Genomic DNA, 144,179 nt, shown 5'->3' with positions numbered 1-144,179 from the left:
TTGAATAATCTAGTCATGTCGGCGCTCTCAACTTCAATGAGATATCATATGCCTCCAGCTCTGTTATTCACTATTCCAGACTTATGAGTCCGTAACAAGGACGAAACTGCAGTCTCTGAATTGAAAACCATTCTGTCGGTATATTGCTTGTAATTTTTCTTACCTCATGCTAAAAATTTTACTCACAGTTGAAACATTTTACTTTTCGTTTTCAAAATCCAATCCAAATAACCATAATCCTAGCCAACCATACAGAAAAATAATTATCATCAAATCTTGTGTTAATTTCTTTCGAAACTGAATCTATTACTTCATACAAAATATTCAAAAATTAATGTTAGACTTCACATCATCATGTGGATTTTTGTCACTTTTTTTTTTTTTTTCGCCTGTTTAAAATTGGCTCGGAGGAAGATTTTTTTTTTTAAATTTCACGATTGATTGAAATATACATCTATAAAAAATCTATTTTCAGTTTCAATTGTAGGTTGAACTATGGTAGTATGGTGCACAGATCAATTGTAGATTGAACTGTGGTTTGAATAGTCGAGTAGTGGATTGAAGATATAGATTTTGATAGAGTAAAACATTTTTCAAAAACCTTTTCCCGATGCAAATAAATTGGATAAAAATTCAAACGAAGTCATACATGCTAAAGGGCTTGAGCTTTTCACCATTGAAAGAATCGTTTTGCAATAATTCTTCCAGTCGTCAAATCACTACTTTGAAATTATAGAGAGATATTTTTATCGTTTTAACTCTTGAAGATTATCTTGTGTCACTCCGCGATTGCATAATTATAGAGCCCCATAAAAGGTATTTGGTTGATATGTCTTTTTTAGAGACGTACCGAGTAGCACTTTGGCCGAGTAGCCGAGTACCGAGTACTCGGCCTTTCATTACTCGGCCGAGTATCGAGTTACCGAGTACTCGGCCTTTCACTACTCGGCCGAGTTACCAAGTACCAATTATGTTTTAAGAAGAACCACCGACACACATGTGATGAATTTTGAACTTATTGGAATAGTTGTATAGACCTCTTTGTCCATATAACAGATTTTAAAACTAAATTCCTGCTGAAATTTAATCACGTATTATTTAAAAAATTTTGTTTTTTGTCAAAAATTTTACAAAAGAATTGTTTTTAAAATTAAAAATAAATAAATAAAAGGTATGATTAATCAAGTTGGAATTAAAACAAATTATACCAATCTATTATAGTTCTAGTCCGCCAAACATAAATAATTTTTAAAAGCAAATAAAACAAATGTGCAGGAACACTGCAGACACGTGTTTCTGCATTACAAGGAACGTCTTTTTCTGCGCATAAAATGTGAGCTAAAGAATGTAAAGACATTCGACAGAAGAATCCGACTTTTGGCGGATGCCTTTAAATCCACGAGCTCACATTTTGTGCATTGAAAAAGGAATTCCTTGTATTGCTAAAACACGTGTCAGCACTGCTTTTAACATTGTTTTACTTCCAATTATTTTTTAAGCAAAGGTATTTTTATATTTCTTATAACTAATTTTTGTTTGTAGCAAAAATCCATTTTTAATATAAAAATTCCATATTTTCTACACTTACTTTTTTTGCACAATTTTTAATAAATAAGTTTTATTAACTTTGGGGACATTAAAATAAAGACTAATTCCATTGAAGCATTACAAACTTCATTATTCTCAAAATTTAAATTTGACTTGTAAATGATTGCAGAAAATAATATATGCTTGCGCTTTTTTATAAATTTTAATATCTGTCTTGGACAATATTCAATTTTTTGCAACTACTCGGTATTGGCCGAGTATCTGATCAAAATTGGGCCGAGTACCGAGTACTCGGCAAATTGGCCGAGTAGGCCGAGTACCGAGTAGTTACCGAGTACTCGGTACGTCTCTAGTCTTTTTTATTCAATAATCACATGCATTTTTAAGAAGTTTCTATGAATGCATTATAATGTATTGAGCAGCTGAAATGTGTTTCTAGCAGAAGAAAGCGATGAACACTCATTAAATAAATATACACTTAAAAAATGAGCGTAAAAGTGAATGTAAAATATCAAGGAATTTTCTTGTGAAAACCATGCTGCCACACCACTTTTCATGAGCCTCTCATATTGGGCATACCATCGTTACACTGGGCATACAAGTGTGAAATATTTAGCCTATTTGAGGCAATGCCTTCTTTAGTTAAAATTAACCATGGTTCTCTATCAGTCTTCTATGTTCTGAAAAAGCCGAAAATACTTCATGAATTTCTAAGTCATCATCCAAATACCGAAAAATACTTTTTCTAGTCTGAGAATGTGTCGAGTTTCATCAAATAATTGCTGAGAACCAGCGAGATTTCCTTTAATGAACATTGATTCCCGACTTACATAAATTGAATTCACCCATTTTCTATCATTCTGCTCAAAAAATTTGGGGGTGCGACCGCCCCCTCTTGACCCCCCTATTTGCCGCCCCTGCGCATGAATGCAGACTTTTCACTGTTGTGAAAAATATTTTTAGCTCCCAGTTCAAAGATTTACTGAGCGTATTTTTTAAGTGTATCGGCTTCAATCTAAGTACGGCCCGTCCGTGCCAATTAAGCTCCCGAAGGGAGCGAATAAGTGTGGACTACGTTGCTTTTCAAGAATTGCAGGCGAGTAAAATTCTCGTTATTTATCAGCAATTCTGGTTTAGCTTTGGTCATATTTGCAGTAATTCTCTCGGAACTTTCTCGATAAATCAGGAAGACGTCGAGCTGTTATATTATAACTTCCTAAATTTATTCGAATTTTCCAAAGACACCTGGCTTTTAACGGGAATATTTCTGAATATTTCAGGAGGCTTCCAGGATAATGTCAGGAAGGTTACTGAATTTCAGCGAGAAACGTTCTTGGACTTTGCAAGATATGTTACTGGCAGAAATTGGACACATCAGCTACACATTATTTCCCAGGAACGTTCCTGAATCGTTTTTACAGTGATTGAGTAAAAAAAAATCATTTGATATGTTAGATGTTCCAATACATTTAGTTCTGTCGAAATCCTCTGTCACTTCCACATTAATGCCATTATAATCTAATTCAAATGTCGTAGTCATGTAAAAATGTATTAAAAAAACGCACGACAAACTACGGTATTTAAATTGAATTATAATGTTATTTCTGTGCAATTGACAGAGGATTTAAATAGATCTAAATAAATAGGAATATCTAACACACCAAATGACTTGTTTTACTCAATAAGAAGACGATATTAAAGCGCACCTATCTTGTTTCTTACCTTTTAGTAAAGATTCTCTGACATTACAAAAAATATCATTCTGTAAATTCACCGAATTTATTGTCCGTTTTTCACGAGAAGACACTTCACCCCACCTCCTCGAACGCAGAGTTCGATTTTACGCGGGGGTGATCGATAAGCAATCCACGCGCTTCTAAAGGAGACAACTAGACAGCCTTAACTTGGACGTGCATTTTAATGTGCAAAACAAGTTTTAGTTTCATTTACACCACTTGCTTTACTTGTCTGTTGTCATATTAGTTATTCTTACATTTTAAAAACTGCTGCTTTTACAACAAAATGCTACGATCGGAATATACCATCTGCCGAAAACAGCGAACTAGAATCATCGAATACCACGTGACGAAAGATAGAGCCCCTATAACTGGAGAGGCCGACGTATCCGCCATTTTGGAGCAAGCGTACAACAGGGAAAGCTACCTTGACTGGCAATCATTCGCCAAACAGGGAACGAGAGAATCGAGAGCGAAGCTGAAGATTGGCGAAATTTTGGAAATAGTTGGCGTCGTTTCCAGGCTGCTAGTCACTTCGCGGGCTATTAATTATACATCACTTTTTTCTTTCTGCCTCTGCTGGAAATTTGAAGAGCTGAAATCCTTTTTTAGAGCTGTTTGCACAATTTACAGCCGAACAACCACCCATTTGACTCAATTTAACACATGCTAAAGAAATGTAAACATGAGCAGAAATGCTATCACTACGAAGCACTAGATCAAGTTTGCTCCAAAATGGCGGTTGCGTCGGCTCCTCTACTATAGGGGCATTAACGAAAGAGGATTCAAGTGCTTTCTCATAGGAAACAGATATAAACATCTATATTTACACGGAGTTCCCACTTCTTATCATTCAGCCAATTGCTTCGTGTTTCCATGAAGCAATTGGTAACATGACTAAATCAGCTTTCACGAAGGACTGCTTCTTAAACCGTAGTGGTCAATGCTTATTATTATGATGTGATTCAAAACACTGGTAGCTAAGCTATTTAAAAAAATAATTAACGAAATCAAGGTAAAGAAGATTACTCATCAGTTGAAATTAAAAACTAGAGTTTATAGAGCATTAAGATGCTTAAAAAGAAAGTCTAATTTCAGATTTTGCAAAATCATAACAAAAAAATCTAGAAAAATATTCTGTATCTATTACACACTTCATACCGTGTCTTACGTGTTTAACAGCGTTTAGGAAGGAAAAAAAGAACAATGATAACCTCAATTTTTATACTGGTTAGACTATTTTTTTTTTCTTTTCTTTTATTTTTTGCATCGATTAAAACATGAATCACATAAAGCTGGTTTTGCACTTGTCTCTAAGCACTTTGTTTTCAAACAACTAGATAATAAGCAATAAATAAATACCTTTGTGCCGAGGAATAACAGGAAATATCCAACGTTGTTTAGCACAAATAAACAGATTTCAGAATACACGTGTTTCGGGGTTTCAAGGAACCCCTTTTTCAATTCAAAGGTGTGAGCTTTTAGATGTAAAGACACCTAGTAAAAGCAATGAAAATGGACAGCAGACAGTTTAAATATCAAAATAAGCAATAACAAAAGCAAAAAAAGACAAAACGGAACTCAAAATCAAGATTTATTGCATGATTCCCTCCCAGAGAAAACCGTTAAGCAATTAATTTCAATAAAAAGACCCATAAAATACATGTTGCTGTCAAAATGAAACCGAATATTAATAAATTAGCAATAAATTTATGTCCGAAAAAATATTTTACTACGACTCAACTGCCACGGCAGCCATCATCAGTGGTTTGAGTTTGGTAACTCAAACCACTGATGATAGCTGCAGCAAAGCAAGCCGAAACGTCTGGAATTTCTACTCCAATTAGACCACGGCCAATAAGCCCCGAAATGATACCTCCTCATATTGGCGCCGGTCGTGAAAGCCTTAAACAGTATTTAGTCTAATTATTACTCTTAAAAGTTTGTTAAGTAATCGGAATTTTTTTTGTACTTGAATAAAAAATTTAAAAAAAGTAGTATGAATTTTTTTTTCACTTACATTTAAAAATTTGTCAATAATTAATTTCTTAATCTAAAGAAATTTCACGAATGAATTACTGTTTCATGTAGATCTAAGTAACTGAAAAGGAGTGAGAGTTCAAAAAATTATTGTTTAGAACTGAGCCATGAGTCAGACTTCCCAAGGGACACATGCGTCCCTATCTGCGATAAGCTGCCAGACCGCCCTGCGAGCGAGCATGTGTGTAATAGTTTGGGAGATAGTAGTATTCATTCCTTCTATTCAGAGATACAATAGGCAAGAATAGTCTCTTTCTGTTACAATGGCTCCTGATAAAGGATTTGAAGGTCACATTTGAGGTTAGTATTTGCAATTTGAGCATTTGCACGTAAGTTGATCAACATGCTGTGTTCAGCGATTTTTCTGTAAACAGCTAAAATGGCATGCAGTAAATATCGTCGTTCAAGGCATTTTGAACTAACACAAGAGCAAATTAATGCAATATTGTTTGCGGAAAGCAGTGGCAGTGAATGTGGTGATTTAGATGATGAAGATACCGAGTTTTTGGAAAGTGATATCGTTAATTTAGGTAATGGTGATCATGAAAAAACTCTTGTCATTATTGATGGTGCAAGAGTGAAAAATAATACTGAAAATGAAGAAGTGGAGGTAGTGCCAGAGACGGAAAAAGATGTGGAAAGAGCATCAAAGAGGAAAAGGAAAGCTACGTTTCAAAAACCAAGTTGCAAGAGAGGAAAAAAACAAAACAGAAGCTACAAGAGAGTGAAGAAAGAAGAAAAGAAGGTTGTTGTCAAAAGAAATAGATCCCGTTTTTTTACCGAAACCTGACATCGAAATAGAATGGGGCAAAGTAAAATTACTGTCTCTGACTGAACACTCATCAGAAGCAGATACATTTCTCGCAGTTTCTAACTTCAAATCTTTAGTTGAAGAAATAATTGTCTCCCAAACAAATATGTATGCTCAACAGAAGGGTGAACTATTTGAAACTTCATCCTATTAGATATATGCATATCTAGGAATAGGTTACGTTATGGGGTATCACGTCCTTCCTAATTTAAGAGATTATTGGTCCACTGACGAAGATTTGAGAGTTTCACTGATTGCAAGAACAATGACTTACGAAAGATTTACTGAAATAAGAAGGTTTTTGCATTTTAATGATAATGACAAAAATACTCCCAATATAGATGACAAAAATCGGGACAGAGCATTTAAAATTCGCCCGTTGATAGAGCATTTCAATAAATCTTTTCAGGAGGTAGTTGAGCCGGAGGAATGTATGTCTATTGACGAACATATGATCAAATTTAGAGGCCATAATATTATGCGCCAATGTGTAAAAAATAAGCCAATTCGATGGGGATTCAAAATGTGGTCTCGGTGTGGATCAAAGAACGGATATTTGTACGAGTTTGATATGTACACTGGAAAAAGAAAAAAGAAGCTGAATATGGGCTTGGTGCATCTGTTGTTCTTCAGCTATCTGAAAAGTTGAAAGGCACTTGTACCAAATCGTTCTTTGACAATTTTTTTACGAGTTTTGAGCTGCTAAAGGTTCTCAAAGAGAAAAAAAAAGTATTTGCTTGCGGTACCATTCGGTGTGATCGAAAATATTTACCGATAGATTTGAAAAAAAGACAGAGAAATGAATCGAGGCGAAATCGACTGCAGGCAAGCCGAAGGAATATACGTCGTAAAATGGATGGATAATAGGTCTGTCCTGCTCCTTAGTACGATGAGAAGACCCGATGAAATTGTGACAGTCAAGTGCAGAGAAAAAGGAAAAATGGAAAAAAAAAGTGTAACATGCCCAGCAGTCATAAATGACTATAACAATTTCATGGGTGGTGTGGACATTATGAACCAAAAGAAAGTTTCATATGGAATCGATAGAGGTTCCAGGTATAAGTACTATTTGCGCCCATTTCATGACATATTGGACATAGCGGTGAATAACGCTTACGTTGTTTTCCAAATATTGAATCCCTCAACAAAAGAGAAGAGTATCACCTTTCGGCGAAAAATTGCACTCGCATTGATAGGGGATTTTTCGAGCCGGAAACACAACTTACATTCATATTCAAACCGCCATCGCATGTCTCAACAACTCAGTGCACACAATGAAAGTTCCAAGAGACACTTACCAGATACTTCAGAGATGAGAAAGAGATGCAAAAACTGTTCAGAAAAAAAAGTTGAGAATAGAACAAATATTTTTTGCCCTTTTTGTAATATGCATTTCTGCCTTACCACAAGCAGAAATTGTTTCAAGGAATTCCATGAAAAATAAATGTCATGTATAGAGATTATTTATGTTTGGTGGTTCCTTTTTGTCCTCAAACTTAGGTAGTAAAATTTTTATGTGTTTTTTTTTTTTTTTTTTTGATTCCATGGTGAAGATTGGAACATCATTGACCAGTAAAATTTAAATCTTTGACGCAGAAAGGGACACGGGCGTCCCAAGAAGACTTTACCCTTAACGCAGAAAGGGACACCGGTGTCCCATGCTGTATTTCATAACGAAAAAATATTAAAATTCTAAAAAACATATTTTTCACTTATTTTGATCTAAATTAATACAAAATAATGAAAAAAGTATGAAAAATGTTTTTATTGCAAATTCTGCTTCAAAGGGTTAAATACCTTTCGCTTAAATGAATACTTCAATTTGAAACTCACTGTTAAAAGGACATTTGTTGATCTAAATCAGTAATATTAGTTGCAGTTATTATTTGAGTTGTGAATATGTACTTTAATTAAGAAAAAGGAAAAAAAAAACATAAAATTATTTCTGTCTGAATAAAAATCTTGTAATCAGGGACTGATTAAAGCAGTTTTTGAAACAGATAATGCTACCCCAAAGCTGACAGATTAATTGCCTCACATTTGAGATCTCTCTTCTCCTGCTCTTGTTGTATTTTTCCGCTAAAAAAGATACTTAAATAAAACCTAAGGTTGTTTCCAAGTAACTTTCTTAAAATCAAGTGACACACATTATAACAAAAGTTTTTTTTCTTTGTTTTGCCTCTAGTAATAGATGAAAAGTTGATTTCCTTGATGGGAAAATACGTTGAATTTTTTTCGCGTCAAAAGTGTGAAATTGCGGCCCCCAACATAGTGCCGCCCGGGGCAGGCCGCCCCACAATGGGGCGAAAACGCCAAAAAGCGCTTAAAAATGTTTTTAAACCTCTATTGCTTGTTTGTTTACACAGGCATGTTATAATGAAGTTTTCTTGATTTGTTTGGGCTCAGGGCCCAAAGTTCGTAGGTTTACGCAGCTAATTCCTTTTCAAGGTCTTTCTACAGACCATTTCATGACTAATTATTATTAATTTCTAAGAGGACATAAGAGGACATTTGTTGTAGAGTGTTTTGAAAAAAAATAACCTTGAATTCCCAAGTTTTCGATGCTGATCAAAACCGATTTTCGGTTTAAGAAATCGATTACTGATTTTTTTTTCGTTCTATTACTATCGTGGGACACGATAGAAATTAAATATGCCCGCCTTTAATAAGAAAAAAATATGTAGACCGCTTCAAAGCAATTTTTGTAAATTCCTGCACTTATGATTCTTCAACTTTCTAAAGACTCTCTTCAGCTTTGTAGTGAACGAAGGGCTCTAAAATTCCTAGTTCCGATTGCCTAAGAGGTAGGCCTGTGCGAATTTATTGAGCCTCAACTGGTTTCATGTAAGAAAAAGTCTCCATTCATAAACGCTTATTGGCGTTTTCGTCGCACTGTGTAATACTCATCTTTCAATACGTCCTTATACATTTTTTCATAGTTGTAGAACAGCAAAAAAAAAAATCCCATCATTATTTTAATATCTACCAATTATTCCGTGCTTACACCGGATAGCTGGTAAACTACTCGTACTAGCAGTATTTTTCAAATATCAATTTCCCAGGCAGCACTCCTTACTTATTATTGTGATGTGATTCTAAAAACTGGTAGCTAAGCTATTTAGACAAAAGTTAAATAAAATTGCAATAAAGCAGTGTTGGGCATCAACTAAAAAAATCAACTAAATTTGTAATTGATTGATTAGTTGACTAAAGTAATCTGACTCCCATTTAGTTCAGACTAATATTTTAAAAATCTAATTCAATTGCAGACGAAGATTAAAGTTAGTTTAAACTAACTCGTTAGTTGCTGAAAAAAAAACTAATTTAGTTCAGATTGATTTAATTCAGATTAAATTAATCAGATTGAATTTAGTCAGACTAAAAATAATCAGATTAAAAGTAATTAAATTGATTTGATTAGTTTTTTAATTTAGATTAAATTCGTAAAATATAAATATCATATGAACAGAGGCACATTTGTATTTCTACGTGTATATACATATTTATGCAACCATACACGAGTTAATACGTGTATATACGACTATGTGCGTGCATATACGTATATAAACGTGTTATCCGGCGTATGTTCGTGTACGGAGGTATATTTGAATTTTTAAGTAAATATACATATTTATGTGTGCATACACGAGAAAATACGTGTATATATACGAGTATGTACGTGTATACAAGAGAATATGCATATGGATACGTCTTACCCCGAGTATACTCGTGTACAGAGATAAATTTGCTTTTAATTGTGTATACACATACTTTTGCGTGCACACAAGCGAAAAAAAGTGTATATACGTGTACACATGAGAATATGTGTATAGATACGTATTATCCCGAGTGTACCCGTGTAAAGAGGTACATTTTTATTTCGACGTGTATATACATATTCAAGCATGCATAAACGAGAAAGTACGTGTATATACAAGTATGCTCGTGTACACACGAGAATATGCCTATAGATATGAGTTACCCCGAGTATTCTCGTGTAAAGAGGTACATTTGTATTTGTACGTGTATATACATAATTAGGCGTGCATATACGAGAAGGTACGTGTTTATACAAATATGTTCATGTACACACCAGAATATATGTAAACATACGTGTTACCCTGAGTATACTCGTGTACAGAGGGAAATTTCTATTTAAACGTGTATATACATATTGATGCATGCATATACGAGAAAATATGTGTATATACGAGTAAGTACGCGTACACATGACAATAGACATATAGATACGTGTTTAACCCGAGTATACTCGTGTACGATGGCACACTTTTATTTCTACGTGTATATCCATATTTATGCGCTTATAAACGAGAAAATACGTATATATACGAGTAAGTACGTGTACACATGACAATAGGCATATAGATACGTATTTAACCCGAGTATACTCGTGTACGATGGCACACTTGTATTCCTACGTGTATGTCCATATTTATGCGCTTATAAACGAGTAAATACGTGTATATACGAGTATGTACGTGTACACACGATAATATGCGTATAGATAAGTGTTACTCCCAGTATTCTCGTGTACAGAGGTAAATTTGCTTTTAATTGTGTATATACATACTTATGCGTGCACACAAGCGAAAATACGTGCATGTACTTTTACACATAAGAATATGCGTATATATACGTGTTACCCCTAGTATACTCGTGTAAAGAGGTACATTTGTATTTTTACGTGTATATGCATATTTAAGCTTGAATATACGAGAAAGTACATGTATATACAAGTATGTTCGTGTACTAAATAATTCGTGTAATAAATTTATCTGCTGGTATGTTTAAGGCTTCTTACTGGTGAGATAAATTTTCTTCATCCACCAGTTTGTAGGCACTCTCAGCTTCAATGACATGACATCTGCTTCATTGATCGATTAAACCTTGTTCAGGGATGATATGCCTATTACTCGGAGCAAGAGATTGATAATACGATACGTTGTGTTGGTGGTACGGTATATTTCTTATATTTTTGTATGCGATGTCCCAATCTTCTTCCAATGTCGGCAATGTAATACATTTATCAAACACATTTATATCATTTTTATAGGTATAAGGTTCAATGTTTACATTATGAGTCTTATGGTTGAATGATTAAATAAGCAATCCATTAGGTTAATATTATGAAAAATCAAAAAGTTCCATTACTTTCAATTTGTCACTATTCGATTTATTAAACAACGATCTATGCGAGGCACAAGCCAGATCCCATCCGTCTTTCTAAAATTAAACCAGGTAGACAAAAATCAGTGAATATTTTAACTGTTTTTCAAAAAAAGTTTTCGACCCTAAATCGTTTTGTGGCGTAACATTACCGGCCAAAAAGTATTGAATTGCGAAAGAGAAAATCAAAAAGAGAGAACATAAAAAAAAAATCATGAATTGAGCTAGATAGCTTCGATCTTTTCTTTGCCTACTTTCCATTATTTGATAAATTGTAACCATGAAAGTATCGTTTTAAATGTGGTGACGGTCCTTAAATTGTTTCTCGTCAATAACTTTTGTTCTACTTTACGGAATGCAACGAAATTTCGTACCCAGGATGCATTTTGCTGTCTTAACATAATTCTGTAGCAAACAATCCGATTCGAAAATCAAGATTTCGTGCTAATTTTACTTTGTATATGGTCCCTTATCGAAATTTTACCTACGTAGTTTTAAAGAAGACTTTAATACATGTCGGATGGCACCTTTTTTTTCTTTCGGGAATGCATTTCAGCCGAATAATTAAAAGTGTTTCGTTTTTTTTTTTATGATTGTACAACAAATATTGTCCAATGTCTACTCATTCAGAAACCTCAAATTTCAGGGTTAGAATAAGGGTTCCTGGTTGTTACGAATCATGTGTTAATGATTTGCAAATGCGTATGTGCATTTATGAAGTTTTTTTTTTTTTTTTTTTGCAGTATTTACTTTTTACTTTGATTAAATTTGATCGGGTTTCCAGAAAGTAACATTGTTTTTTTTAATGAAAACAGGTTAAAACGCAACGATTTATTTTCAAAATTGGTTCAGGACAGAAAAAAAAAGGTATTGCTGTAAATATCAACTTAAAGCATTGAGTTGAGGTACTTCTTCCATGTCCAATATACTATCCACACATATAAAATCGTATGTTCCACTAACTTACTAAATGAAAAGACTCACTTATACTTTTGATAATCTGTGTGGTATTGCTTCTATTTGTTTTGGCATTAGTGATGACAAGAGCATAGAAAGCAGTTTTATCGGCACCCGAAATGAATTTCTTTCAATGACCAAATCCATTAGATAACTTTCTCCAAGCCGTAAAGTATTGACTTTGACAAAGACTGCTGATTTTATCAAACTTTATTTCAGGTTCAGAGATGTTAGAAATCTATCTATTCATTTTTTTTCATATAGAGGCGTATAAAGGAAGGAATTTTATTTGGATAAATAATTAATTAAAACTTGTGAAATGGTTTGCCAAAGAAGAGAGATGTAGTTATCGTTAAACATTTCCCATTTCTTTTAAACAACAATATTTAGTTATGTACTAGTAAATCAGAAAAAAAAGAAAATCAATTTATCCCATCTTATTTTGTTTTAACATCTATTTAGTTAGAATCTAATAAGCTGTCTATAGCATTTTATTGCCATGCAACATTCACAGAAACCATATTAATTCATTAATTAATTTGTAATGATAAAATTATTAACTTCCATAAACTGCAGTTTCTTCTTTATTTTTAGCTGTGTTAAAAATTCGGCAATAAATGTATCTTTACAAAAACATTTTAATCTCAGTGAACCATTGATTTATTAATTAAAATGGTGTAATACACCTTGTATTATTAATCCAGAATCTTAAAATATATATATTTATTTTGTAATACCGACAAGAGTACGTGAAACATATGTTGAAACCAAAAAAAGAATCCGTTATATTAAGAAATAAAAGTTTTTTCTCAAATACATAATCTTTATATATTATTTCTGTAGCCTCTTTTTGGCGCTACGCGAGATCTTCTCACTTCCTGATCAATTTCCTAGATTTATCCCTCATTTTAAAGCTTATCGAACAGACTAATGACGAAAAATAAACCTACGGATTAAAATTGTTTTTTTTTTTCCTATCAAAAAATGTATTTAAAGTTTTCGGTTAAGTTTATAAGTTCTAAATTGCGCGGTGATTGTTAGAGCTGAGTAGCTCGAATGGTAGAGCGTTCGTCTGGTGACCAGATGAGCAAGTGTTCGGGCCTGCCCTAGACGATCTGCTGAAATCGGAAAATTAGAACTACATCACGCAGTACGTGTACACGCATCGTTACAATGAGTAACTTGTGTGAGGCAATAAAATAAATGAGCCGGGACAGCTCCTTGAAACAGCCTGTATAAATTGACAGTTATTCGAAAGTTTTTTTTTTTTCTTTTTAAAGCTTTGGTTCTGGTCAGAAAATTAAAGAAAGATGTAAGCAAACTACAAGGTAATAATTTTTTGTCAAAAAAAATCGTATATTGAAATATACTTTCTTCTAATGACAGTTTTTGACCTTTGTGTAAATTTAAAAAATACTACACCAAATTGAAATTATGCTTTTCATTTAGTTAACCTATCAATATTTATTAGAATACGAAGTAAAACATTAAACTTACTAGCAACTTCATAGGTAAGATATCATTTTTTTTTCCCATTCTATGGGCAAAAAAAAAAAAAGTCCAGTCACATTTTTACTACATTCAAAAAGCTACGCTTAAAAAACAAATTTAGATCAACTGATTTTGTATTTTAACCGTTCGGTCAAGTGATGAACACGTGTTGCCATCAAAGTCATAACGGTTCAAGCAGCTTGCGATAACAAATTGTACACATTTTCAAAATTAAAAACACTTCTTTTCAATATCTTATCTTATGCTATATTATTTTTTGTCGGCGATTTTTCTTATTCTTAAAAAAATTCTCCCTTCATTTTAATGCTTATCCAGCCGGCTAATGACGAAAAATAGACCTACGGTCTAAAAATCAATTTTTCGGAAACGCTTAATAATCAAAACTTAAACTGTACGGAAGTACCAAAAAGTGCACAAAAAATTACACCAACGTTATTTTCAAAAAATGAAGAAAAAAGATTCGGATAGTTCTAAAAATGATAAAAATTGATTATGTCTAGTTTGCTTGGAACAATAAAAAGTTTATAGACCCGTGGAAGACTGGGTATAATGCATGACACTTAAAAACTGGTCTCATGTCAAATGTAACAAAAAATAAACCTTGTTTTATTTTCATTAACAGCACATCGGATGTTGAAACAAGCGATGATAATGAGTGATTATAAAAATAGGTAGGCCTGAAGGATATGTCGGTATACATTGTACCGAGTCAAAGATTAATATTACCAAAAAGTAATGTTGGTCTACGTTTTATCTTTCTTGATTAACGCAGTTTTTTAATGTGTATCTGAAAAAACTTCACATGCGTTATTGATTTAACTATTTCATTTTCATTTCATTTAAGGTGTTATTGGAAACATAAAGGTATTCTTTTTTGCATTCAGAGCATTATAAATGAAGAATTATTATTTCATTCTTAACTCAAAATATCCCATTTAATTGCATTTTTTACATAATTTGTACTTGTTACAACGTATTTGTATGCGTTCTTTGGGTGCCACATTGTGCCTCAAGCATATCACTACTAGCCCTGCTACGGGACAAGTTGAGACAACCTTTGAGGCTACGCAAATTGCATTTTATGTCATGAATAAAATGCTGATGATTGTTTTATAAATACACTCTGTCGCAAAAAAATATATGCACCCAGAAGATATTCATCTACACTCACGAAACTTGGCAGGCATGTAGTGTATAAGAAGATAAGAAGATGATTAAAAATTCAGAATAAAAGATAATTTTATTAAGCAGTTACAGCATGCAAAAGGTTACAATTCAGTAAGTAGTAATGACACCTCTGGCAGCTATACAAGCCGAAACACGCTATACAAGCCGAAACACGAACGTGGCATCGAATCAATTAGGTCACTTACGACCCCTTGCGGAAGATCATGCCATACTCTTTGCAAATGCGTCGTTAATTCCCCTGTACCCCGGGATGGCTGCAGTTGCCTTCCCAGCACGTCCCAGACATGCTTTATTGGCGAAAGATCTGGTGACCTGGCAGGCCATGGGATTACGTCATATCCCTGAAGACAATGTTGAGAGAATTGCGCAGTATGTGGACGAGCATTGTCCTGCTGATAAATGACATCTGGGGGAATTGATAGCATGGGCAGAACAATCGGTGTTAAAATGTTGCCCACGTATCAGCGAGCTGTCAAAGTGCGTTGGAGAACAAATAGAGGTGATCGTGTGTCCCAAGAAATCGCTCCCCACACTGTCACACCTTGTGAAATGGCTATATACCACTCTATAACAAGTGCCGGATCGGAGCGCTGGCCGGTGCGTCTAAACACTCGTGTACGGTGATCATCAGCACTAAGACTGAATCGGGATTCATCGCTGAAGATCACACGCCTCCAGTCTGTAACACTCTTTGCTGCCCGAGGTCGGCAAAAATCCAGTCGACAGTGTCTGTGATGTGGGGTCAGTGGCAAGCGTCTTAATGGACGTTGGCTCCTTAAGCTAACTTCGGCCAGTCGTCTCCTAATGGTTTCCCCGGATGCCTGGAAGGAGGTAAGTGGCGTTGAATCGATGCTAGCGACGTTGTCGGTGCCGACGCAGCCGCTCTTCTGATTGCGTGATCCTCGCGTTCATTTGTGTTCCTGGGACGCCCTGACCCTCTGGACGGTAGACTCTCCTTTCCGTGATCCACTGTTGCCAACACCGAGCTACTACCATATCACTCCGACCGAGGTGGCGGCCAATACTCTTGTTTGACCAACCCGCTTCTCTGAGGCCTATTATACGGCACCTATCGAACTCTGTCAGCTGTTCGTACTGCCGCCGGTTACGTCTTAGAGGCATCTTAAGTCACAATACAGTCTACCGAAGTCAACAGATTCGATTGAATAGCCCTACGGCACAAGTACTCATGCTTTTAAACTCTCCCACCTGTGCAACTCACATGCTCATGGCGCGTTTAGCCTTGTTTCATTGGCGCTGAAATTTTAATCATTTGCATATCAGCTACCAAACTGCATTTGTGCCGAGTTTCATGAATGTAGTTCTAATTCTTCTAGGTGCATATATTTTTTTGCGACAGAGTGTATATTGCTTAAGGTTTACTCTAATGATATGATGCATTAAATGTTTCACATCAGTTAAAATCTTACGGTAATGTCAAAAATAAAAAAGTGTCACTACCAGCCCCGGTCTCCCCTATTTCGAAAGATGAATGAAATATCCTTGAAGTTTCAAGAAATTCTAATTACTTCTTTCCTGTTCAAGAAAATCATGAAAAACACTAAAATTTTTGTCTCCTAAACTGGTTTTCCCCCTTAAGTCAATAATTACAAGCAAACTAAGTCCCTTATGGTACTAGTAAGGATAATATAATTTCATTCAAAACGTATATTACTCATACTGCAAAAAAGTATGTTACAAATTCCTTCAGTTATTTTGATAAAATATTTTTATCACTTCATAATATTAATTACTATAAAATGACTATAGTACAAATACACAGAAAACCTTACAATATCTTTCGAACATGAACACATTCCTCCATATTAAATTACTTTTCATAACACTTATTAAATTCAGCACAGTTTTTGAATACGTTTGACACTTTTGAACTCACATTTTCAAATTTTATAGAACTCAGCACTTTTCGGGGTTATCTTTTAGACCAGTATTGGAAATCCATCCTTTTCCACATCCGTTGATTTTCTCAGTATGTTTTAATGTTCAAATAAAAGCATTTTCGAGAGACAGCTGGCACACACCGGGCAACCTTGGAACCTTGAAAACCTTGGATGGTTTTCAAACAGGAAAGGCTATCTTTTATAAAGGTATTAGTGATGCCAGTTAATAACCAATCACTGCAACATGATTTCCATTAAAATCATATGTATAGATTCTATTGACTAGCAGTTAATAAAAAACAGCCAAAGTTATGAATATACATTCAACAATTCTCCACATGAAGAGATACGTTTTTGTAATCTTCTTTTGACTTACATTGTGAGCCAACCTCTTAAAACAATTTTTTATCGCTAAAAATCAAATTTTCATATTTTGTTCCCTTCTTCAAGCTACACTGTAAAAAAAATTCCGAAAGGTTACTGGTTATTTCCGTGGAACGTCTCGAGATTTAACACGTTTTCACCTAATTTCCCGTAAAAACAAGTATCTTCACAAAAAAAAGTTTTCTGAATCGCTACAAGTTGCACGCTCGCAGACTTTTCACTGTTGTAGAAAAAATTGTAAGCAACCAGTTTAAAGATTGAATGAGCGTGTTTAATAAGAGTATCGGCCTAATGTTGCTTATGGCCTCTCCAGATTGACTAAGCTCCCAATGAGAGCAAAAAAGTCAATGAATAGCTATACCGTTGCAATGCAGGAATGGCAGACAAGAGATATGCTTGGTTCCTTCTTGCATAGCTCTGGCCGTGCACGCTCTGATTTGTACGGAGCCTTCAAGCCAAATCAGGAAGGTTCTGATCAATTACACTAAACCTACTTTATTTTTCTAGAAGGTTCTAGAGACATGACTGGCTTTAACAGGAGAGATTTCGCTTTTCTTCAGAAAGTTTCAATGTTAATTTCAGAAAGGTTACTGACTTTTAGCGGAAAACGTTCCTGATTTTTCCAAGATATGTTACTGGAAGAAATTGGGCACATTCGCTGCCTATTATTTTCCAGGAACGTTTCTGAATAATTTTTACAGTGTACCGTTTCAATTTCTGATGCCTGTGTACTTTCATTTAATCAGTTTTTTACTGTGTCCACGCGCGTATTATACATTCACTGTCACTGATTAATTGCAGTTTAACTGCATTACAACAATTAAACTCGCAAAAAAACGTGATACCCGTGATACGTGATACGTTAAAAGAAAAACAATTCAGTATATTTTATTCTTTAAATTCTTGTTGTTAACAAAGAATTTAAAGAACCGTCGTCAAACGTTAATCTGAAATCTCGGAAATATATTTATTTGCTCTTTTAAAAGAATGAATAACTAAAAATGTCACACTGATAGCTGTACTAATGGATGGCGGAAAATAGCTTTTAGTTCATTTCTGATAATGTTATTTAAATTTGCACTTTTGTGTGAAAGAATGTTCAATTTAGAATGTAAGGCTGCCAATTTAAAGAAGTGATCGATTGTATTAGCTGACGGTCCATTAGCTTAAGGAAAAGTTAAATTAGTTTCTATTTTACAATCAAGAATACCTGCAGAAAAAGAAGTTTTTACCGATAAAAGTGACGCCTTTTAAGAATAAATTTATTTTCTTTCTAGAAGAAAAAATAAATAATGAATCTGAAAAGAAACAGGAAACTCTTTGAACTTAAATAACTGTTTTTCGGAATGATTATGTATTAAGTAAAAATTATAAACAAGGCTTTTTCATAAAAGCATAGGAATAAAGGAGTAAAAATCCAAATTTATTTATAATTCAACAAACTTTACTAGAGCACATACTATAAAAACATAAATGGGGCGCACTCGTTAAGAACTCCGAAACGTCACTGGTTTTTTTCAGGCAACGTGCCGGTATTTGACGAGTTTCAAACAGTTTCCTGTGAAAAACAAGTATGTTAGCGAAAAGATTTCATGAATCACCATAATTTTCATAAATTTACTACTGCCGATTCATCCAAGAAAGACTTTTGAAATCTGATTTATAAAAATAAATAAATACGAGCTGTTCATTCAGTGGGGTGTGCTCATTCACTGATCGGTGTCATCCACATCTAAATAATAATAATAAACAAAGGTTTCTATTTTTTTTCGCAATGTGCTTTAATAATTCACCCGAAACTATCATTACTAAAAAGTGCACTATTTTCTTGACTTGTAATAATTTAGAAGTCTTTGAAAAAACATCAAAGCGACTGGCTTTATAAGAAGTTAGTAAAAAGTAAAAAAAAAAAAAAACACACTGAAAAGTGTTTTTTGTACACATAAAAATTAGATAAAAAAATATATTTTTTTAAAATTTATTTTCATGCAAGGCAAAAAATTCAGCTTTATTAGCAAAAAATGTTAGGTTATAGAATTACTTTCCCTGGACTTAAGAAATCTGATATGCGAAAGGTCGTATGAAAATAAGCTTAAAAATATTAAATATTATGCGTTGAAAGGAGTTAAAATTTAGTCATTATGCTATTAACTTGGTTTTAAAGGATCAGTTTCAAGTATAAACTGCCCTCTGTTGGACAGCTTTATGATATTAAATGAAGTGTTAAAGTTCCCGCTATGCAGCAAAATATGAATGCATTAAATTAACTTTTGTAGTGAAATTAGTTTCTTTTAAGTTACACAGAAAACAATTTTCTTTGTCATCCTTATAAATGGAATCAATTAATATTTCTAAGGGAATAAAGTACAGATATTTTTATTTATTTATTTTTCTTTTTTTTACATAACATACTTGTTATCCAATTAAAGCTTCACTAGAAAATTTTTTAATCACATTTCCCAAATAATAGTTTTATAACTCAAAACAAATGCTAAAATTGGATTTCAAACAGGCAACACATGTTTTTGGTTGAGTGACATGTCAGTTTCACGTATAAAAATAATTATGTATACTGTAACAATACATAGGATTAACATATGCTTGGCATTAGTCCAGACTGTTCTGTATTTGTAATGCTGTCTTGCACTGTCAAAAAATTCAGAAACGTTACTGATTATTTTTATGGAACGTTTAGCGATGTCACATGGTTTCACCAATTTCCTGTGAAAATCAAGTATTTTTGTCAATAAATTTCTTGAGATGTAACAAGTTTAGACTTTTTACTGCTGTGAAAAATACTTTAAAAGATTAATTGAGCGGTTCATTTAGTGACTTCCGTTAGACTTCCGCTAGATCGCCTTTGGTGCCCATCCAGGAAAACTAAGCTCGTAATGTTTTTTTTTTTTCACCACTCAGAATGACTAAGCTCCCAATGTTTTTTTTATCACCATCCAGAATGACTGAGCTCCCTGTGTTTTTTTTATTTTATCACCGTCCAGAATGACTGAGCTCCCACACTGTAAAAACGATTCAGAAGCATTCTTGGAAAATAATGGGCAGCTGGTGTGCCCAATTTCTTCTAGTAACATAACTTACAAAAGCCAGGAATGCTTTCCGCTAAAACTCAGTAACCTTTCTGAAATTATCCTGGAAACCCTCCTGAAATATTCCTGTTTAAAGCCAGTCGTGTCTCTGAAACTTTAGAGTAAATTTAGGTTGGAATATATAACAGCTTGGCACTTTGCTGCTCTTTCAGTAAAGCTTCAAAAGCAGTATTACAAACATGGCCAAAGCTAAGGCAAAATTGCAAGCAAGTATCAAGAATTTTACTCACCTTCAATTCTTGCAAAGCAACGTAGTCCATAGACAGATTTGTGCCCTTCAGATGCTTTATCAGTCTGGACCGGTCGCACTCGAACTGAAGCCGATACACTTTATAAATACGCTTAGTTAATATTTAAACTGGGAGCTAAAACTATTTTTTACCGTAGTGAGAAGTCTGAATTCGTGCGACTTGTAGCAATTCAGGAAACTTTTTGACAACCATGCTTGATTTTTCCAGGAAGTGTATAAAAACCTCTGAAATCCCGAAGCGGCACACGGAAAAACTCAGTAACGTTTCGGAATTTTTTTACAGTGCAATGTCTTTTTATAACCGTCCAGAATGACTAAGCTCCTAATGTTTTTTAACACTTTCCAGAATGACTTAGCTCCCAATTTTTTTTTTTTATCACCATCCAGAATGACTGAGCTCCCAGTGTTTTTTTATCACCATCTAGAATGACTTAGCTCCAAATGTTTTTTTTTTTTTTTATCACCATCCAGAATGACTGAGCTCCCACTGTTTTTTTTATCACCGTCTAGAATGACAAAGCTTCCAATGTCCTTTTATCACCGTCCAGAATGACTAAGCTCCCAATGTTTTTTGTCATGAAGCATAGAAGGTAAACATGTTGGGGAAAAAACCCCAAAGAACTTGGCTATGTAACAGCTTGACAGGGACTTGAAGGAGAAAGTAAAATCTAAGCCCCACAGCATGAAATTTCTTTTATATAGGGTTTATCATGAAGCAAACAGGGTAAAAATATGATTAAAAAAATCATCGAAGAACTTGGCAATATAGCAGATATTATTGAGGAAGTAAAATCTAACAACCACAGAATGAAATATATCTTACAGTAATTTTTATAGCATGAAGCATTGATGGATGAAACAGTAGAAAAAATATCGCTATGGAATTTGACTAATTTGCAGCTTGGCTACCAGTTTTAATGAGAAAGTAAAATCTAACAGACACAACATAAAATATATTTTGCAAGCTTTTTTTCCAATAAAAACATAAAAGCATGAAATATCTGAACAACCCAAACAACTAGTAGTGTTAAAAATTTATTTTTTTTTAAATTCCTTAATGCATTATTAGTATCTAATAAATTGAGTTTTCAGGGAGAAACATGTTTACTTTTTCAAGTTTAACTAATTTTTGTAGTTTTCAGTAAGATAAATTTAATTTTCTTTTTCCTTCTTTTTACAAGCCTACACTGTGATTTTTATCACAAAACCTATCAGTGACGAGCTGACGAGCGTCCCACCCTTCTATAAGCCTTCACTTTGCAGAAAAGGCGAATACTGTTCGATGATAACGAATGAAACGTTTTGCTGAAAAAGCATTAAGTAGGCAAAAAAGGTTTGTTGAACTTGGGAGGAGGGGGAAGGGAGATGAAATCGTTTTGACAGCTCGTGTCAACACCAAAATTTCACAAAGTACTTTCTGTCTGCCACGTGGCTGTAATTCAAAAATACCATTAGGACATTAGGAAATGCGGAGTATCGAAATGTGTTGCATAACATTTCATTAAACTAAGGAGAATAATATTTAAATATCCATTTATAAGCAACAGTAAAAATGATCTCTCCACATTGTTTAGCATAATAATTACAACCTTTTACAGTCAGACCACGAAAAATATGGAATTTGGCAATCAGCCAAGTTAAGACGATTCCATCGGACTGAATCTAGCAGGGAAGAAAGGAAAATAGATATGGGATTGTGATGCACGCATTTTATAATGTCACTAGAGTATTTTTAGGTTATTGACTTCTCGAAAATAAAATGAGAGGGAACAAAAAATAATGTCAATGGAAAGAACAAAAAGAAAAAAAAAATGTTTCCATTTCGTCTGGAAATGTAAAAGCAAACTGGAAAGATTAGACAAATGTTGTAAAAAAAAAAAAAAAAAAAGAATTTTCGTGCTGAGAATAAAAATAAATATAGTTCAGATTTTAAAAACTGTTGCAGTGAACAAACTGTCATTTTTACGAATTGCGTATGAATAAATAAGAGGCAAAAGCGCATAACTGTAACGAACAGACGACAATTCCTGTAAACTAATAGATGCTTCAATTTTCACCACCGCCGCATCGACAGTAGCCATTTGTAGAAAAAAGGAACTCAACATGTCGGCCCCTAGCGTGACTTGTGATTGAAAAAAAAAATAAAAACATAATTTCATTCACGATGTCTTTTTTTTTTTTTTTTCGCAGTAAAATAATTTGAAAAAATTTTAAAAGTGCAAAGTTAACCTACATGGTTCAGTTTTGCCCTGATCGAGAGGTTGAAATTTGAGGAAAAACATTAAAAAAAAACCTTCAACAGAGCTTAAGATGAATTCATCATTCATAATAACTTTTTGTCACATTCCTCTCATATGCATTTTACGATTCACGCTTCTTGACAGTTTTTTTTGAGCGACTTTAAACATACCATTAGATCTAATAGTTGTACATTTACCCGTCTTGTATAACTAGCAGCAAAGCTTTTTCACACAGATATAAATATTTATGAGTCAGAAACTCAACCTGAAACTTATATTCATAGTATCTACGTGACTACTTAACTGTTTTCCATCCGTGAAAGCCTGACGAAGTAATTAAGCTCTAGCGAATGCGAAAAGTTAAAACAAATGGTTTAAAATGTCCTGGTTTAAGTGATATATTCAAGCAAAAAGTCATTAAATACGTTTTATTTTTTGCGAAAACTGGGGAAACGGTTTTTGTTTTTGTGGGGTGGGGGAAGAAATGCTTGTACCTTGTGCATACAAACGACTTGAAGTCGAGTTCTTAGTTGCTCATTAGCGGCTCTTGACGTTTACTACTTTTTTATTTCCTTCCCAAAAATAGATATGTCTTTGTTATTATCTAACGATGTAATTTTTATTTTGAGTTGCTATGTTGCTGCAAGATATCGTGTTTTTTATTACTTAAAAGAAGATTAAATTTTAGTCATAGTATGTTTCTTACTTTCGTGAAGGGGTCTTAAGACTCTTAAAATGTCACCGCGGCACGATACAAATACAAATTACTAAAAATCTTGTAACAAAATTTCTATACAAGCTATGATTAAAATTTTAGTTTCAAATAAAACCTGAAAATCTGAGAAAAAAGACATGATATAACATACTATTAAACAGTACAATTTTATTATAGAAAAACATTTTTTTTCGTAAGTACGAAAAATGGTAAATAACAGTGCGCACTCACTCTCACGGTAAAGTACACGAATAATTCTAATATTAATTTTAAAGTGTTGTCACATACTAACATCAGGATCTGAACCCAAATTTACTTTTTAAAAGTTTTAATTTATTTATTGTTTTTAACTTTTAAAAGTAAGCATCAAATTCTTTTTTCTTTCATTTTTAAATTCTGTTTTTTATTAAATTTAGGTTTAGATCATAAAAAAACCAGAAAAAAATGTATGAAAAGTTTTATTGAAATATATAAGAAACTTTTTAAAATATCGTGAACGCAAAACAAAAAACCGGCATCTGAGAAAAAAGAAGCTTCAACAGCTGCTATTAACAGAAATCTCTATGGCGATAGTTTACGCATTTTTACGATAACTCGAAATTTTTTTTGCATATGGTGATAAACAAGGTATAAAATTGTTCTAAATTATGTAAATTGTGTAGGGGGGACCGGGGCAAGATGACTATGTTAACAATCTATGTTGTTTATTACTTTATTTTTAAGGATAGTAAAATTAATTTTACATGAACTGCTAGAGTAGTCCTTTGTAGCATTAAATATATTGCCATTTAATTTTTCAAATAAAAATATCGAAGGATATTTTTACTTCTTCATAACCACAACAAATCGTCATCTTGCCCCAGTACTGGGACAAGATGACTTTGACCTTGGGGCAAGATGACAACGTTGAAAAAGATTTAACATATTTTATGTTTTCAATATGTTACCTAGTTTTACAAATGATAACCGTGTTTTTACATCTTAAAAAGTATCAAATTAAGCGTAATGCATTGGAGCGTAATGTTGAAGTGTTAAGTTGTGCAGCTAACAATAGACACAAAAAAAATGCCATTTCAAAATTGGAACATTCCTCATGCCACCACTCTCCCGGCTTTTACAGCAGTATCCATTCTTCTGTTCTAGGGTCACAATATTCCTCTTTACAAAAAAGGCATCTTATAACACCATTCGTTGAAGTTGATACAACTGGATTGCTTGGCATGCATTATATAGACTTGGGCCTACAGGAACTTAGTTTGAGGTTTTTTTACCCCCTTTTTAGCTTCACGAGCATATTTTCCCTGTTTTTTTAAATAATTCTTTTTTTCATTTCACTTTGCTCCTTCTGACTTTCTTTGATGGGTTTGTGCTTGTAAGGATGTTTCAGATCAGTTTTCTGCTTTTTCTTTTTGTTTTTTCACATTGTGTTGCTTTAGGCAATGCATTGAAATCAGAAACACTAACAGGCTTGTTTGGTGCATCGGAATCAGCATTTGCCATAATTTCTGCTTCGTCTGGAGGGTTTATATGTTGATTTTCTACTCTCAAGGTCTAAGGAATAGCACTATTAGTCTCAGTTTCATCGGCAACAACATCATAGTCCGCTAAAAACAAGAGAATTATGAGTCTAGATATTTCATTCCTTAAACCTTTTATCGACTTCTCCAACTGTAGCTGCTTTGAAGTAAACGATGCTCAAAAGCTCACCAATATTTTTGGCTGTGATAGTCCTAGATGAATGACCATAAAGATGTCACATGCTTGGCTATAGTAGGATTTAATGGGCGGAAAATGACGCATCAGGAGCTAGAGACGATGCGATGTGTGGGGTGGCAACCCAACCATGATGTTTTTTCACTGCAATATAAGATAGCCTGCAAAGTTATGTGAGAATTAGGATTGTCAATAATCAATAGAGCAGGAGATTCTTTGGTTTAATTCAGTCGACTAGTCATTTGGTCAACTAGTTTATACATAGCCTCTAGTCACCTAGTCACCCGCTTTCGAACGACACCTCAATGCGTCCTTTAGCCCCTGAGAAGATAGAAGCGCAACGTCGCGTGGACAAACACACAGACAAATGAGCATTTACAGGATTTAATAAAATGGAAACCATAGTTAGTTTAATAAATTCCTAAACACGGGGCAAGATGACGAACTCGTCATCTTGTCCCGCGTTTCGGCCCGTCATCTTGCCCCGGACTGCCTGTTTGAACTGATTCTTCTTCATTTCCATAAAAGAAGGCGATTTATTGACATTTATTTATGGTAATAGGTAGTATTTAAACTAAGTTACTCATAAATACTAAAGAGACATGATATATCTTATCTGTATCTGTAGCAGAGCTTATTTACACATGCGTAAAAGTTATACCGTGGCAACGGTAAAAAATCAGAGCTTCAGAAATAACTCAAATATGGCGATTTCAGCGTCTTTATACTATTGCTGAACGAATAGCGGATAGGAGAGCCAGTAGTAGGCAGTTGATGCTGTTACCTAGTGGAACATGGAAAAATTAAAGCATTCGTCGTCTTGCCCGGCTCGTCATCTTTCCCCGGTTTCCCCTATGACATATATTTTTTTCCAGAAAATAGAAAATTTTAAAGGTTAATGGTCCTTAGACCCGGGAAATTTTACTCAGTCAACTGATATTATAAATCCATGTACTGTTTTCTCAATCCATTGTCGCGGGTGTTACATTTGCACGGATATAAATTTGAATTTTAGTCCACGAACACTATTATTCGGCTATTAGATTTTTTTTTTAATTCTAAGTTTAAGTTATCATTATGTGTATATCTGAATACAAAGTATCAAATTTCTAAAAAATATATTTTTTCTTTAAAAAAAAATCCATTTTTTATCTATATGAAGTCTCAAGAACAGTGGGAAGAGTACCTGCAAAATCAAAGTCAAAACGTTTCGGTTACACTTACGAAAACTCGTGGTCATAAATTTGCTTAGTTACTCTAAAATAAAATTCGATGAAAATATTTGGCATGAGACTGTTACACACAAAAAAAAATTACTGAGAAAATGTTTGACTAGTAACATTGCTATTATCTGTATTGAAGTTCGCTTACTTGAACTTGTATTAAATTCTTGTTATAAATATATGAACATGAATATTTCATGAGAATATTTTTTTTATCACTATTGAGTTTTTTGTCTTTAACTAGATATAGCATCAAAAATTACTTTGTGATAAAGTAATTAGAACAACACCAAGTATTTTCTCAAAAAATAATATTACAAATACACTGTTGAAAAAATTCCGAAACGTTACTGGGTATTTCCGTGTCACGTTTCAGGATTTTAATAGGTTTTATCCACTTCCTGGAAAAATTAAGTATTCTTGTCAAAAAGTTTCCTGAATTGCTACAAGTTGCACGAATGCAGACCTTTCACAGTTGTAAAAAACATTTTTATCTCCCAGTTTAAAGATTAACTGAGCGTATTTATAAAGTGTATCGCCTTTACTTGAAGTACGGCTCGCCCGTGCTAATTAAGCTCCCAAAGAGAGCGAAAAAGTGTGAACTGCGTTGCTTTGCAAGATTTGTAGGCAAGTAAAATTCTCGGTACTAACTTCTAACGGGAAGATTTCTGAATTTTTCAGGAGGCTTCCAGGATAATATCAGGAAGTTTACTGAATTTTACGGAAAACGTTCCTGGAATTTGCAAGATATGTTACTGGCAGAAATTGGGCATATCAGCTGCCCATTATTTTCTAGGAACCTTTCTGAATCGTTTTTACAGTGTAATTTTGTTTCAACACTCCTTCTAATATACTCATTTTTGAAAAGATCAGTTTACACGACCGAAAAAAATCTACAAAAAACTGTAACATTATCAGTTTTACATAAACAGCGTCAACTAAAATTTGTAACTACAATAAGTTATAAGTAGCTTAATTTAAGCCTATAATCCAACTTAAAAACATTACATGTAAAAAAGAAAGAAAAAACAGAGTTGTAAAATGAAATGTATCCATCCATTAATAGACTCTCTAATTACAATGATCCCTTCTTGCGATCTCTAACACGATTTTTTTTTCAAGTCGTAAAAAAAGAAAAAGTAACTTCCCTCAGAAATGAAGTCATTAAGCATTTTTTCTCACACCCTTCAATGATATTTTAAGCAATTAAAACAAAAACGAAAAGATTGAAGATAATAGTTCGAGATTAAATACTTACTTAAGGCCATTACATTTTGGAAAATGTTACATTTTAATGCTGTGCTTAAATGTTTGAACGTAAAGATGTGTTTTTTCTTTGCTTGAATATTTTGTTTTTTTCCCCCTTCTAACTTGAAATCAACGGAGCGTCTGTAAAATTATAATCCTACACAAGGTTTTTAGCCAACTGGAAGGGGCTTGAAGAAAGTTCTGTTTTTTGATTTAAATCGGGAGCCAAGTTAATCCTGGCTCATTGATTTGGAATGGGAATTTAGGGCATATTTGAGTTCACGAAAGATCTAATGGGCACCATTCACCATTATTGTACACGGTGAAACATTAACCCGCAAGTATCAGAGGCGTGCGAAGAGCTTCAGTAATGGGGGTACCACCAACACCAGACTAGAGACAGGAGACAGTGTCTAGTGTGGTGTTGGTACCATTGTATCCATGCCCGTCATTTAAGCGAATCAGAGGAAGGGCAATTAGCACTCAACTCCTCCCCCTCCTGCAATGACGCTACTGCATCTTAAATTGTTTTTTTCTTTTGCTTTTTTTTTTTTGCTTTTTTTTCAGTTTTGAGCAATCACGAACTTTATTTTTTTTATTTGACTGTTGAATGATGTTCTCCGCTTTCCTCTGCAATACCACCGTCAATCGGCCTTCCAATGCAGCTCCTCTAGCGAGCAAAGTCTCCAGGTTGCATCCTTATCCTACATACATGCGTACATAATACACGCACACACACACGCCTATATGCATACAAAAGGCTGCACACACGCGCGTACGTACTCACATACACACACGAATGCCTACAAACACACGAATGCCTGCAAACACACGAATGCTTACACACACACACGCGGGCATACACACACACTCGCGCTTACATACAGAAAAACAAAAACAAACGTGCGAGTAAATACACATACACACGCTCCTGATTGCGAAAAACACAACTAGAATTCAAGATGTAAAAAATTCAAACTTCCTTATTTATATTTTTTCCCCTTTTCTTTCTTTCTTCTTTTGAGCTAATGGGGGTATCGTGGTGACCTCCGTGCGCACGCTTATGGTATTGAGCCCGCGACGTGTGCAACGTTTTACTGATCAGGCCACCACGGCCTGCCTTTACTTATAGGAGGTCATTGACAGCAATGCGTCATTTAGGTGTGCATCAGCGACAAAGTTCAAATGAAAACGTCATAAGGTAAGTACGCTAGTTAATGCCACCCTGAGGTTTATGGCTTAATATCTAGCTTGCTTAAGATTGAATTATATCCAACTTTTACACAGATGGCTGATAAGTGAAACAGACTGCATGTGAAAAATTTTTTAATTATGTTTTTCAGTAGTTTTAACAAAAGAAGGCAATTTCTGTCTCCAGGTGAAGGAAAGTAACTAAAAATTTTTCTTTTATAATTTGTTTGCATTTTTGTTAGTTATTGTAGGTTAGATTTATTGTACAAGCTTACTTATCTGATTTCCGCTGGGAAGAAGTATGTAAAAAACGTCTAATTAATGCAGTTCCCTATTATTACTATTGAATCTGAAGCGCGTTTCTTCAACTATCCCCAAAAGCCATTTCTACAGATACTGCTGCTTACCTCTACACAGCAGATTTGGCCTTATTAGGAACACAGTTCCGCAATAAAGTCACCTCTGGAGAAAAAGGCCAGAAAATACTATCAAACGAAAATTAAGAACGAATAAAATCTTTACTGTCAGTAGAAAACGTTATTAGACCACATTTATCAAATTCATAAACACTATTAAAGAGTCCATATTTACTTCAAATGCAAAGGAGAAAGATCAATCTTCACATTTTTGGGTACTGATAAGTCGTTATTTTCTGTTTCTAGTTAATCCTGCGCACAGTTTGTGCACATATGTTCAGCATATGCTGCACAGGATCATATCCTCCACCAGATTATCCTGTGTCCCAATCACGGCACTGGTGTCGTAATAAGGTCAACCATGACCTTATTTGAAAATCTACTTTTTAGGTTGTCGAATCACAGGAAAAAAATGACGGTACACAACAATATTTTTCTTTTTTAATTCGTCAATTATACAAGGTGTTCCCCGTTTAACCTGAAAGACCTTATTTTCGCAACCGTTAGTCCTAGATGCATACTTCCAATTGCAAAAATGTTTAATCATAATTACAATTCACGATATTAAAAGTTTGAAGCGAAAACAAGAATGAATCAAAACATACAAAATTTAACTTTTTATATGAGCAAAAAGTCCCCCAACATACACTGTAAAAACATTTCAGAAACATTCCTGGAAAACAATGGGCAGCTGATGTGCCAAAAACCTGCCACTAAGATACCTTGCAAAATAATAACGTTTTAGGCTAAAACTCAGTAATCTTCCTGAAATTATTCGGAAGCTTCCTGAAAAATTCGGAAATCTTTCCGTTTGAAACCAGAAGTGTTTCTGAAACTTTAGAGTAAACTTAGGTAGGTATTATAAATTAGCTTGGCACCTTCCTGATATATTAAGGAAGTTTCCTAAGTGATGGAAACACGGCTAAAGCTAAGCCAGAATTGCAAGCAAGTATCGAGAATTTTACTCGCCTGCAAAACTTGCAAAGCAATGTAATTCATACTTATTCTCTCCTTTAGGAGCTTAATCGGCATTTACAGACCGCAATCGAACAGAAGCCAATAGACTTTATAAGTACGCTCAGTTAATCTTTAAACTGGGAGCTAAAAATATTTTTTACAACAGTGAGAAGTCTGTATTAATGCCACTTGTAGTGATTCGGGAAACTTTTTGACGATGATACTTCAGGAAGTGGATAAAAACCTTTGAAATCCCGAAACGTTACACGGAAATACGTAGTAACGTTTCGGTATTTCTTAACAGTGTGTATTTAGGGAAATAATCTCCACTGAAAATTGAACCATGTATACTTATCGCTACGCATTCATAAAAATAACAGTGTTCCCAATTATTCTGGCGAGTACAGGAATATTTTTTTCGCTGAATATCTGTATTTTTAAAATGGCTACCCAAAGTCAAAACTGGCTACCATTTTTTGTGACTCTGGTAGCCAATGGCTACGATTCAGCATTCTTAGTCTAAAGCTTTACTGTGTTTCAATAAATTTTCAACTGTACAAAAATGTATTTCAGAATAAAATGAAACTACTTATTGTTACGCATTCATAAAAATATTAGTGTTCCCAATTATTCTGGTGATTACAGGATACAATTGAAATGTTCATATTATAGTTTTTTGAACAAAGCTACATTTGCATTTAAAAATACCCTTAAGAATAGCAGAAAAATATTTTAGCAAAAGCAATAAGGCAGTAACGAATATAGCTTACACGAGCTAAAATATCAATTTCAGGTCCTTTTAAAACCCGTTTTCCAAATTGGGAATAGAACAAAATGGTGGGCATAAAAAAAAGAGTATAAAATCTAAAAATCTTTTGAAAACGAAATGATATTCCTATCTAAATCTTTTTCGTGCTTTTAATTCCAGATGAACTGCTGATCAGAATAAGAACTTTTTTTGGTAGAAGATTCAGAGGAAATACACTAAGAAAGAAGTGCTGTTTCGGGGGGGGGGGGGGAGATTATTTTCAGCGCATGCTTTTGTATTGTGTTACTACTAAGAGGGGAAATCGAAAAGTGCTCTGAAGGAGGAAACTTGATGTTTGTTAAAGATTTTGAAAGAAAAAGCTTTTTTATCCCGCTCTTTTTTCTTTAGCGATTTTTGAACGATATGGAAACGTCTAAAATAAAGGTTTAAAAAATATTTCATTATGAAATTGATTGCAATCACACGTTTTAAATAAAAAGAAATTATTGTTGTTTCCTGCAAATATTAATGAAGTCTTTGGAGATGAGTATGTGTGTCTTATAAAGCAGAAATTATGTGAAAAAAAATTTATAAGAAATTATTGCTTAATTTTTTCACTGCTTGTAAACAAAGAAGCTTTTTTCATTGTATCCCATTACTTAGAGCTTTCTCTACATGCGATGGGAATGCTTGAAATCACATATTTAGTGCGTATTCAATCACAGGTGCCTTTAGAGAACCAACAATAAAGTAGATCAACACCAAAAAAAAAAAAAAGTCTAACATTCAGAGAAAGAGAGAGAAGCGGATATATATAGAGAGAGTGAGAAAGAGAGAATCAAATTTGTGAAAATGCGTATGATTTTGTAGGACGATTCAGAAAGAATGCAATATTAGGGTCCTTTTACATTATTTGAATTTTTAAATAGGGGGATCGTTCACAAATAATGCCACGCTCATTGGGATTCGTGAAAATGTGACTTTTTTGAGAGATACGAGAGATACTTTTGCGACTTTTTCCCGAGATACGAGCTTCTGAAGCTTCAAAAAAAGGCAGAACTGCTCTTCCGGCTGAAATATCTGCCAAAACCTGTAGCTTTTGAGGTATAGGAAGGAACAATGTATGTTAGCTGTTTAAAAAAGTCTTAGTATAGCGTGTGCCATTAAACCATTCAGACTTCTCAAAATGCGACTGCTAATTTAAAACACGCTTTTCTCGAAACTACTTTTTTCAGTACGGTTGACAAGATATCTCAAGTTCTAATGCACCGATTTATTCGAAATTTGGTACAGACTTTCTACCAGTCAAACGTGGTGGATCTCCGTCTAAAATGCATCGCATAGCGGGGAGAGAAAAGCTGAAGAAAAGTTGTTTTTCCTGTATTGCTCTTTCTTTTCCCCCCGTCGGTACATAAAGGAATTCGCGGTTGTCCGGCAGAATGCTCTTTTGAATACGCAGCAGCCAGGTGACTAACGAGAAGGCGTGGTAACGATCACCTTTGATGACCACTGAACGTTATTTCTTCTTCAAAGAGAAACACTTTTTTTGCTTCCAGAATGTGCTAGTTTTGGGATTCATTTACACTTTATATTTTCATTTCTCTCTTTTTTTTTGTTTTTTTGAAGTGCTCTTATTTCCTTCAAATATGCTTTATTAATTCATTAAAATTATTTAAAATTACAAACTATAGTTTCATTACATTAAACTTCTTGAAACAAATAAAATATTTTTGATTCTCACTTTTCTTTTAATAAATTAAATATTTCGTAAAGTGCTTTATAAATCTTAGTATTTTATTCAATTATTTAGTCCATTTTCCCGAAAGGGTGTTTCGATTGCCTTCTTGCACATTACTGCGTTCTACTTCAAGAAAAAAAAGTAAAAATGCAGAAAAAAAGTTGTATTCTGAAATAAATTATTCTAGTGATGAACTAAGCACCTTACTGCGTTATACTTCCAGAAAAAAAAGTAAAAAGTCAAAAAAAAAAAAAAAGCAAAACCGTAGTCTGAAATATAATTGTTGTAATGGATAAACTAAGTTCATCATTAAAATGGATTGAGATAAAGAGCGGAAAAATTAATCCCTCTGTTCGAAAGTACAGCCAAATTCGGATACATGTTCTTTCAAGTTTTAAGTAACATTCTTAAGTCAAAAATACGCAAATACATGATTTTTTTCTAGTTCATGCAAACAAAATTTAACTTCGTTGTTTATTTATTTATTTATTTTTGAAGAGGGTTTAGAATATAAAACAGTTATACATTCTTTATTGCGTATATATAGTCAGGGGTACCGCGATGGTAGGTCACAGCAACCGCCCAGAAAATCCTTATTCGGCCAATTTTGTTTGATTCAGCAAATTTGGAGACAAAATTGCAATGTCGGAATTTTTCAAATGCTCAAATATTTTTTCTCCTCAGATGTACTTGTGTTCATACTTGAATTTAATCTGCGGCAAAAATTGGAGTTCTATTTGATAAATTGAGAATTTCTAACTTCCTAAAAAATATCTTTGGAGTTCCCATGTGTATAGTTATTTTATGTATCATATTTCGGTGAATAACTGACGCACTCCCTTTCGACACGCAAATCAAACATATTCTAAGAGTAAAAAATATCTTACTTGAATTATGTTTAACAGTCAAAATGACGAGCTTCGTAACGCCCCCCCCCACCCCCTCCAATAGCAAATAGTTCAAGTTGTTTTTTATTTTAAAAATAAGATATGAAAGCAGACTGCTTCTGTAAAACCGAAATGTTTCTTTTTCTTTCTTATTTTTTTAAGTTAGGACAAAATTAAAACAGACAAAATCAAAAGCCTAATTTTGAAATAAATGACAAAACGAGCGTTATAAACACGCAAATAGTAAAATATGTGTTTTGGGAAACAAAAGAGCACTTTTCGCTGCAAAAAGTTATGATCTTCGGCACGTAAAAAACTCGTAAACAAACCTGATAAATGCACAATTAGAATGAAATTGTAAGCATGTGATCACGTTGTGACGGATTTCTAATGTACCAAAGATTACAACTTTTTACATCGATAAAGTGAGTCCTAATTAACTTCCAAAGACGCATCTGAAAACCTTTTTTTTTTTTTTTTTGGTACGTGTGCCTTGTGCATAAATTACATCGAAGTTATCATTTTTTTCGTTGATCTTCATATTATTGAAGTTATTTTATTGAACGATTTCTCGATAGATTTTACTTATCTCACTAAGTAAATTTTAATTTACGTTATTAAAAGTGCTAACTCAGTTCCTTTCGAATACGAAAGAATTTTCTTTAAAATTTTGAAGGCACAGGAAGTCATTTAAATTTATTACATTTTCAGTGTTTTTTTTAAAAACTTCGCCTTGTTTTCCGTTTTTTACTATTATTTAGTTTATTATCTGGTATTTATCTATGTATTATTCTGCAGTTTCAATAACAGAAAACATGTCGTTGAGGTGTACTTTACTTTAAAAATATTCCTCTAAGGAACCGTAGCATCCAATTGAAACGCATCACTTCGATAAATAACATGGTTTTCGGGGCAAAGCTTGATAAAAAATGTATTAAGGTTTTGAAATATATGCCTTTTTTTTTTTGCTGATGGATAGAAAATAAAAGATTTGCTAGTTAACCTGGTATCGTTTTCAATTAAAAAAGATTGTGTGAATATATTTTTTGCAACAATATAATTTTAGTAGATGTATGTGATATGTGACACGCCGTAAATGTTTCAGCACATTTTTTTTTCAACATCATACAAGGCAAAAATGAACTATCATTATAATTACTGTCGTATTGCGTACTATAATTTTTGTACTATCTCTGAGTTATAAGTAGAATATTATTTCGTGCATACATTGTCAACTTTATTAATTAATTTATTTATTGAATCTTTCTTTCTTTCTTTCTTTCTTTATTTATTTTTTGAACTCATTAATCTTGTTTAATTGTTCATTCTTTACTTGTGCAGAATTTTTATTCTAGACTGCACCTAATATGTGATAATTGAAAAAACATGGATGAATATATACGTATGTAGTTGAATTTCATTGAATGCCTTTTCTTTGCTTGAACAATTAGAGCGTAGCCACGGATATCTACGATTTTCAACAAAGCAAATAGAGGAACCAGTATTTGACCTCTAGAACTACTGTTGAAGGACGAATGTTTACTATGTTAGGATAGGGCACGAAATGTTGAAAATCAAGTCCAACCGCACGTGTTTATGGGTGGACAATGAATGATTTGACCCCACTTGTATTCAGTGGGGAATCAATTTCCACTCAAAGGCGTTTGCTTCCAATATAGAAAGGCTTCTTGCTAATGCCAGCTGCTTTACAATTTACATGCTTGATTGCACCAGAGTTGCTCCATAGTAGTGAATTTTGAAAATCAACTATTTTTTGAACTAGAGATTTTTTCGAAAGTTCACGCATAACGTTAAACTTTTGACACATGTGAATGAAAATTACATATTTTAAATGATGCTACACAAATATATATTACATGCATCAACTTTTACAAAGCCCATTAGTAAAATGCGAATAAGTTTTCGTGGAGAAGGAAAGGAAAAATTTATTATGAGGTTCCTCAATAAAATCTAAATCATGTATGCACTTCATGTAGTTACTTCGCAAATAAAGTAAGCTATAAAGTTGTGAACATAGTTCAGTCTTTACCAAATAAAATCATGCAGATAAATTCACCTGTGTTGTGGGAGGAAGGGGGGACGTGTCCCTGGCCTTACTCCCCCCTGCCCCTCTTTGCCATCATTAAAAATACAAAGATATTATAAAGAGACGTAGGGACGTTTTCCTGACGATACGGATAACGATAACAAAACTTCAACCCCTCCCTCCCACCTTGTGAATTCCTGATATCCCCTGTATAAACAACAGTACCAGAATCTACCGTACTGTATGCTGCAAAGACGAAGGTCAGCGAGAGTCACCCGTAAATATTATTTCTTTTACAAAATGGTTTTCGTCTTTGGTTTTCATAAGGAAATTTTGCGAGAACTATTGATCGGTTGAGAGTGATCTGTAAAGTAATTTAAAGAAAAAAAAAAGCTTAGTGTGTGAATATGAAAATCAATAAAAAACTGAATTAAACATATATTGTGTTGGAAACGAAATGATTTCCCAGACAATCAATGTAAAAACCGTGTTCTGGCACCGATTCACACTTTGTACCTATGCGTATAATATACATGTGTGTGTGTTGCGAGGGCCCGATTAATATATTGAGAAGCCCTAGGCCAATCCCCTTTTTCAGGGCCCCCAGTAGTCAATCGTTACAATTTTTGCCATTTGGTGCCCTCAAGGGAGAGCCCTAGGACACATCCGAGTTTGCTTATTCAATGATCAGGCCCTGTGTGTTACAGTACCCTACAGTGACTTTTGCAGAAACTAGGCAGATTCATGATTCCCCTCCCCACACTCACACTGAATAGTGAAGTAACAAAATAGTTTGTTAGTTTGTTACTTATGCACAGGGTCTGACTAATCCGGGTGCCAGGTCGTTAGAGTGAAATAAAACAAATTTCTTGTCGACCATATGCATCTGAACAAGAAACTAGATTGCACTGAACTTTCCTATAAAATCTAAGAGAAAATGTCGGGCGCCTAAGTATTTTGCCTGGCTCTTAAGATTTTATGATTTTCGTCGGTCTCTGATTATATATGTATCTTGCTTTAGTGCGATAGAAAATTAATTGATTTTTTTAGAACTTAAGCTACTCATTTGTTACCCTTCAAATTTTGGCACACTGGTGAAAGAAAACGGAGAGGCTGACGTCATCATTACCTGTGAAACCAGGGACACGTATTTTTCCACTAAAAATATCTGTATTTCGTTCGCAAATATTTAACTCAAGCCCTAAACACCTAGGCCCAAGCGTAGGTCCCCTCGAAGTTTATGGCCCTCATTTATTTTCAAAATAATATTTTATGTAACGGAAGATAAATGGAGAACAAAATGCAACAAGGATATTATTGGTTTCATGTTTAGAGCTTATGTAAAATATGCCCTTTAAATGCAAAAACTAATAAGGTAAAGGCGCCAAGTAGGACCACTTTATGGTTCATTGCCTTTTATTATTTTTATTATACACGTTAAGTTCATTAGTCCAATTCCTTGTTGCGTCGAAGTTTAATAAAATAACTAAGAAAAAAGCAGCCATTTTTTTTTCTTTTCACGTATTTTTCAGTCATTTGTGGTTTTAATTACACATTTGTATAATGAACTATATTGAAGCAAAAATTAAAATTACATTTCAGAGTTGTACGGAGCACTTTTTGTTGCATTCATTCCGGATATCTTTACAACTTTTGCCATAGATTTTCTAATTGAATTTAGAAGTAGGAACACAAATTAAGTGAAAATCAAAGAAACAAAAATGAGTATAAACGTAAATGTGTATTTATAGGTTCTTATAATACATACCAAAATACAAGAACTGCTTAAAATATTGGAATGATGATTGGAACGATTGTGTGTTGTGTAGAGGAGGCAGGATCTGGCCCTCCGGGTCTAGGACTTTACTATGACTTAATCGAGCTCTGGTTTATCGCTTTCAACTATCCTTAATTGCCTTTGAAGCTCAGAAAACATGAGAATTTCGCTCAGAACTTGAGAAATTACAAAGAATAAGTACATTGGCCAAGAAATACCAGCGGATAACTTTATCATATAAACGTAATCAACAGAAACGTCAAAATGCAACTATTTTTCATAACGACCATATTAGTATTAACAGCAACTAGTATTAGTTGCTTGATAAGGCAACTTTTTGATGAACATCTTTTGTCGGATTTTGAAGCAGAAACACGGGCTCTTTTTACCGGCAAAGGCTATATTGTCATTGTATTATTCAGTTTACTCGATGATAATGGAAAGTTTTAGACTCGGAATTACAAGAATAATATGGTAAAAATTAACGTGATTACGATACTGTACTTTTGTAGAATCCAAACTTTGTTTATAGATGCATTTCTTATTTCGACGATTTTTTGCTTAAATATTCACATTCTACAGCATTTCTTTTTTTCCCCTGTAAGCGATCCTTTTCGCATCTAATTGATTTGGTTTTTTCTTTCATCTTATTTTTTATTTGTTTATCCCTTCTTCATGATATTTTATTTAAAAAACCGAACGTAAATTCTATTAGAATGATAAAACTTGTAGGTTCTACTTTTTTTCTTATATTTTGAAAATAAAACGTCTTTTTTTTTTTTTTTTTTGTAGTAGGCAAAATATTATTATGGAACAAATTAGTCAAAGCAATCTATTTAGTTATTGCTGTATGTTGAAACTATAAACTTAATTAATATTAAAATATTAAGACATATGATCTCAAAATAGATATAGATAATTGTAAATTTTTCAGAAGTACGAAAACAAGCGAAATATCGTAAGATAAAAAGCCACTGTCGTTCCCAGAAAATGCATTTCTTTCCTTTTCAGATCATAGAATACCGCTGAAGGGGTGACACTCCCAAGTGATCCACCCTTTTGACACTAAACCCTTTTCATCCTGAACCGGCGAATTCCAAAGAGGGGAACGAACACTGCGAGCTCTGCAGTGAAGCCCTCTGCCCCTAGTCTAGGAGCTCGGGTTCCACGGTTTGGGCCACTGCTTCAGTTTCCGAGATATCTCGGGTTCCACGTTTTACTGGTTAATACTATCAAAATTGTCTCCACGTAAGAGTTTCTGTATTTTTTGTTTTTCACTATTTTTAAAATTACAAAGTTGAAAAAAGGAGTCAACACAATGACCCTTGTTTTTCTCGAAAAAAGCCATTTTCTGCATTTTTTTTTTTTGCCCAAATCTGCTACGTCCAGACTTGTTTAACAAAGATCAACCTTAACTTTATGTTTCAGAAGACTAGGAAGATTGGAATCTTGTCATCCATAGGTCACCTTTTTTGCTGAGATCCCACTTTGAAGCCCCCCCCCCCTGTAATGATTTCAATTTTGTCCTGCCCCCCCCCCCACTTTTATACATTTTTATATTTCTCAAGTATCAATAAAAAACTTATAGTTAAAATGTTTCGGTTTTTTTCATTGCGCTCGCAAAATTACCTCAAAATCGAGCCCCTAGACTAGAATACCCCCTTAATTTTCCTCTAAAAGATTTTTATAAATATAAAATAAAATTTCTTGCTCTTTTCAAAATATAAATAAATAGTATATTTTCAGTTTACCATTATTTTCAGGCATTTAATTTTTTAGGATAAAATTACTGGAATTTTGAATAATACATACCTTTATTTCAAACATTTGATGCATTTACCAGAGTCTGACTCGGTGAAAAATACTTTCAAACTTGTACGCGCCCGTGTTTCACACTGGCAATTTAATACCTTCATTATTCCTTTATCAATCTTAAATCTGAAATCTTAAATCCTAGACACTGTTTGAATAAAACACGTACACTTGTCCTCTTTTTTAGCACACTTTTGGCACAAATTTCAAAACCTATATAACGTTGAAATTGTTTCTAATGCCATTAGGTAAATCGAGCCCGAGAAGCAATTGGTAGTCGATTAAAGGCAGTGCAAACACTATTTTGGTGGAAGTCTGAATTGGCTCTGACTGCACACGATAGATGGAAGCACTATCTGTCAACATTTCGAACTTCAGAACCAAACCAGAAGCCGATCAACTCGTGGCTTGGCACCCCCAGAGAAATTGATTCACGTGAAGGACTTTACGACCATACCACGTTTAACGTACCACAGTCATCATCAGTGAACATGGAGGATCTGCGACCGTCTGGCATCGAACCCGGAACTGTCCAGTAACGAGCTCGACGACATACCGATCAGGCAACCCCGACCCTCAAGACGCATGTGTATACATATACAAAACAATTCGTTTTCTGTCACAAAAAAAAAAAAAAAAAAAAATTAACCAGTTTTTCCGGTAAAAAAATAGTTCTTTGAGGGATTAAGTAGGTAGAAACTTTAAAATTTATATTAAACTATTGTAGGTTATAAGATTATGCATATAATTAAATTCTTTCACCACACATTAGTTTTTCAATTTTCATTACAAGATTATGATTAAAATATTTTTTGTTTTCTGTAAGAAAGTTAAAGTTGAGAGAGAGAAACAATACCTCCAAATGAAAGAAAACGAAGATTAATCTTTATGTCGCTAGCATTGATCAAAGATCAACGTCTAGATTAATAAACTACTTATCAGTATGAGTAACTATTGCCCAAAGAAAAAGAAAACATGAAGAAATTCTAGAGACAAGAAAGCCATTTTCGATTTCTCCCGTCATTTTTGTTTGTTTGGATACGGTTAGCAAATATCATGAGAAATTTTCATCTTTCAGTGGAAAATGAGCAAGAAAAAATGTCTGAGGAGTTTTCGCAATAAGTATTAAATGGTTGTCTAGTGTTATTGCCGAGGGACTCATTTCAAATAGTTTTTATGTCTCAGTACTTGAAACTAATGGTAAAAAAAATAGATTAAAAACCTTTTGTGATTAATCTGCTGTCACTCCGAAATTGCCATCTGCATTAGAGTTAAATAAATCTTACGTAGTTTAGGTGCATAAATTCTCCTAATGCATGAAAAAATTATTTTATTGTTACACTGCCATACAAAATTTCCAACACGTCGCACATAAACGTCAGATACAAGGTGATCAGCGAATAAGCCCTGATTTCAAAATTAAATACCTCTGCAACAAAGATCGATAGAATTATGCGGCAAACTGTACATTTATTAGCAAAACTGTAAAAATGGTGCGCTAAAGTTTAGAAAATTTAGTTACGAAAGTCGTCAACAGATGGCGCTTTGCGCTGAAAACTTTCTCCGAAAGGAGTCAGGGGAAAAAAAAACAAATAAAGAGAAGCAGTCTTTGCAGTCAGAATACAATTTTCTCAAAGTTTTCACCTTTCGAAGCAATGACGTGGCGTAAGCAAACAATGAAATTTGACATGACGTCTTGCAACGTCTCAACGGAAATGGAATCACACGCAACGCCAATCCACGATTCAAGATCATCTAGAGTAGCGAGATTATTTCCACAGACACTGTCTTTCAATGCGCCTCATAGAAAGAAGTCACAAGGAGTCAGACCGGGAGAATATGGAGGCATACTAGTCCTGTGTCAATCCTCCAAGCTCGTTGATTGCTCACAAATTATTCCAAAAGTTTAACGTAACGTTCAGTAGAGCATTGAATCGGTTTTGAAAACTGCGACGCTTTGCCGTAGGACTGTGTTGTAATTGGTGGAACTCTAGTACCGAAAACACCCGTTCTTCAACGGAACACATTATAACATTCTAATAAACGTACTGTTTACCCCATATTTCTATCGATCTTTATTATTGATATATTTAATTTTTAAATCAGGGCTTATTCGCTGATCATCCTGTACTTCCTCAATTTTTTTTACAGTTTATTATTATGGTTCTATTTTTGAATTTTATTCATAATTTAGAGGCAGTCTTTTGAAGGAGCAATACAGTTAGAAAAAAAATCATATTCTTGAGAGTTTGAATTAAATCCTGGGCATGAAGGTAGATGGCAGGAAAAAAGGGGGAAAGTTGTCTGAAACGTACATGCTAACATCTTTTGGCGCGCCAAAATAAAATTCGCGAAAAAAAGTATGAATTTTTTTTTAGCCTTCTTTCCCGTTAAAGTGAAAAAAAGCAATGAATTAAAACATGGAAGGTGGCTTAATGCATCGTAAAAATATCGCAAAATACAAAAATAAGTCAAGAATCAACAGTATGATCAAATAAATATCGAAAAAATGAAAATGGGAAAGTATAGTTTTACGATAAGGAAAATGAGTGCCTGTAAATCTATCAGTCTGTCGGTTTTTTTGCCATCTCCCCCCCCCCCCAAAGCGTTTGAAGTAATAATATGATTTGGAAGCTTTTTTTTTTGAAAGCTCTCAGCGGGGACACCTCACTCAAATATTTCACTTTTTGACTCAAAGAAGTTTTTTTCAATTTTGAACAGTTCAAAATGACTGAACAGTAGCGACTACGGGGAAATTCAAAGCAAATATAACTCCCGAACCTACAGGCGAATTTGCTTCAAACAAAATTTGTAGGGAAAAGGTTTTGTTTTTGTTAAAACACGTTGAGCATTTTTTCACTTGACAGTTAGTTCAGATTTCGTGAACCATTATTTCTTTTCATTTATGAATGAATAGACGTGTTTTTGATAGCCTTGAAACAACTGTTTGCTGAGTCCACATTTTTAATGCTTTTACTTGTACTGTTATACAAGTTGTCTTATTTTACTCATTTCTCAGCTCAACGTCTTTCGACTGCTGTTTTAAAAATAGGTACTGCACTGGTAGTGTCAGCCCTAATCAATGAAAAAACAAATCTCAACATTTGAGCCAACGTCCTCGTTTCAGAAAACTTTCAATTCTGTTTTCTATTCATCTATTAAAAACTCTTTTGTACAGTAGACCCTCGTTTTACGCGGAGGTTACGTTCCACGGAAATTCCGCGTAAATTGAGACCTAATAGTAGTGTTAAAATATGGGTTAGGTTCCGTAGATTTGAAAAAAAAATACTTCATTCTAATGATGACTAATTGTATAATAAGTTTAATGTGTGCTTATATCGATTTTAATGCACAACATAAAAGGAAACATAAATTCATTTCGTGTTCTGTTTATAAAGAGGAGCTGGCAATGATATTCTTTTGGCAGTCATTAAGAATTTTTCTCTAGTTCTTTGCGGAGTATTAACCAATCCATGACCACTTGTGTCATTTCCATGATAGAATCCTCCTTCACTAACAAATCAGCAAGATCATTTCTATTGTCTAGAAATGGCTCAACATTTTCAATGTGAACTGTTTTGGTTGTGTGTCACCGATGTCGGTATCCTTGTTGGTTTTAGCCGCCTTTTTCACTCCTAAAAGCTCTTCTTACAGTGAGTTTTGAACTGTGTAACTTTAATAAGTTTACTTCTAGAAAGAGCTTTGGAACCAATTGCATAAAATGTTTCCAGTGGCCCAAGCTCGATTATTAGCTCACCAAAATGCAGTTTATAACGTCTAATCTTCAATCTTTAGGAGTTTGGATTTTGTGAAGTGGGGAAAATTTTATCTGTTTGCATTGCCACATCCGCGTAAAATAAAATAAAGGTGACAAATCTTAAAACCGCGTATAATCGAAACCTCGTAAAATAAACACGCGTAAAACGAGGGTCTACTAGTTAAAATTTGCATGTATAATATTTCGAATGGTTTTTAAGGGAAAAGACTCATAAAATAACTATATAAATTGCCGTTGCAGTTGGGCTGGAAGGTTCAACCACTGATTAAAATATATAAACCTTTATAAGCTCAAAATGTATGGATGTCACGTCATCTGTAATAATGCCTAAATAAATATACATATTTTAAAAAGTTGCGTATGTAAGTAAACTATCAAAGACTAAACTGTTCATTTGTTCACACATCTTTTAAATAACCACTATTTTATGAACAACTATCTTATTTCTGAATAAAAATGGCTTTTTGAATTTTACCAATAATCCTGCAAAGTAATCCAATTTTTCTGACGCAATCGAACACACAAAACATAGGAACATCTCTCCTCGTGCAATATCCTTTTTGCGAAATAAGAGTCTTATCACGGCTATATTTCCTTTTTTTTCCCTGTAAATGTGTATGTCATGCATAAAAACTCCATTTCCTAGTAAATGTTCTTTCTCATAGTCAGGACTTTGAAAAAGAAATGGTTTGCTAATGCACTTTTTTCGATTTCATGAAACAGGGAAAAAACTTGCTATCAAGTTCCAAGTATTCGATTTTAAACATACAAAATATTCCTTTTTTTGTTTGTGAGTTTAGGAATTTAATAACAGTTATTTGATTTTTTCGGAAATTTAGTGCTTAGCAGATATTTTTAGTTTAACGTAATATGAAGAAATAAGATTATGTCTTTTTTATTCTCGAAATGCATTCCTTTTTCTAGCATTTGCATTTTACATTTTTTTTCCTGTCTTTTAGATTCTTTTTAATGTCCTTACTAATTTTTTTTCAAAGTGAATGAAAATTTTCAATATGAAAATTAAAATATTTCTCTAAAAAAGCGTGATTTTCATCAACGAAATACATTGGATGAAATAAAACTATAATTGGAGAAAATATAACCTGGCAGCATTGTGAAGGTTAGGTTTGACTCAACTATAGTCTTAATAAAGTTGATGTAAAAGGTTTAATTTAGAAGACACTTCATACACGAATGTATTACGATTGTGATCAAACTGCTAAGGAAACAACATTTTGCAAACGTGAGGCTTTCAGCGAACATTAGTTCCTTTTTTAGGCATAATTTTTCGTAAAAACAAAAGAAAGAAGGAAAAGAGTACGAAAGGAGGCTTAATGCATCGTTAAAATATCGCTATACATCTTTTTTTAGTAAAAAAATAAATAAATATAACAAAACTTTGCTTCGTTCGAAAGATTTCGGCGAGGGTACTTCATCCCCAGATTTTGTTTATTTGATTCGAACATTTTTTTGTTTAATTTTGAACCGTTCAAAAAAAAAAAAAAAAAACTTTTCTGTAAACAGTCGAGGTATACCTTTTTTTTTCTATTTTTATTTATTTTTTAAATTTTTTTTTATAAATTTATTTATTTATTTATTTTAACGGCGAGGATACGAATCCCATGTTTCACTCTTTGATTTGAAAAATTTTTTCATTCCCCTTTGAACAGTTCAAAAATTAACTTTCCAAAAAAAAAAACCCTGTGTGAGTTTCTGAGCATGAAATGATCGATGCGCCAAATTTGGCAAGAACCCAGCATAGACTATAAATTTGTGTAAGGAACATACACACACACACACACACACACACACACACACACACACCCACATATACTTATACATACAGCCATATTTATACAAACAGATGAACAGATTTAAATAGCCGTCAACAACTAAAAATACCCGTAAAACTTTTTTTTATTCATTCAACGGTAATTACTAGCATTCTAAGTAACACAGAAAAATACGTTAAGAAAAAAGAAAAAAAAAATTCCAAAAAATTTAGATTTGTAGGAAAATTAATACCGTGTGAGGAAAATTTTGTCTTCAAATTAGAAAACTCCGTTTTGCTTAAAATTGAATAAAAAATGGGAAAAAATTAAATTTGTTTACATTTACGACACAGTGCAATATAATGATATAAATGACAAATGAGTGATATATTGTTTCTTTCCTTTATTTTTAATTTAGTACTAAAAAAGGGGCGCGTAGCTTTTTATGTTGATGTATAACTATAATGATCAGCAAGAAACAGTGTTTTGCGTGCTAGCTTACTTGTGTTGTAATATTTAATGAATAAACGTTAAATACTGTTTCAATTTCAAATTGACACAAACCAAAAAGAACAGAAAGAAGAAAAGAAAACATGTGTCGTAAAGAAGTGGCACTCTTATCTTTTCTTTTTCTTCTTCCATTCTGAACTGTCACTCACCCACATGATTTCTCTCACGCCATGCTCTTGTTCTTTCTGTGCCTGATTTAGGTATATTTACAACATATTTGTACATTTTAATAAAGAAAATAGATTATAAGAAAAAACTAAACAATATCCGAAATTGGCTTTTTAATTGTTGCCAAGAAATAATAATAATTAAAAAGTTACCTTGTTAAAAAAATAACAAACAAATTTTAAGGCTGAATTTAACCAATCTGGATTGCGCCTTAAACTGATGTCTTGCCTTGAATTATATGCTTGCTTAAAATCAGCCTTGAAATTAATTTGTTAAATTTATTTACAAAACTATAATTACTATCATGTTTTCACTGTTATCGGCAACAATGGGGATGTTTCCTTCAGTCAAAAGTAGTACTTTTTGTCGCTGAAATTGATAGAATAAGCAAAAAAAAAAAATAGCATGGACCCAGAAAATACTTTCGTTTTCCCAACAGTTATTTTTTAATTAATTTTTTAAAATGTCCGATTTTAAAACAAGGCGTGGTCTTAATGACGTCACAAATGATGCTCTTTGGCTCATCTTCCCATCGCGTTTCCACGTTATGATAGTCAAGATGCGAATTAAAACTGCGCTCTACGCTTGCTATCAATCATATCGTTGCCAATACACGTGAGTAAAGATGCGAATTAAATATTTTGTTCTGTGAATGGCAACTTGAATGACATTTCATCATTTGTGATGTCATCGGCAGAAGCATAAACAATGAAAGTGCACCGATTTAAGTAATTTTTTAAAAATATTAAACTTAAACAAATTATTTAAAAAATGGTCAGATCCTATGTTTTTAAGCATGCTCTTCGAGAAAAAAAAAATACTTTTAAAATTTTAGAAACGACCCCATTGAAAAACAATTACGTCATTTCTGTCACACAATAAGCTTGCAGATCAGCATTTTGAAACTCTTCCATAAAATGTTTCACTGGAAAAAAAATATAAAAATTTCAAGTGACGGATAATTTACTTACATACAATTTAAAAGCAAACATATAAATGAAAGATGTCGCCTCTGCAATCATCCATGTCTTCTTCACTTTGTCTCTTTTCCATTTTCCTAACTTTATCTGGCTAACTCAAAGAAGGAACTTCGCTAAGAAGTTTCTGTGGCAATGTTGTCGTTAACCTCTTTCTTCCCTTAGGGAAGAGCCAAGTCCTTTGTTAGGAAGAAAATGGGGGTAAATCAGGAGGAATCTTTATTTTGGCACAGTTTTACCTCTTCGAACTTTTGTAGTTTGCTGAGAAAAAGAAAGCGCCATTTGAGAGAGATTTTGAAAACAGGAAAATGTTTGTCAAAAGTTGGCAATAAACATATTATACAAATTGTATTTGCGATGTATTGTGAACATAGAATATTTACTAAACCAGACAAGAAGCAAATAAATAGAAGTTAGATTTCTTAAGTTTAGTTGTGTTTCTTCTTTCTTACTTCAGGAAATTCAAGAAATAAATATATTTCTGCGCTTGTTGTTGTTTTTATTTAATGCAAAAGATGACTAATCATTGCATAATTATGTAAAAAATATAAGTTATGTTCCTAACCAACAAAGTGCCAACAAAGTCCTATCAGTATCGTTGCCAGAAGTTATATCAGAGGGTTGGGGGAGGAGGGTAAGGCAATTTGACAAAATTGAAATGGAGATTTTCTTCAAAATAGGCATCATAGATTTTACAGAAGAAAATTCTATTAGTTTTTTTTTTTTTTTCTGAAAAGTAATGATTTTGAATGCGTTTGAATTGAAAACAGGCAGCAAAATTTAATGCAAAATAGATTCCCCATTTCCCCAGGAAAACCACGCAGGGACAAAATTCTATGAAATTCGGAGGGAACTAAACAAAGGAGAAGTGCCTTTTGTTAAATTCTAAACTGGTATATTCTCAGAATTTCCATCTACTTCAATGCTACAAGGGAAAACAACGTTTTGGAGACTGCAGAGAGGAATATTTTTGCATACTAGCGAAAAATTGAGAATCATTACAGAAAAGCTCAACGCCTCTCAACGCTCCCTCATTTCGTCCCCCCTCCCCCCCCCCCCGCCCATTTTACTTTATCAGTTTTCCCTTCAAGGATTTTTTTTCTATGTTATACAGTGTACAAGATAAACATATATGCATATCTTTCTTGTTCCATTTTTTTTACTAACACAATGCATTTTTTTCTGCTATCATATATTTACACTTAGACATTTCGGACGGAGGGAGGTCCGAACCCCCTGGACCCCCCCCCCCCCGCCCTTGGCTACACCACTGACTGTAGCTGGCTGCGTATTTGGAAGAATAAGAGAGAGAAAGAGTGTCTCCTGCCTCTGTATATGATTTTTTGGTTATGAATAAGATCTTCGGTGGAAATCCAATATCGAATGAAGTTTTCCCCATGTCCCCGGTTGGCAAGTCTTCCTGTCAATGATTTTCTTAAAGCTTCAAATTTTAATAAAAGCAGTGTTACGGGAAGTTGAGATGAAGCACTGAACAATAATTTGAATGGAGGAAAGTCTTCGAAAAATAGGGATTTTACTTCGAAATCTAAGTTTCATAATTATAACTTTAAATTGATATATCCGCTAATTATTATTTGAGGGTTATGTCATATTACGTTATGTCAAATAGCCAAACATAAAGACGGGAAGATTACGAATCCATCGATACCTGGTTCGATAGTCAGTACACAGGCGTTCGGAAGAAGTAACTGGGACATAGATAAATAGATAGGTACACACATAGATACGCTCAGTTTTTAATTATAAAAGATGGACAACTGACAAACTTTGAAAGATGAAAAAATGCTCGCAAAACAAGTCAAAAAAGTTTGTAAACGTGAAGTAGGTAAACTTTACGATCAGACTATTTCGAAGGAAAAGCTTCTAAGTAGTTGATAGAGAAAACTTTTGCCATGTTATAACTCAGTATTAATTTATGTTTTTTAAGTGTCCTAAAGTATAGAGTTTTACCGAATATTCAATTGAGGTAATGACATCTTTAAATGATTTGAAAGCCTATTCATTCTTAGTTAATTAGAGAACCACTTAAAAGTTCCTTAAAAATGCTTCTGTAAAACAGTATTACTGTTTTTACTATAACGTATTTTAAGTAATTTAAAACAATTTCAATTAAAGCTTTAAGCAATACAATTAAGTTAAATAAATGAATAAATTACCTTTAAAATAGGCAATTCACATCCCTTTTTACCTTCAGTTTAAAATACTATTGCATACAGAAACTTTAGACGAGCTACTTCAATTTCCCCCTGGAATAAAACTTTCAAATGGAATCTGCAGTTCTTGAATTTAAATATCTTATTGAGAGGAACTCGCGACTTACGAAGTTAATGATCTCGCAATTTATTTTTTAACTTTCTAAAGACAATTAATTGAATTCGAATTTCAAAAGATTTAAATGGTTCAGTATTGTGCTCTTGGATTTCGAACCCGACTTTTAATTAATTTACTTGTGGATTTTCAATGCATCAAAAATTATTCTCTAAATAAGACTTGCATTCAAATTATACATACTATTAAGATAGTGGTAATAAATATAATAATTATCTCTTAAAAATAAAAGTGGTATATTTGAAACGGTGAATAAAGTATTAAAATTAAAACATTATCATTATTAACATCATTATTATCGTTAAAGAATCATATAATATTCCCTTAATTAAGCTTGCATTCAAATTAAAAATACAATTAGAGTAGTGAGAATAAATATATTAATTGCCATGTTTAGTGGTTCCCAAAAGTGTTCGTAAAAGTTGAAATTTTGTAGTAAAACCAAAGTAACATAAAATAAATTCGAATATGAAATTCAGGATTCGTTGGGTGTCAAGATTAGCTCGTGCGAAAATATTGCGCAGACGAATGACCTTGTAAATACAATTGTTTGTTATTTTCACTTATAGTAAAAAAAAAAAAGAAAGAAAGAACATTCATCTACTTAAATTTTTGGGTTTAAAACTGTTTTCTGCAAAATTTGAACTATTCACTTTATTTATTGTAGATTTCTAAAATGTTCTTAATGAAACCGAAACAGCGCTAGATATTTCAATCTCACTTGTAAAAAGTGTTTTTTAAATATTTCATTATATAGATTTAAAACTTCTCTATCCTCAAAAAAATAGTAATTCTTATAAATTAGTTTATTTTAACTTCAAAGAGAGCTACTACGCCCCTTGATTTTGCAGTGATGTCAGAATTGTCAGAAGTAGTTTTTTTAGTAGTACTGTTATTATCATTACCATCATCAGTTGTATTAATATTTCTGAAGCACCATTTTCCAGAACTCTGCTAATGTTATGAAAAAGTTAAGCACTACTCTCGAGCATTTACTCTCGATACTCATTGAATATAACTATTTTGGTTCATGTGAATATCATTTCAATTATACTCATTGCTAAACTTCATAATTAATAATAAGTTGCAGTGATTTTCCATATTGTTCTTTGCTACACAGCGGGCAGACATATTCAACAACGATTTTGAGCAAAAAATAGTACGGTCTAGTGGGGAAAAGTGGTCAATGGGGTAAAGTGGTCATAAATCATATAAAGAGCTATATATTTGAAATAAACAAAAGAATGAGCTTAAACTTTTTTATCTTAAACTTTAACAATTAGGAACTATATATTCTGAATTTAAAATTTTGAAACTATCAGAAACTAATTTCATGAGAAAATTCATTTTATTTACACATGAAACATTTTAAAATCAGAACTCCTTTTTAACTTTTTTGTAGCATTTTGTTGATTAAATCTGCTTCCTGGATGTCACTAAAACACAGCAGAAAAAACAACTAAGCTGGATTCATTTTATATAATATTTTAGAACAATTTAAGTAAGATGGGGTAAAGTGTCATAGGTTAAGCTTAATATATACCTTCATCTAAAAATATTTAATCCTCACTTATAAGGCAGATATCAATTAAATATTAAGTTTGCTAATCATTTACTGTTTTTATGTAAACTGAATTAAAAACAACTTAGTTTAAGTGTGGTATTGCATATCGATTGAATTAAAGCAAAATTGTAATCCTATAATATTTGAAAAACAAAATCATATAATTTTTCCTCCAACCACAGCTTTTAATTTACTCTAGTAGAATAATTAATGCCCTAACCCTCTCCAAAAAAATCATCTTTTAACTATCAGTAAAAAGTAGAAACTTAGAACTAGAAGTATTTCACATACAGTGCTGGATAAATTATTAGACTAAAGAGTTATCTTTTTTTTTTGTGCATTATTTGTACTAATATACTATTTATTTTACTGTTAAAGTACAGTACACACTGTACACTGATTATTACGTTATTTTAGCATAATTTAATGTTTGCATGTGGCAGCACTGTCTGCTTTGTTTATCTACCTACCAGGAACGTAACCTCAATCAGCTTAAACAGTTCACTAGTTCTCTATATTAGTGTGCTCTGTTATATTTAAAGTCAGTTTTAGGTAATTAGTGAGTATGTGTATGTGAGTATATATAATAGTGAGAATGAACAATTTTTTACCTCCTGTTTTAAAAAGTTAAGAAATGGTGTAAACCTTGTGAAAAGTATGCCAAAAAAACTTAAAATGCTCATCAAGAACAAGGGAAAAGCATACCAAATATTAGATAATTATTTCACTGTTCGTTAATGTGTCTATAGTTATGTAATCAATAAAGAATTTGCTTTTAAAGCAGCCTTAGTCTAATATTTTGGCCAGGACTGTACATTGAATAAATAGATACAAAGCTAGATCATTTTCCCATTTTTGTTTTTTAATTAAATAATATTTTTTCAGAACTGTATTTGAGTATAATATTTTCTTATTATGTAATTTAAGTAGTTTAAACATTATCCAGTCGTTATATTTAATATATGTCTAAAGAAATAACATTGAAAATTATCACACCTTTACTAATGATATTGATGAAATTTAGGAGTGAAACATGATTAAAATTCTTGGTAAACCAGCTTTTGACCATAATTGACCATCAAAAATTTATTTAAATAAAGTTAATTTCTTCAAAAGAACTAGGTGCATTGAGCATTAATAAAATTACTGTAATTTGTGATGGTTTTAGATTATTTTTTTTAATTATATGACCACTTTACCCCACCCTAGTTCATCAACACACATGTTAATTACATGTTAATTGTTAGAAAATGCCATTAAACTATTTAAATCAATTTTTTGTTCCGAAAATTCTGTGCAGTGTGTTCTTTATTAACTAGCTGCATTGCCCGGCTTTGCCTGGTCTACCTTGAAAATAAAAATTGTGTCAAGTGACGTATATTCAACAATCAGGCTTAAATAAAAGAAAAAAACCATAATACGAAATTTTTCTTCCAAACAATGACAACAGATATTAGAATACTTTTAAGAAATTAAAATGAGAAAGATAGATTCAAAAAGCATAACCATGGAAACGTGAAAATAAACACGGTTAACAACTTGAATGGAGATGAGATTTTTCGAACGTTATTTAAAATTGCTTGTAACTTATTTTCCTTTAGCGATAAAAGCTTAGTTTCTCGACCACAGGTCGAATTATATCCGGAGTAAAAAATGTCGCTTTTTCCAATGCTGTGAAAAAGAAAACTGTGGGACAATTCCTTCACCTTTATTTGATGTACTTGCTGCGACGTCCGAAACTAACACTGATTTTCCCCCTAAAAGTGTAAAAGACCCCTTTTGATCCCACTCAAAGTCTACATACCAAATTTAAATTTTTTACGACATACCCGTTTTTGAGTTATCCGGGATACACAAGCACATATGTATATACAGACGTCAAGAGAAAATTAACTCGGGGATTGTCAAAATGAATATTTCAGTCATCCATACGTTCTTAGGCGTATATGCACGTGCTGTAGGGTCAAAAAAGCACTCAACATTCATTCGGGATGACTAAAAGGGTAAATTAGGCCGAAATGTGAGGGAATTTTTTTCGCGAATACCGTACTTCGTTTATTATGTAAAAGAAAGTAAAAACGTTTTGTACCGATTAATCTTCCAAATATTGGCAATTTTAATGTCATTCAAAGATTAACTCTCTAAATATCACCAATAGTGGCCAAATTGAAACCAGATTTCAAAATAAATGCAAACAAATTTTAAAAAAAAAATCGCCAAATTTGTCGCCAAGTGGGCGAAAAACTTGGTGACCAAAATCTTGGCGATATATCACCAAGTGTTTGCCAAATTCTAGCACCACTTGACATTGCATTGAAATTATTTTGCATGATTTTCCCCCAAAAAGGTGTAAAAGACCCCCTTTAGAACATCCGAATGCAATCAAAAGATAAGGTGCACAAGTAGACCACACTAGAAATCTATGTACCGAATTTCAACTTTTTAGGACACATCGTTTTTGAGCTATGCAAGATACATACGCACATACACACATCCGCATCATATACATACGTACATACAGACTTCACGAGAAAACCCGTTGTAATTAACTCGGGAATCGTCAAAATGGATATTTTGGGTGTCTATACGTTCTTAGGTATATATTAGGTGCGGTTGGGTAGAAAACAAACCTCAACATTCATTCGGGGGTGAGCAAAATGGAAATTAAGGCCGATTTTTGAGTGAAAATTTGTTCGCTAATACAATACTTCCTTTTTTTTTGTTAAAGGAAGTAAAAACAAAACTTTTTATAGGATTTTTTTCGAACTGGTCTGCAAACCTTTTCCGGACTTAAAGAAACAAACTGTGAAAATTTCAACAAAATCGACCAGGTAATTCTCGAGTTTTGCGCGTTTCAACTTACAGACGCTTTTTGGAGACTTCATTTTATATTATGTACAGATGTAATGTCAAATAACGACAAAATAAAAAAAATGAAGTTTTAAAGAAATTCCAGCATTTTTATTAGTTACCTAAGTTGAAAAACTTGTATTTTATGACCACTTTACCCCACTAGACATTATGTAACAAATAAAAAAAGAATCAGAAATTTCTCTAGTGTTTCCATTATCATTAGTATTTTGAAGATTCATTCTGTCATCATTGTTGTTAATTAGAAGTCATTAACATCACTTATATTTAGATTTTAGAAGAAGAAACAAACAAACGCGAATTTTAGAAGTAAATAAACGAGCTGATGTGTGCATCACATGACTTCCTTTTACTCCAATTTAATGTCATTTCCCCGTTATTGGCAATTTTAATGTGATTCAACAGTTTACTCTCTAAATATCACCAACAGTGGCCAATTTGAAACCAAATTTTTAAAAAAAATCGCCAAGTTTGTCGCCAAGCTTGGCGACAAAACTTGGCGACCAAAAGACTGGCGATATATTGCCAAGTGTCCGACAAATTATAACACCACTTGAGTTTACATCGAAATTAACAAAGATTTCCCCCCAAAAAGGGGCAAAAACCTCCTTTCGAAACATCTGAATGCAACCAAAAGGAGAGGTGCACAACTAGACCCCACTAGGAGTCTACGTACGAAAATTTAACTTTCTAGGACATACGTTCTTGAGTTATGCGACATACATACGCACGTACGCACATATGAACATACGCATGTACGCACGTACACACATACGCACATACAAACATACGTATATGCAGACGTCACGAGAAAACTCGTTGTAATTAACTCAGTAATCGTCATTATGGGTATTTCGCGTGTCTATACGTTCGTAGGAACTTATCCACGTGTGGTTGAATCGAAAAAAAACTCAATATTCATTCGCGGGTGAGTAAAATGGAAATTAAGGTCGATTTTTTAATGAAATCTTTTTCGCGAATACAATACTTCCTTCTTTGTAAAAGGAAGTAAAAATGGCAATAAGGGATATGAAAGCACCTCTCATGAGAAAAGACATTATATACTTAAACTTTTACTTTTTCAAAATAGTGCATTTATTTGTGAAACTGTTATGTCATTAAATATTTCCCTTTTTCGTTTTAAGAACGTTTCCTGATTTGCTTTAAAAGGAGATTATTACTTAAAGCAAAAAGATTTAAAATCTTTATCCGGAATTTCAGAGCTGTAAAATGAATAAAAATTGGCTTTGATTTTTCTTTCCTTTTCGCGAAAAAAGATTAGTTTAAACAATAGGGAATTCAAGTTCTAGACGTAAATTGTGAAATATATTTAACTTTTTCAAGATTATTTTCAAACATCAATTCCCTAAAGTCCACCATGGGAATTATCAATGAGTCTGCAACAGTTAATGCAGCAAGTGACTCTCATATTTTTTTAGAATTATGGTAACGTATTACAACTCGTTTAAAATGATGGAAATAATTCATTTTTTGCTTTTAAAAGATCTTTGTTTAAAAAGAATTTAAAAGTTCAAAACCTTCCTCTCGTAAATGTTAATATTTTCCGAGCAATGTTTATCCTTAATGCCTTAATACTTAATTGGGTGATAATTTGTTACTTTCTCAGTTTGGATTTCATATATTTATTTATTTTTTACTAAGAAATGTTGTTATTTTATAATTTACGTTATTAAACATTAGATATACTGTCTGATCACGAATTATATGGAAAGGAGAACATTTATTGTTGAACAAATCTCTATGTGTGTGTCTCTGTGTGTGTGTGTGTGTGAGTTTTTTTTTTTTTTTTTTTTTTTTTTTTTTTTTTTTTTTTTTTTGACGTTAAATTTATATTTTTCCTTTTGAACATTAATTAGTTTGTTTTATTTAAAAAGTTTATTATTAAGTAGTGTATGCAGAAAATTCTGCTGTAATTATGAACTGAATCATTTAACCAATTGCAATCCTCTTCCCAAAATATAGCTCTAATTTATGATATTTATAATGTCAAAAACAACAAAAGATGCAGGTGAAAATGCAGGTGAATTGTCCCAAAGTTTTATCAGAGTCATTCCACGTCTACTGACCTAACTTTTAAAATTTTCCTCGCTCGATCATCACCGAATGGGATGAATTTTTTTTGAGGTTTAGAGATGTCTTTGAAACTAACCTATGCAAATTTTTAGCTTCCGAGATCCGAATCTAGGATCACGAAAACTAGTGCTCCAAAATGGCGGATCAGATTTATGATACGATTTGCAATGTTGAGTTAAAATTAAGGTTGCAGAAAATCTTATCACACTGGAAGCATGAGGTTTTAGGAGCTTAAAGTACATTTGGCTGTTGATTCGTTCTAGTATTTATGTGAGTTTGAGCTTATAAGATTTTGAGTAGCACGCATATACAGTGACTGGCCAAATTATTACAGACACTACTCAAATTATCGTATTTCAAGTTTACACTCATTTCTTTTCTTTATCTTTACTAACAATAAAGCTAAAAGTCTGTCTGGAGCTCTGTTTGTCTGGATGTCTAGATCTCTGTGACGCGCATAGCGCCTAGACCGTTGTGCCGAATTTCGTAAAATTTGGCACAAAGTTAGTTTGTAGCATGAGGGTGTGCACCAACAAGCGATTTTTCGAAAATTCGGTTTTGTTCTTTTTATATTCCAATTTTTAGAACATTTTGCCCAGCGAATAATCTTAACGTGGAAGAGAAAATTAAGAAATTATCAGAACGTGGAACCGTAATATGGGCGATTCATCTAACATAGCAACTTGGCGAAAAATTCATCAGCCATTATTTGTAAATATACAGGAAATCCAAATGACCTTTTAATTTTCTACTACGGACAAAGCCGTGCGGGTACTACTAGTAAGAAATAAATACATACCATGACGGACGATTTTTTAGCTTATAGTTTTTTTGAAAAATTTGGTTATTGACAGCAGTGAAAAAGAAAGAGAAGAACAAACAACAGATGAACGACTTAAAATTGAAGCTGTAAGGATATTTTTAACGATTATTGTGTGATTGAAAAATGCAATTTTCAGAACAATTATTTAATGATAATTTTTAATTAATATTGTAACAAAAATTGAAAACGGTTTTTTATCGTTTCAATCATTATAAAAATTGCACATTTTACTTTGAGTTGGAGCAAGTGAAATTTTGCTCTTTTATATATGATATGATCAACAATAAAACTTAAACACCGATAAAATTGCATTTGATTCCCGAAAATTATATTTAAAAATATTTAAAACTTTAAATCATTGATTCAAATAAATCTGTAGTATCTAGTGAGTTGCAAAGGAATTGTTTTAGTTATTAAAGGCTTTGAGTAGGAGTAAAATCTTTCATTTTTACTATTACAAAAAAGCCCTCTACAATGTTACATTTTATATACAATGAAGATACCGTAAATATATTTTTTATTCTCAAAAAAAGAAATTACATGAATTTAAACAGCGCAGAATGAGAAGAACTCTTTTATGAAATATTCTTTTATCTTCAAAATAACAGAAATACAAAATTAAAGCACGCAACATTGTAATTTGCTTCGATTTTTCTATAATAAATTACGAACTTACGCATAAAATTTCATGCTTTTTGAAGAAATTTACCACTGAGAGAATGAAAAACGTAGTTTTGAAAATACACAAGACTAGCTTTTAGTGTCACGCTGGAACAGGAATAACCCGATGGAAAATCACGGGAGGGCACTGTGACCTCCCAAAAATTTCTTTTTCGGCAAATTTTTACTGACGATTTGGGAAAATTTAAGCCATCGCAAAATTGCAATTAAAAAACTTATAATGATGCAGTGCTCATATTTTATCATTCAGAGTTTCATTCTGCAAACTGAAAATTTTCTCCCTCCTTAAAATTGTAGTGCGGGGCGCCAATGTACATCATGCTAAAAACATACGAGCACATCGAGATAAACTACGCAAAGGAATCTGGTTAAAATATTTTAATGAGTTGTGCGTTAGACTGAAAAAAAAAAGTTTGTGCTTTTGCTTTAAAATTGTTGTAAATTAAAGTTGATCAATGGAGTTGTTTTCTTTATTCAAAAGAACTACTTTTAGTCACTGAAGTTGAATGAGTAAAAAAAAAAAATAACATGGACCCAGAAAATACTTTTTTTTCCCCAGCTGCTATTTTTTAATTAATTTTTTTAAATGTCCAATTTTTCGAACAGGGAGTGGTCTTTATGAAGTCACAAATGATGTCGGTACTCCACTGGCGCGCTGAATGTTTATTCTTGCTGTCTACCGCGTTACCAGGTTATGATAATTCAGAAGCGACTTGAATATTGCGCTCTATGCTTGCTATCAACCACTACAATTATCGTTTCCACTACAATTGAGCATACATAAGCAATTGAATAACATAAATATTTTCAAGAATCTGTTGAGAAGTAGTACAATATATAGGATTATAGAAAAGTTTCATCGAGTTTAAAACCTTTTAAGAGAAAACTACTTCTTTTTCGAATTTCGGAAGTTACTTGACCTGCGCCAAAAGAAGATGAAAGAAATTAGTATGGGAAATATTCAACACCAATTCAATAGCAAATACTTTCACAAAATGTATTCAAAAAAGGGCACAGGAAAATAATTTCAAAAAATTTATCTGTCTTAAGTATTTGATGTTTTGTTTCTCAATCTGAATGTATGTCATGCTGGACAGAAATTAGAAATGCAATTATCTAACCTACATTGCACTGTAAAAAAAATCCGAAACGTTCCTGAGTATTTCCGTGCAACGTTTCAGGATTTCAATGTTTTTTATCCACTTCCTGGAAAAATCAAGTATCATTGTCAAAAAGTTTCCTAAATTGCTACAAGTTGCACGAATGCAGTCTTCTCACTGTAGTGAAAAATATTTTTAGCTAATAGTTTAACGATTAACTGAGCGTACTTATAAAGCGTATCTGCTTCAGTTCAATTAGGGGTCGTCCATGCTGATTAAGCTCCCAAAGGCAGCAAATAGGTATGAACGAAGTTGCTTTGCAAGAATAGCAGGCGAGTACTGCTTATCATCTAATCAAGAAAATCATTAGTCCTAACATGATAGGTGCGAATGTATTCTCCATTGCCATTCCATTTGTAGAATGAAGAAACCCAACGAATAGGGTCTTATCGCAATTCGTGATTGCGAAAAACATAATTTGAATTCAAGACGTCATAATTCAAATACTTCTGTTTTCACTAACCCCACCTCATTGATGGACTTCTCACGGGTCCAAATTTGCAATTGGGCAAAGTAATTTATATGAGTATTGAATATTTGCTAGCATCGCCCTTGATTTTTCAGAGGGTGTACTTTGGGGAGTGTAGAAGTATGCATCCAGTGCGCGCAGCGAAGCATATGCCGTGCCTCCTCCTTCCCCCAGTGAGTACAGTGCTGGCCAGAATGGATGACTCGCTTGTTTTTTCCTATTCATAGTGACGTATTGGCACCAGATGTTTGTTTTGGTTGTCTGTTTCTGATTGGTATTTGGTTAGTTAATTAGTTGTGTTTGCCGTGTGTTGATATGCAAATTTTCATAGAAGGGTGAAATAATATCCAAATGCCTGGTAAAAGAATTTCATGCGAAATACGTGCACAAATAAAGATTCTGAGCTAAGACGGTTATAGTACTCGGGAAAATGCTGCCAGATTACAATTGGCACAAAAGAGATTCTAGGTCTATAATTAATTTAAAAATAACTGGAAATTATGGATATTCAAAGCCAAAAGGTCGTTACACGAGCACAAGCAGGCGCATGGATGATTCCATCATTCTGGCAACGAAGAAGTCACTCAAAAAATCAGCGAAAGCAATCCAAACTGGTTTACCAAATGATAATAACATTCCCAGCTAAAGGACAATCCGCAGGAGGCTATTCAATGCCAATTCAAAGTCCTACAAGCTTGCTAAGAAGCTTAAATTATCTCCCAAAAACATTGCTGACCGTCTGACATTTTGTAAAAAGTATCAGGAGTGGACTACAGAGCAATGGAAACCATATCATGTGGTCAGACGAGATTCAAGTATCGCAGTTTTATGTATTTTGTTAAACATACGACCTCCAAATAAAAGAGACTGTCAACGCTACAAGTGAAGAATGCTGCAAAACTTATGATCTGAGGAGCTTTTTGCGCCAAAGAAAGATGTGTATTGTGGTTTATGCCTGAAAGCACATCAATTAACGGAACTGTTTATCTTGATGTGCGAAAAGAGAAGTTACCATCGTTTATAAATATAAACCAGTGCACACACTTCCAACATAATGGAGCACCTTGCCACGAGACTAAATCTGTTAAGACATGGATTGCAAAGAAGGGGTTTCAGATAGTTGGGCCGTGGCCCGGAAATTCCTTGGATCTAAACACAACCATGAACTTTTGGATAATTTTAAGGCTCAAAGTTGCTGAGCATAACCCCACTTCACTTTTAGACTTAAGAGAAACAATAAAACATGTGTGAATTACAGAAATTACACCAAATTGTTGTGAAAGATTATGTATTTCTATGACTGATCGTTTCCAAGCTGTATTGAAAAAAAAAAAGGTTTCCACACCAATTATTGAACCCTTTCTCAATTATTATTATGTACTGTGCTTATATAACTAAAATTAATAATTCCCATAAAATAAATACTTAGTTAAATGCTATTATTCTTGTGCATTCATAAACATCACAGTTTTCTGTGGTGAGTCATACATCCTGGCCAGTACTGTATTGCTGGTGCTACTCCCATGAAACGATTTAAGTTTAAAAAAACATCCGGCCCCCTGTTATCCATTAACTTAATAAAATATAAAAATGATTTCTTTTATGTAGACTATTTCTATAGGCCAGGGGTACTCAACCAGGGGGCAATCGCCTTCAAATGAGTGATTTCGCTTTTCGACGGACGATAAATTCGAGAGGGGGCGATAGTGGGATGATAAGCATTTAACAGAAAAAATAATAACAATCAAAAAATAACAATCAAAAGGCTACGAGTATCGAAATTGAAAACGCATACGAAACCGATTGTTAAGAGTTTAGATAGGAAAAAAAACTAGGCACATTATTCACTAAAATTCAGTAACCTTCCTGATATTATCCCGGAAGCCTCCTGAAAATTTCAGAAATTTTCCTGTCTGAAGTCACTCGTTTCTCCGGAACCTTAGAGTAAATTTAGGTTGGAATAATATAATCACTTGCCACACACAACTTCCCGATTTATGAAGCAAGTTCCATAAACAGAATAGCCAGCAAGTATCGAGAATTTTACTCGCCTGCGATTCTTGCAAAGCAAAGTAGTCCATACTTATTCGCTCCCTTTGGGAGTTTTATGGTCCCTTTTGGGAGCGAAAAGTTTTTTGAACTTGGTCATCGGGTTCAATAGTTTCGTCATCAAATTTAACATGCACAGCTGCAAGTAACTCACCTGGCTCTAATTGATAATTCCATCCGGCCAATCAATGATCTTTACTATGCCCATCGAGCCATTCACAAGGCCTCGATTATTTTTTTAGTTTTGCATTAGCATTACCCTTGAACGAATCCCTATAAAGCTTATTTACTAAACCTCCAGCTTTGTTAGGATCATTAGGAACGTTTTCGTTTTGGGGGTTTCAACCATAGGTTGAGGAAACGTTCTAATTTAGTCAATGATCTTACTGCAATTCCCTATTTTTCTTCTGTGTGGACTCCTTTGTTAAAATTGGTTTAATTTTTATATTATTTTTATGTAAACGTCGTACATTTCTTACTTTTATTTTTTCATTTTTTGCTTTCTTATTTCGTTTGGTGATTAACTAATTCCAATATCTTTATCCTTCACTTTGTTCTTAAATGCATTTCTCCATTTTATACATTGCTTTCATACATAGTTTTTCCCGCTGGTAAATTTATTGCTAATTTATTCAGAGTGGTTTCATTTTTGGACTTTTTGCATTGTTTATGGGTTTCCTTGGAAAATTTATTACTTAACGGTTTTTTTCCTGATGGAATTATATAATAAATTTTGCCTCCATGGTGTCATTTTATCTTTTTTGTTTTGTTTAATTTCTAGTTTTTGATATTTATACTATCTCCTGTTCCACGGTGTTGCTTTTCTCGGATGACTTTTCATCCAGAAGCTCACATTTCTTTGCATTGAAAAAGGTGTTCCTTGTAACACCGAAACACGTGTCTGCAATATTTGTGCTTTCTGACGTTGGATTACTCATTTTTTGAATTTTCAGCACAAAGGTATTTATTCGTTATTCGTTATCCGTTACATAGGTCTTAGCTTCGGTGGACAAGTCTACTGCTTGAAATATTGTTGACCTTTGTAACCTTGGAAAGAATTTCCCTCCTATTCCGGTTGTATCTACCTGTTTGATCGTTGGGTAGATGCTGACAGCATCCTCATGATCAAATGTATTTTGTAACCGTCGACTGTCTAAAATTGACAATGGATATTTTTTCAACTCGAACATTGTTTAAAATATCCACAAACGTTGGGGTTCTAATGTCAATATTAGAACATTTGGGGCAGCTGGGAAGGAAACGTCTCTGCAACAATAAAATAAAACACAAGTAGTAATCCTGTAAAAACAAACAAAATTTCATACACTAAAACAAAATTAATAACAATAAGATATCACTTCACATGATATTTTACTATTGTTGATCTTTTGTTTTATTGATATTTTATTACTGAAACATCCATAACAGTTCCTGTTCCACTCCTAGCATGTTTAATATTTCTGTACCCTGTATCATTCTTACGCATTTGAATCAATCACTAATTTTCTTTTTTTTTTCGTCAGTGTTTTCCAAACCGTATACTGGTAATATCGTGTAATATGGTTGCTGCGATGAACTGCCATACAAGCTGATTTAACTGTACATGACTAAAAAAAGGTACAGTCATATAAAAAAAAACGAAACACTTTTAATTATTCGGCCATTATACATGCTAGTAAGGAAACAAAGGTGTCATCCGACTTGGTTTAAAGTCTTCTTTCAAAGTACATAGGTAACATTTTTGCTAAGGGACCATATACAAAGCAAAATGAGCACCAACTCTTGATTTTCAAATAGAAACCCCTATTTTTTGCAACATAATTATGTTTAGACCGCAAAATACAGCCAGGGTACGAAATTTCACTGCATTCCGTGCAGTAGAACAGAAGTTATTAACGAAAAAAGTTTTAGGAACCGTCACCACATTGAAAATGCTTCTTTCAGGGTCGCGGCTTATCAAGTAACGGAATGTAAACAAAGAAAAGATCGAGATTATCCAGCTCAATTCATGATTTTTTGAAGTTCTCTTTTTTTCCATAATTCGATATTTTTGGCCGATAAATTTGCGCCAAAAAGTGATTTACGGTCGAAAACTTTTTTTTGAAAAAAAAAGTTAAAAACTGATTTTTGTCTATCTGGATTAACCTAAGAAAGACGGATGGGGTTTGGCTGGTCCATCGTATAGATCGTTGTTTAGTAAATCGAATAATGACAAATTAAAAGTAATGGAACTTTTTGCCTTTTTTAATATGAACTTATTGGATTGCTTATATAATCATTCAGCAAATTAGCCTCATAGAAATGTAAATATCCAACCATATACCTAAAATCATGATGTGAATATGTTTGATAAATGTGTTGCACCTATGTTACAGGTTTGTTTTGGAATGAATAGAAAGTCTTTTGATGTAAAATGGAATTGCGCGTTTTTAATTTCGCAGAATATCGGCAGAAGTTTGGGCCATCGGAAAAAAATATAAAAATATACCGCACAACGCATTAAATAGATTGGAGACACGAGCGAAGCAAGGTCCATTTATTCCGCGAAAATTTGCTCTAAATACATAAAATGAACGAAGTATCAATCTAAAAAATAAAACAGAAACAGGAGCATATAAATACCCGTTAATGAGCAAACCGTTCATGCTCGAACTTTATTTGGGAACAATTTGGTTATTTGAATTAACACAGTGGACATGCACAGTAATTGTTCTAGCGGCTTTTTTGTAATAAAAAAGAGGATTTGTTTGAAATCCAAATTTGATGCGGAAGATCATAATGCGTGATATTATTAAAAAAACATAACACAATTGGCGGTTTTAGTTAAAAATGTAATGACTCTTAAAAGCAATTTAGGAAAGTAATTTCCCAATGCTGTTTCTAGCAACGAGATTCGAGATGGTCCAACCCGTAATTTAAAAAGAGAGAAGTTATTTTAGCTTAAACTAAGGTGAACCGAAATCAGACTTCTTGTCATTTCTCTGATTTTGTATCTTTGCACTTGCAAACAAAGCTTAACATTATTTGATTTTGTTTCGTGCACTATATACCTGCAAACGAACATTTTCTATAGCACCAGGCTGGCGCACCTATAGCAATACTACACACAGCATACCCGACAGGCGGGTTAATCTTCCCAGAGGCTACGATTTGTCTTTGCTGCGAATATGGCAGACTGGAATCGGAACTAATCATGCGGGATGCATACGTCCCCTCATTGAAGCTGAGAGTGCGAATAAACTGGTAGATAAAGTAAATTTATCTGCTGTATGTTTACGGCATCTCACTGGTAAGGAAAATTTCCTTCATCCACTAGTTTTTAGGCACTCTCAGCTTTAATGACATGACACCTGCTTCATTGTTCGGTTAAGCATAGTTCAGTGCTGTTGTGCTCATTAATAGGAGTCACAGTAGCCATCGAATGGGTTAACCAAACCGCAATTACATCACCGTGAAAACGCGGGTCGCATTCAGCCCTCGAAGCTGGTCTATGTGGTCCGTTGCTTGCTTTAAGCGTGAGATCAGAGAGCAGAATTAGAATTCTAGTGTCATAAAGTTGGAGCTAAATATTCAGATTTTGGATTCCGAAGAATATGCATTTAATAAGATAGGCATCTAGAAGTTGTTAACAATAATTTATTATAACTCTTTTTTTTTGTCGATATTTTTCTTTGTTATTCAAAAAAGAAAATAATTTGAAATTTCATCTTTGTCTTGCGAGAATGATTTTAATGTGAAATGCACGGACAATGACCGAGAAAGTAAATAGAAAAAAAAGTATTTAAATTATAATTAAGAATAGACAAAAACTCAACTTAATCTAACACCCAAATTAATGTTTTGTTAAATCTTTGACAAAGTCGAAAAAAAAAATAGTTCACAATTAGCCACAAATACTACTTTCGTACAGAATACGGCTCAAAACACGCGACCCACTATTGTGACTGACATTTCCTCTCCTAGATCTTAACACATTGAAAGTTTTTCAAACACTTTACAAAAAAAAATTAATTCCTAAAAACCAGTAAACTTATCTAAGAGCAAATATTACCTACTAATGGCACCCCCACGGCTTTGCCCGTTATTGAAAAATTAAAAGTCTTTTGGTTCACCTTTATATTTACAAATAATGTATGGTGAATTTTCTCGCCAATTGGCTTGTATCCATGTTACGGTTCCACGTTATGATAATTTCGCAATTTACTCGTCCATCTTATGATATTCTTAATCTTAAAATTGGAATAAAAAAAGAACCACGTCGAATTTTCGAAAAATCTCTTCGAGGTGCACACCCCCATGCTACAAACTAACTTTGAGAAATTTCATAAAAATCGGCCGAACGATCTAGACGCCATGCGCGTCACAGAGATCCAGACATCCTCCGGATAGAGAGACTTTCAGCATTGACGTTTGAACGATATCCACAAAAAAATGACGGGTGCAATATTGTGTTGTTCTTCTGCAAAGACAGCGAATAAAATTATGCATTTAAAAAATTCATAGACGTAACTCTAATGTAGAAAAACCACGTTATAATTGATTTGCTTATTTTATTGAACAATTTTTTTTTCTTTTTTTACGAAGAAACCAACTTTCATAATTTCTGTTTTAAAAAAGTATACGGTCCCTAAAGTAGGAAAAAATGAATTTTTAAGCATAGCGCAAAAACTACTGAATATTTTGAGCTCAAATTTTGGATTCCCACATAAAAGCTCTTCTAGATTGTTTTTCTGTTAAAATTTAATGTGGTTTCAGATCATATTTTTTTCAAAAAATATTAAAATAATTCATAAAAAAATTAAAATTACATATTAGGTGTTGTAAATTATGTTTTTATTATTGGGTCGATTCATATTTTGATATAAAGAAACAATCTTTGCCGTGCCTAATCTAGTTTTTGTGTTATGAGTAAAAATATCAAAATACGTTTTAACATTACGAGAGGAATTTTTCAAAACTCGATTCTGAAGTAACAGCTGGATCGAATTAAACAAAACTTTGTATACAATGTTAAAAAAGGATGCTGATCACAAATATTTGATAAAAAAAGGGGGTTCTTATTGAAAAATTTAAAGTTGATGCTCGTTTTAATATGAAGACGACCCCTTAACAACAATTTTTTAGCATAATTAAGTAGAACGTTTTATTCGTGAAACAATAACACCTTACACGTGTCTCTAGTGTCAATAGTCTTTGAATACGATCGAGTGTTTTGTTTTTTTTTTTCTATGACTGTACCACTGGATGAATATAAAAAAAACATTTGTTGTAGAGAGAGGGAGAGGGAAAGAAGGATATAATATGCTCTAACGGTTCTTTGAACGACAATAGAAAGTTTTCCGCATTTATTCGATACTCCTCACTTCGATTATCACTACGTATTTGTAAGAACTACGATCCGTATGCAAAGAATTGCTGAAAGGAATACCCTTCCCATCAAAATCTGTTTATTCCACTCACGTAACAACAATGTCCTAACTAGTTACGTACCTCATTTTCCCAGCAACCTTCATTTCTGAAGGTTTTCTTGAACAGTAGCCCAATGTCATTTTCGGTGCCGATTAAGCGATTTTCAAGTTTATACAAAACCATTTACCGCAACATAACTGGTGGATAAAACATCACAATACTCTACTAAGCTTAAATTTCACAATAGAAAGAAACAAACGATAACACACCAAATGCTCTACGCAGAATTATTTTTCGAGAGAAAATTAAATTGTGTGACAGAATTCAAACCATCAGGGACAGATACAGACTGTCATTTTAGTAGGGTTCAACCGATGGCAATTTTTGGTCGATGGGCCGATCCCGAATTTTGGCCGAGGGTTCAAAGACGGCCGATGGCCGATTATTTTCTGTTTCAAATGTCCGATGGAAAATCCTAATTAAGGACGGCTGATATATAGGTTTCAAACATTTTTTAAAGAACAAAAAGTAATCAGTACGCAGTAGAAATCGATGGCAAGCCATATTTAAAAAAGAAATGAATGGACAGATAAATTGGATAGCTAAGGCCTCTGACTCATTTATATTTTTTATTTTTTTTTTTAGTGAAAATAATGCATCTAAAATCACAGCAAAGTAAAGAGAAATAGATAGTACTCAGAAATATTTTTCTAATAAAAGAAAATACAAAAGAGAGGAGTGGGGTTTTTGGAATTGTAATGAAGAGTCACACAAGGACGAATCCAGAAATGTTTCTAGGAGGGAGCGATTGATTTTTTACCTTACCTCTTACTGCGTATCTGCTTAAACGTGCTTGGATGGGAGGAGGAGAAGTTTCCCTCGGCATTTTTATCTAAAGCAATAAAAATATACAAATTTAGCCCAGGTTTCAACTAGTCAGGTTTTGGGGCTTCAAAAGGTTTGGTTTCATAGGAAGTGATGGGTAAGAAACAAATTGGAGTATCTAAAAAATAGATTTTACACTTGTTTAGTTAAATTGCGTGCATTTATCTACATTCATTTTACTATCAACGTTTTTTTTCTTTTTTTTGAAAGTGTGAAAGATCGCTGATAATTGATAGTTTACTGCAAATGTACTTTAGTGTGGGAATGCATTCTGAAGTTTGATGAAAAGTAACACTGACTTTGCATGAAGCAGCAGATTCAGAAGCAGCTCGTTCGTGAGACATAGATGAAGAAATACGGGCACTGCTGCATCCTTGGCAAAATTATGTCCAGAATAAAATCAACAGAAAAACTGTAATTGAGAAAAACTGAAACTGTCCCAGAAAATTAGGTGAAGACATGCCCTAAAGGGTGAGAATCCTTCTCAGAAAGTACTCCCTATTTCTCACAATAACTTTACCTACCACCTATTTATGAAATCCCTGAAGTCCCCTGCTGACGCTTCTCACATTCACTGGTCAGAGTGTCAACAATAAACTTGGGTACCTCAGTGGTTCAACTCTCCCTCCTTTTAGAAAGTAAAACAAGAAACACATCTGCTGGAGGATTTTTCTACAGCCCGTTCCACAGAGTTCTTTCCTACGATTGTAGCTTTGCACCTGACACCAGTACAAGAAAATTACTACACCGAAAACCGTTATTTTTGGCGGAGCGAAAAACGGAACTTCTAAAAAAACGAAATTAGAACAAAAAAGGAAAAAAAGAATTGCTCAGTAATTATTCAATCTGTGTAAAATGCTTCCAAATAGAGAATGCCTCAAAAGACAAGTGAATTTTGCAAAATTAAGACGACAAAAATGTTTAAGGTAGTATTTACAAATGAAAAAAAAGACATGAAATAGTTTACTTTTATTGTAGAACTTTGATTATTAAATTGAAACGTCATTTGCAGTGAACTCAGCATAGAAACTAACATTGACACTTTTTATTTACAGGTGTATGCGTTACAACTTACGAAAGTCAATTTCTAAATATTTTAAGAAGCGCAGAAATGAAAATTTATGCTTTTTTCTTTTTTTTTTCTTAACAAAGATCATAAGATTTACATTCATCTAGAACAAAGCATAACGAAAAGACACATATAAATTTTCACGACAAATGAAATGCGTGGTATTATGACCACAATATATCTTTTCTTTCCAAATCCGCAGATCTTTTTATCACCATATCGCCTTTTAATCTTATTTAGTCTCCATGAGCAAATTTGAAAAATGTCTAGGAAATGACTGTCTTTACATCCGCTGTATTCCAAAACATGAATGTATTCAAATAAGCTCTCGTCTGTTTAATATTCTTCAGTTTCATTCCAAGCTCAAGATTTTTTTCTTGTGGCCTAGGATGTGTCTCAACAATAAATGTTTATGTCTACAGCAGGTAGATCAATAAAGTGAATTCGTATCGCTCATACTTTAATTCAGAAAAAGCGTCCCAGTTTCCTGAATGTACACTAAAATGAGTTCCGGTACGCCCTGTTTAAAATTAAGTTAACTGCAATGTGTTCAGAATCAGTTTCGAATGTGTCCCGCTCAAAGTATTCGTTAAATTTAAACTTAGAAACATGTCGGGGGCCCATTTAAGAACTGATTGGGAACTCATTTGCGCATACGTGTGAATTCATAGCTTAATTTTGCGCAAATGTAATTTAAACAGCTTTATTTAACTACCAGTCAATAGTTCATCTCAATATGATATAACTAGAAATTTTGTAGAAACTATTCGCTACCCCTGCTGTAAATGTCTTCAAAAAGGATGGACTTCCCTGGTCAAAGACGTGGTTTTTGACCGACGGCGGTTCGCAGCTGCCCACTGAAATCGCTGTAAAATTTAAAGCAGAAACTACTGATGGTCAATTAAGGAAGTGTTGCATCATTGCTAATAAAAATGTGCTCGCGATATATTCTAAAAGGGTGCTTATACCGAAAAAAGCAGTTTCAGGAGGGTTTTAAAAGCATGTTTAAAAAAGTGTGTTCCGAAAAAGGGACAAGTGTCCATGCTTAATACTGTGTCTAAAAACATTTGCAGTGTATGCTTATGCAAAAAATTCACTAAATTCCCGATAAAAATCATTACCAAGGTCAAATCCATCGACTTTACAGTAATCCATTCTCCTTGAAAAATTTCCATCCAACATATCACTTAACTCCCTGATATCAGTTCAGTTCATCGAGAATGTTCGTCGAGAGTTCGTCGAGATGCTGAGAATGTTTCCAAAAAGGGTGGGCTTCCGTCGTCAAAGACGTGGTCTTTGCCCAACGGCGGTTGGCAGCTGCCCAATGAAATCGCTGTAAAATTTAAAGCAGAAACTATTGATGATCAGTCAAAGAAGTGTTCCATGTTCGCTATTAAAAACGTGCTGACGATATTTTCTAAAAGGGTTAAAAAAGCGTGGATACCGAAATAAGTGTTTTCAGGAGTGTTTTGAAAGCTGTTTGAAAAAGCGTGTTCCAAAAAAGGGGACACGTGTCCATGTTTAAAACTGTATGCATAGATTTTTTAGTGTATTTTTATGCAAAAAAATCACTAAATTCCCGATAGAAATCATGACCAAGGTCAAAACCACCCTCTTTACATCCTTGATATCAATTCAGTTCGTCGAGAATTTTTACGCATAAAATATGAACCATATTTACTTTAAACCTTTCTCGAACATTAATACACAAATTTATGCATTATTTAAGAGCAAGAAAAATAAAAATACTTTCAACGTCCAATTTTGACATTACGTGGGCTTTAAAATCGTTTCTGTTCTAAATCTCTTGTAAAAATAGAACTTCTGCTGGATAAACAAGACCAGAAATTTAATCCACTTTCTTTTTTACACATTTTGATCTCTTCATAAATCCAAGTTTTTGTTTCCTTTTCAAAGACTGAAGATATTTCTGAACATGGTTTGGCAACAACTTTTTAAATTTATTCATTCATCCGAGAACTTTCTATGTTACCTTTTGAATGAAATAAAAGTCACGGAAGCAGAATAATCCTTTAGAATAATAGCCTTTAAATGAAGAAAAGATTCCAGAGAGCATACATTAAGCTTCATAAATATAAATGGAATATCATTATATAAATACGCAAGCAGTGCTCACGTATTTTACGGGGAAAGATTTCATTTTTGAAGAACAGATATTTAGACTGACTTGCTGCTATTCAAAATTATGCAAATATCAAGATATTTGGAATGATACGAAAGCATCGATCATTTCCAAACCGGAAGCTACAAGGATGTTTATTAGTAACCTTTCGTGTTTCTTACTCACAACGATGTCACAAACCTCAGAAAATATTTACGCTCGTTATTTTATACTCCGAAGTGATATTTTAGGGACGAGCAATACACGTTCCACATACTGTACTCTAGCAACAGAAGATACACATCTCAAAATTTGAATTAAAAAAAACCATTCTAAGAGTTGTTGACTCAAAATAAAAATTTGTTGTTTGTCCTTGCCACAAAACTCGCATTAAGTTAGTCCGCATAACTCGTACGTGACGGCTTGGATAATTTTTTATTAGTGAAAAAATATCTATAAAAAAATCTATTTTTGAAGAGAAACTTTCCAATCCTATGAACGATATCAACTTGGAAAACTAAATCCGATCAACGCAATAAATGTTATGCGAGCATTGTAGGACTAGAGAATAAATCAGTGAAAAGTATTATTGCTAAAACCTTGATTTTTCCCAATGCAACTTTGTGGAGTTGTGTAACTTCTTTTGCCGTGCTGTAATTTGTGGAGCACAGGTGTGAGCCCAGAAATAGGTTCTTCTTCTCATGCAACAATCAAATTAAAATTTTTTTTGAAGCGAGGCCTACGTGAAAGTACGTTTGAGAAACCAGATAAATCAATTAATCATTTCACCAATCAATCCAGATTCAATCTGCTATCTGTTGGTACATTTTCAGAAATACCTTTTTAGAGTCTTCTGCATAAAAATTCATAAAATCTCGTAAAAGTCATGAGTCCTTTGACTTTTACGAAACAAAAAGAAAAAAAGACAAGACTGCACGCTCGGTTTTTTGTCCCCATAAAAAAGTACAGTTCTTCGAAGTCAATTAAGTGAAAATTTAATTCATTCAAGACAATTTGAAAGTTAACAGCTTACGATGGAAAATAAAATAAGATTTTTTAAAATACGGCGTGGTCTTTGTGAAGTTGCAAATGATGTACTTTGTTGCATCTCCGCTGATGCACTGAATGCTTACGCTTGCTGTCTACCTCGTTTATAGGTTTTGATAATTCAGAAGCGAATTAAACATTGCGCTCTGTGCTAATGGCATCAGTTATTGCCATTTCATCATTTGGGAGGTTATGTGCAGAAGCGTAAATAATGAAATTGCATCGTTTAAAGTACAGTCGAACCTCCATATATCGAACTTCCACTTATCGAAATTTTCTATGTATAGAAATCCTAGCAAATTTCTATGTTCATTACATAGAAAAATTGTTTCTATATTTCGAAAAAATCTCTATATATCGAATTTTATTTCGAGACATTAGTAGGTGTTTTTTTTTTCCACTTTATACTGTTTATCTCATGAAAAATAAAGGTTAGAGGAGAAAATTATGTTCACTAAAGGTTGCTAGGAAACTCATAAGGAATCTGGGGTTGAGGGGTGTGAAGATAGGTCGTTGTTTTGTCTGGAGTTCTTAAATTCGCTCAAGTTTATTTCAAATCTTATTTGTAACCAGTAACTTTGTAAAATCAGTTTCAAGTTATCCCTTTTGTCTGTTAACTATCATTCCTCGTCTTTCTAGCTGCAGTAAAAATCATTCAAGTTAAGTAGATTGATTTTTTACTTTTCTTTCGATTACATTGTCAAAACGAAAATCCCCTAATGTTGCGGATCAAGCTGAATTGAAGAAGAATGAAGATGTATGAAGGCGCAAAAATGTAATTTGTTATTTTTTTAATTACTAACTTTTATTCAATCCGATGCTCGTGTCAGTTAGAAATTGGCTTTCATACACGTAAATTAGTTTTAATTTTAATGTTTTAGGAGACTTTTAGGATAAAATATATCGAATCGTTTCTATATATCGAAATTTCTACATATCGAATTTTTTCCCGACAATTTGCTACTTCGATATATGGAGGTCCGACTGTAATTGTTAAAATACATTAACCTTGCTCAAATTGTATAAAAAATGGTTAAATCCTATGTTTTTAAGAACGCTCTTTCAGAAAAATAAAATACTTTAAAAATTTCGGAAACGACCTCATTGTGGATTAACATAGAGTTGATAAGAAACTACAATCAAGAAGCCACAGACGGTACGTCATCAAAGCCGATATACAGGGTGTCCTAAAAGTGACCTTTCACTTTAAAAAAAACATTTAAAAACTTAACGGGACGAGATCAAAAGACACGGTTTGTTGCAATATGCTTAGGACAACAGTAAATTTTCATACATACAAACCTAAAAATTAGTTACATTGATCGACAATAGATGGCGTTGCAGGTATTTAGAGGAGGCTTCAAGTGCATCTGTCTGAAAAATTACGGTTTTTTCAAGCATTTTTTTTTTTTTTTTTTTTTTTTTTTTTTTTTTTTTTTGACTTATCTCGGGCATGTTTAGCAATGCTAAACAACCCCCATGAATCCAAATATCTGCAAAAAATCCAAGAACAGCAATGGGTCACTAAGGACCTCGTCCTTCGTAAAACCCAAACAAGATAGAATGTGCTCGGGTGAAACCTCTCCAGCAGAGCACCAGTGACACTCCGGAAAAGTCTTGATATTCCCAGAGAATCTAAGAGCTTTTGTGTGGCCACTCAGGAATCTCGAATATGTTGTCTGGAGGAGTCTACCCTTGAGTTTAAAGGACTCACCAGGACATTTTGCAAAATACCAGGCGTGTCTGGGAGGTGTTTTAAATTGGCGATTGAGCTCCATTTTTGAAATTGTGGAGATCTCACTGAAAGTAAGATCTCCACAAGGGCTCACACCCTCCGCAGCAGCAGATCTAGCCAAAAAGTCAGCCCTTTCATTACCCTCAACTCCAACGTGGGAAGGGATCCATTGAAAGTGAATGGTATGTCCTGATGAAAGAGTATGTAGTAGACTCAGAATGTCCAGGCTGGTCTTGTCGCCCACATTACTCCAATTAGCGAGGTGCTGTATTGAGGCACGACTGTCAGTCAAAATCCAGATTTCCTGGAAACACTCCTCCCGCTGAACAGCACACTGCAGACCCTTCCTGATAGCAATCAGTTCTGATCTAAATACTGAACAGAAATTCGGGTTTCTGATTTTAAATTCCAAGGCCCCAGAGGGAGTAGGAATGAATACTCCACTGCCCGAAACACCATCTTCTCCCCTGCTTCCATCTGTATAGATTTTCAAGGAGAAATGTGGTATATTATGTATAGTTTCCAGGGCCATTTGTTTAACTAGGTCCGGTGGATCTGAACTCTTGATCACACTAGTCAGGAGCTCGTCATGGATTTTTGAGCATATTGCAGGTAAACGGTGTATTTCAACCGCTGCCCGTTTAGTCTTTATTGATTTTTCAAATGCAACAGCCATTTTGGCGAACTTGCAGACTGCGTTTTCTTTTATACCTTTTAAACTACCTGTAGCGCCATCTGTTGAGGAACATTGTAACTATTTTTTTATGTTTGTATGTATGAAAATTTTGCTGTTGTCCTAAGCCTATTTTAAGAAACCGCGTCTTTCTATCTCTACGCGTTTAGTTTTTACTGACTTTTAAAAGTTACCGGTCACTTTTGGAACACCCTGTAGGAACCATTGTTTAGATCCAAGATGTCAGACGTGTCGCTACCTTATTATACGGTTCAGCACTTTATTCCGCACCGAGGCCGAAAGGCAAGCGAGACCATGACACACCTAGAAAACAGTGGTTAGAGAAATAAGCAAGAAAAGACTTCTAGCCTAGCCCTTCCAAAAAGATGATGATGATGAGTTTTTACTGGAAAAAAAATGTATCCGATCTTTTCCCAGTTAAGATGTTAAGTTGACTTACAGATATGCTGAACAAAACGTATCTTTGTTTTCTTTTGAATTAGATTGACTATTTTGCTTCCTGTTTTACAGCTCATCCCCCCCATCACCCCACCCTAACTTGAACATATTACGAGTCTTTACAAGTACATATTACGAGGCAAAACTGAGCTTCAAAAAAAATAAATTATATTTTACGCTCTAAATAGTTAACCCTCTAAATATCACCAACAGTGGCCAAATTGAAACCAAATTCAAAAAAGAAAAAAAAATCGCCAAATTTGTCGCCAAGTGGGCGACAAAACTTGGCGATCAAAAGACTGGCGATATATCGCCAAGTGTCCGCAAAATTATAACACTACTTGAGTTTACATCGAAATTAACAATGGTTTCCTCCGAAAAGGGGCAAAAGACCCCTTTGGGAACACCCGAATGCAACCAAAAAAGGAGGTGCACAACCAGACCCCACTAAGAGTCTACATACCAAATTTCAACTTTCTGGGACATACAGTTCTTGAGTTATGCGACATACGTACGCATATCCGCACATACATACATACGTACATACATAAGTCACGAGAACACTCGTAATTAACTCGGAAATCGTCAAAATGGATATTTCGTATGTCTATACGTTCTAAGGCACTTATCCACGTGTGGTCGAGTCGAAAAAAAAGCTCAACATTCATTCGGGGGTGAGCAAAATGGAAATTAATTTCAATTTTGGATTGAAATTTTTTTCGCGAATACAATGCAAGGAAGTAAAAAGTGTTTAAAATCCATCCTGGTCCTATATAACTCAATGTATAGACTCAAAAAACTTTCTCCATGATAGGTAGCAGTACTATAGAGGCTGGAGCATGAAACAAAGTTTCTGCTGTTTCCGTCTTTTTATGATTGAGGTTATGATTGCAAGTTGTCTAAACAGTACTTTTTTGTGTCTGCGAACTGTCACATGTACGTTTATGGAAACATCTGATATCATCAAGGTCAAGATAGTTTTATGTTTGCAATCGATTTCTTAATAAAATAACAGTGTTTTAAGGTTATAGTTATATAATTAACACAGTAACTAATATAAGTTAGTAAAAGTGCACTGGTGGCCTTAAAATGGGGCTACTTGAACCCAGAGTCCAAACAGCCCAAAACCACATTTCATCACTAAGTTATGTTAACTAAGGTTTGTACTCTTTCAAAATAAAGAGGTTAGTTACTATTTATACCCGTTTTTTTGCAGGTTTGGGGATAAAAAGGGTCCGAAAATGAAAGAGAACCCTTTGAAGTAGGAAATAATGCGGATTATTAAGAGGAAAAATTACATTTTTCCTGATTCAACTAATTCCGGAGAAATGTCTTAGAGAGTTTCATCAGCTCATTTTGACTTAAGTATATCAACTCTAAAAAGGAAATTAAAAGATTGTTCACAAAAAAAGCCTGGGCATCCTGTAGTATTTAGTAGCTAGGAAGAGCAGGTAGTCTTTACTAATAATAAAGCTGAAAGTCCCTCTGTCTGTCAGGATCTCTGTGATGCGCTTAGCGCCTAGACCGTTCGGTCAATTTTCATGAAATTTCGCACAAAATTAGTTTGTAGCATGGGGGTGTGCACCACGAAGCGATTTTTCAAAAATTCGACATGGTTCTTTTTTATTCTAATTTTAAGAACAAAATTGTCATAAGATGGACGAGTTAATTACGAAATTATCATTACGTGGAACCGTAACATGGGCACAAGCCAATTGGCGTGAAAATTCACCATACATTATTTGTAAATATACAGGTGAACCAACAGACCTTTTAATTTTCTATTACGGGCAAAGCCGTGCGGGTACCACTAGTCTCTACATAGTATAAAATGAAGTCTCCAAAAAGCGTCTGTGTGTTTGAACTCGCAAAACTCGTGAACTACCCGGCCGATTTTGCTGAAATTTTCACAGTTTGTTCCTTTAAGCCCTGAGAAGGTTTGCAGACCAGTTCGAAAACAATTCGATGAATAGTTCTTTTTTTATTCCAATTTTGGCCCAATTTTCACATAAATTCCCGAATATGGAGGTGAAAACTTACTCGTAAATAGTAATATTATATATCATTGGAAAGGGAAGAATTTTGCGCGTTCTACGGAATTTGTTCCAATGCTCTAACTTAATTGCGGCGGAAGTTTTTCACATTTTTAACTCGAATTATTTTAGGCTTAGCTGAAAATTAGGCACTACTTTCTTCATTAAATCAATCAATAAAAAGTGAAGGAATTGTCCCACAGTTTTCTTTTTGACAGCATTGGAAAGAGCTGGTTTTTTTACTCCAGATCTAACTCGACCTAAGGTCGAAAGTTTAACCCTTTATCTCCATTAGAAAAAAAAGTTACAAGCGAATTAAATGAAGTTCAAAAATCTGTTATCTCTTCAAGTTTTTAACCATCCTATTTTGCGTTTCCACGGTTACGCTATTTGAATTCATTGTTTATTTCCATCTTTCTCATTTTCAAATCCTAAACTTGTTTTGTGTTTCCATAGTTACGCCTTTTAAATCCATCTTCCTCATTTTATTTTAATTTCTTTAAAGTATTTTAATATCTGTCGGCATTGTATAGAGGGGAAATTTTGCATGGTGTTTTTTTTTCTTCCATTTAATCCTGGTTATTGAAGATACTTCACTTGACGCAATGGTTTTTTTCAAGGTAGACCGAGCAAAGCCGGGCAACGCAGCTAGTATTAAATAATATCAGAGAAAAAAAATCCACCCAAGCCATTAAATTGAGGGGTTTTCATTCTTTCTAATGTTTAAATAATGAGTATTTCAATTGGTTTTAGCTGTAGTTAGATTATGTTTCTATTTGAGAAATAATGTTTGCCTAAAAATATGTTTTTAGATATACGTTGATTTTATATTAATCTATATAAATAATTTGTAATTTATATAAATAGTTTCCAATTAATATAAATAGTTTCCAATTTATATAAATAGTTTCCAATTTATATAAATATTTTGCTCACTAGAATGTACGTTTTGAGTTTATTTTTCAAAACTATTGGTCCTTCTTGAACCACCACCTGTTTTATAGTTTTTTCTAATGGATTTGCTGAGTGGGACCAAGTAGCCCCAGCGTGGGGCTACTTGAATACAATTTTTAAAAATAGAAAAAATATATAAAGAGTTAAAATTATTGTTTCAAAAAGGCTTTAGGTGATAGCAGAACATGTGAAAAGTGGTAAAAAAAGGTTATCAGTTCACATTATGGGTTTAACAAAGCATTCAGTGTAAAATTCGCAAAAAGTATGACATTTACGGTACATTTTCCCTACCTTTCATTTCGTTTGTGAATTTTTATTGATTTTTCTTACATTTATTCCATTGTTTCCATTTTCCATTTATTTCATAATCTAGAACACATTCAGAATACATTTCATCGTTACTTTTAAATAATTCGAAAAATGTTTGTTTTTTGAATTACAAACTGTTTGCAAGCAGAGCTTGAGAAAAACTAACCAAACTTGGATTAAATAAAAGGGATTCTTTTATTTAGAAAAGAAAAGCCGTGTTTAAATTGACTGCATGAAATTCGCGAATGAAAAAACGTAACATTAAGATTTATTTCAATGTATACAACTCAATAGGTGCAGTTAGTAAGGGCTCGAAAGCTAAATAAAATGTGTTTTACTGTAAAAACTAATGTTTTTTTTTTCCAAATTGTAACAGTGTTTATAAATTCCGAAGCTTAGAAGTCAAAGTTAACGATTATAAAAACTGTATAACTAGAAGTATTTTCAGTGAAAAATTTTCCAAGTTATTTATTGCGCACTTTGCACGAAAAAACTAAACAAACTTTTTTTTGGAAAATGCCTTCAACGTTTTAAGTTTTATTGTTGACTAATTCGTATAAAACGCAAAATGACCATTAAATTTATCAATCTAAATAATTATTCCTCCCCATTCTGAAAATGTCTTAAATCGAAATAGTATTTCTTTGAAACACATCAAAGCATTAAATGCTGCTTTTCTAAAAAATAAATAAATAAATGAATACAAATGCTACATAAAAGCTGAAAAAAATAATTGAGTAAGCTCAAATCATAAAAGCATAGAACAGGAAGTTTAAAAGCCAAAGCAACAAATAAGCTTCTTACGGAATCGTTAAAAAATAAATTTAGCAAAATGCGAAAAAGTGAAAGAATAATTATTTAGAGCGCAGGATTAGTTTTAGGATAAACTTACTGAAAATAGAAAAAAAAATCTAAATTTTAAGTAAGCAACACTGTTTTTGTAACTTTCAATGAAACTGAAAGCATTTGAACTTTTTTTATCGAAAAAAGCAATTATTTTTGCTTTAGTAATTTCATTTAAAAGCTTTTTCTGGGCTCTAAGTTTATTTATTGGGCAAAAATGAACGTCAAATACTGATGTTGAACTTTGCAGTAAAATTTAATCACGCTGATTGGAAATACTTCTCAAATCTATATAAATAAAACGAAGAATATATATATGTATGTTTCCTATACGTCGGATGACGACCAAATTTGGCAGAGAGATATTTGGGCACCTCAAAAGGAACTCGTAGGGGTTTTCAAACGACAAAAAAGTACCGAACCGTTCTAGTTCTAATTTTAAACGGGCTCTTTCTACGTGAAATAATTATCCAACTGGTTCGATTTTAGTCTCATTCAAAAGCCCGCGAAAAATACCAATTTAGAAGATTTTTTTCCATCCAGAAGTGAAACCATAAAGTCCCTAAAATCACCAACAGAAAAGTTAAAACATTTATAAGTAAGGGAAAACAACCTTTGAACTGGAAATTTATTGTCTGTCGCGAGCTCAGTTTCAATTAGCGTAACAAAATGATTGAGAAGAAAAATTGTTGCCATTGTTTTGCTCGACCTGTGAATAAATACCATTCTTGCTTATGTTTTGAGGCTATTCCTGCAATGGGGAATTTAAAATATTTTGATTTTTGGTTGCTTTTCCGCGATCTGTCGGGAAATTTTGCATTTTTTTTTTTTTTTTTTTGTTCAAGCCTGATTGTAGAACTCGCGTCAGTTTACGTAACTTTTATTTTCGAGGTAGGCCGTGCAAAGCCGATCGAAGCAGCTTGTTCAACATAAAAGACGAATAAAATATTACATAATACACGAAAATATTTACTCATACGCTATATAGCAATTCAAGCTCTTGCAAAGCGATTTGTCCTTTTTACTATTTTGGTAACTGGAACGTTCCTCAAACTACTCTGAATAGAAACAATAGTATGACGCACACAAGTTGCAAAAATAGAAAATACATACAAGCTTTTCATCAAAACAATCAGTTCTGAGCGCTGGGTTTCGCTTCCGATCATTCAACTGAAGTAAAAATGTTAAATTATAATATTAATAACGGGAAATTAAACAGAAGGCCAGCTGATTAACACTTGCAACAAAAACATTACAACTGACTGACATTTTACTTACATTAAAGTTAGTCAGTTACCATGTTTTTAACACCTCTTTATGCACTCAAAATGCATTTTGGAAATTCCATTATAACATTAAATTCATCTTAAAAATACAATAACTCAGGGGGGAAATCTTTTGTATTATGTATATTTTGCTTTGTATGTTACAAAACACGTGCTGTTTAATTTTAAAACTAGAAATTCGCCCGTCAAGGTATGACGAGTGAAAATTTGCTTCTGCTTTTGAACGAAGTTATTGCCTGTTTGCTGATATTTTGATAGTTGAAATTGTAACCCTAACTCCAGTGGATTAAGCCTCAACTCCAGTTGGTAGCGTTCATTGTTAACCAATTTTTTCGTTTCTTCATTCCCCTGAAATGAAAGTATTACCAGTAAAACAGTTAAGTTTCCGGATCGAGTTCAGCCTTGTCAGAATCAAGTCTTTCTCTGTATGTTAAACATTACCAAAACACATTATCAAATCATCATACCGTGGCGCGAGTTTCATTGTTGAAACACGCGGGTTACTCGATCATCGGCTATTATTCATATGCGGATAATGGCTGCAAGGTTGGTCCATTAATTACCATTTATTTTATAAAAGTAATGATTCAATTTTAATCCCATTACACAATAGCCTAAATTCATCACTCTCTCATTCGTTACATCACTCCCTCTTTCATGAAGGAGTATGAGGGAGTGATGAATTTTAACAAAATGGACATTTAATTTTTTACAGTTATCTGAACTGAGATAGACTTAGTGGACTCGTAACTACCTAAATACTGAGAAGTCAATATTAATGATAAGTTTTCAATATTTACCGGTATGCAGTAGAGGCTGATGATGGTAATAAAACTTTCAGTCCACTCTCTGTCAAAAACTCTCACTGAGAACAAGAGATCTAAAAATCAAATTACTGTTTTATTTATTTATTTATTTATTTATTTATTTATTTATTTATTTATTTATTTATTTATTTATTTATTTATTTATTTATATTTATTTATTTATTTATTTATTTATTTATTTATTTATTTATTTATTTATTTATTTATTTTATTTATTTATTTATTTATTTATTTATTTATTTTATTTATTTATTTATTTATTTATTTATTTATTTATTTTATTTATTTATTTTATTTATTTATTTATTTTTTTTGATGAAATATGCTATGATGGCTACCAAAACATCTAATTCCATCAAAAAGTATTATGTGCCCTCTAGAGGAGTTTTGATAAGTCAGAGAGGGTATGACATACGAAGTTACGGATAACATTCAATAATAATATTAAAGTTGATATTTTTAATGATAAATTATGATAATGTTATATTATAGTAACTGTTTGAACATAAAATCAACTTTTTGAAAATAAATAATACATTCTAACTTCAAAATTACAAAAATAAATGTAAAACGTTGAAATCTTGTGTGGGGACCAGGGCTGTGGAGTCGGAGTCGGTGTAGGAGCCGAAGAGTCAGAGTAGGACTGATTTTAAGGTAAAAGAGTCGGAGAAGGAGTCGTTCAAAAACATACCAGCTCCGACTCCGTGCGTCTTTTTTCTCTAATTTTCACTTACTATACAGATCCAATAAAATATATCTGTGTTTTAAAATCAAAAGACTATTTCTAATAAACTTGCTTCTCACTAAAATGTATGCAATAAAATAAGCATATGATTTATTGGTTACAACACTCAATAATTTCAGTTAATCTTAAAATCTTCCTACTCAGGTTAATTCTACAGCAGCCAATAAAATTAAAGTTAAAAATTGAGTGACGAAGAAACATAGGTATAGCAAAAGCTATTCGTACAAAGCGGTATACCGCTGCATTTTGTGAAAAAAATTCCTCAAGACGTGCATGTACCCGGCAACTCTTCGTTCTTTTCTGCTCCATTTACGCTTTATAGATAATATATAAGTTAAGATTTATTGGGAAAATTTTTCAGAATTAAAACATTTATATTTTTTATAAACTCTAAAATTAATCGGGACGTCACCCACCAGATTGGTGTCACCCGGTGCGGCCCTCTCCCACTCAAGAAAGGTTTTTTGACTTTGCAAGAAAGCTTTTTTTTCTCTCAAGTTACAGCTTTCAAATATTGAAAGCACACGATTCGATTGACATCTAATTGTTAAACATTAAAGGAGAGCATATTGATCCTTTTCAGTTTTAAAAAAAAAATGGGATTCTTAAGTAATCTCACTTTTAAAATCGTAATTACTGAAAAATTTTGATTTTCAAATTTAATTTCTAGCGTTGTATGAATCTTAGGTTTACAATTAGGGATTGCAATACCGGTATACCGAATACCGGTACTGCAGGCAATTTTACAATTTTGTAATACCAGTATTCGGCGAGGTAAAATACCGGTATTTTCGGTAATACTTGAAAGTAATAAAAAGTTTCAATTAATGAATTTTCAGTTTCTCTTATTAAATAATTCATATATTACAAATGTACATTTCCTTTTCCATGATACAGAACCAAAATCAATCTATGGATGTAAAAATTTGACTTCAAACAAGCGAACTAGTAGAATATCATTAAAAAAAGTAGTGGAAAGGTTGCAAAATTATCTTGTTATTGTCATTACAAGATAATGAGATGAATCGCGGCATTTTGTGCATCATGTTTTAATTATTTCCGTTTCCCTAATCACTCTCTTTCTCTTTTATGAAAGTAAATTTCGAGTGTAATTTTGAACGCATTTGTCCTATGAACCATTCATTCTAACCCTCAATTGAAGTATAATACTTCATGATGCCATTTTTAATTATTTATCTCAAAGGTACTAAATTTTGACACAAACTTCTTGTTTACTAATAAAATAGTAATTTGTTGTCAACAGTATTGGTTTATTGTCCTTTCTCGCTGGGGACTACTTTGGTTTTCTACTTAGCAAGATAATATTTAAAAATCAAATATTGCTTTGAAAATTTGCATAGAAGTAAAGCATAATCAATTAAAACATATTTTCAGATGTGTCATAGTTATAATTGTGAAGAATTTTGAAAAGAAAGCGAAAACGAAGAAGAGAAACTAACAAGATCAAATTTAGTCAAGTTTGTCGTAGATTTCAAAATAAAGAAATAATAAAAAGCAAACACAAACCTCTTGTGCTAAAGATAAAATGATGTTAACATCGGAAACGTATCGTCTATCAAAGAGAAATTACAACTAGCTACAAATTTAAAGAAAAAAAAAGCTAATAATTAATACTACACACAACACAAATGATACACACGCATAGGAAAGGATTTATCCAAAACTAACGCGCAAGAGATCGAATCATATGAAGATGAAGGACTTCGAGGCAATTAGAGGCGGTGTATCGCGCATTGTCAACAGTACCACTGACCTGTGTGAATTCAGAAAGAGTATTTTCAACTGTAGGAAAGTTGAGGACTAAAATGAGCTCCAGGCTTAGAGGCAATTCAATAGATGCATTTTGTTTTTTGCTATTATTGATTTTTTATTATGCCATTTGTTCCTTCATTTTATATGCTTACAATACATTTTCATAAATAATACAATTTTTATTCAAAATTATGAAATGTAGAAACAAAACAATAGGTTTTCATGCATTTTTTCAGAAAGTTCAAATATCGGTACTAATACCTGTATTCCGGTATCACGTTTTAAAAATACCGAATACTAGTATTGAATTTTTGGTCCGGTATTGCAATCCCTATTTACAATAAAATACAACGCTTAAATTTCATTAAAAGGAATTAATGCTTCTATGTCGGTATAGAGGTTTTTCCCCCTTCCCATGAGGGGAGGGGAGTGAATTGAAAAAATCAAATAAAAGAAATAAATAAATAAAGCCGGAGTCGGATGTTTCAAAATCCGGGAGTCGGAGTCAGAGTCGACAATTTTCCTTCCGACTCCGCAGCCCTGGTGGGGACAGTATGAGGGAGTGCAAATGATTAATTTGAATCACATTACTAGTTAATTCAAAAACTACCAAAATAACTTCTAAACTTGATATTATGCATGCCTGTTAAATTTATTTTAAAATCAATGATAAACTAATGAGATATAAGTATAGACCATTAGTTTAGCCGATTTAGAGATCATTACAAATAAATATGAACTTTCTGTTATAATCGCTTGCTACAAGATATAAAAAAGAGCGTGACAATATTTTTTTTTTTTTTTTGCTTTACTTAAAATATTGCTTTAGCCTTCATATAACAAAATCCCATTTGTATTTATGAGGCTTAATATATGCAGTCTAAAATTTTCTTCATTTTAAAAGTTTTGATTCCAAAGGATTATTCTGCATCTATAACTTTTTATTTCATTGAACAAGTAAGATAGAAAATTTTTGCTCGAGTGAATAAATTTAAGAAGTTGTTTTCAAAAACATGTTTCGAAATAGCTTTAGTCGCTCCGAAGCAAATAAAAACCCGACTTTATGAAGTGATCAAAATGTGTAAAGAAGCGGATTACATATTTGTTCCTGTTTATCCAATGTAAATAATATTTTTATAAGAGATTTAGAGGCAAGCGTTTTTAAATCCAGAGTGTAGTTAAAAATTCATGTGGAAAATATTTTCATTTCCTCCACCCATGCATAATGCAGCTCTTTTAATACCAAGAAAATTTTGAAAGTAAACATATTTTAAATTCCATGCATATAATTTTGGATGACATCAAATGGATGTGGGTTAATGAAAAATATTTCTTAAAGTGGCAATTTGGAGCAAGATTCCTGAGATTACGAAACGGTCAATGTTGCTTTTTACAGTGGCTTTGAAAAATACATTTCTTTTGCAAAAAAGTGACAATGTTGAGCACATTTCTAGTATTATAGGGAAATACGCATTAATTCCATTACAACGAAATTCAAGTTACAACGAAAAAAATTTGGGTTCTTCTGAAGTTCGTTGTAACGGGAGTTTACTATGTTTAGTTACATGATTATTCTCGAGGTACTGATGTAAAAAGGAGTTTACGTATGTATGCTCTGAAACAGGGACGGATACAAGGGAGGGGAGACGGGGGCGATCAACCCACCCTTGAAGTACTCTCTATAGGTAATTTTTCAAAAATGAACTTCAAAAAACGCAAATTTAGATGAGTTTCATTCATGTTGGTTGATGGGAGTTCTGGGTTAATGACCTTATTCCAAAATTAATTCGAGTCCAAAACCTTTCTGATCCTTATTTTTAAATCAGTATACAAAGTGAAAAGTAAGCATTTAAAATAAATCGCTCCTCCCTCGAAAAATTTCTGGGTCCGTCCTTGCTCTGAAAACGTTCATTTTATTCTTACGATATCTCGCTCTCTCAAGGAACGCCCACAAATGATGTCATGGCTTGAGGGGGGAAGGGGGTTCACGAAATTGTGAATTTTGGACAAAGGGGAAGGACGGGTTTTCATAAAGTGTGATACCACACTTTTTACTTCTTTTTACATAGTAAAGGAAAACCTTGCCGTAATCGAAGGGGGGAAGGAGGGTTTTTGTCATTAGTTGAGCATTTTTTCCATACCGCCATGGCACCATTAGAACCAGTCACCTTTTTAAAATCCCATTTGTAGCTTACTTTCCCGTAAAACTGTAAAAAAAAAAAAAATAAATAAATAAAGACGAAGCAAGACTTAAATTTCGCTAAAAACAAAACAAAGTGAAAAATACATTTTTTGACTCAATAAATAATGAAAAATAAAATGCTTGAAAATATGGTTTTAAGATGAGGAAATGTGTGTCTGTTGGTCTATCTGCCTTCTCTCTCCCCCAAAACACATATGGGTGAATGATATCATTTAAACAAATCTATTTTTCAAAAATTAAATAAATACCTTTGTGCTGGAGCGTTGGTTTATTTTCTTTTACTTAAAACCCTTTTTTTCTTCGAAATTTCTCGGCGAGGACACCTTATTCTCATATTCAGTTTTCGGAGTTGATCAATCTTTCTTTCAATTTTGAACATTTAAAAATTTAATGTTTGCGCCTATGGAGAAATTAAGGCATTTTTTAAATGAAGTTTCAAGCTTCCTTTGAATATACCTGAATCTTTTATTTGATTCACATAGCTTTTTTTTTTTATTTGTACCCCATTAGCCTTTTTCTTTCATAACGCAGTAATTAAAAGTAAAATCTCCCGAAAAGGCTTGAAAGTTATCAAAAGAAATTGGAAAAATAAATCCCTTATCAAATATCTTATTTTTTCTTAACTGACTCTGCCCTTCAATAAGAGCCAGTATTTTCTATAAAATTTACTACAGTTTACTTTTCTTCCAGGGAAAAAAATAATCATCAAAAGGGAAAGCATAAGCGCGTAAGATTACAAATTAAGTCTTCAAAGAAATTATGCTCGTCAAAAGAATATTTTCATAAATGGCGACCTTTTTATTAATTAGGTTTTCGATTTTTTGTTTCCAGCTACAAAAATTTTGTTTTGCGAGAAAGTTATCTTTTCAAATAATGAAAAAAGAAACTTGAGACACTTTTAATGGAAATTACTCGATTTATTTAATAATCTTCCTTTACCGACTCAAAAAGTTAAAAAAATAAAAAACTATTTACCACACTTAGTCTAAATTCTAAACATTATGTTATGACTGTTTGCTAAATTTATTTTTAAAACAATGATAAACTATAATAGGTATGGGACATTAATTTGGCTTGTTTGGAGAGAATCACCCATAAATATTACGAACTGGTTGATTGGTTTGATTGGGGTTTTTGGCGCAAGAGCCTTAAGAGGCTATACTGCGCCAAACGATTGCTAAATAGTAGATGGAAAAGCCAAAAACTTGAGATTGGTTAAGGAGCATTGGACATAAAACTGCTAGATTTTTGAAGAACTTGCTAAAATAAACACATAAACGAAGTTTTAAATTTTGAATGACGAGCCGAAAGGAATAACTAAGAAACAATTTTGAGTGAGATAAAAATGTTAACAACAAAATAAAGACAAGACAGAAACAAGGACATAAGAAAGAACGCTAAATAAGAGACAAAAATCCATTCTTCTAAAGGAAGGGGAACAACTTAAGATGAGGTGTGTTTTCAAGCAGTTCCTTCAAATATGGATGAAGCTGATTCATTACGAACTGGAGATCAATTTCTGGCAGGAGAGGGAAATGGAAATGGTATCTGACAAAATTCGGGGGCTCACAAGCAGCTGTCGTGTAAATGCTGATACTATTGGAGCATCTCTCTTAGTTAAAACAAGCTTTGTGTGTGTGTTTATTATTACCATGAGATAACGTGAAAAGAAATTATAAAGGTACTTACAACTTATTGATAAGCATAATTCTTTGACAGTCATATTCACCATCCAAATCAGATATTTGAACCGGTTGATGGAAGTCCTCTCAATACTTAGACCCCATTGGATGATGTGATCTTTTTTTTTTTTTTAAATTCCTTTGAAGACATTGGAAATCATTCAATAAACTATCGTTAGTTTTGTGCTTGTGGTATTATCTATGATAACTCAATATAAACTAAGATTTTAAAATAAATTTTCGATGAAAATGTATCTGCTGAATATGTTACATTCTTTAGGAAATGCTTAGAGGAAAAAAAGTTGGAAAATGTCCGAAAGATAATAGTATTTATTGTGAGCAAATTATGAACTTACTTAAACTGTCTTACTCTGTTCACGATAAATGATTTGCAGATGACAGTGTAATGCTTTTCAAGTTGGTTATTTTACTATAAACAGTGTTGTTAAATTAGTGAACTAATTTCCTATTATTAAAAAATTGATTTGTAATACCAGATCCGTCATTTTTTTTAAAAAAATCTTCAAAGTAGCATTATCACCAGTGATATCGGGATCAAACAAGAGTAAACTAATCAGAATTATTTAATAGGCCTGACTTTGAAGCAGAAAACTATTATTTCTATTTTTTTTTAACTTCTCAGCAAAACAAGAGTTTAATAATTTATTATATTGCTTAAAAAACTACAGGATAGGATGAGAGATTTAAATTACTTCTAATCAACAGGCAAGTGTATTTTCCATACAAAAGCAACAACTTTGAAAGCAATAACTGAAATTTATACAGCATTTTGAAAGCAAAAATGCTTTGTACTATTGCAGCGATGATGATTACGTGAATCATGAACATTTTTACCACAAAATGCCAGGGTTTTTTTTTGGAGAAGACAATATATGTACGAACACATCACGGCAGGAAGGGGGAGTAGCGATAATCACAAATATATGTACGACACAAAGAAGTATTTAGAAAACATATAAATATATATGTAGAATTAATTCACATGAATCAAATATATTTACCATCAAAATGAAAAGGGAAATATTAAACTTACATAATATTCAAACAATAAAACTGAATACTTAAGCATCAAAAGTAATTTAACTACAATGAAGGAAAATTCAAATAGTCTGGCGCGGATACAAGGGGAGAAGGGTCATGGAGGTCACGATCCCCATCCCTCCTAAATCGTCGATATAGTCCAGCTGTCCGCATAAAGCCCAAACACTTATTTACTAATAATATATAAAGCTGAAAGTCTGTTTCTCTGGATATCTCGATCTCTGTCTCTCTGTCTTTAGGTTTGTTACGCGCATAGTGCCTAGACGGTTTGACCGATTTTCATGAAATTTGGAATAGAATTAGTTCGTAGTTAGATGGGCACCTCGAAGCGATTTTTCGAACATTCGATTCTGATCTTTTTCTATTCCAATTTTAAGGACATTCTACCGAGCAAATTATCAAAACATGGAAGAGTAAATTACCGTAACATGGACGAGCAAATTACCACAACGTGGGCGAGCAAATGAGCATAGCAAATTGGCGAGAAATACATCATCCATTATTTGTAAAGATACAAACAAATCAAATGACCTTTTAATTTTCTACTATCGGCAAAGCCGTGTGGGTACCACTAGTAATGAATAAAATGCAAAATAAGTCGGTAATCGTTTCAATTGAAGAATTGTTTTTGAAAATAAATATTTGAAATATCACTTCTTTTCATAGCCCATGAAACCAGTTATTAATGTTAATGCCTATCAGGTGCGTTATTAAGAGCCAATTTGGTTCTTTTTAACAATACCCAAGCAGTTTCAGAAATTTTTCGTGCCCAAAACCGTGAACTCGTTCATATTGAAGGGGGAGGGGAGGGTGATACGAAAATACATCTAAAAAAAAGTTTCTCCTCCTCAAGGACACCCCTCAATATTTTTAGACTTGTGGATATACTGGAAGAATTTTAGGTTGCTTTTTCAACTGAAAGAGGGTGTTCAACTCTCCTTTCCCCAAACTTCATTAGTATGGGGAGGGGGGTTAAAAATACATTGAACAAAAAGCATTACATACTATAATGTACACTAGTAATATGCATATACATTGAAATAAAATAATTATTTACAAAAAAACTGCTGGAAAAATTGAATGTTTCTAAATTTGTGGCATTTTTTAATGCAACGGTTAATGTTAAATTAAGGGGTTATTGAGCACATTCTTAAAATTTGAGTAAAAAGCTAAACCTTTTCAAGCATAATACTATTAGTAAGTCTAAAAAAAAGGGGGGGGGGAGCGTCCTGGACTGTAGCTGAAAAAAAGTTTTTTTTTTTTTTGAACCGCCTTAGGGGAGGGGATGACTCTTTAGTATGACCACCCTAAACTGGTAGTCTGTATCCGCTACTGAATACAGTAGAACCTCGTTTATCTGGCTCTCATTTATCTGAATCTGTTGATAACCCGTATCAAGTTTTTTTTCTTAAAATTTATATTGACTATTTTGCGATCATAATTTAAAATTAGAAGATAATAATTTTAAGTTATGACGCTGAAAAAATAGCTATGCGTACGCCAAATATATATTTTGATTTTGATCTGCTAATTTAAGATGATTGTGCTCAGTGGTTGGAAGTAGCGCGCTACAAGTAGCGACGCTACTGTAGTAGCTACATTTTTGAGTAGTTTGTAGTGTAGCGCACTATTTTTTTTCAAAAAGTAGTGTAGTGAGTAGTTAACTACAAAAAATAGTAGTTTGTAGCGAATTCTGGAAACTACGTTTAAATAAACTGAAAAAAAAAGGTTCAAACGAATTTGACTGGCGCAAATTTTACACAAGTACATCAGCGGATGCAATAAGAAATAAGACTCATAAAAATACGAGCTGACCTCAGGTATTTCATTTTGACGCCATACGTTCTATCTGTTTGACGCGATTAGTTTTTTTGCCGTCGTAATTTTCATATTTTACCAATATTCATATTGCAAAAAGCACTTACTTTCGCGAAAATGTATATGTCGGTGATTTCGCGAGTTGAAAATTTGGTGAATTTTATATGAACAGACCGAAGATTTAAAAACAAATATTTTAGCGAGGCTTAAATTTTCGACAGTATTCACCAAATAAAAAGAAGCTACTGAAAATGCTATAGAAAAGGATGAAATTGAACTGTTCTGGAGAACTTAACAATAAATACAAGCATTACAGTGTGTGAGAGTATATGATAACGGACAGTTTTCTTAATGTCTTCTGATGAGCTAATTTATCAATCTTTTTTTGTTCAATCCTCTTACGGTGTGTGTGTGTGTGTATTACGGTGTCCTCCCCCCCCCCAAAAAAAAATCGAAAGTTGATTTTTCAAGTTGCACACTGTCTTATATTTTGTCCTTTTACGTCAAAAAAAAAAAAAAATCATATAATTTGAACAACGGCAGCAAGTGCCGATTATGTCTGAAAGTGTGAACCAGCACTTGTGTAATGCTAGGCCAAATTAAAATAAAATTTTTTTTTACAAATTCAGAATTAAAAACCATTTAGATATCCCACACGTGCCTAACATTTATAATTTTCTTCAAAAAATTAAGTTTTTGATACATATTTTCAGAAATGTAAGATTTTACGAATTATCATGCTAAAAAATATAAACAGTAAAGTAGAAAAGTAGGTAATTAGCGTTAAATAGAAATTTTTGTTTTCTGCAATTTTTAAGTCTCCCACATAGTACTCAAAGATCTGGTTTTTTTCCAGGTTGAGTTGAATTTTTCATTCAAAATACATTATTTTTTTATTATTCGTTTGTAATTGTTGATCTGTAAATATGTTCGGCAGTAATTTTTGAACTTGATATTCAACTTAAATTTATATGCAATGTTTTAAAAGATAACTGAAAAATTGGCAAAAAAAAAATCAATTTTTTAAAGAAAATTATAAATTTTATGTAAAGTGTGGCATATCTAAATGTTTTTTAATTTGAATAAATGTTCTTGTGGCACATATGGGGTGTTGGGTACAGGGGCAACGTTTTATCAACAGAAATTTTGAGTTTCTAAAAAAAGTTCCCCCCCCCCCCCCCCCCCCGATGTGGCCTAGCATACAAGTACTGTTTTACACGCAAATTATATGAAACTTTTTCTCACGATTGTTTTGAAACAAGAAGAAGAATACAAGAGTGTATGCGACTTGAAAAAATGACTTTCATTTTTTGAGGGACAACCAATTGTGTATGCCTTTTATTTACTTATTTTTTGAAAAGTAGCGAAGTAGTGACTACATTTCAAAAGTAGTTTGTAGTTGCTACATTTTGAAAAAAGTAGTTGTAGTTAACTACATTTGTAACAAAGAAGTTGTAGTTCGCTACAAAACAAAATGTAGTTTTTCCAACCACTGATTGTGCTTCATTCAAAGGCCACTCGTGTGTGATGCTGAAGAGAAAGAATTAGTTATTTCCTAAGAAATGTCGTGATTTTTCATATCTTGTAGAAAAAAAAACTGCGCTTAATTTTTTTACCAGACATTGTTTTTGTCGGAATGAACAGCAAGACTGTCTGCTTAAAGATTTGATTTTATTATTATCCATCATACAAACTGTTTCATCCGGATTGCCTTTGGTCCCAGTTAGTACAGTACATAAGGAGGTTTCACTGTACATTGGATCCATTCGTCATTTGAAGACGACACTGAGTGCTCAGTCATTGAGCAATAATTTGACGACTAGCGCACTATAAGGCCCCTATAGTATATATGAGCCGTCGCATCAACTTAAGTTCAGCCATTTTGGATCAGATCGCGTGTTTGAGTGGTTGTCTTTTCTCGCAAGTTATCGCGTTTGGTGATTGTTCACTGCAAGCAATTATATTAGCGGCACGTGAATTGTTTTTTAAATAAAGTATTATTTTTGGCTAATTTGTCAAAACCTGAAACTTTACTCTGGTAACCTGATCTCCGCAACAATGAAAAATACGATCAAAAATAGATAGGCTTAAGCTGATGCGTCGGCCTGTATATATAGCGGCTCTAGCACACTATTTAAAAAATAAACGAGCATTTTAGCAGTAAAAGCTGGTTAAATGTATACAATAAAATAAATAAAAACAATATATAAGTACATGAAAAGTAAATAGGTATTCAGAAATCATGCAATGTTTCAAGAAAAAAAAATGAGTAAAAAGGAACTTAATTAAAGGAACTTTTACCATGATCAAAGGAACTTATAATTTTTAGCAACAAAAAGGACTCAGAACTTTTAGATTTCACGAGAAAAATTCATAACTCTAAAGTACGGTACTAAATAGTCAATCATTATAATTTTAATGACTTATGCAACATCTTATTTGTTATACTATTAGAAGTGATGTAGTTTAAAAAAGAGATATTAAGAAAACCTCAAAATTGGGGTTGTGGGGGGGGGGACTCAACAAAAGAAAAGACGGTTTGAAATTAATTTGCATCACTTTCGCAATATTTTTGCAGTAAAAGTCAAATGTTTCGGAGCCACCTTCCCCCCCCCCCTACTTACAACAACATTGCCTTATTCAGGCAAACGGCAGTATCTGCAGGAAGGAGTTTTGAGATATTTGAAGAAATGTGTTTTGGATTCAATATTAACAGTACGGAAATTTTTAATTAGATGTTCTTTTTAACGCGCAACTTTTTTTTTCATGAAATTGTAAGATATAATATTTAATTCAATATTGTAGCAGAGCCACTTTGACGGGAAGTCATCGTGATCTTCCAAAAATGCTCTTTTTCGGCATTCCTTGTCTGACGATTCGGCAAAATTCCCATCATTCGGCGAAATTCGGGGTCCATTCGGCAAAGTTCTCATCATTCGTTCGAAATTTAGAGTTCCATTCGGCAAAATTATCATCATTCAGCAAAATTTTGAGTTCCATTTGGCATATTGAGGGCTTCCACCCTCCCAAAAGTTGGAGTTCGGGGCGCCCGTGCCCCTGTGTATTGCATAGAATATTAGAACACAGTGTGAAAAGTTTCATAAAAAATAAATCAACATTCAAGAATAGTCTCCAATCAGTAACTTCCAATTTAAAGGATGTAGAATACTGATCATATTAGTTTCATCAGAGTGCAGAATTATGCCTCCGACAGTTTTGTTTGAAGAAAAATGTGCTTTAAAATAACAAATGAATAATGAACACAAAATGGTGCAAGTTGGTTGATTGCCACTTGGTTAAAGTTACCGTACATGGCTGTATTTCAGAAAGCCAATGATTAGTAAGTTAGCCAATGATTAGAAATTCGAAAACAAAGCATGAGTTTCAGAGATCAAATTGTAAATAGGAAAATAAGAGATTGAATAATACAAAAGTCTTTTAGAAATCATTTCATACAAATAAAAAATTACTAAGGTTCTTCGAAGACAAAGGTTCTTAGTTCTCAAAATGTTAAAGGATGAATTCAAATATAGGAATTCTTCTACTAAGTGTACCATACATCTGCAATTGTATCGTGTATATAGATTTTGACAAATTGCAAATGCATCTTCCATATATTTGACTAATTCTAGTACTTCTGCCTCTAAATCCTGTCACTGGGAACTAGACATCTAGTTTTCATGACCTAATTCAGAAATTGGTGAATGAATAATACAAAAGCTTTTAAAAAAGCATTTCATACTAATAAAAAACTACTAAGGTTCTTTGACGACAAAGTTTCTTAATTCTAAAAAGGTGAAAGCATTTGACTCGAATATAAGAGTCCGTTTACGAAGTGTATCTCACATCTGCAATAGTATCGAGTCTATCAATCTTGACAAATTGCAAATGTAAATGTTTGCACTTATTTTGCACAATTCAGTTTGCACTTTTTGTGCCAAAACAAAAGTGTGGAATATGCCCAGATTCTGTGCACTTTTTTTTTTTTTTTGCACTTTTTGTACAAACTTTTTCTAGCTGGGTATCGTCAACATTTTTGAAAATTTTAGTTCTTCCGCCTTTAAATCCTGTCACTGGGAACTAGAAATCTAATTTTCATGACATAATTCAGAAATTAGTGAATGAATAATACAAAAGTATTTAAAAAGCATTTCATTCTAATAAAACTACTAAGGTTCTTTGGAGACAGAGTTTCTTAATTCTAAATAGGTGAAAGCATTTGGCTCGAATATACGAGTCCGTCTACGAAGTGTACCTTACATCTGCAAATGTGTCGAGTGTATCGCTCTTAACGACTTACAAATGCATCATTACTATCTTTTATCAACTATAGTTTTTCCGCCTCTAAATCCTGTCACTGAGAACAAGAAATCAAATAGTTCGGAAAATAATCAATGAATAATACAAAAGTCTTTAAAAATGCATTTCAGCCAAATAAAAAACTACTAAAATCCTTCAAAGACAAAGTTTCTGAGTTCTAAAAAAGTAGTCAACTCGAATGTAGGACTCCTTCTACGAAATGTACCTTACATCTGCAGTTGTATCGTGTATACCGATCTTGACTAATTGCAAATGTATCTTTAATGTCGTTGGCTAAATCCGGTTTTTCCGCCTCTAAAGCCTGCCACTGGGGACTGGATATCACATTTTCATGACCTAACTCAGAAAATAGTCGAAGAATAGAATATTTTAAAGAATCGTCTTGGAAGAATTCTGACGTCAAGGCAACATCTCGAAGAGTTTCAAGGGTCAAAGTATGATTCATGACATTCACACAAAACTGCTTCAGCTCCAAAAGCAAGTATTTGTCTGCTGCGTGGTACAAACAGTAAGCTGCGTTGAAAGACATCGGGGGTACATATCCGTGGTACATGTAAAACAGCATGCACCGCATAGTAGAAGCACTCATATCAGTTATTTCGATGCTACTGTGTAAATTTTCCTTCATATTATGTTCGAACATGGCGTCGAATACAGCTGATGATGTCCTTAAAGCTAACTTATGGGCTAAAATCTCCTGGTTTCCTATTTTAATGATGACATCAAAAGAGCTCTCTTTGTGTATCAGTTCGCTGCAGCTTTTCTCAGGAGTAGGAAAATGAATTATCAGGGACTCTGTGAAAAAGAAGTAAATGTTAGTAAGCTCATAAATCAGCAAATAAGTTGCATTAAACATGCCCGACATTAAAACCTAAACATGAACAATTAAGTAGTTTAGACGCGCACATATTGATTTCTACAATGATCCTACCACCAATTTGTTCTCATGAAACAACTACTGTCTTGCCACTTTTAACAAGAAATTGGCAAGCAGCGATTAAGACGATTATATCTAAATGATGGGAGTACACTAGCACAGCCAGAAATACCTTCTGGAGATGGTTTATTGATCAAATTTACCTTCTGGAGAGGTTTTTTTGATCCAAAATACTTTCTGAAGGAGTTTTTTTTTTTTTTTTTTTTGACCAAAAATACGTTTTGGAGGGTTTTTTTTTTTTTTTTTTTTTTTTTTAACAAAAGTACTTTCTGAAGAGAATTTTTTGATAAAAACTACCTTCTTCCTTTTTTGATCAAAACAGCCCGTTTATATGAATAAACTAATGTTTTATAATTTGCATTTATGTTAAAACTAATGCCTCTGGGGCGGTGTTTTCACTGTCAACTGCCCCCCCCCCCTCCTTCGCTGAGCCACTGAGGGGGGGGGAGAACAAAATAATACGCGTGTTGCGCGCATTTCAATTTGGCGTTGTTAAAATTAGAGGGTAGCACACATCTGTAACGACAAACAAGCATGATGTTGTCTATAAAAGATGCAACACTTTTTTCATTTTTTGCCCCTCCCTCTTTATCTTGATGTGTCGCACTGCACCCCTTACCCTTTTTGTCATTTGTCACGCAATTTTTCATAAAAAATATTCCAGTTAAAAATGCATGATGTCACACGTCTTGTAACTCTCTCTCTCTCTCTCCCTTGCCACAATATGTCACAATTCACGAACTCCTCTCCCCCCTGAAAGGGTGAAATTACTTGTAGACAGTCTATCCCTGCAAACTAATAAATGCGTCCACTTTCGCCTGTAAATCGGATGTTCGACTTTCCGTTTCATCTGAGACAAACTTGAAACAGTACAATCGTATAACTCCGGTTGATCCAGCAATGAATGCATTTATAACAGCAATAATGTGTTATAAGTGTACGTATAGCAAACACTATAAAAACGATTCATAAACGTTCCTAGAAATTAATTGGCAGCTGATACGCCTAATTTCTGCCAGTAACATATCTTGCAAAAACCAGGAAAGTTGTCCGTTAAAATCAGTAACCTTCCTGAAATTATCCTCGAATCCCTCCTGAAGAATATGGAGATCTCACCGGTTAAAGCTAGTCCAGTGCTTTCAAGAGAAATCCGGCAAGTTTTATGTAATTGTTTAGGACCTTCTAGAGTTACGAAGACAGCTTCCGCAGCACCAATGCAACCATGCACTCACCGCTACGGTAGAAGAGCAAGTGAGAACCAAGCGCCTGCTATCCAGAGACTTATTCGCTCTCATTTGGGAGCTTAATCAACTTCGACGGATCGGAGTCATGCTAAAGACGATACACTTAATAAATACACTCAGTTAATCTTTAAATTGGTAGTTAAAAACATTTTTCACGCCAGTGAAGAGTCTGCATTCGTGCTTCTTGAAGCAACTAAGGAAACTATTTTGCAAAGATGATTGGTTTTATGGGGAAATGGGTGAAATTCCTCAACGCTCCACGGAAATAATCAGCAACGTTTCGGATTTATTTTACAGTGAAACGTGAGAGTTTATAATAGCAATATTTTTCCAAAAATGCGTGATGTCACATTCTTGTTATGTTCTCTCTCTGACTTGTCACCAACTGTCACAATTTACCTACAAATTGTCCCTGCAAACTAATAGATGTGTCAGATTCCGCTAATAAACCGGATGCTCGCGTTTCCATCTCATCGAAATTAAAGCTTAACAGTACATTAATAAAACTCTGCGTGATCCAGCAACCAATGCATTTATAACAACAATAATGCGTTATAAATGCACATATATAATGTGTGTTGTAAAATTTATGAATTTATAACAACAATATTCTTCCAAAAATGCGTGATGTCACACTTCTTGTTACACCCTCTCTATCTCTCACTTGTCACCAACTATCACAATTTACCCTACAAATTGTCCCTCAAACTAACAAATACGTCAGATTCTGCTTATAAACCGGGTGTTCGTATTTCCATCCCATCGAAGTCAAAGCTTAAACAATACATTAATAAAACTCTCCGGTGAACACCCCCGATTCCTGAAAAGTAATACAGTGGACGCCGGTTAATTGTATCAATGGTTAATTGACTCAACCGTTTTAATGAATCAAATTGTCAAGAACAGAACGAAATCCAGCTTTATTGAATTCGCTGCTTTATTGAATCAGCCGCTTTGTGGAGTCAAACATGTTTAGAACAAACGTGATTCACATAAGCGGCGGCCACTGCACATGCGTCAGTTTTCGACTGTAAACCGGATGATCGCCTTCCCATAACATCGGTAGTCACACATCACAAACATCTTTACTAATAATAAAGCTGAAAGTCTCTCTGTCTGGATGTCTGGATCTCTGTCTGGATGTCTGTGACGCGCATAGCACCTTGACCATTCGGTCAATTTTCACAAAGGAAATTCCGCACAAAGGTAATTTGTAGCATGGGGATCTGCACCTCGAAGCGACTATTCGAAAATTCGATTTTATTCTTTTTCTATTCCAATTTTAAGAAAATTTTACCGAACAAATTATCACAACGTGGAAGAATAAATTACGAAATTATGATAACGTGGAACCGTAACATTGGCAAGCAAAATTGGCGAGAAATTCGTCATCAATTATTTGTAAATATACAGGCGAACAAAACTACCTTTTAATTTTTCAACTACAGGCTAAGCCGTGCGGGTACCACTAGTTGTATTATTAAAACTCCAGTGCTAATCCAGCAACAAATGCATTTATAACAGCAATTTAAAAAATCTGTAAATCTTAATAAAATGCAACAACATTTATTAAGTCACGAGATCACAATGAAAATTAATGCCCCTAAAGAATTCTTAAGAAAACTTTTTATAAATGTAAAAATCGTTTTATGAATTTTGTTACGACTACTAAAGAGGGAGATAAGTGTATTGGAATTTTGTGAAAAGAATGATACAAAAGAAAATGGTAAGAATGAATATTGGGTAGGGACTCAATTATGATTTTTTCGTATTGAGAAGTATTATATGGATACAAGCTAAACATAGAATAAAAACATATTAACTTACAAAAAGGACTCATCCATAACTGTATATCAAAACATAATTTTCTAAAAAAAATAGAAATAGAAATATATTATAACACTAATCCAAAACAGGACCGGGGAGGGGCATATCATTTTACTGAGAATTTAATCTATAAAAGAAAGAGCAAGCCAACACCGAAGAAAAAAAATCAAGTAATGATTCGAGACGAAAAATAAATTTAAAACGTGTTCCTAAATTACACATCTAAGAGTCGCGTCGGCAACGCCAGGACCACACGCACACAAACAAGTTTTGACTGAGACAAAATTCAACCATGCCAATGCGGTAGGACAAAGATATAGAAAACAGACCTCTGGGCAAAAGCCATTAGCAAGATCGCAAACTCTAGTAACCTGGAACCGCAAAACAATTTACAATGAGAGGACTGCGTTTTAAAAGATCTGAAAATTATATGCTAGTAGTGAATGACCTTTTCACCTTTTCCAACAGTGAATTTAATAGAAATGAAAAGTTCGTTTGGTTTGCGTAGAAAAAATAGAATGAACTAAAACGAGGAGCTGAGTAGAAAAAAATGTGATATTATATTAACTAATCAAGAATGTCCGAGATCCAAAAAATGGAATGCGCAGAAAACCCTGGAGACACTCTTCTACAAGTCCCAAAAACAACAAGCAAATAAAGTGCATTACTCACATACAGCATAACAGGATTAAAGAAGAAAACATTATCTGAGACCTTCAATAAACCAAAATAGGAGTACAGTCGAACTTGCTTATAACGAGCACGGAGGGGCCGCAAAATTTCCTTGTTATAACCGAGTGCTCGTAAAAAACGGGTTGGCGAAAAAAAAAACGAAGCTCGTAAAAAACGGGTTGGCGAAAAAAAAAACGATAGATCTGAGACCTTCAACAAACCAAGGCTGGAGTACAGTCGAACTCGCTTATAACGAGCACGAAGGGGCCGCAAAATTTTCTCGTTATAACCGAGTGCTCGTAAAAAACGGGTTGGCGAAAAAAAAACAGTCAGGACAACTCATACATGCTTGATTTGTTTGTTCTTTTATTTCCGTACAGAATCAAAAAAGTTGGTCAATTTGCTTTGAGCTGCCTTATTGTCTCTCTCTTGTATTATTGTTTTTTGAGGAAAGCTCATGCCCGAGAAATATCGTCATTGTCACCCATGGCTCTGAAGAAGGTTAGAATTTTGTCTGCGCATCAAAAGCTATCAAGTTTGTAGAGGATAGACTCAATGTCTTCACATTCGTTGTTATTGTCGTCGCTTTCTTCCCCTTTTTCCTCCCCTTTTGAATTTGCATTACGGTATTTTATAAACGATAATATTGGTCTCACTAAGTATTTAACTTTCAGGTGCTTCTTTACAACAAATATTAAAAAATGGACCGTCATCACTTCGTTTCAGGGTTTATGACTCGTCTGTAACTTTAGGTTGACTTTGAAATGCGAAAAAGAATCTCTTCAAGAAACAATAAGTTGAGTCGTTGGAAATTTTATCTCCTAGAAACGATAAGTTGAGCTAGAAGTCGTTGGAAATTTTATGAATCCCAAAAATATTGCTCGCTTTCAGCGAGGTCTTCTTGTTAAAAGCGAGTTATGCTCCCATAGATTTAACATTTTGCCAAACAAATATTGCTGATATCCTCGTTAAATCAGGGCTCGTTAAAAACGATTTCGACTATTATACGTCAAAAAAAAAAAAAAACAGATAGCAAGTAAATTTCCAAATTACTGCATTGAAATCAGTGCTTGACGCAACATGAGCGCTCTCATGGATCGCTATAGGTAATTCACTCAAGCGCTAGCGTAATCGCAACGCATCATGTAAACTGGTCCTAACCTAGAACCTTCTGAAATGGACAGGCCGACTTATCCAAAATTTTGGTTCCAGGACAACTTGGGATCGAACCTTGTTTCTAGTATTTATAAATATGTAATAATATTCGCTGTTTGCTATGTCGTAAAATAATAGATGTTAAGTAAAGTAAACTGTCACTTAAGGTTAATTTAGAAAGATAACTTAATTCTCAAATTCAGCAAAACTGTATCGGGAAATGTTTACTGTAACTAACCTCATTTTCACACCTTAATTGTTTTTAATTTGTATTAATTAAATTATCTTCATCTGCAGGATAAAATAATCAAACATCAATCAGCCAACACATCTAAAGCTTGGGCACCTGTTTTCTGCAATGAGGTTTTTGTACAAATACTAATTTTAAATACAAAATGCTGATGAAATAGGTTTGATTTTCAAAAGATTTAATAACGATTACTGGAAAAGTTATGCTTTAAACTCTTAATTTCCTTGTTCACACTTATTATGCTTGTTATAATGCTTTTTTTAAAAAGATGGTAACACAAGTTTGGATGGAAAACTCTGGTTTATAGGTACAGACATTGGCAAAACTATTAAGTACACTACAGTCTAAATCTGAAAAACGGCAAAGCTCACATATTCTATACTTGGAAGCTTCTACACTAAGATGGGGTGATAGAGCAAAAGAAACAGAGCTCAAAATCGATAAAAAAAATACTACGAGAAAATAAATCGTTTATGAATTTTACCTTTCACATTTCTCAATTTCAAGTTTTTTTTTTTTTTTTTGAAATTATTTTCCAATAAATTAAAAGAAAACTAATATTGTTGAGCAATGTTTTAGGCAAAAGTACTTTATATCATAGTTTTCTAACAAGATTAGCAAATTTTGTAATATGCTTGATTTATTACTTTCAGAAATATAATCACTTCAAGTTAACATGCAATTTTTCTTTCCCTTTTTTTTTACAAACGTTATCTTAGGAGTTTTTAAATTGTTCCATCAGGGTTGCTTCTGCGATAATTTGATGGACTTTTGAAACCGTACCACAATATTCTCCCGTAATTGCTGCTATATCTTTTACTACTAATTCTGCTTATCATTTTGAAACCCCACTCAACATTCTTTTCTTGTAAATTAACCAAAAATTGTAAATCAGCAAATGTTTTATTACTCGAAAAATGTTGTAGATCTATACAATAAAAAACTGGTAAAAAAGTTTTTCTCACATTGCGATATCATATCATACCCAAATATGGGTATTTTTTGTAAATACAGTGGCCGCTGCTTATATGAATCACCATTGTTCTAAATGGTTGTGATTCTATAAAGTGGCTGATTCAATAAATCGGCTAATTTAATAAAGATGGATTTTGTTCTGTTTTTGAACATTTGATTTATTGAAGTGGCTGATTCAATTAACCGGCGTCCACTGAAAAGTTCACTGAAAAATAAGTACTCTTTTTGAGGATTTACCCGGATATACACTACAATAAATACATTGGTATTTTACATCACTAGTTGGAACACATTAATCATTTTGTATAAATTCCTTTTCAACAGTTCTCAACCGTTCGAACTCGAAGCCTTCCTCCAACTTGGAACGCTGATATGTGGTCACGTCCTTCAATCCTTCCTACTATATGTAGTTAAAACAAGTAGAACAAAAGGAAACTGAAGCTGATCAGGAAAACTGAAGTTTTGATTACTACACACTAAATTCAAATCCAGATAATTTCAGACGCCAAATTAGCCATTACTACACAATTTTTTTTTTTTTTTTTTTTTAATTTGTTAATGTTATAGCATACGAAATCCAAGAAATAAATGCAAGGTTTTTTGAGGCAAGCTAGGATCTAGGTGAGGCTGTTGTGCACAGTCCCTTTCATATTATTAATGAGACGATTGGCACTGTTACTTAATATCCACATGTGATATACTTACGCTTCACTTGACATAATCCTAGAAAAAATCGCAAGTGTAAATAAGTGACTTATTCCGGCACCCACCGGAATCATTCCGCTTCGAATTGACGTCATAACAATTCCCTCAAACCGTATACGCACAGACTAGAACCCCTATAAAGGGACAGGCCGACTTATCCGATATTTTGGTTTCAAGACGGCTTTAGATTCAACCCTGTTTCTAGTATTTATAAATACGTAATAATATTCGCTGGTTGCTATGTCGTAAGACAATAGATGATAAGTTGAGTAAAAAGTCACTTAAGGTAAATCTAGAAAGATAACTTAAATCACAATTTCAACAAAAATGTATCGGGAAATGTTTCTGTAATGAGCGACATTTCTATACCTAATTTGTTTTTAAAGTTTTTTTCATTTACTAAATAAAGTAATCAAACATCAATCAGGCAACTCAGCTAAAGCTTGGGCACCAGTTTTCTGCAACGAGGCTTTAAAAAAAAAAACTAATTTTGTGTCCCTGCATTATTTTTAACCAAAATGTCGGATAAGCCCCTTTTATAGTGGCCTTAGCTCAGAGAGGAGTCATGACGTCTATCCGAAGCGGAATCCTTCCGATTTTTTCTAGAATAAGACCGTAAGTTTTCCTTTCTTTGTAAAAAAATAAATAAAATACTACAATTGAGGCAAAGAGAAGCAAAGGGATACAAGTGGACATTGTCAAGTTTTGAGTAAAACGCGTATAAAGATTTCGTCATAGGTAGGCTTTCATTGATTTTTTTTTCTAAATCATGCTGTACAGCAGCACCTACCAAGGCTACTAGTACTATCCCTTGCCCCAAGAGAGAGGAGGGGTTCACCTACCATTTGTACTGGCTGTCTCCAAATTTTTAATATTGCCACTTGCATATCTTTGTTTCTCACTACATCTATTGATCATAGCCTAAACATTACACTATCTAGATTAAAGCTATAATATTTAATTACAATATTAGATTAAACTAAAATGTATTATGCGTTCACAACGAAATGGCACTTTGCCGACCCTTATTTAACAGGCACCGAAAATCTGATGATACCCAGTAACAGATATGATGAGGAAAGGATGAGTATTAGACAAAATTCCCTTTTTCTCTTCAAAATGTCCAAAAGTTTTTTAGGACTAAAGCCTTATTAAATTAAAATGAACATGAAACACCAGCTGACCTCATGGTGTCTGTTCATAACCTTCCGCCACTGCCTTGTAAATACCAACTGGCTCATAAAATTCACTCTGATTATAGTAGATGGTTGCACCTTCTGGACCACAGCAAAATCAGTTTAATCCACCTAAAATTCTTATTATTTGAACCCAAACCTATGACTGTACGTTACTAGACCCTTGTCTGTTACTGGTACCGTTACCCTATGTCTAGATTCACCAAAATAAAAGGAATAATAGATAACTTCAATCAGGTAATTAAGTAAGAAAGTAAGATTCTACCTCTACGTTTTTTTCCATTGAGATGCTTACTTGACATGATCTCGCAGCACAATGTACGCGACTTGTCAAAACAAACAGTTTCGCTGTTTCTCGTTACTACGTGACTCTTCGCGATAAAATTACATATTCCGAGCTTGTTATCCATTGTAAAAGACATTGAGAATTTCTTCGAATGATAAGTTTTGCCGGAAGTTTGAAGAAAAAATCTGCACTTGAAGTCATGTTGAGCAACTTCTGAAGATACTCTTTCTAGGAAAATATCCATGTCACTTCCCTGGAGAATCGATTCCTTCACACAGAGTTGCCAATCGGCAGACCACAGGCGGAAAACGGGACTTTTTCTTTTTCTCTCAAAAAAATTGTCCTCTGAATAGATTTTATCAACGAAATCGATCTTCCATAAAACGAGTAAATACGTGCAATTCTGAGTACGGTAGGCTCCAGTTGAACAATCTGCGTATTCCATTTGGTAAATTTATTTATTTTAGCAAAAGAAAATTAAACGCACTGAAACCGCCCTCCTTCTAGCAAGATAAAACCGAAACTCAATGTAGAACCGTACTTGTATGAGAAGCATACGGGAGTTTTGCAACCGGTTTGACACGTGTTTTCTACACCTACAGTAGCCACCGAAGTTAAAAGCCAAAAATGAAGAAATTTCGATTAAATTTCTCTTGCGAAAGATGTCAAGGTCACATCAAAAAATAAACTCTGATTGAATGAAAAGAACGAATTATGCGCTTCCCCACATCGAAAATGAGACCCGGTGTTATTTTAGTTTTTGTTGCAAAAGATTCGTCTGGGCTCACATTTTCATACGATGTCTTGTTCTTTTAACGCACACTGATCAACATTTGTTAGCATTAAAAAAAAAGAAAAACTTTTTTTTAATTGAAAGAAAGAATTTATTCAAATCTGTGAAAAATATTTATTAAAATTCAATACATTTCTTAGCATATTCAGTAATATACCGCCCATTAGCCAGGGCTAAAGCAGAAATTCATGAAATACACCGCCAGCTCAGTCAATTCCAACCGAGGACTGCAGTTTCGTGCTTATTAGCACTCATCAGCCTGGCATAGGAAAGTGACTGAGCTGGAGATGGAAAACCTTAATCTTTTCCATCTCAGCTCAGTCACTTTCCTATGCTGGGCTGATGAGTGCTAATAAGCACGAAACTGCAGTCCTCGGCTGGAATTGACTGAGCTGGCGGTGTATTTCATGTATTTCTGCTTTAGCCCTGGCTAAAGCAGAAATACGGTAATTTACTGAATATACCATGCTTTGCCATCAATTTTCGAGTTGAACCGAACCATTGCTTCGGTCACTCGGCTGGTCTGTGCTAATTCTACATTAGCTACCAGTTTGTTTGGTCCTCTTGGCTTCCATAAGAGGTTTTCCATCTCCAGCTCAGTCACTTTCCTATGCCGGGCTGATGAGTGCTAATAAGCACGAAGTTGCAGTCCTCGGCTGGAATGGAATGGAATGGAATGGACTGAGCTGGCGGTGTATTTTATACATTTCATAGCGTTCAATAAAAGTTCAAAAATGAGCAAGGTTTAATGTAACAACGTCTTCGAGTAAAAAAGGAGGGGGCCGGGTCATGACCTCCCTTAAAGCAATCAAGGTGAGCCTAAAATTACATTTCGGGAGTCTTCAGTTTTGAAAAATAAGGGAGAGAGTCCCGAAGCTACTTTTGGTGATCAAATTTTATGAACAGCACCCGATATGAGGTCATGGGAGGTCACTCACTGTATAAAAATTCCGAAACATCAGTGATTATTTCGGTGGAAAGTTTCGGAATTTCACGGTTTTTCATAAATTTCCCAGTAAAATAAAGTGTCTTTGAAAAAAAAAATGTCTTCTTTTCATTGTTATGAAAAGTAAGTTCAACCGCATATATATATATATATATATATATATATATATATATATATATATATATATATATATATATATATATATAATGTGTATGGCAGTATTAATAAAACTTTTTTTCTATCTTCAATAATGGGCTGAATGGAAAATTTTTATAAGACACTCAGAGCGCTTCTAACGTCTCTGTAACTTTGTTTTGCCTTAAGATAGAAGCATAAATTTTAGTCACCAAGAAGACAAATCATGCAGAGCTCTATTTGCAAACTTACGTTCTATTGCAGGAACAGATCTATTTAGAACAGATCATTTTCGTTTTCGAAAAATTAGAGAGATCCATCTCCCTTCCCCCCTTTTCCCATCGTTAAACACCGTCTAAAACTTTATTTTTAGGACTTCAACTTCAAGAAATTTCGAAGACCGTCTTCGAGCTTAAACCGTTCATAAAAGTCCCTGAACCTCTCCTCTTCAGAGTATCACCAGAGATAGTATAAACTGCAATTTAGAACTTAAAGATTTCGAGTAATTTCCGAGTTTGGGCCAATGTTACACATACGACTGAAGATTATTTTTGTGTGTCAGTGAATTCTATATTTCTCCGCTTATATAACACCATTCTCTTAATTTGATTACTCATATGCAAGTAATGACACCTCCACCTCCTCATCTTCAATCATAAATCTAGATTTTCTCTCTCTCTCTTGCTATTTGTGTAATTGAAAAAAAAATTGAGAGTCTTTGAAACGCCCTCCTCCCAATTTTTCGTGACTGCCTTGTTAAAAGTAAAGACCTTCTTTCACTTCGATGAAAATTGGAGAAAATCAAATCATGCATTCGCCACTATAGACTAATAATAAGAATAGACCGAGCTATGGCAACCCTTTTGCTGTTCATAAATCAAACCATGTGACTGGTGGATATCCTAGCAACAGCAGGCGTTGATCGTAGCAGACGATCAACGCTCGCGAGAAATAAAATAAATAGAATTGATGGAACACGGAAGAATGATCTTTTATGGAGTCCCATTTGTAAATTTGTTATTCTAAGTTGTAAATATTTTGTTAATATAGTGAGTTTTTCGTTTAGATAGTATTGTGCATTTTCTTTAACCAATTTCAATCTCTCTAAGCAATTAAAGATGCAAGCGCACAAAAAGAATCGGCAAACGTAAGATTTTTACCTACAATTTTAATTTAAAATACCCGATTAGTACATTTTTGCGTTAACGCAAAACGTTTATGCCATTACGTTCACGCCAACGCTGACGTAGCAGTTCCAAATGAAATAAAAGTTACTGAAAACTGATCAAAAACTAATTACTAATGTCAAAATAATGCATAACTAAAAGAAAAACAGTTCAATCTCTGCACCTGGAAAAAATTATAATAAAAACACATTACGTCTTAAAATACATGTCGAGTGCCAAACTATAGATAATCCTGCCATCTAGCAACCATGCTGCCAAAGTTTTCGCCAAGCCTCCCACTAGTCACATGATGTATCCATGAACCAATTTTTTCATCAGCAAGTCTGGGAAAGCTCGGTCTACTCTCATTATTAGTCTATGTTCGCCACTGCTAGGACACAAGTATTTTGAAAGTGCTTTTTGTTTAACATTATCGAGATAACCTTTTTTTCTGCAATTATTGCAGAAATAAGAAAAACCATTACTCAAGCAACTTGAGCTATGATATAAAATATGCGCAATGTCTGCGCAGACGCACACACACATACATTGAGGACACATAAGGGGTCGCAGGATGTTTAGTTGGCGAAAAGGGGGTCGTGATTTGAAAAAGTTGGGAAACACTGTTCAATTGGCTCCTCAAGTTTACGAAATATTGCCAGTCGAAGTGCTGTAATTTTGTCACTGACCAGATTGAAACGTTCCGAGTTCGTGTAACTCCGGGTCATCAAACAGTTTTAAAAAATTTACAACACAAAAAAATATATAGCACCAATTCCATTTTCCATTGTAGCGTGTAGTAGGGTAAGTGTATTATTTAAACTGTCTTAAAAGTTGTTATGTTAAGTTTGTGTTTTATCAACAGCTAATTGTTTCATGCTACTTTTTGCAACGAACAGAAATTTGATTTTGTGTAACTCGAGTTTACCACAAATGCATAGTAAAAAGAAAATCAATAATTGAGTAAAAATTTTTTGAAAGTGTCGAAATATATATTAAAAATCGTATTAGCTATCTGTTTCAAATTACTTCAATTATTATGTGCTGCAAGCATTATTACGCATAAATAAAATGGATTTCATTTAAGCGTTAAACTGTTCCTATTGCGTTGCTCGTATTATAAATTTCATGTATTTTCATTAGTTTAGTTAATTGTTAATACCTTTCGCTTAGTATAACAAGTTTGGTGATGTAACCTCAAGTGGGACGATATGTAAAAGATAAATAAGGGAACAAATAAGGTTGAAGCACCTTTTAAGCAATGCAGCTACGGTTCACCTCTGATAAGTTGAGCTATGGCCTTGAGCAAGTCCATTCCTTTCAAGGGAGAGAAATCAGTAAAATGAGGAATTATTAGGCGCAGAGTTGAGCTACCATTGGAACCCTTTTATTGGCGAGAAAATTCTGTACCGCTTGTTATTTCTTACTTGAACTATATTGTTCGTCAAATAGAAAATAACACTGCAAACTAAACCCGCAAGTTCTTAAGTCGTTTTTCCTCCCTCACCCCTATTTCAACAAATGGAATCGTTTAATTGATCAGGCAGCGGAGTTCAACTTGCCTGAGGAGGTTGGTTGGTTGGTTGTATTAAATTTATTGGCGCAAGAGCCTTAATACGCCATACTGAGCCAAACAATTGTCGATTATTAGAAAAAATTTCATTGCGAAAAAAGGACACAAAACTTCTAGAATTTTGAAGAGTTTAGCCGAAATAAACACAAACAAAGCTTCAAAATTTTGAGAAACAAGCCAAAAGTTAAAACAGAAGAATAATTTTGAGCAACTTTAATAAAACTTTTAGAACAGAACAAAGATCAGACGAAAACAAGGACAAAAAGACGAGCACTAAATTACAGAAAGCAATCCAATCTCCTGAAGGAAGGGGAACAGTTTTGGATGAGGTAAGTCCCCTAGCAGTTCCTAGCTAGGTTCCTAGCAGCCTGAGGTGGACAGTAATACATCTTCCTACAGGCTACAGCTCGTGCTACGAGCGTTTCACTTCTGAAAGATGCCAAATGCAACGTGTAGTTTTAACAGAGCACTCTCCAGCAGTTTCAGAAATTACCAAAAGTGGTGATGAAAAGATTTTGTTTACTCCCATATTTCCTTCACTCTGTCCCAACAAACAATACATGTCTGCTGCAATACAACCCATTTGTTTGCTGAATAATAGACATACAGTACAACCTCGTTAATCCGGACTAATTGGTACCGAAGATATCCGGTTAAACGAAAATCCGGACAAGACAAATAATATGGAAAATAAGATAAGAACATTCTTAAATAAGCAGATATACTGTTTATAACTAGTTGCACTGGCACGGCTTTTCCCGTAGTAGAAATTTAAAAGGTCATTCGGTTCGCCCGCATATTTACAAATAATGGATGATGAAATTCTCACCAGGATGCTATGTTAATTTGTTTGCCCATGTTGTGGTAATTTGCTCGTCCATGTTATGATAATTTACTGCTCCATGTTATGATAGTTTGATCTGTAAAATGTTCTTAAATTGGAAAAAAGGAAGGAACAAAATCGAATTTTCGAAAAATCACTTCGAGGTGCACATTCCCATGCTACAAACTAACTTTGTGCCAAATTTCATGAAAATTGGCCGAACGGTCTAGGCGCTATGCGCGTCACAGACATCCAGACATCCTCCAGACATCCCGAGAGACTTTCAGATTTATTATTAGTAAAGATAAAACGCGAATGTTTGGTGTACACAGTTCCAATTATTTTTTAAGTGAATGTATGTTGTTAACTCTACAAATTTGATCCGGATAAACCGCAAATCCAGATAAAGGGGGGGGCGGATAAACAAGACTCTAAAATAAATAAAATAAGATTTCAAAAAAATCATTTCCTCTGAAAGAAAAACACGCAAAATCGGGCTGGAAAACTACAAAGCAACCAAATCATTGCTAAATTGTCCGAAGATTTTTTACTGAAAGGATAAGATTATTGCAGTCAAGATTTTCTTTCGAGAAAACGCTAATCAGGCAGTGGCTATTCGAAACACAATGCTTCTCCAAGAAAAGTGGAAAAAAAGAAAGTGTTCAAGGAAAGCAAGCAAAAAGAAAATCGGTTTGGAACTGAAAGTAGACTAGACGAAACAAATCGTCGCCATTTTTAATGGGAGAATAATTAAAGACTAGCAAAGTATTCACAAAAAGGCATATCATTCTGTTCTGTGATGTGTATCGTCCGAAAATACCCGTCGTGATCTTTTCTTTTCTTTTCTTCGAAGTGGACTCAAAAGTTATTAGGTGGGTGGGGTGGAGGTACAGACCGACCGACAGACACTCATTTCTCCCTTTGCATGTTGTTCCAACTTGCGAGACTTCAACTTTCAGGTAAAAGTAAAGAACAGGGGCTCATTGACGCTTTGTGACTTGTTGATATTTTTACTGGGGAAAACAGAAACATATCGCTTACGCTGCCGTCATGTTTTCTTCTCATTTTACATTCTGGTAAAATGTATAATGTTTTTATTTACATTATTCATTTATTAGAAGGAATGTTATACATTTAATGGTGTTTGATTAAGTTCACCGCTTAGATTTTACATTTTAATGTGACTTTTAGTGTTTTTAATGGTTTGTTTAATCTTTTCTGACGAATTATTTGAATTTATTTCGTCTTCTTTTGCGCGGAAATCAATATGGAATAATCAGCAATGCAATGCATTAGGTTAAACAATTTAGAGATATGAGTAAACCCAGGGGGGAATATATAAAATATGAGAAACCCCTCAATTCAAAACTGTTTGCAGTAAGGCACGAAACAGTTATAGTAAAGATTCATGTTTTGTTTTGTTTTTAATTTGTGCCGTAATTTTTCAGTTTTGCTTATTATTAGTGATGAATTGTATCCCGTTGAAAGGGTTAAAAACTATTCTAAAGTCTTTTATTATTCCAATCTTTTAGAAAAGTTTTTATTTCATTATACTGATCAAGGTCAAAAACTTTTTCTATTAATCAAATTGTTGTCAGCAAAATTTCTCGGTTTTCGTAAGCAAAAAGAAGAAAGTTTTAATTGTCATCGTGTCGTTAACATTTATGTTTCTTTCCTCCTCTGTCCATCTATTGACACTTCCAAACTATGTTTTGAAAATAAACCCATTTTATAATTAGTGACTTTATTGACTCATTTTTAAACATTACCACAGGGGGTATTATGGCGCAAGTTGCGTCATCGAAATTTTTTTGGGGGGTTTTATTTATTTATTTATTTATTTATTTGAATGAATTAATTGACTTATTTTTGTATTATTTACTTTATTTTATTTTGTTTACATTTCATTTCATTTATTTATTTAGTTTCTGTGTATGTTTGCCATTGGCGTAGCGCAGAACTTTTCTAATAAAATAGAGATAGTAATAATATTAAATAATATAAAAAATAATCATTTAAAAAAATAAATAAACAAAAAAGAGCAAAAAAAAAAAAAAATACAAAAAAGGAAAGTTGAGAAAAAAGGAGGGGGGGGGGATTTGTGCTACTGAACTTGGGTGGGAGGGGATGGGCACCCCTGAACAGTTCGAGGTTTTTTATACATATTTAAGTCATGTATTATACACAGTAAGAGATGTATACATACGTATAGAGGTAGAGAAAAACTATAGAAAGTGAAAAAAAAATAACAATAATCAAATTGTTACACTTCAGAAAATCAAAAAGATGTTTGCTTGAAGACTTAAATAATCTAAAATAGGTTGATGATTTTTATAACGGATAAAATATTCCATATTAGGACTTAATGCGATGGGTGGGGAAAGGTGTGAGAAAGTTTCATGACTTGATCGTTTTCAAAACCGCACTAATGAAATATGAAGATTAATAACGAAGCATTTGCTAGTGGTTTTGTTTAATATTATACAAATGAAAAAGCCGATTTCACAACTATCATATTTTTTAATATCTATGCCCATCCCCCCTTCTCCCTTTAATGGATACGGAAGTTGATTTCAAAACGCAGTATAAATCGTTTGACGTACTGAGTATGACTAAGAATAAAAGATAACTGATTACCACGAGCGATTCAAGGTTAAATATCTGGAATAAAGAATTTGAGTACTGAATCATTTTCATCTATATGTTCATTTTATTTATTTATTTTACGTTGTTTTTGCTTTAGGTCGAAGATATTCAGCTGCATTCTTGATGATTTTTATTTTTGATTTTAAAGGGTATAAAAAAACCATTCCAAAATCCTTACTTTGCCAGACTGAACGAAGATCTTTCTTCTTTATTTATTGTTTTTATGCTTATTTATTCTGTAATAAAATGTCAGATGAATATAACTATGAAAACCGTATTTTAAAAATAAAATTAAAAAAATGATTGAAAAATATTAAAAATAAAATAAAATAAAAATACGAAACGTTTCCAGAAATAGACAATCAAGTAGCCTTATTTCTGCTTGTAACATATTTGGAAAAAAGTGGACACTTTCGCGCTAAAAGTCAGTAACCTTCCGAAAATCAACCTGGAAACTTTCTGAAGAAGTCAGAAACTTTCCCAGTAAAAATTACTTAAATTTCTGGAATAAAGCAAAAGTCTTCATGGTAAACTGAAGCGCGTTTCAATATTCAATAGTTGGAGCAATCCTAACTTGGAATCACTGTGAAGGTTACGCAGATCCCAATTACAGCATTACGACGCTGTCAAGTTATACACTGTAAAAAAATTCCGAAACGTTACTGGTTATTTCCGCGGAACGTCTCGAGATTTCAGACGTTTTCACCTATTTCCCCGTAAAAACAAGTATCTTCACAAAAAAGTTTCCTGAATCGCTACGAGTTGCACGCACAAGTTTCACTGTTGTGGAAAATACTTTTAGCAACCAGTTTAAAGATTGAATGAGCGTGTTTATTAAGTGTATCGGCCTAAGGTTGCCTACGGCCTGTACAGGTTGACTAATCTCCTAATGAGAAAGAAAATGGATAGCTACAGCTTTGCAGGGCAGGAATTGCAGGCAAGAGATATGGCTGGTTCCTTCTTGCACAGCTTTGGCCGTGGTCGCTCTGATTTTAATGGAGCCTTCTTGGTAAATCAGGAAGTTTCTAATCAATAACACTAAACCTACTTAATCTTTCTATAGACTTGACTGGCTTTAACAAGAGAGATTTCGCATTTCTTCAGAAGGTTTCAAGGTTAATTTCAGAAAGGTTACTGACTTTTAGCGGAAAACGTTCCTGAGTTTTCCAAGATATGTTACTGAAAGAAATTGGGCACATCAGCTGCCCAATATTTTCCAGGAACGTTTCTGAATTGTTTTTACAGTGTAGGTTGCTGCAATTATAGGGTAAATCTGGCTGAAACGAAAGCATAATTGCAGTTCAATACATAGGGTTTCAGTCGAATTGGAACAGGCCATAGCTGGGCTGAAGGTGTAGCAACTAACAAAGAATAAATTTTCACAGTGGTAACTAAAAATGTTTTTTCGCAACAGTGTGCAATCTGCATTCATGAAACTTGTAGCGATTAAGAAAACAATTTTGCAAAAATAGTTGTTTTTCACAGGTGTAAACCCGTGAAACCAAGGAACGTTGTCCGGAAATAAGCCGAAACGTTTCTGAATTTTCTTGCATAAACGCGATTCTAAGACGAAACTGATACTTAAATGCTGAAAGCATTTACATATATATATATAGCATTTACATACTATCAGTTGCGATGTTATTAAATTTCTTAGAAGGACAACACAGGTATCATTATTTATTACTGTTCTAAAATAATGAGTCTTTTAATTTTTAAATAGGCGATCTCAATGATCGATGCGAAAAACGTGAATGTTTACTTGATATTTTCCCTTCAAAAAAAAAAAAAAAAAAGATAGAAAGAAAAGAAAGCTAGAAAGTTATCTAATGCTAACGAGACAGAAATTCCCTGGTCCAATTTAATAAAAACAAAGACACAAGTTTTCACTTCCTTTTCTCCCAGTGGAAATAATAGAAGAAGTCTAACAGACATTAAAACAGATAAGCTGACACATTTTCACTTTTATATAAGAAGTATCGTCCATTATTTTCATTTTTTTTTTTTTTTTGAAGTGAATTACATTAAATTATGAAGAGAGAAATTATGATGAGTGTACAAGCTTTTCTTCATGTTGCTACATAGTTAGCAATGAATACAGCTATTTATAAAGCCGACATCTAAATAGTTTACATTTTTTTTCATTTGGTATTTTTTTTCAGTCCTTTCAAATCTAATAAGGGTAATCAGAAAGTGGTTACGAAGAACATAAATAAGAAATAAATGAGCTCGTTAAGAGTTTTAGGTTAACTCCTCTATTCATTTTCTTTATATCAAAACGAACTGATGGATGTTCTTAAGAAAAGTGACGAAAAAGCATTTACCAGTATTCAGCTTTTACCCATTGGTAATCGACCAGTTTAAAATGGAGTCCTAATCTTCATGAAGCCACAAGAAATCCAGTAAAGAATTCCTGGTATGCAGAATTTGAAATAGTTTCACCATCGAAAACTAAAAATTAGATTTTGCTAAAAATTTGCAGAAAGGCAGGCAAGTCTTCCAAAGCCGCAATATGCGGAGACTGCAGTTTGACCTTAATTGGGGCTCAGTCAGTCTGGAAAACGCCTAAACTAAGTGAAAGGAGAAACATCCAATACAGAAGCATATTATATTTTTACTGGCAGTCTTTTTTTTTTTTACCACAGTGTAAAATTTGGCATTCACAGAACTTATTACGATTCAGGGAACTTTTTCGCAAAAAACTTGTTTGTAACAGGAAACTGGCGTTTTCCCTTGAAATGCTGAAACACCACCCGGAAGCAATCAGTGGCGTTTCGGATTTTTTTACAATGTACCTTATTTAGTGAATGCGATGGAAATAAATTTCTGACACACTGGAACTCAGTTAAATCTGGTATTATTATTAAAAAAAAAAAAAAAAAACATAAAACTTTTTGACAGCCCTAACCATTTCAAAACCAGAAAAAAATTTAACGGACTGCGGAATGTTTTAAGTCAAATTGTAAATTAAGTTCAAAGACGTATACAGTTTGTTTAATAAGACATTTTAAATTCAAGAGCTGAGGATTTGATTTAAAAGTTTCACTCTTTAGAGATGAGCGAAGTGGTAAAAAGAAAGTTTTGCTCCCGACAAGCGTCTTCAGGGAGAGATAAAAATATTTACATGCAGTTTTTTTTTTCTTTAAGCTAGTAAACTATTAAATTGCTTTAAAGGAGCTGAAGAAATGTAAAATAACGTTCAAAGTGGTCTTGACACGTTAAAAAGATATTTTTAATGTACTCATACCCCATGAAAGTTATTTCATTTACTTATACAGTTATAAAGTACATAGATCGCTTCAGATTTATTATGCCACCTTTCGATCAGATGTAGATTTATTCCCTCAATATAATTACTTTTTCAGTGTGTAGAAAAAAAAACAAAAAAGAAGAAAAGAGAGAAACAAAGAAGAAAAGAACAGCTACAGAGGAAGTGCAACAGTTCGCAGAGCGTCCGTACTTAAAAAAAAAAATGAGGGAAAGAAGAAGGAGAAAACTAAACTAGTTTTGGGAAAAAATCGCGCTTTTCACTAGAAAACTTGAAGTGAACAAGAAGGCAGTTTTTATGCAAAAAAAAAAAAAAAAAAAGAACTTGTCGGTGCATTGGAATAATTTGATGCTTTTCAGGAATATATCTAATCGAAAACTGTTTCGTATGTTTGGTGTTCCTTTCAATTTTAAAAGACTTGCTTTTTTGAAACTTGCATTCTGTGCTTTTGTTAAATTTTAAAATTGAAATTAGAGATGGGTAGTGAGTATAGTTGAAATTTTAAAGTGTAGTTAATGGAGAGAGAATGCATAAAAAAAAAACTCGTAAAACATACTCATGATTGCTAAAGGAACAGCAGAAATGAAAAATAAAACAAAAAGAGAAAGAAAAAGGAAAACAAAAAGAAAAGAGAAAGAAACACCGGATAAGTGCATTTCAGTAAGAATTAAACTTCAAAAACGTTCAATCGCGCAACCTTCATCAAATCAATGGTTGTTGAAATAAAATCAAAAAAACTCGGATATTTCGGAGAAATCTTTTGCTTAACTTTTTTTTCTCAAATGGAAATATGCAATAATTTTCGTCTCTGAGTTAAATTTTGTCTTGTTTGTTTTTGTTATTTGCTCTTTGCTATTTCAGCTGACTGCTGTTCATTTTCGTTGCTTTTATCGGATGCCTTTACATTCAAAAGCTAACAACTTTGAATTGAAAAAGGGGTTTCTGGAAACCCTGAAACAAGTGCGTTCAGTAATTTGTTTATTGGTACTAAACACGGTTGGATATTTCCTGTTATCATACTTAGAAGTTCACCTGCATACTGATTTTTGTCTGAAACCTTTGCTGTACTTGAATCGATTAGCACCAAAGCGGAAATTTAAAATTCATTCATTTCAAATGTTCTTGTTAATGTACGAACTTTCAAAATGTACGAACGCAAATTCATTGTTTCATTTTTGCGTTCTACTTATCGGTAGAACTTAAAAACATCAATGTTAAATATCTCAATGTAATACAATTTTTCAGACGCAGAATGATACAATGCTAAAGCCACCAGTCAGTTATAGCACAAGTGTGTATAATTTGTAAAACGCTTCATTCTCACGACAGAGCCTTTCATTCTTTTTGCCGAACATTCAGGGAAAAACCTCTAGGTTCGGAGGTGGAAATTGTACAGTCGTAGACAAAAAAAAAATGAACCCTCGTTCGTGTTCGAAGACTATTGACACTAGAGACAGGTGTATGATGTTAATTTTTCAGGAATAATGTTTTTAGATTATAATGTTAGTAAATTGTTGTTAAGGGGTCGACTTCATATTAACACGAGCATCAACTTCAAAATTTTCATTAAAGAAACCCTCTTTTTTATCCCGTATTTGTAATCAGCAACATTTGTTAACTTTGTATACAATTTTTTTTTTAATTTGATCCGGCCGATGCTTCAGAACTAAGTTTTAAAAAATCCCTCTAGTCATATATATTTTTTTTTTTTTTTTTTTGATATTTTTGCATAAAACACATAAAGTACATTAAGTGCGGCAAAGATTTTTTTTTTTATATCAAAATATGAATCAACCCAATAAAAAAACATCATTTACAACAGCGAAAATGTATTTTTATTAGGAATTATGATAATATTTTTGCAATGATCCGAGATCTTATTATATTTTAAAAGAAAAACATTCTAGACGAAGTTTTATGGGCAATCCAAAATTTGAGCTCAAAATATGTCTTTAGTCTTAGTTTTAGCGCTATGCTAAAAAACATTTTTTCAAGTTTAGGGACCATATACCTTTTTAAAACTCAAATTATGAAAGTTGGTTTCTTCACAAAAGAAAATGGCAACACTTCAACAAAAAAATCAAACCAATTATGGCGTTGTTTTTCGGCATTAGAGTTACGTCTATGGATGTTAAACTGTATAAATTTATCGCTGTCATTGCATAAGAACAATATGTAATTGTTTTCGGCATTAGAGTTACGTCTATGGATGTTAAAATGTATAAATTTATCGCTGTCATTGCATAAGAACAATATGTAATTGTAATCGTCAGTTTTAAGTGGATATCGTTAAAACGTCATTATGTGAAGCACTATTTCGCTGCCTAATAAAAGAGAATTTTTCATAACATTTTAATTTAAAAGCTACATTTAAAATACTTCTGTTTATTTTCTGCGTTTACCCATTGCAGTATACTCTTTTGTAAAATAACAACTCTGAAAAAATATTTATATACACAACTTGTTCACAGTTACATAAAATACAGTAGGCGCCGCTTAATGTGATCACGGTTAATGTTATCATTCGCTTAATGTTATCAGAATCACAAAGTCCCGGAACACTTGTATGTTAACACAAGTTAAAAAAGTCGGATATTGTAATCAGCGTCTTCGTTTATTGTTATCACTTTTTCATAAACTTTCAATTTTTCCCCGTGTATATTCCTCAATTAACAGAAATACATAGGCAAACAGGGACGAGACTAACTTTCTGTGTAGCATTTTGTGGTTTTCAATAGCAGTTTAAAATTTTTCTAGGAATGAAGCTACAGAAAGTTTGCCCTCAGTGAACGCAGAATCCCCCTAAGAAAACTTTCTTTTGCACCTAAAAAAAATCAGTCGCTGTGCATGTTGCAGGCATTGATTTAGGACCTCCATTGTTGCCATTACTTTGTAACCTATTAACGAACTGTGTCGAGATTGAAAACAAAGCGAAGTTAAATTAAGATTTAAACAACAAGCAAAACCATGCTGGAAAAGATAGAAAAGCTGAATGTGCTTTGAAACTGGTTTAAGAATGTCAGGGAAAACGGTCATATTTTACTTCATCTATTACTATGTGATTAAAAATTGCATAATTTAGCTTTAACTTTTTATAATTCAGATATTTCCCTTCTGTTAATTTAATAACTTATCATTTTAAACAGCGTTTAGTTGAGTCATTGTGATTTTAATTTGAGGCTGCCAAAATAAATGCACTTTAATTGGAAAAATATCTTTTTTTTTTTGTGTCGCCTGGATTCTTTTCGGTTACTGTTATCAGTCGGTTATTTTCATCAAATTGTTTTTTGTCCCAAAGTGATCACATTAAGCGGCGCCTACTGTAAAACCTCATCGTCTTGCTAGTCAATGTTGCAATAGAAAGTGTCGAATGGCTCGTCACTGTGATAATTTGCTAAAAAGAAAAAGCCTTGTCTCAATCGGGCAAAAACACCCGAAAAATAACTCCTATTGATAATTTTCTTCTTTAACAGTATCCAGATGGGTCAATAGGTAATATTTGCTCTTAGCTTAGTTTGCTGATTTTGACGAATTATTTATAAAGTGTTTGAATAAAAAAAATTTCCCATGTGCTAAGATCTAGGAGAGGAAATGTCAGTCGCCGGAGTTGCACTAGTGGGCCGCATGCTTTGAGCCCGAATTCTGCTGGCAAAGTAGTTGCTATGACAATTTGTGACTTTTTTTTTTGTCTTCGTCAAAGATTTAACAAAACCTTAATTTGAGTGTAAGCTTAAGTAGAGTTTTTGTCTATTTTTAATTTTTATGAAAGACTGTTTTTCAGTTTACTTTCTCAGTCATAAAATCCCCGCACTTACCATCAAAATCAATCTCGCAAGCCAGAGAACACATAAAATTTCAAAATATTTTCTTTTTTTCTAAATAACATGGAAAAATATGGATCGATATAGTTATAATCAATAATTGTTGTTATCAACTACTAGATGCTTATTTTAGTAAATGTATGTGCTTCGGAAAACAATTTCTGAATATTTGACTCCAAATTTGTGACCTTGTCACTAATCGTGGCTTTTGATTTATAATTTCAAACAAAATAACGGGCCACACGGATCAGCTTCAGGGGCCGAATGTGGTCCGCCGGCAGTAGCGAAATACTGGAAGTTCGGTTATCCCTTCCGGAGACTGCCGTTATGTGCTAAAAATGGACATAACCAGTTCATAGCTTATTTCATCAGTTGGTAGTTCTGAAGTTTCAGCTTGAAATCGTTTTTTGAAGTTGTTGAAATTGATGGATATCTTGTGATATTGTAAAGTATAAGGAGGGAGTCTTAAAACAGTTAAAACTTTTATTTTGCTGCATTAAAGTTTTAGTGTTTTATTGAAATAACTCATTTTACATGTCATTTCTGCCGCAGTTTGAAGTATAGCTGAATGTCTTTGAACCAGTCTAATATTTCATTTTAAACGAATTATTATTTCTTAAGTTTAAATAACAAGTAACTAGTTGGGTAGCTTAATTTTAGGTAGCTTGGAAGTGTTTTTTCAGTTTTATGCCAAAATATGCAATAATATTATCATAAGAAATGTGGGACTATTTAGAAGTGATTCAAAATTACTCTGAATGCTCGTACACTGTTTATTCTTTTTGTGAATAAAAATTTTATGCAATGTAAGTTTCTAAAATATTCCACTAGACACTGATCCAAGACTATCTTACTGAAATGTTTGTTCAGTTGAAATGCAACATGTTTTTTTTTTTTTTTTTTGTTAATGTCATCGTAATATTATTATTAATCAATGCTAAGGTTATTCTTATGCATTTTTCTTTTCATTTCAGTTACTTAAATTTGTTAAAAACTGTTTTTGTTTACTAAATTGTATTAATTTTGTACTTCTATAATTTACTTGAATGATATTTCCATTCATTTTATTGATTACTTTGTTTTTTGTGTTTAAATTCTGCTTTTCATTTTTATTCATCTTTTAAGTTACCATTTTTAAATACTTGATTTAGAAGTAACACGTTGCACTATGACGAAAATGCTTTACTAGTTAATATTTTAAGAAAACGAAATGATGATATTTTTTTTCAAAGAATATGCTTTAAAGTATTAAGTTTAAAAAGTTAGAAGTGAAGCAAAAAGCATTAGCCGTACTACTATTGGACTTTTCTCAGGCATAGCAAAGGCATTTCACAGGATTTGGAAGTTTTAATGCTTAAAATATCGATTCAGCTTAGTAGAGTGATATGATGTTAAAGCCACCAGTCCTTGTTACAACACAAGTGGCTTAACTAAAAGGAATACGCTTCGTCAAGTATCGCTGGCACACACTCCCTGATGTGCACTATGTCCTGAATAAGGCTCCTACATAGGGGGAACTGACTTATCCGACGTTTTAGTTCCAAAATTTTCGAACCAAAAAACTAGTACATATTCTTTAAAAAAAAAAAAGCCTCATTGCAGAAAACTGGTGTCCAAGCATTAGATGCGTTGCCTGATTGAAGTTTGATTGTTTTATTCTGTAGATGAAGACGATTTCATTAATACAAATTAAAAACAAATAAGGTGTGAACATGAGGTTTATTACATTAAGCATTTCCAGATACTTTATTGTTGAATTTGTGAACTAAGTTATCTTTCTAGGTTCACCTTAAATGACATTTTACTCAACTTATCATCAATTGTTTTACGACAGAGCAACCAACGAATATTATAACGTATTTATGAATACTGGAAACAAGGTTGGATCCAATTTCGTCTTGGAACCAAAATGTTGGATAAGTCAGCCTGACCTATTCAAGGGGCTCTAGTCCCGAAAATTCCTAAATTATGAGGCTGGATCTAAAATATTAGGCATCAGGCTCTCTCCGGCAAATTACGGGTGCCACGACCCCACATCACCGCCTAAAGATTCTCTGTAAGAAATTATGTGCCTCACGCAAGTCTATTGCGTAACGCTTGACAAGGATCCCATGATTTATAACTGGGATCTCCTTAATTGCGCAATAGGGCTTTCCGCGATTGCCTACTGCGCAGATGCACGAGAAGGCCTGGGTTCATATGGTTATAAACAGTCATCCAAGGATGACTGACGAATCTCCTGACCGGATAGCGGGATAGCATTTTATGGCAAACTTTTGACCGCTATTCGGGAGAAAGGGCAAACTGGCTGCCCATCATGTAAACTGTTTCAGTGTGTAGAAAATAAATTACTTTGTGTGTGTTGATTATGGTCAATTAAGTTCTCTCCTAAAATTAAGTCGATTTTTGGAAAATGTGAATAAAAAGAAGTGGGGATGTTCCTCTTCATTCTCTTAGTAAAAGCAGACATTATGCAGTGGCGTCACTGCGGGTGGTCCACCTCTAGTGTGACCGTCTGGGGGTAACACCCAAAGTGGAATTGCAAGTTTCTAAGAAATAGGAAGATAAAATGCATTTTTAAGACTACAAATTTGAAAAATTTTCGAGCGGAAAGCTCCTGGAACCCCCCTCTCTTCCACCCCACGTCATGGGGTGAATACTATACTCAGGATTAGGCTCATATTGCTAGTACTGAGGCTGAAAATTGTACGCCATTTTGAAAACATAGAACATTAAAACTTTTTTTTTTGGCAGTTTGGCGGAGGGGGGATGACACCACAAATTGGCGCCTCGGGTATCACCCGTGCTAGTTAGGCTATTATATTCCTACGGAAACCTCCAAGCCAACGTTAGAAAAAGTAAGCCCAAATGAGACAGGTATTTGAATTTGCGTTTCTTTAACACAAGTTAGAATTTCAGAGACAGGTAATAATCTTCACTTATAGACTAACTACAGTCAGTAACCACAATTCCACAGCGTACGTGATTTTAAAGTAAGACGTTAACAAAGAATTTTGCTGCTTTCTTTAAAATTCTCAAACTCTTTGAAATTCTGATTACTCTAAAACTGTTCATAAAAAATATGTCCTTGTTGGTTCCAAATATTCACTGTCAACTATCGATAACTCTTAATTTCAAGGAACAAGATAAACCCTTCGATTTATTAAAAGTTCGAGCTATAGGAAATTCTCACAGCTTTCTAAAGATCTTGGAACGCGAAAAAATTTCGAGATAACGAAATATTCGAGTAAGGATAGGCTTCGTGTAATTAAGACTCAACTGTGTTTTGTGACAATGGGGTCGTTTCCAATATTTTAGAAGTATTTTTTTTCTGAAAGAACATGCTTAAAATCATAGGATCTTACCATTTTTTAAATAATTCGTTTAATTTTAATATTTTAAAATATTTACTTAAAATCGGTGACCTTTCATTGTTTACACTTCTCTCGTGTGACATCACAAATGATGAAATGCCATTCTGTGTTGCCATTCTCAGAGGAAAATATTTAATCCGCATCTTTACTCACATGTATTGGCAACGAAATGGTTTATAGCAAGCATAGAGCACAATTTTAATTCGCTTCTTGATTATCATAACGTGGAAACGCGGTGCAAAGATGCGCCAAAAAGCATCATTTGTGTCGTCATCTAGACCACGCCTTGTTTGAAAAATCAGACAATTTAAAAAATTAATTAAAAAATAACTGTTGGGAAAATGAAAAAATTTTCTGGGTCCATGTTTTTTTTTTTTTTTTTTTTGCTTGTTCTATCAATTTTAGTGACTAAAAGTACTACTTTTGACTGAAGGAAACAACCCCATTATCAATATTATTTTATAAGTCGCTTTCAATTTTGCAACTTAGATTTGAGGTTATAGTTGGATGAAATAAATTCATGTACTTGGAAAAAGCGACTAGATACCGGCTTTGCCTTTATGTGTACAAATCACCTTAAGACTTATTTCCGTTTATTTTGTAAGTGGTCACTATATACAAAAGAAAAACGCCTCTGACGTCGTAAGATAGCGATTACTTGATAGCACCAACTTTAACTGACAAACCATATCCTACCTCTGTTCCAAACAATTCAAGTCTAATGGCAACTGAGCCTTAAGTAACTACAGGAAAACTGAGCTTCTTACAATGGGGTCGTTTCCGAAATTTTAAAAGTATATTTTTTTCTGAAAAAGTATCCTTAAAAACATAGGATCTGACCATTTTTTAAATAATTTGGCAAAGTTTAATACTTTAAAAAAATTAATTTTTTTCGGTGCGCAGATCCAATTTCATCTTTGACGCTCCAGCACATGACATCACAAGTGATGAAATGCCATTCACTGATGCCTTTAGCGCAGAGCGCAATATTTAATTACCATCTTTACTCACATGTGTTGGTAAGGATATGGTTTAGCAAGCGTAAAACGCAATATTTAATTCGCTTTTGAATTATCATAATCTGGAAACGCGGCAGCCAGTAAGCGTAAGCATTCAGTCCGTTAGTGGAGTACGCGCCGAAGTTCATCACTGGTGACGTCATAAAGACCACGCCTTGTTTAAAAATCGGACATTTTAAAAAATTAATTAAAACTTAAACGTTTTGAAAATAAAAGATTTTCTTTGCTCCATTTTTTTTTTTTTTTTTTTTTTTTGCTCATTCTATCAACTTTAGTGACTAAAATTAGTACTTTTGACTGATGGAAACAACCCGAATGAGCATGAGCCAACTGAATTGGATAGCATTTTCTATGAAGTCTGTGAACTACGTTACTGTCCAAGTTGATTTACTCTCATATACTTAATACTACCCGCTTTGCCCAGATCCCCTTCCTGCTTAGGGCAGCGGGAGAAGTGAGCTTTCTGAAGGGTTGTTTTTTGGCGACTTTAACATTAAAAACAAGCATTTGCCTGACTTTATTCTTTCAAATATAAACAATGGTTGTGCTGCTTTACACATATATAACATAAACTTTTTTAAAACTATTGAAGTTAACGTAACCGCTATAGGCTTACTTCTCCCACCTTTCTGGTCATTATCATTCAACTTCTTGAGGGTTGCGCCTTTTTCACTGCTAGAAATAAAACCATATTAAATGTATGCAAAGTAATTAATAACATCTGCAATAGTCGAAAAGTTGTAACCGTCTTAGTTGTGGTCTTAACTCTACTCCCCGTAACTTAAAAGCATTAATGTTTCATTTGTAAATTTTTTGTTAACAAGCGAAACAGGCTAACATTTTTAAACATAATGGTTAATTCAGTAAATTACCACCCAATAGCCAGGGCTAAAGCAGAAATACGTGAAATACACCACCAGCTCAGTCATTTCCAGCCGAGGACTGCAGTTTCGTGCTTATTAGCACTCATCAGCCCGGCATAGGAAAGTTGGCTTCCTTAAGAGGTTTTCCATCTCCAGCTCAGTCACTTTCCTATGCCGGGCTGATGAGTGCTAATAAGCACGAAACTGCAGTCCTCGGCTGGAAATGACTGAGCTGGCGGGGTATTTCACGTATAATGGTTAATACTTGTTTAAAGTTCTATTTCGATGAACACTGTTTAGGATATAATACTTTTGGAACTAAGAAAAAGGACCAATATTTCTTTTACTTTATTTATTTATTCGTTTATTTATTTATTTATTTTATTTATTTTATTTTATTTTATTTATTTATTTATTTATTTATTTATTTTGCTTTTAAATAAAAAAAAAACACCCTACAACAAAACCAAAAGATTATTTACATAAAAGAATATTCAACCGTTATGCTGAATAACTTGCATTAATTCAGCAGAATATGCTGTTTCATATGTTAAAAGATCTGTAATTTGAATCTCTGTAAAGTATATAGCTCTTACAGGATGAAGCTTAACCTTGATAACGTTTATTTATTTATTTATCCTTATATATTATTTCTGTAGCCTGTTTTTGGTTTCTACGCCAAATTTCCCTCAATTCTTGATCGATTTCTTTGATTTACGGCTAATTTTATAGCTTATGGTGCTGGCTACTGACGAAAAATAGACCCAAGGTCTAAAAATTGTTTCTTTTAGCCGAAAAACCTGTTTTAAAGAACCAGAATAAGGTTTTCGGTCAAACTTATAACTTTAATTTGCGCTATGACCGACAGAGCTGAATAGCTTGATCGGCAGAGCGTTCTCTTCGTAACCTGGAGATTACGTGTTCGGGCCCACGTCCGGACAATCTGCAACAAAAAATTAGAGAAATATCGCTCATTACATGAGCACTGAATTAAATGAATAACAACTATGAGGGAATAGAATAAATGAGAAGGAAATGCTCCTTGCTGATATGAGAACATTAAGTGATTTTGTGCTAAACTACTTCGAAATTGCACGTGTTTTTTTTTTTTTTTTTTTTTGAAGCTTTGGCTCTGGAAAGAAAATTAAAGCATAATGTAAGCGAAAATATAAGTAACAGGTTTAAGATTTCAGACTACAATAGAATTGTTTTTTGTTCAGAAAAAAAATAATCCTTATATATTATTTCTGTAGCCTGTTTTTGGTTTCTACGCCAAATTTCCCTCAATTCTTGATCGATTTCTTTGATTTACAGCTAATTTTATAGCTTATGGTGCTGGCTACTGACGAAAAATAGACCCAAGGTCTAAAAATTGTTTCTTTTAGCCGAAAAACCTGTTTTAAAGAACCAGAATAAGGTTTTCGGTCAAACTTATAACTTTAATTTGCGCTATGACCGACAGAGCTGAATAGCTTGATCGGCAGAGCGTTCTCTTCGTAACCAGGAGATTACGTGTTCGGGCCCACGTCCGGACAATCTGCAACAAAAAATTAGAGAAATATCGCTCATTACATGAGCACTGAATTAAATGAATAACAACTATGAGGGAATAGAATAAATGAGAAGGAAATGCTCCTTGCTGATATGAGAACATTAAGTGATTTTGTGCTAAACTACTTCGAAATTGCACGTGTTTTTTTTTTTTTTTTTTTTTTTTGAAGCTTTGGCTCTGGAAAGAAAATTAAAGCATAATGTAAGCGAAAATATAAGTAACAGGTTTAAGATTTCAGACTACAATAGAATTGTTTTTTGTTCAGAAAAAAAATAATCCTTATATATTATTTCTGTAGCCTGTTTTTGGTTTCTACGCCAAATTTCCCTCAATTCTTGATCGATTTCTTTGATTTACAGCTAATTTTATAGCTTATGGTGCTGGCTACTGACGAAAAATAGACCCAAGGTCTAAAAATTGTTTCTTTTAGCCGAAAAACCTGTTTTAAAGAACCAGAATAAGGTTTTCGGTCAAACTTATAACTTTAATTTGCGCTATGACCGACAGAGCTGAATAGCTTGATCGGCAGAGCGTTCTCTTCGTAACCAGGAGATTACGTGTTCGGGCCCACGTCCGGACAATCTGCAACAAAAAATTAGAGAAATATCGCTCATTACATGAGCACTGAATTAAATGAATAACAACTATGAGGGAATAGAATAAATGAGAAGGAAATGCTCCTTGCTGATATGAGAACATTAAGTGATTTTGTGCTAAACTACTTCGAAATTGCACGTGTTTTTTTTTTTTTTTTTTTTTTTTTGAAGCTTTGGCTCTGGAAAGAAAATTAAAGCATAATGTAAGCGAAAATATAAGTAACAGGTTTAAGATTTCAGACTACAATAGAATTGTTTTTTGTTCAGAAAAAAAAATAGTAAATCGTATATTGAAATATATATTCTTCTAATGAGTTTTTGACTCTTTGTACAAATAAATAAAATACTACCTCAATTTGAAGGGTAAAATATATATTTTTTCTTCTTTTTGCTAAAAAACAAATAGCTTATCATATTTTTACTACATTCGAAAAGCTACGTTTAAAAAAGAGCATAGTTCAATTTATTTTGTATTTTAACCGTGCTGTTAAATGATGAACACGTGCTGCCATCTAAGTTATAACGGTTTAAGCAGCCTGCGATAACAAATTGTAAAAATTTTCAAAAATAAAAACATTTTTCTTCAATATCTTATCTTATATATTAATCCCCTCTCATTTTAAAACTTATCAGGCTGTCCAATGAAGAAAAAAAGACTTACGGTCGAAAATTCAAGTTTTCGAAATCGCCTCTTGCTGTTTCAAAACCTTGATGCTGCCTGTAGTTCTTATGCATTTTTTAAAGCAAAGTTCTAATGCAGTTTTCCATTTTTTACGTCGCTTTCGGCAAAAAAAAAAAAAAAAAAGCCTTTGTGCGTGTTCATATTTTAATAAAGCTTAACAGCACTGGACTTAGTTGTTCGGTTTAACTGATAAGTTTTTTTCGGTAGAGCGTTCGGCTATAAACTATCTGAACTTCGGGCAAGCTTGCGCTGTCCGACATAATATCAAATTTATATTAGTATTACGCATTACATGTGCTCATAACATACACACCTAATAAAATAAATGCAGTGGGAATGCTACTTGGTGTTTCGACTCATTTATGCAGGCTACAGTTATCATTCGGATAAGTTGATTGTTAATCGAACTGTGTTCTTTGACTACATCCAGACCACTCAACATAATGTAAGCATAAAAAAGTATTAGATTTACCTAAAGAAATCCTTTTTGTGCAGAAAAACATTTTTATTGTATGCTAAAATGTAGATGTTTCTAATAGCAGTGTTCGACCTTTTGTACAAATGAAAAAATACTACGCCCGATTAGTTTCACTCAGTAAACCTTTAATTTTTTATTCGCGCGAATACGATATAAAGCATTAAAAGCATTATCAACTTCATTATAGCACGAAATTATTTTCTACTCCTCTGCTTTCTGCTGAAAAAAAAAAATACATTTTGTCTACGTTCGAAAAATTACACTTAAGAACGGACTCAGTTCAACTGGTTTTGGTTTTGAATTTTAAGTGTTCGATTAAAAGAGAAACATGTGAGGGCATTTAAGCCGTAACGGTTAAAGCAACCTTCTATGTGAAATAGTTCAATATTCAAAGATAAAAACACTTATTTTCAATCAAATTTATTACTTCTCTAGAATGTTTGTTTCAATCGCTACGTGAGATCTTCGTCATTCTTTAATCAAATTCCATGCTTTGCGAATAATTTTAAATCGTGTCATGCTGGTTAATGAAAAAACACAGATGCATGATCTTATTATTATTATTATTATTTTTTTTTTTTTTTGGCAAAAAGCTTTTTTGCTGTTTTTTACTACACATTCCTTCAATGAATAGCTTTCGAAAAGGGAGGCGCAATTGCTAGGTTTGTTGGGGTGTCGGGCTGTTAGTCAGAATGGCGCCAATTCGAATACGTGCCAATAAATATCTCTTTAATGTTTCTTTTTTTCCCGTCAGATGCTGACATGTGCAGGACTGTATTTGCCACAACCTGTTTTTTCACATGCACAATTATTGCTTTTTCACGATTCACCACTCAGCTACGCTTTTAATGACATTTATGTTTGCATTGAAAATATGTACGATTAAAAGGGGAGCTATGATCAAATTATCACAACGTTGTATTTAACGAGGTTTTGTTACTGATGTCTTTAAATTACATGCCTTCTCCTTCTCTTCTGCGCTTACTTTTTTTTCGGTTCTTCTTCATAACGTTCTTCCTTTAAAATTCTTAAAGAGCGAAATGCCTTATGAAACGATTTGAAGCACAGTGCGGAGTTCCGCACGGGTCGACTAGTTTATATTTATTTATTTATTTTATTTATTTATTTATTTATTTATTTATTTATTTATTTTTTTGAGGATCTCATTGAAATGCAGAAGTTAATATAAGATAACTAGTAGGTTTGTTAAAGTATTTGTTGCATGGTTCTTGTCCAGTATAGGTAAGTTTAGAGACTCTCCATACTTTACCTGAGGAACTAATTGTCATATGGGCAGTTATCTTAAAGTTATTTTTAGAGATTAACTTTTATTTGACTTCTGTCTTAGTGTTTCAGATTAAATCGTCGGTTGTTCAGTATATAAAGCCTATCTTAAATTTTATTATTCTTTCACATAACTTTTTCTTTTGGCTAAACAATTGTTATAAAAAGTTTTTTCACGTAGCCAACATATGCTAAGAGTTAGTTCGTTAAAGCAAGTTTGTTTTGTTTAGTATCAGTTAGTATCAATGTTTAGAGCGAATTTTCTGTGTTTATGATTTTTGCTTTATTCACAAACAGGTCGTTTTTTTTTCCAGCAGACTTAAAACATAGTTATTCAGACTAACATAATACTAAAATCACCAGCCTTTTTTACCGATATGTGCTAATATATATGGAGACCTGTGTGAAACGCGTATTGAGCCTCAAAGTAAGAGGTTTCCCGTAACGCTTGTAAAAGCGAAGATTTGAAAGAGAATAAGACGCTTGATCCCCTCTAGATCAGACTCTCTGAAATGGTATCATATAGCCCAATTCAGTTCTATAGAAAAAGAAAAGAAAATATGGGAGCTGTGAGCCTTACAAAAAAAAAAACCTGTGGTTAAATTTTTACCAACTGGCAAAGTATTTTACATGAGGCTAAAATATTCCATTAATTTTAACCATTCCATTTCGGGTGGGCCGAATTTTTTTCTTCTAATTGCACTGATGGGTAGTGTGGGGTAGCGTGGAAAATGTGTCATTGGTAAAACACAGTGCACTTTAAAAAATGGTATTTTTTGGGGAGTTTATTGATGAGCCACAATTGAGTTGAAGTTTCGACTGATAGCTGTTTTTAATTTTTCTTATCAAAATTAGTTTTTTAAAAAAGTCTTTTTCTATTTTTGATGATAGGTAGTGCGGAAAGGATACCATTAGTGGCGATAAAATTTAATTACAAAACCTTATTGATTTGAGGCAATTTATTTTTATTTCATTTTGTTTTGCTTATGCATTTGTTTATTTATTTATTTTTTTATTATTTTTTTCGATATGATAAGCTTTAAACATAAAGTTTAAAAGATTAAGAAACGGAAGAATACATTGAGAAGAAGTTTTCTCAAAATTTCCCGGAAACCATTAACTCAGAAAATTTAAGTAGGTCTTGGAAATTGACTTGTACCAATACTGTTCTCAGCACCCATATACAATGTATTACATGCACGTTAGTGTTCCAATCACCAAATTAGAAACAGTGATTATCATGTCCCGGCTCTGTTAGGAATAAAATAAAAATACGTATATGCTTCCAAAGATTCTTGATTAGTTAAATTCCTTCATGAGTATGGGAGAATTTCGCGAATCTAGTAATTTAAACCTTATAGTATCTAGGATGTTTAGCATTCGTTCAAAAGTAGCAGTGTTAAAACTTTGTAACATACTTTCTGAGTTTGAAAAGTGGTTCTTTGTCTAAAATAAAATTTCCAATCGAACTTAAATAATTATTCTAAGATATTACCTTAACTTTTGTTTTTAGTTTGTTTCATGGACTAAAATCTTCGTACAGTGAGATACGTAAAACGCTCACATCTGCCTCAAATCAAGCTCCCGAAACATCTTTATTTTGCTTTTTCTTTTCGCACATCGTTTCTTTTCAAGCTTTTTACAAGGATCATTTCTTTTAATGCTTAAAATAAATTTAACAAAACCTCGTCTTATAAAAGTAGTAATTATTTACTATTTTTACAAACGATTCGTTGAATAACTTTTTTCAATGGTTTTTAATTGAATTGAATTTTTCACGTGTACTGCGGATTTAATTTTGTCCACGTGCAAACGATTTGTAAAGTAACTTTTTTCGTGCATTTATAATTGAATTTTTTTCTACATGTTCTCAAGTTTTTTAAAATTTGTAAATATCAACAATGCAATGTGATGTTTTTACTTTTAGAGAATGTGTTTAGATTTTCAAATTAATGACGAGCATCGGAAATTAAAAAGAAAATTATTTGATGCCTATTTCACGTTTAATTTGCATAGAGAATAGTTACATTATGTCAAAAAAATATATTTTTTAAAAATTTGAAAACTTTTTTTTATAGAAACATTATCATACTTTGAAGATAATAAACGTGCACAACAATATATATATATATATATATATATATATATATATATATATATATATATATATATATATATATATATATATATATATATTAGGGTGATCCTTATTTATATGGGAAATTTTTTTTTCAGAATTCAACAAGTGACGCCCCCTAGTTTTGTGACACTATAATAAAAAGTAATCGGTGCAAAATTTGAACTTGACCGGTAAATAATAACACGTGCTCCTAGGACGTTGAATTTTAACACTTTTGATAATTTTCTCACAAATCCTCGAGTTTTTACTTCAGACCCCATACATCGTTTCTCCTATGTTTGCAAAATATTTTTACAGCGTGGTACAGTAAAACCTGTAAAGTTGACCACCTTTGTAAGTTGACCACCTGTCTATGTTGACCGCTTTTGTCAGGAACGGAATTAGTCCTATCTCGTATAATGAAGGAAAACCTCTGTAACTTGACCACCTTTGTTAAGTTGACCACCTGTCTATCTTGACCACTAATGTACCCCAAATTTGGTTTGGAGTATTGTAAAAAACCCTTTGTAAGTTGACCACTTGGATTGTTTTTTAAAACTTAATTTAGCAAATTATTTTATTATTTTTTTATAGCTTTCCAAGAATATTTTTGATGCCAGACCAGCATTTTACCAACTAAATAAAACAGCAGCATAACTAAAGCTCCTTGTAAATTTAACCCACATTGGAAAAATACTAAGAACCCTTTTATTCTCCAAACTTGTTTTTCTTTTGTTGTTCTATTTGAGATTACCTTTTGTACTCTCTGTTCAATGAAAACATGTGTCAGTAGAAAAGTACAAAGTATTTTTTTCCAGTCGCAATATTTTGTGGCAGCACTGGAATTGTGCTAGAGTAAAAGTTACTTGCATTGCAGTATTTCTGGTGCAAGGGATTAAGAACTAGGACATTTTCATTTTCAACTGCCTATTAGAACTATTAGAGTCCAGCTTGTTGCTCTTTGTGTTATAGTTTTACATAAAATGGCTTCAAAAAGAAAGTTAGTTGAACTTGAGTATTAAAATATAATATATATATTGGTAAAAGTATATATATTGGTAAAAGTATATATATATATATACTTTTTATACTCAATATTATAATATATATATTATAATATTGAGTATAAAAAGTATGAAGTATTAAAATTAATTGAAAAGGGAGAAATCCAGAGAAAATTAGCTGACACATATGGAATTTCCAAAACTACAAACTTCAATAGGGAGTTATTTTGTTGAAAAGTAGATCATCATGGTTATAAATGTATTAAATGTATATAAGAAAAAAAATAATAAGCGAAAAATTTCTTATTTTTGATTAGCAATAAATTTTTAGGAACTATTAATACCAAATAACTTTTTATAAACAATGATTTATTTTTATTTATTTATTTATTTTTTGATCAATTTACTGAAATTTTAAATTTACATGACACATTATACGTCATTCTGAGAAAATAACCTCTAAAAATATTTGAATAGCATTTTAAATTATTGTTTCAAAGTAATGTTAAACAATGAAAGTGAGTTGAGCGGAAAGAGTAAGTGTCAATTAGTCAAAAAAAGAATACATGGTGCAAGAAATGACAAAAAAAAAAAATCATTACGCCCCTTTATAAGTTGACCACCTGTCTAAGTTGACCACCAAAGTACTGCACCGCAAGTGGTCAACATACACAGGTTTCACTGTAGCACTAAAATTCATCTTTTTAATTACTTCATATCATCTAAAGATTTTACATTGAATAAGAATGAAATAGTGCTTTAGAAACTTGACCTTAATCGTACGCAACTTTACCTTAATCTCAATGTATCTCAATCGTGTGTATTTTTTTCCCCGATAGTCTTGGACTGTGTGTAAAATACTAAATTGCTTTTGTGACTCATATTTGGTAAATTGATTGTGAAATTTTTCGATTAATTGTGCTCCTCTTTCAGTTGTATCATTTACAACTTTCAGCGTTTTAACGATATCTCTTCCCTTGAAATAGCTTCCTTCATTTTGCCACGAATCAGGATCAAATAGGAAAACATCTTTTGGTGTTTGTAACTTATGAAACAGTTTTATTGACTTGTAATTAATTCTATAAAGAGGAAGATCTTTACTAAGAAAGTACTAGTTGACCCGTGCGGAACTCCGCACTGTGCTTCAAATCGTTTCATAAGGCATTTCGTTCTTTAAAAAATTCAAAGGAAGAACATTATGAAGAAGAACCGAAAAAAAGTACACGGAAAAAGTAAGCGCACAAGAAAAGGCATGTAATTTGAAGACATCAGTAACAAAACCTCGTTAAATACAACGTTGAGATAATTTGATCATCGCTCACCTTTTGGTTGTACGTAATTTCAATGCAAACATAAATATCATTAAAAGTGTGGCTGAGTAGTGACTCGTGAAAAAGCAGTAATTGTGCATGTGAAAACACAGGTTGTGGCAAATACAGTCCTGCCCATGTGAGCATTTGACGGGAAAAAAAGAAACATTAAAGAGATATTTATTGGCACGGATTCGAATTGGCGCCATTCTGATTAACAGCACGACACTCCAAAAAACCTAGCAATTGCGTATTCCTTTTCGAATGCTATTCATTGAAGGAATGCGTAGTAAAAAACAGCAAAAAAGCTTTTTGCCGAAAAAAAGTAATCAGATTATGCGTCTATTTTTTGTCATTAGCCAGCATGATACGATTAAAATTATTTGTATAACATGGGATTTGATTAAAGAATGACGAATATCTGACGTAGCAATTGAAACAAACGTTCTAGAGAAGTAATAAATTAGATTGAAAATAAGTGTTTTTATTTTTGAATATTGAACTATTTCCCATAGCAGGCTGCTTTAACCGTTACGGCTTAAATTCCCGCACATGTTTCTCTTTTAATCGAACACTTAAAATTCAAAACCAAAACCAGTTAACCTGAATCCATTTTTTAAAAGTAATTTTTCGAACGTAGACAAAATGTTTTTTTTTTTCAGCAGAAAGCAGAGGAGTAGAAAATGATTTCTTACGAATGACGTTGATAATAATTTTAATGTTTTATATCGCAGTCGCACAAATAAAAAATTAAAGGTTTACTGGGTGAGTCAAAGCTTTAAAAAAAGGAAGAACACCCTTCGATTAACAGTCAACTTATCCGAATGATAACTGTAGCCTGCATCAAGTAGTCGAAACACCAAGTAACATTCCCACTGCATTTATTTTATTACGTTTGTATGTTATGAGTACATGTAATGCGTAATACTAATATAAATTTGATATTATGTCGGACAGCCCAAACTTGCCCGAAGTTCATATAGTTTAGAGCGGAACGCTCTACCGAAAAAAACTTATCAATTTAACCGAACAACTAAGTCCAGTGCTTTTAAGCTTTATTAAAATATAAACACACACACAGGCTTTTTTTTTTTTTTTTTTTGCCGAAAGCGACGTAAAAAAATGGAAAACTGCATTAGAACTTTGCTTTAAAAAAAATGCATAAGAACTACAGGCTGCACCAAGGTTTTGAAACAGCAAGGGGCGTTTTCCTCGAACTTGATTTTTCGACCGTAAGTCTATTTTTCGTCATTAGCCAGCCTGATAAGTTTTAAAATGTGAGGGGAATAGTATATTAGATAAGATATTGAAGAAAAATATTTTTATTTTTGAAAATTTTTACAAATTGTAACCGCAGGCTGCTTGAACCGTTATAACTTAGATGGCAGCACGTGTTCATCATTTAACAGTACGGTTAAAATACAAAATAAATTGAATTATGCTCTTTTTTAAGCGTAGCTTATCGAATGTAGTAAAAATGTGATAAGCTATTTTTTTTTTTTTTTTTTGCTAAAAGAAGAAAAAATATATATTTTACTCTTCAAATTGAGGTAGTAATTTTTTTATTTGTACAAAGAGTGAAAAACTCGTTAGTAGAATATATATTTCAATATACGATTTATAATTTTTTTTCCAAACAAAAAGCGATTCTGTTGTAGTCTAAAATCTTAAACCTGTTACTTATATTTTCGCTTACATTATGCTTTAATTTTCTAACCAGAGCCTAAGCTCAAAAAAAAAAAAAAAAGAAAAAAAAAGAAAACGTACATTTCAGAAGTAATTTAGCACAAAGTCACATCAAGTTTTCATAAGAGCAAGGAGCGTTTCCTTCTCATTTATTCTATTTCCTCATATTTGGTATTCAATTAATTAAGTGTTAATGTAATGCACGATATTTCTCTACTTTTTTGATGCAGATTGTCCGGACGTGGGCCCGAACATGCATTCTCCTGGTTACGAGGAGAACGCTCTGCCGATCAAGCTATTCAGCTCTGTCGGTCATAGTGCAAGTTAAAGTTATAAGTTTAACCGAAAAACTCATTCTGGTTCTTTAAAATACGTTTTTCGGCTGAAAAAAAAAACAATTTTTAGACCGTGGGTCTATTTTTCGTCAGTAGCCAGCACCATAAGCTTTAAAATAAGGTGTAAATCAAAGAAATCAATAAAGAGTTGAGGAAAATCTGGCGTAGAAACCAAAAACAGGCTACAGAAATAATATATAAGGACTAGTCGACCCGTGCGGAACTCCGCACTGTACTTCGAATCGTTTCATAAGGCATTTCGCTCTTTAAAAATTTCAAAGAAAGAATATTATGAAGAAAAACCGAAAAAAGTAAGCGCAAAAGAGAAGGCATGTAATTTGAAGACATCAGTAACAAAACCTCGTTAAATACAATGGTTGTGATAATTTGATCATCGCTCCTCTTTTGATTGTACGTGTTTTCAAGGCAAATATAAATATCATTAAAAGTGTGGCTGAGTGACACGTGAAAAATCAGTAATTTTGCATGTGGAAAAAACAGGTTGTGGCAAATACAGTCCTGCCCATGTGAGCATCTGACGGAAAAAAAAAGAAACATTAAAGAGATATTTAGTATCACGGATTCGAACTGGCGCCATTCTGATGAACAGTACGACGCTCCAACAAACCTAGCAACTGTGCCTTCCTTTTCGAATGCTGTTCATTGAAGTAATGCGTAATAAAACACAGTAAAAAAGTTTTTCGCCGAAAAAAATAATAAGATTATGCGTCTATGCTTTGTCATTAGCCAGCATGATACGATTTAAAATTATTCGTAAAACATGGAATTTGATTAAAGAATGAAGATCTCACGTAGCGATTGAAAAAAACATTCTAGAGAAGTAATAATTTCGGTTGAAAAAAATAAGTGTTTTTATTTTTGAATATTCAACATTTTCCCATAGCAGGCTTCTTTTACCTGTACGGCTTAAAAGCCCGCACTTGTTTTTCTTTTAATCGAACACTTGAAATTCAAAACCAAAACCAGTTGAACTGAGTCAGTTTTTTAAGTGTAATTTTTCGAACGCAGGCAAAATGTTTTTTTTTTTTTCAGCCGAAAGCAGAGGAGTAGAAAATGATTTCTTACTAAAGAAGTTGATAATAATTTTAATGTTTTATATATCGTATTAGAATAAACAATTAAAGGTTTACTGGTTGAAACTCGTAGTTTTAGTTTGTTATAGTATTTTTTCATTTGTACAAAAGTTCGAACACTGCTATTAGAAAAATCTACATTTCAGCATACAATGAAAATGTTTTTCTGCACAAAAAGGATTCCCTTGAGGTATATCTAATTCTTCTTTTATGCTTACATTATGCTCAGTGGTCTGGACGGAGTCAAAGCTTAAAGAAATAAAGGGAAGAACACCCTTCGATTAGCAGTCAACTTATCTGAATGATAACTGTAGCCAACATAAAGGAGTCGAAACACCAAATAGCATTCCCACTGCAATTTATTTTATTACATGTGTTATCTGTTGTATGTTATGAGTACGTGTAATGCGTAATATTACTGTAAATTTGCTATTATGTTAGACAGTCCGAACTGGTCCGAAGTTCATACACTTTATAGCCGAACGCTCTACCGAAAAAAAAAAAAAAAATAACCACAGGTAATTTTAAATTTTTTTTCTTGCCGAGAAGTGTTTTTATTTTTAAAATTTTTTTTATTTACAATTTGTTATCGCAGGCTGTTTGAACCGTTATGACTTAGATGGCAGCACGTGTTCATCATTTAACAGCACGGTTAAAATACAAAATAATTTGAACTAAGTTCTTTTTTAAGCGTAGCTTTTCAAATGTAGTAAAAATGTGATACGCTATTTGTTTTTTTTTTTTTTTTTTTTTTTTTTGCAAAAAGAAGAAAAATATATATATTACCCTTTAAATTGAGGTAGTATTTTTTTATTTGTACAAGGAGTCAAAAACTCATTAGAAGAAACTATATTTCAACATACAATTTATTATATTTTACTGAACATAAAATAATTCCAATGTAGTCTGAAATCTTAAACCTGATACTTATATTTTCTGATACTTATACTTCTTACTTTTTCTATTAATTTAGCTCCGTGTTGCATCAAGTTTTCATAACAGCTAGGAGCGTTTCTACCTCATGTGTTCCCTCATATTTATTATTCATGTAATGCGCGATATTTTTCTAATTTTTGATGCAGATTGTCCGGACGTGGTCCCGAACGCGCATTCTCCTGGTTGCGAAAAGAACGCTCTGCCGATCAAGCTATTCAGCTCTGTCGGTCATAGCGCAAATTAAAGTTATAAGTTTAACTGAAAACCTCATTCTGGTTTTTTAAAACAGGTTTTTCGGCTGAAAAAAACAATTTTTAGACCGTGGGTCTATTTTTCGTCAGTAGTCAGCACCATAAGCTTTAAAATTAGGCGTAAATCAAAGAAATCGATCAAGAATTGAGGAAAATCTGGCGTAGAAACCAAAAACAGGCTACAGAAATAATATATAAAGATTCCAAATCATCTACTGTTATCTGAAATTTTTTATACAGTCATCAGACATGTCTTCCTATTCAGCAAGCATTTTTTTGAAGTAGTCTTTTCCTATCTTCAAAGTTAATTCCTTCATCCAATAGGAAAACATCTTTTGGTGTTTGTAACTTATGAAACAGTTTTATTGACTTGTAATTAATTCTATAAAGAGGAAGATCTTTACTAAGAAAGTATTCCAAATCATCTACTGTTATCTGAAATTTTTTATACAGTCATCAGACATGTCTTCCTATTCAGCAAGCATTTTTTTGAAGTAGTCTTTTCCTATCTTCAAAGTTAATTCCTTCATCCAATACAGACAAAGCTACTAGTTCATCCCCTAAATACCATAAGTGATTCATGAATTTTTCAATCACTGCTTCTGCTGCATGTTTGTCATCATTTTGTACGCTGCAGGTTTTTTAGACACTAGACTTTATGATTTAAAAGGCCTAGAATGGGTTGCTGCGAAAAACTATATCTTCATACAACATTTAACTGTAAAACAGCATTTACGGGCAATCTCTTCATGTCAAGTCAATTTAAATTGTTTCCTAAATATATAAATATTCAAACAATAAATTCCTTTTGCCACCCATCTGGCTCACAAATAAGCTCCAGGTTGCCGAAAACATATCCCTGTAGGAGGGAGGACTTCACCAAGAAATATTATTACACGTTAAGAGAATTCTCTGTGATATTTCTTAATTCCGCTTTCTACGAACAATAATATGTCATCAAATTCTTCTTTTACAATTTAAGTGGTATGTGTACTTTTTTGAATTTTGAAGCGCTTAAATAATGGAATATCGAGTCTAGAACTAAGAAAGGCAAGAACTTCTGTAAAGACACTCTGCAGTACGATTTCAAGTGCATGTTGATAGCAATACAAATGCAATATATCACCGTTCAGATTTTGCTCTAAAAAATTACATGCACAATTTATACGGCCGGTATTGTAAGCCGCTGTATAAAACACTACAGCTTGAACGGTTAGCAATAAAGAGTAATCATCTAAGATATCATATACAACTGAAGAAATATCTCAGAAATTCTGAGTAGTTCAACATTGGAACCTGAAGCTATCATAAGCCTATCGGCGTTTTTTTCCAGTTACATCTGGATGTAGCTTTGTACCCCAGGGAATAACTAAAAAATCTAAATTTAAATTCATGAAATCTGATTTTACCTCTCGAAGATTTTCTCTTGCTCTCTTAAGGGATGTACGATTGATTATAAGGTTATATGGATTTAAATTTACTGCATCTACATAGGCTGTTAATAAATAGGCAGCATCTTTGTCCCTAATATGGCATTTGTCTAACATTGATGAAATGCGAGCAGATCTCAATAGCTGTCAATTTTTTTTGCGTTGTGGTAGACCAGACATAGAAAAAAGGTTCAACAGGTTAGGATAGCTACCTATTTCGGTTTCTAAATCTTGTGAATTGCAAGAGGAATTTGATGATAATAAAGGATTATGTGCTTAATTATAAGACAGTTTAAAGGTATAGATTTTTACATTATTCCGATCTGGAATTTTTTTTAATTTATATTTTAGGTATGGAAAATAGAGTTTATTTTTATGGTAGGGCAATCGAGGATTTTTCAAAATTTAAATTATAAGAATGCATAAACATTTAAGTATATAACTAAAGAACAACGAATTAAAATATAATTGTCGTTACTTATATTTATAGCATGGAAACCTAGTGACCATATTTGCCACACCTATTACATATACAGAAATTTTTCTAAATCAACACCCCCAAAGCCAGGAGGAGGCAATTTGCTGTTGTCAAAAATCATTCATTAATGGCCTAGGCCATTCATTAAAGGCCTTTAGAATCCCTTGTGTCCATCTTGGTGGAAAGAAATGTTCCCCTGCCGCTTCTTTTGAATCGAGTGCGAATAGCGGTATGCCTGTCCCAAGGCCATTGGTGTACATGTACCCTATGTAATATGTAAAATTTTACAGAATGAAAGTGAGAGAATGGTTGGTCTGGAAGTAGCAACATCTATTGAGGTTCAAAATTACTTTAAATGTGAAACCTAGGAATATTTTTACATAAAAATGAGAAAATCTGCAATTTTTTCTTGGAAACTCAAAAAAGGGGGCCCTAGGGGGACGTGTTAATATTCTTGGATTGACTTAAAATTTTGCATTTATCATTTATTTGTATAATGGAACAAATTGAGGGGGCGTCGCGTAAAATATGTACAACTTCAAAAATAAGGACCACCCTAATATATATATATATATATATATATATATATATATATATATATATATATATATATATATATATATATATATATATATGTATATAGTTTTGCATGAATGCAAGTATATTCGAAAATGCAATTTTCTTGCATATAGAAAATGGGATCCTTGTAACCCCAAACATGTGTCTGTGATATTTTGCAGGATCTTGTTTTTTTACCCTTTTTTACCTTTAGATGTCACATACTTCAGCATGCTTATAGAACTTCTTAAAATACTTTCCATATTCTGTACACCACTCTACTTGCCTCGATAAGGTTTCTTGTTTAAAAAAGATTTTGTTCCTTACCTAATTCCAGACCTTCAGTTCAAGAGAGTTATAAATTTATTTTTCATAAGTTTCCAATAGTATTTTCGGTTAATTTATTCTGTAATAGATATACATTTTTTTTTCGTTTTAAGATTTATCCATAAACTATAAATTATGAAGTGATTTTTATTGCCAAACGTTAAAGCTAATTTAAAGATATCGGAAACTGCTAGATGTTGAGAGCTGTATTTAAATTTATTTCTTAAACAGGGAATGGTTGAAAGCTATTCTTCTAGGCTATTTTTGTTATAAATGAATTTTCAAGACAGAGTCCCCTCTTTCAAAAACCGCTACATTAAGCGGTGGTATGATGAAAGTAGTAGTCAGGAAATATTTTTATCTATCTGTTTTTTATTGCTTTCACATAAATTCTATGCTATCATACTTCCACGTTTGAAAGTTGATTTTTTTTTCCTTAATTTATGAGCTAAGTCTTTAATTCTGGAACTTTTTTGCCCTAGATTTATTCTTTTCTACTTGAAGTATTCTAAAATCAATAAATTTAGTGGTTTTGAAAGTGCCAGTTGAATGGTTAATAGAACCCTACGGTATTCAAGCATCATTGCTTGCTTAATCATTCGTTCATTTTTCATTCACAAATATTTTCTGGTTCTTCGTGAAATTTTTAAACAACCACAAACACTCTTTTACTTCTCTTCATTCTAAGTTATGTTGAAATAAATAAAAAAAATGTAAAACAGTGAAATGGCCATTTCTCAGGTATAAATTTGCTAAATGGTTTTTTCCCCTTTTCCTATTTTTGAATCTTCATTAGTTATCACAGAGTTATGTACATGTTCAGTACATTGAAATGTGTAATATATAAATGCTGTAAACGCTTCTAAATTATTCGAGTTTTATTTGTTAAAACAATTGTAAAATTGTGCGAACTGACCCTTGTGCGAATTAATGGAATCAAGTTGGGAATTTTAAATTTTCGATTTTTTTGCTAAATCTTTGTTTATAGCAGCTGTTTAGCCTACCAGTTGACTAGGCGCTATAACCTCACTTTTTTGTCATAAATATGTTATGTTTAAGTGTTGTAAATTTGTACATATTTTTGCTGTTTTCTATCAACTCAGTCACTTTTTATCTTTTTGTTAGCCATGGATATTTCTCCATGGAAGAGGCAGACCATTGTGACATTGAGGGAAAATCTGATTGCACAACAAAAGAAAAAATGATTTGTGCTTTGCTAATAATATGGTTTAAAGATCAAGAATTCAAAGAAATTTGCAAAACTCTAGTTGACTCTATATCCAGTAGAGTGAAAATGGTGCTGGACAAAAAAAAAGGAGGGGAGGGCATAATAAGTGGTGATTTTCATTTTATAATTAAATGATGTAAATAAAGGTGATTTTGAAAAAAAAATGCCTTTATTTCATTGTTTTCACAAGGGTGTAAAAGCTCAAACTCAATATCAAAATATAAATTAATTTCAGATCAAACAAAAGGAATTATTTCGATAATTATGTAACAGTTTTGGAAATTATTCCATTATTCTTCATTTAAGAAATTGATAAGTTAAGTTAATGCAATAAAATTACCTTGTGGCACTAAAGGAACATAATATTTTTCTTAATAACAAAGTAATTAATTCATGAATATTCCAATAATGATGAATGAATTGAGCTACTTAAGCTATTAAAAAAGCTTTTCTAAATACTGCGTTTTATGTATGGTGAAAAATAGCATTTGGTTAATTTCCTGAACTGCAATTTTAACTTCTAATTTAGCTAGAAAGAATTGTTTAATGTATAACAAAAAGCATTCAATTTAGGAAATTGTCCGTTTTTACTAAATTACGGATCATTAACGTGAGAAAGGATATATATATATATATATATATATATATATATAAATATATATAGAATAAAAGTTACAGAATGGTCGGTCTGGAAGTAGCAGCATCTATTGAGGTTCAAAATTACTTTAAATATAAAATGGGGACACGGGTTAATACTCATGGATTGATTCAAAATTTTGTAAGCATCATTTAAATAACTTATTTGCATAAAGGAACAAATTGAGGGAGTGTCGCGTAAAATATCTACAACTTCAAAAATAAGGACCACCCTAATATATATATATATATATATATATATATATATATATATATATATATATATATATATATATATATATATATATATATATATATATATATATATATATATATATATATATATATATATATATATATATATATATATATATATATATATATATATATATATATATATATATATATATATATATATATATATATATATAAATATAAATAAATATAAAGATAATTTGGCAGGAAACGAACCAAAAAAAAAAAACTCATGGTTGAGGAAAAAGCATGCTAGGGCAATACAACAATTACTAGCTCTATTTCAAGATTAATAAATTGCAGAAAAAATATTTTTAAAATATAAAAAGCAATTTTGCTTTGAGAAAGAAATCCTCCAACAAAAAATGAATCAACAGATATAAAATAGAAAATAAAATAAAATTCAAGTAACATTTTGAAGTGTTTCCAAAAAGAAGAGAGTTTTTGAAAATCAGTTTAGAGGCAGATTTTCCGCTTTGAGGAGGAGGGGATAGTGAAATTTCGACAACGAAGAAGGACGGAGTAAAAAGAAGTGTGACATCACACATTTTTTATGACAATATTATAAAAAAAGACATGACATGTGAAACAGCGGGCGGGTATAAGGTGAAACGTGACTCTTTGTGACAAAAGGAAAGAGGGGTCAAAAATTGCAAAAAAGCTTGAACATTTATGGACAACCACATATGGTTACAAAAACGGACAAAAAGAGGGGAACGACAGATGCCTCTGCATATTAGTTCGTTTGCACAAATATAGTAGGTTCTTTAAAGAAGGAAAGGTTGCCGCATTTGGATACTTATCAAAATCTTTTAAAATTTGGCTTTTTCTTAATTTTTAAGGAAAAGTTTGTTTTTCTCACTGTTTTAGTCTTCAGGCATAAAAGTCTCTAAAACACTTTTTAAAAAGAAGTATGACCGAAGAGAAGGCAAGCGCTCAAACCATGCTTTCAGCTGAAAGCTGTAGATAAATGACCTATGACCAAGCTCTTTAAAAATGTTATTGGTTTGTTTTCCTCAAAAAATAAATAAAAAACAATAGTGTAAATAAATGAAGTGTATGAATAAATTTCTTAACAAAATAAAACTTTGAAATATTTTTAAAAATAACATATAAGTTACGTCGAATGTCATAGCTGCGAATCAAATATTTAAAACTGTTTTGTGAACCTAAATTTAATTAAGGCACAAGCCGTCACTAATGCTTGACATGGAGTCATGCAAGAAAATTAGCAAAATCCGTGCATAAAAGTATACTCTAATTATATGCTAAAATCGATAGAAAAACTTTTTAGATAAAAACTTTCTAGTTCGAAACCAGTTTTTCTGACAATCTCTTTAATTCCGAAACGTACGTAAATTTTCATTTCATATGTGAGTCTAATAACGAGGGATTTTAATGTGTTCGTGTTGCCAAATCTCATTAAAACTTCCGAAAAAAAATGCAGAAGTGAAGAGTTTCAATTCTCATTTTTTTTTCAACGAAAGTAATTTCGGAGAAATCCTGCGCAGTATATGATGACACTAACGATGCTGTTTGCTCCCATAACGCGCAAAAACACAATTCCAGGGAGATACTTTTGTACGATTTATTTTAGTTTAATCATACAAGTTTTTAAAACCTATATTTAAAAAAAAAATTGATTCCTTTACATTAGATTCTGATACTTTACGACCACTAAAATTGCGAGCAATTTCAATGGTGAGAATTGTTTAATTACTAACTTTATTGATCGTTCTTTTTAAATGCTGTAATGTATTTATTATACGTTTTTTTCTTCTTTTTTTTCGTTGCAATATCGACAAAATGCATCGTAAGACTTCGTAAACAGAAAAAATGTTCGGTTTTTTATTTATTTGTTCGCATTTAAAATTTTCCTTTATGTATTATAAAATTTAATTTAAAAAAATGTTAATTTTTGAGGCAGTCAAAGTGCAACGCAAAATTTTGTTTTACTTTTCATTACCCTACCTGAATCCGGTAAGATGTAAGGCTACTTAAAAGGCAAGCTGGCGTTCATGCCGTTTAGGTTCCAAATTATTCGAGTCTAAGCATTATTATATGTACAGAAACCACGTTGCATAAAACTGGTTGCTAAGCAATAGATACATTGTTTAAAAACATTTTATTGTCTTAAAATGGGGAAGATTTTTTAATTCAGGTTGGTTCTTTCTTAGATCATGATTCAAATAAGTAAGTATTGATTTTAGTACTCTTAGGAGGTCCAAAAGGAAAGAGTGGTTCTTCAGTTATGTCCAGGGAAGAATGGGAAAGAGGAATGGCCCCTCTGATATCCCTGTCTAACTGCAGCGTTGATGATCTCTGAAACCTTGATGTGCCTGTCCAAGCGTCAAAAGCTCTGTAAGCAATGTGGTCTTTATTGTAGCTTCTGAGTTGATTTGTGAACTTCACAGTAG

The 144,179-nt window shown here is 33.0% G+C and overlaps 1 protein-coding gene across 1 annotated transcript; it reads right to left on the bottom strand.

Moving 5' to 3' along the window:
- Window positions 1–25,124: 25,124 nt before the first annotated feature.
- LOC129230203 (speckle-type POZ protein-like) lies at window positions 25,125–103,112 on the bottom strand. Its single transcript, XM_054864603.1, has 3 exons — window positions 103,106–103,112; window positions 94,060–94,644; window positions 25,125–25,177 (listed from the first exon to the last, which is right to left on the bottom strand). Exons 1-3 carry the CDS (start codon window positions 103,110–103,112, stop codon window positions 25,125–25,127), a joined length of 645 nt encoding a protein of 214 aa, XP_054720578.1.
- Between the last annotated feature and the right edge of the window lie 41,067 nt (window positions 103,113–144,179).

This window comes from Uloborus diversus, chromosome 9 (assembly GCF_026930045.1).
Source record: "Uloborus diversus isolate 005 chromosome 9, Udiv.v.3.1, whole genome shotgun sequence".
In the NCBI taxonomy this organism is placed as follows: domain Eukaryota; kingdom Metazoa; phylum Arthropoda; class Arachnida; order Araneae; family Uloboridae; genus Uloborus; species Uloborus diversus.
This window is presented reverse-complemented; position numbering and strand designations above follow the sequence as displayed.

Excerpts from the sequence above, each read along its gene's own strand:
- LOC129230203 (XM_054864603.1), bottom strand. Across the intron at positions 25,178-94,059 it reads TACACGATACAACTGCAGAT|CGGACTATGATGTTGTTGCC; the intron begins GTAAGGTACATT and ends TCTTGTTTTTAG.